Below are 144,179 nucleotides of genomic sequence, written 5' to 3'. Positions count from 1 at the left end.
AAAAAAAAAAAAAAAAAAAAAAAGCAGTGAAACTGATTTTGTAGCAGCAGTGAATATGCCATTTAAGGAGACATAACAGCTTTGTTTTTTGTCCTAACCCTCTGTTGCCACAATGTTATTTCAGCCCCTTACTAAGCAGCCACCTTTACATGTTGGGATTTCCGTCCATGGAATGATCTTAAGTGAATTTTGCAGTAATGTTAAATTATTGACCTTTATTTCTAATTTTAAAGGGTATAAATTCTATAAATTGTGTGCTTTAAATTTCCTTTTCCTCCCTTATTGTCAGGAGCATATTTAGTGGTCAAGCTTTTGTGGGCTTGTTCATGCCTGGTACCAAATTTATACATACGTATGATAGATTTCAAGACAGTGGAGCTGCAACAAGTTCTGGGCAGTACATCTCTGCTTTCTGAGGTCTTAACACTAGCAAACTATTGACCCAGCCTGGAAGATGATGTATATGTTTTCAAAGAGTTCAGTGGTTGCAGCATCCAATAAATCTTATGGACAATCACAGCATGCAGTGGCAAAGCTCACAATGACATGATGCATTTGGTGGTTAATGCATTTTCTGGCAGATAACAAGAGGCCAGTGGATCAGCAAGAATAGACTGCTACATAACATCTACCAAAATAATCTAGAACATTCATGACAGCTTGCCTAGATTGCTGTAAAGTGAAATTGACTTCTACCTGTGTTGTAGTACTAGTAGATATGTTCCTTTTCAAAATCTACTCTCTGACAAAATTTGCCCTTCACTGATTCCATTCTGTTTTCACCACTTATACACTTAGTCTAAGCAAACTTCAACGGTGCTGTTAGCAGTACTGATTTTCCAGCTGTTGTCATGTCTTCTCTGGTTAAACAGTCTCACCTGCCAGAGATTCTTGAGGGTGCATTCTTAAGAAAGGTCAAAGCATGCACAAGGGCTGAGTTTTAGTTGTGTTTGCCAATACTTTTGAAAGAATAACATCTGCAACAATGGCAATGTGTTTTATGTGATTACCAAGCACATTTATTAGACTTATGGTCTCAATGTTAGTTGAAAAATGCCTGGCGACCTTGGTGCTGAGTCACTGAACCAGACAAACGATGCTATTCACAGTGATCTGCATACAGTTGTGTAATAAAGACCTTGGACAACATAAACCCTCTGCTATGATGGCACTTTAGTTACAAATGCAGGAAGGAATCCTTACCCTTTTTTTGCCATGTTAAATGTAGTCATAATGAGTGAGAAGACCCATACAAAGCACCAAACACATGTAATTGTGATTATAATAGACCACATGGGAAGTCATCACTTTGTAGGGAATTAGGGGTAGATTTTCAGAGGCACAAAGGCCAATCTTTCTGAAATTCACTGAGAACAGAGCTCAAGCTGTACTTTGGTGATTCTCCTTACACTTCTTGACAAGCACTCCTGAGCAATCAAAGAGCAAGGAGCCACTGAGCCACCACGGTCAGTCTCCCAGGGGACTGATGTGATTCTGGGTAGAGACAGCTACAGCAATCAAACAGAAGATGCTGTCCCAATGTGTCTTGCAAAATAGGATCTCTGGCTAAAACACTTCTTTTGTTTCATTCCAATTTATTTAACCTTTAGCTTTGGATCTTGAGTACTTGCAGCTTGTCTTACTCAAGTACTCGCTGCCTTTTAGCTCTAATTATACTATATGAGCACTGACTGGGCTTGGGCTTTGTTTTTCAGTTTGTTAGGTTATTAGTTGCTCTCACTTCGGAGTCTTAGCCCCTTTCCTAACTATAACTGTTATCCAAAATTTCTCCTTGTTTCTGATTTTAGCTTTCCTGTTATCTGGTTCCAAATTTTTTTTTTATTTTTTTTTTTTTCAGATGTGATAATCTTAACCTTTCAAAAGTCTGCATCTTTGCTGTATTTCTTTGATGCTCTATTCTCCCTCTAAAAAATAAAGTGGGAAGAAAGAATGCCAGTGAGTAATGTGAAAATATTTCTGAAATAAAATCCCATCAGCTCTTGGCCATCATTGTTCCTTTTGGTCTACAGCTGACTGAAATCAACTGCAGTTAGAGAGTACGTCATCTCAACAATAATATTGAGAGAGAAGCTCCTAATATATTTTATGCATTATCTTCAATGTAATGCTTTCTTGGTACAATCTTGGTAGGAGTGATACAACTGCATATCTAGATGAAAAGGCTCCAGAAAAGAACATCCTAACATATAAGAGGCATAAAGCAATGCATTAGACTTTATCTCTCCATTGTAGAACAGTATGATAGTTGTGCATTACTGTTCAATTGCTCTTCTGAATTGCTAACTCACTGGAGGAAGTATATTGTTGATGCACTGCAGAATGTGAAATAGTTTAGGCAGTTATTCCTTGTGAAAAGTAGCAATGGCACTTGGCTCTTCAGAAGTAGGCATGATAATATGATCTACTCTAAAGTGCACTTGTGCATTTTGCTTGGTGAGTCAATTTGCTGGAGGAAGATGATACTAAATGACACTAATAACCACAGAAACGATGAGTGCAGCATAAATTTGCTTATATTTCAGACATTGTGCACATGGCGCATAGAGATCTGCAGTGTTGCAGAGTAGCAGCACTGCGATACATCTCACCTGCATAATGAGCTCTGCTGAATAACTGTTGGCACTGAGTAGGAAAGCCTTTGACTGAGATATGAGCATATCTAATGCTTCTGCCTTATAAAAAGGACCACTTCTCAAAACTGAAATTTGCCCTGGAGACGCATGAATTTCTGAGAGCAGACATCAAACTGATCTGTTTAACTGAGCCCCTTTCCTTCACCACCACCACTGCCTGTGTAGGTTACTGTCTCTTTCCAGCACACTGTTCTGGTTGTTGATCAGGTCATACTGCAGATGCGGAGGATCAAATTTGTTTCTGAGATCAGTTGCTGAGAATACCTCTTCACGCAATGATTCTCCTTCATGCAAACATCCACTGTAACCACAAGCTGGGTTTGGTGAATAATACTGAAGCATTTTTACTAAGACAGCACACCTGTGCTGCTGCTGTCTCATTCCCTGCTGTTCTTGGCCAGAAGAAATACATATATATACATAGACATATATATGTATATCTACAGCATTTCAGCTCTTGTGCTGTGTTTATGGCTTAACAAAGAGCCGGGTTCCTCATGTGAATGTTGTTTCTGCATCAAAACAAAATAAGAATTTTGTTAATTTCATGGCTTCTGTTACCATTTGGGTCCTTTATTAGAACTAACAGTTCTTTTCAGGGGGCCTTTCTACTTTATTGGGGTTCTCTGATAAGTTTTCATTGCTATTACCCTAGACAGATCTTCCCTAACAACACATACTCAGTATATAAGTAATATGGATATATATATATCCGTAGAGATTAGGTAGATAGAGTAAATTATAACCACAAAGACTGAAGCTCCTGTCCAGCCATCTGAAAGACTTCTGGGCCTTCAGTTAAAGGCAAGCTAGATGTAATAAATATCTTTAAAAACTACTAGCTTTTGGTGCTGGATAGACAGGACCTGAGTCATAGAAAATTAAAGGAGGAAAAGTTAAATAATCAAAAGCATACATATATAAGCTAATAACAAATTATGTATAGCCAGTATTGAAAATATATTCCATACACAATGCAAGAGTATCCTGCACAAATTAAAAGGACAATTCATTACATGCCTCAGGGAGTGCCTGAAGAAAGTATTGAGGAAGATCGGGTACCTACCCTTCGTACTCTTTGTTAAGAAGGTCTCTGAAGAAAATCACCATATCCATACGACAAGAAAAGCATTGAGACATCTTGGAAACAATAGGATAGCTACTGCTTGACACCAGAGAACACACCAGTTAACAAATGTAAACTTTGGTAAGACTGTGAACCTGGAGTACCCATCCAATGGGAAACAGGGCAGGGGGATGGGCAAAGAGGGAAACAAGATACAAAAAGCTGTCAGTTGTGTCCTTAGGAGCTCTCCCGCTTGCAGGACGCCCGCCATTGCAATCCTGAATAAAATCTGCTTTTATCAGAAGTACTGTCCTGACAGAAATTATTTGGATATTCCCAACACTCACATGACCATAACTATTTCAGTGTCTTTGTCTGAAATGTTACAATTGTATGATCAAGCAGAATGAAAAACGTTTTCCTATTTCACTAATTAAAATTGAACTTTCTGTTATAGCAGCTGAATAATTATATATTCATAAAAATTCAGCCTAGGAAAGAATACTTGGAGACCATTTAGTTTATCCTCTGTCTCGAAGAAAAAAATGACATCATTCCTGACACCAATAGAATATTGACTTTCCTTTGAAACTTTAATCTTTCTCTCAATAAATTTTTCAGATGACTGCTGAAGATGGACACCTTTCTTTTAAATAGTAGATGGACAATGAATGGCTTTATGTACAGGTATTAATGTACTGGCAGAAATGTAAAAGGTACTCTGACAACCTATTGGTTATCTGGTTTTCAGTGATGAAGTTACAACAGAGAAGATGATGTAAATCAAATTGCTAGGAGACACTTAGACAGTCTAGTTTTATATTTGGCATATATCCTGCTAATTGCTGGAAACTCAAAGTGGACAAGTCACTCTAGACATTCCCACTTTCTCACATTCTTTGCTAAAAAATATAGTGTTAGACATTGTAAAAAAAGGAAAACTGAGCTAGGTGGGGCTTTAGTCTGACCAGAGACCATCTTTCTTATGCTTATTATTCTCATCCTCATGGTTATTATATATTACCTAATGGCTAATTAATAATGATATCTAGGCAAGGTACAAGCAGAGAATAGTGTCTCTTTTCCAGAACAGCTTGTGCTAGTGAAATGTGACTGCTATAGCAGTACACAATTGATAGTAGCACTGCATTAAAACATGGCAAAGCTTTCCCTCCATATAGCCTGGCTGGTGCACCATAGAAAGCACTTTGCTCTGTAATCACTGCAGTGTGGTACTAATGAGCTAGTTAGGATTTGTGTGCTTTACTGCACAGTTTGCATACTTCGTGTACTTGGAATACTTCAATTTTTTCTAGCTATTTCACTGGTATTTACATTCTGACTGCTTAACAAAACAATGCTGCTCATTTAAGGGGTTGTAATGCAAATACAATGCATGGCAACAACAATTATGTACTGTGTCTACAAATCCCAATGCACATTATGGCATATATTCAGATGTGAATGAGCTGGACAGTGTGAAGCTATGGGCATCAGTTTGCACATGAATTCTTTGTACATAAATTCCATGTACACGTGCTTACCAAGATTTTTAAAATAGCACTGAGTTCAGGGAAGGTTTAGACTGTAAGAGAGCAGGGACTGTGGAGTGTACATAGGTTCAGCTCACACTGGATTTCCTCTGAGATAGTGGGCAGCGATTTGGGCTCTGAATCTTAAAGATCCTTACTGACGCATTCTGCTGATTTCTGTAAGAGAAAGGCATCTGTCAGTATCTAGTCTTCTGATTCCTCACAACACTTTCACATTTCACAAATATTCTGTGAAGAGAGATTAGCTCCCTAAGGATTACCAGGAATGCAAGTGATGGAGCCTAAAGTCAAGTCTCACAAAATAGTGACAAAGAGCCAGTTCCCAAACTAGCAAGTTGCTTTTTTATTGGGACACAAGCTCCTTGTGACAGATGGCTCCCATCTGTCCATCTGCTCCCATCTGGATCCACCACAGTGCTTGCTCCCTGTTAGGTAGAATGTTGTAAATGCTCAAGTGACTCCTACAAGATATTAGTTCTGTAGTTTTGAGCTAAGATGATGAAGGGCATGATTTCATAAATAGGCTTCACTGTTTTAAACAATTAAACATCTCTATCAGTCAGTTTGTTTCTTCAAGTTTCTCTCAGTTCAGTGAGTTCCAAAAATGTCTTTGCAGTTAAATCCACTAATACTATTATTATACAATTCAGTGTGACAAGATAATGCGCATGGTCAGCAATAATTCATTACTATAGTTAATCCACTATACGCTGCTGATACTCTTTTTATTGCTGGCTATTTAGAATATCTTCTTTGTCCTTGAGAGGGCATACTCTTTTTTAGTAAATTTATTTCATTTTTTGATAGATCTGGAAGGAAGGTTTTTATCTGAGGCCATTTTCCTGACAAGTCTGCCTATTTGTTCAAAACAGAGGTAAAAATCCCCAATTCGTCTGAGCAAACAGCCATACAACTGAGTTCTGGACATTTGAGGAGGAATTAGAATGTCAATAGTCATCAAAACTTTAGAAAAACTGGAAAATCTTTCCCTTTTTATTTTGGCGGAGTTGGATAGAGTGGAATAGAATAGTTCAGTTGGAAGGGAGCTACAAAGATCATCCAGTCCAACTGCCTGACCACTGCAGAGCTAACCACAAGTTAGAAGACATTACTGAGGGTCTTGTCCATGTGTTTCTTGAGCACTGATGAGAGCAGGGCACCAACCACCTCACTAAGAAGTCTGCTCCACTGTTTGACCATCTCCATCATAAATAGATGCTTTCTAATACCCAGTCTGACCCTCCACTGATACATCTTGGTGCTGTTCCCATCCCACCATTAGTTCTCAGAAGCAGAGCTCAGTACCTCCTCTGGGAGCTACAGGGAGCAGTACCTCCTCTGGGAGCTACAGGGAGCAGTGAAGTCACCTCTCAGCCTCCACTTCTGCAGATTGGGCAAGTTGAGTGTTCTCAGCCTCTCTTCACAGGACATGACTTCCAGCTCTACCAGCAGCTTCCTTGCCTTCCTCAGGACACATACTTTTGATATTGTGGAGTGCAGAACTGCACACATTTTCAGTGCTAAAACCAGCAGGAGAAACCTCTTTTAAACCCAACTGGCTATAGTATGTTTAATGCATCCTAAAATGCAGTTTGTCCCTTGACTGCCAGGGCAAACTGCTGACTCATGTTGAGCATGTGCGTAATTGGATCATGTTTACAACCCCTCCCCCGCCCCCCCCCCCCCCCCCCCAAAAAAAAAAAAAAAAAAAAAACCCACACCAAATTGACAAATATTACTTAGTGGGCAGCAAGGTTGGTGCAGGAGTAGGCACAAATAGGTAAGATGACCAGAAATCATGACATAACAAGGCTGATCCATTTTCAGTTTCAGGAATACAAAGCTTACTTTAGTTGCTAGGTCTCAGATTTCAGTTGACTTGGATCACTGAAAAAAACACTGCATAGCTCTGTATTACTTGGAAGCATGGAGAAGAGGAAATTGTGCTATACTATGTACTTTTGAATACAAATACAAGAATTCAATGCCTTCATCAAAGGAGTGTTTTTATTATTTTGCTAGTCTCTTTTTCTCATGCAGTAGCATTTTAAAAAGTTGCATTCCATTGTTAGGTAATTCAAACTGAAATCAGTTATCAAGGAAAACGAAAGATAAGATCTTCTATCAGTCCAAAGTATATCTTCCATACCAATTAATCTGATGCTAAACAAATATTTCTACAACATCAAAGCAATTAGACTGCATAGAGTATTTTCATTATTATTTTTTTTAATCTGTTGTTCTTTAGATCAGTTTCTGAAAAACAGCAAGCAGTGAAAATGATTTTCTACTTCATTTGGGTCCTGACCCATCACCCATCATTGTCACTGGAAATTCTTACACTAGATTCACTGGTGTTAGAGCTTTTATTGCCTGCTATGAAAACAAAGAATATACTAATTTTTTCTATTGATGTTGCATACCATTTGAATTTTTCACAAAACTGTATACCAAAACCAGTATAATAGACATCATTATGTATCCCAATATTATTAAAACTTCTGCAAAAAGAGCAAGCAAACTCTGGAAATCTGTATGAGGAGCAAAAGGGAATTTGTGTCTATTTGTTCCTTTTGCTAATCGGTCTGGTTGTTGGATAGATTGGGACCTCTCGGATTTTTATACAGGTGATGACTGGTAGTGTGACCCTGCTTTCTTCTGGTACCATTGTCCATGCACAAGGAGATGTTTTGGTCAGCAAATATCTGGTTTCAGTATACAAAGTGATTTTTTTTGTGTGTGTCTCATGGACATAAGATGGCTAGAGATTTTAGTGAGCTGCTACGCTATGCTTGCTCACCACACCAAGAAGAAACCTGCTGAATAAAGTCTTTGTCAGCCTCGGGGTGCTGTCCTTCATCTCCTTGTCTTTCTCTTTGGCATTTTATAACCCTTCTGCTTTTTCCTTTATGGATCTGCTACAGACTTCCTCAAAGGTCTCCCTCAAAATGCAGAATTTCATCAGCCACTAGAGCTGGATTTTGTAAATTAGCTAGTCAGCACTAAGCATCGGGCCATTCAGATGAAGTATTGGACAGGTGGTCCAGGTGGTACTACAGTAAAAATACAAGATGCTGCTGAACAAAGGAAATTTGATTATTTTTTACCATTCCTTCTTTTCTTCTGCAGTCCTTTATCTTCCCACTGTCAGTACACTGCCCTCATTTACTGTGCTTCCTGGGCCCCTTCTCTCTATACCACCTTCCCCTAGTAAAAAGTTCTTGGCAGAGTACTACAATGATGTGCCATGCCATCTACATCGTCTCTTACTGAATCACAGAATGACTGAGCTTGGAAGGCACCTCTAGTTCAGCCCTAACCACAGCAGGGACACCAGAGCAGGTGCCCAGGCACATGGCCAGGCAGCTTCTGAAGATCTCCAAGGAGGAGACCCCACAGCCTCTGGGCAGCACATGCCTAGAGTGCCCCATCACCTACACAGAACAGAAGTGATCCTGGTGTTCAGAGGAAACCTCCTATGTTCCATTTTATGCAAGTGCAACTCCGTCACTTCAGGTTGTCATTTTAGAGTAATAAAGACTGTTGATTCTGCAGGCTGATCTCCAGGCTAATGCTGAATATTTGAACCCATAAACAAGTTCCTGTGGTACATAAAAGAAGTCTAAGAACTAAATACAATTAATACAATTTCTAGTGCTCATAGTGGAAAACTATGCAAAGAAGAGAAGGTCATTAACATATATCATTGTACGAATCATAGGAATATCAAGACTGGAGTTGTCTGGTAAAATCCACTTACAAAGGCAATAGTGGGCTATTGGTTTAAGGACAGAAAAAAGAAGAGCTTTCAACTTTCTGTGGAGTATAAAATAGCTGTGACAGGCCTGAGAAAGAATAGTTTGTGTTAGCAAAATTGCTTTCACATTTTTAATGAAAAAATACTTGAAAGTAGATTTCTTCCGGCTCACACAAACATTAATCAGTGGGAGCAGGTACTTGTAAATAAATTAACTGGTGCAATAGCCTTCTCTAAACTTTTTTCTTTTCACAAGCTGAAAAAACACAATATACCTCAGGGAAAATGGTCTTATTTGGGGTTAGAATCTAAAAACGTCCTTGCAACAAAAATAAATGCGAAACAGAAGTAAAATAAAATGCTTGTCTATAAAGAGAAGAGGGAGGATGTTTGATTGGTTTGTGGTTCTCAGCATCCACAAAATTGAGGTCACTATTGTGAAGGGGATCAGCCAGTTTCTAATCTATTTCTTTAGTGAAGCACTACCTATTCATCAGAAATTTATAGGGAAAAGTTCAGCAGAATTCATTATTCAGAACCAAACTTTCCTTTTACAAGATGGATATTCAGTGCAGCAGCTGTATTTGTATCCACCAAAGAACCATATACCAAAAGCCTTTCCTAGATAACGCTCTGAAAGGTCTTTTGGAGATGTCTACTCTATAGCAAGTCTACACATATTCTTAAGGGAGTCATGAAGTATACCCTTATTTACTTTTAAAGCTGTTTTCGTAAATTATCAGTGCTAAGATTTACAAACAGAACAACTAAAGTCTGCCCACTGATCCCATAAATCATGCCTGTAAAATCAGTTCCCCAGCCACTTTTAATATACAAAGTGCATATATTCACTCCAAGGGAAAATAAAATATTATTTCACATTGTTATTTATACTGTCTTGGTGAATGCAAGCCTTGATGTGTTCCACTAAGTTTTATTTTTTTCTTTAAATGAAACTCAAAAGCTATGGACCATATGCTCACCTCCTTTGTGAAACATATAGGGCAGCAAACACACTCTTTCCCAGCAGCATGGGCTCAGAGAGTGCCCATTAGTGCTGAGCTACCCCTAGTTGGGAATCCTCAGCCTCTCTCTGTTGTTGCACTTCTTCTGTGAAAAAAAAAATAAATACAGTATTACTTGGCTGGAGTAAGTTGGTGTTAGAGAGTTGGGGAACTGACTCATTCTCTTTACAATATTCTGTCTATCTGCCCCAGTATTTTGTATCAGGTGTGAATGTAAACCAAAGGCCTTCGCTGAAAGTTTCTTTACTAACATCGCTTCTCTCCAGGCTTTAATAGAGAGTATAGAGATTCCTGTTTTAGTTAAAAAAGGAATTATGATCATTGGTTAATAAGTCACGTTCTAGAATAATGGGAGGGTAAGAGGCAAAAGAGGATTTTGAATGGAGAATAAACCATCCCTCATAGAAGTCTAAGACTTGGAGCTTCAGTCCATATTCTCTATACGACATAAGGCTCCATGTAGGTAACAAAGAGACTCTGCCTTTCCTTCATCACCATGTTTTTCATATGCAAATTGGAAGAAAGGATTGAAGTTTTGCTAGATACCTAGAATCCTTGTTGTTCTTCAACTTTGTGTTCTTCGTTGTTCAGTTCTGTTCAACTAACTAGCTGTGTTCATTTTTAAATTAAAAACAGCTTTCCACATATATTTTTACAGTGCTAAGAAGAAGGAATGACAGAAACTCACCACAGAGTCATAGATTTGCTGTTTGGAAGGAACATCAAAGAATCACTTTTCTAATGTCCCCTCTCCAAATATGACTGTCTCATCACCCAGCTATGTCAGCCATGGCTTTTCCCATCCAGGTCTTGAATACTTCTAAGCGTGTCTGTAATACTTGTGTACAATTTGTTCCAGTGCAACGCCATTCATCTGATGAAATTTCTCCCCATTTCTGAGTCTCTCAATCCATAATTCTTGGTTATTGCCTTTTGTTACACTACCTCCTATAGTTGAGGAGAGTTTGGCCTTCCACTTTGGTAACTTCAGAAAGTGGTAGGTTGCAATTAGATCGCTCCTTAAACTTCTCATTGCCCATCTAAACAGGCAATGCCACCTCAGACTCTCTTCATGGGGTATGTGCTCTGAGTACTTCTTCCATCTTCTAGCATCATGATAATTTTCAATATTTTTGTAGGAAACCTGCCAATAGCTTTAATAAAGTAAACATATGAAATGAGTCTTAACAGTTTATTGTAAGGGCCACTACAGTCTACTGAAATATCTAAAGCGATCTGATTTAATGAGTTTAACCTAGTCATATTTTACTGAAAATTTAAAATTAGAATGTCTGCTTTCCATATGGGAAGTGATTGTACAACACAAAAGAAAAAGCACTGAAAAACTGTAACATACACAGAAAATGTTCAGATCAACACAAAAAGCAAGCCACCATCCTGGGGCTTGTATGAGATGACTTCAGTTTTATCAGAATGTGGATGGAAACACGGAAGCCACTGGGAACACTGTAGAAATTCTACAACTGTTTAATTTAGCAGACAATAAATGAAGTGTTATTTTGTTCCCTTTACAAGTAGAAGGGGGAAAACTTACAATGAAGTTTGGTACAAAGTATGCTGCTTCTGTAATTTCACAGCAGAGCAACCACAGACTACTTAAAACCACACAGTTGTAGGAAAACTCAGCTCTTCTAAAGCACATATCACCCGCCTGGGCCTTATTATACTGAAGGCAACATAAAACTGTAAACAGCATATGCTGAGCTTCTGTACTGTAAAACAAAGGGCAAACATCCTCTGCTTCAGAAAATGGCTGTAGCATGTTCAGCTGTAATCAGCAAGGTATACAATTCCTGCAGATTCCAAAAAATGATTAACCTACACCAAAAGTTACCTGTATTCAGCACAATGCATGTGGGGTCTTTTATGTCAGAAATAGGATTTCAGAACATATAAAAAAACAGGCATATGCTTGCATTTTGCCACAATAGCTTGGACATTCAAAACTCCCATATTCTGAATTTCTCTATAACTCTGGGGAGGATATCCAAGCAATTCTAGGCATAAACATAAAGGTGCCTTGGATATGTAATGGTACTCAAGATATCAATTTTGTAGAAAGTAAGCTTTGACAACAGCATGCATCTTATGCCTGAGGGCAACTAAAATTCCCAGACCGGACATCTACTCTTTTCCTCACTGGAGGAGGCCAGCCTGCTACAGATGTTAGTATTTATCTCCTGCAGAAAGCCGAGAGGAAGAGCCTCCTAGGGCTAGGGTTTGAACACTCATTGAAAATAATAGATACAAAATTCCAGCATCATGCCTTAGCTTTCAAGTATGCATTTTTCTTAGGACAGATATTCCTGGCGTGCCAAGATTACATACCTTTTTTGCAATATTCTGTGTTCATTGGAGAGTAAGAAAAAAAATAAAAAGATATTTTACTGTAGCTTATTCTAAAAGGCTAGCAAACATAAATTCTGACCGAGCAAGCATGTAAGTATTCTATGCAAAATATATTGGAAGAGACAAAGAGCCTTTCACATGTTTTGAATTTTTATTATGCTGTAGGAGATGTGGGTCTAATTCAGGTGAGAAATAGAGCTGCACTTTTCCCATATAACCATTACAGGATTGAATAAAAATGTGGCGTACTACTTCCATGCAAATACTCTGAGCATGGTTAAGTGACAACTGATTTTCAGTAGCTAACAACCATATTGAATACTTAATTCAGTTTAGCTTAAGGGACTGTATGTTTTGCTGTATGAATGGTTTGTTAAGCTTGCTGGCCTTTGTGAGCCCATTTGTTGTATAGGGGAATTCAGATGCTTAGCTCTGAATATGGATTCTGCTGAAAGTTAAATGCCACAACTGTTAGGATTAATCCACCCCTACCAGGTTTTCTCTCATCAGCTTTAAGGGAAACAACTCATACACTCCCTAAGCACAGAAAAAAGTCAGATCAGAGTGATAAAGACTTTATTTTCCTTCTCCAAGTAGGATCAATAGAAGGCTACCCAATGGGTACCTAGTCAGTACAGCTAGTAAAATGGAACACTTCTGCTTGTATTCCTTTTTTTCATTCCCTTTTTTTTTCTTCCCAATTTCTTTTTCCTTTTTAATTTCTTATCTACATCCTCTCCTAGACATACAGTCTGTTTCTATTTATTCTTTCCTGTTGTTCCTAATTTTGATATTTCATGCCTCTTCAGTATTTGTGGTATACTTGCACTGGTAATTACCACTTTGATCAGCAATTACTTTAAATTAGTAACTTTTTTTTGTTATCAGTAATATTTCTCATTTCTCTACTTATGTTGCTACCTTGTTGGTATAGCCACAAGTCAGGATTAGATATCTGAACATACCTTATCCCTTTTTTGTTCTCTTCAGGAACTTACAATTTTTCATGTTATTCTGTAACTCTGTGCTGGGGCTGGCCATTTGCCCTATATCCTAACAAGTTTGTGTTGTGAATCTAATACCTTTTACATTAATTATTCACTGCAGTGGAAGATTGATTTAAAGTGCCCCTATTACAGGGGCACAGAGTAGTAGTACTCTGTTATCTTTCATTCTTGAGTGGCACAGGAGAAATGTTGCCTCCTCTGTACCTTCAGGCAGGAGATGTTTGTTCATGAACCTTCAGAAAGTTTCAGACAGGGACAGGAATGTTATACCATCCAAAGCTGCCATGATACAACTTAAAATTATTTTAAGCTAATTTTCCATATGGAGGAAGAGTAATAATTCATACAAATAAGACAATCATATTAAAAGGCCCAATTGTGTTTGCTTCTAAATGTCTTCCGGATATGCCCAGATTGACAAAAAAAAATTACTTAGGTTACTATTAGGGGAATTTAAAAACAAAAATAAATACAGAAAAAAAACCGAACACATCCTGGGACCTGGCTTCAGATATTCAGCTTTTTCTCTTCCCCTTCAACCCCCTCCCCCCCCCCGAAGGATAATAGAAAAAGATTACCAGCTGTTTCTGTCCTCATTGAGTTCTCTCTGCTTGGATGATTACTGTTTATATTGACTGCATGCTTTCATTTTTTTGAATTTGGGGCTCTTCTATCCTAAAACATTTTCCCTGAAAGAAAAGAATGCTCTTCAGTAGTCAATCTTTATGCCTAGCTCCTAATGCTCTGTGATAAGGACTCCACATAAATTACATGGATCACTACATATATACATATATTGTTCATATAACGTATACCAGTGTATATGTAGACTGTATTTACTGTGTGTGTGTGTATATATTATATATATATATATGTATATATATTTATTATTATTATTATTACTATTCTGTAGTGGATGACTAATGCAAATGACTTAAATTGCTCTATATCAGTTCTGCTACTTCAGCCCAGGTAGAGAATTCTTAAGAGTCTTCTCTCCAAGGACAGAGAGCATCTAAGCAGATTGTATATGACAATAGAAATCAATTCATGCTCAAAGAGTTTCTATTATTTGTCAAAAGAAATCATATCAAGTATGTCACATCAGCTCTTTGCTGCCCTGACACAGGTTGACTGAAAGCTCTATTAAGACACTGCAAGCAACCTCTACCAGTGGTGAAGCCCTCCTGGAGAGAATGTGTACTGTTTTGTGGTTTGAACTGTCTGTCTTCTCCTGTAGAAAAGTAGGAGATAATTAGAAAAATTATGTCTTTGAAATGTTTTCATAGAATATAATTCAAGTTTTTTAACATCCAAATGGTAGCGTGTTCAACTAGCTGAATACTTCAGGGAACAGTATTGTTATTTAATGTTCCATTATGTTGTATATTTTGTCATATGTAACACGTATGAGCTATGTAGTTATGATATTAGGACAATTTTTTTATAGTAACAACAAAAAAAATGCTTTCCATTCTTTGCCTCAGTTTCCCTATGTGTGTGTTGCAGCGTTATTCATAACACTCATTTGTGGGTAAGGCAGCAATGGGTTGATGGTTGGACTCTGTGATCTCAGAGGTCTTTTCCAACGTTAATGATTCTATAATTCTATGATTTGTACAGTATCTTGAATACACTAAGGTATGTGTTGCTGTTGTAAGTTACGTTGGATGGTGAATTTGCTGCAGGTATGTTATAAAATAACACTACTTATGTTTGCTCATGATTAAGCTTATGAGTTTGTTTTACCCTTGTATATATGTAACTTCAAAGAAGAAGCTCATCAACTTTATTGTACGTATTCTGAACTGCAGTTTTCTGTGACTACATTATACATGAGTGTAAAAATCATAAGATAGTGAATGAATAATTGAATGAACAAATGAATGAATTGCAGTGTCTCAATAATTAAAAATATGCAATTTTTCTCATTAAACCTAAAGCCCATTTCATGATCTTTCAAAGGACTATGGCTTTAGTTGGATAAAATATGAGCACAGTCTTAGTTAAAATAAACAAAACAATTGGGAAAAAAAACCCAAACCAACAACTATGATTTTTTAAAATTGTATTTGACTGGCTCCAAAGGAAAAATCAATTGATTTTTTTACAGATGACATAATCTTTTGACTGAAACAAATGCAACATGAACTTTCTTCTGAAGAGGAATGTATCGGCAAAGATCTTCAGCAGTGGAATGGGAAACTGAATGCTCAGATGAATGAAATCTGCAATTTTGTTATTTGTCTAGCACTCACATTTATATCTCAGAATCTCCATTGTAGTGAATAATCGGGGCCACTGAAATCAGCCAACTTGCCTGAGACCAGGTGAACAATCAACAAACCATATTAAAAAAAGAAATGCAAACAAAACTTTTAATCTTGAATTTTCAAGCTCTGCATTCCCAGTCAATCATTTAAAACAGCAACTCTCAAAATTTTCTATACAACTATGGTCATTAGCTGAACCTGTCTAGACATTACTTTAGTTGCTGTACTGTAAATGGGGAAGTGAATACAGGGAAAAGAGAAGGGAAAAGAATTCCACTGAGAAACTAGAGGGAGAATAGATGTAGCATATACTGTTCCAAAGTTCTGAAATAGTCATACATACTGTATTTGAACATTAATTAATTATATAAGCTCAGTAAACAGCATGCTCGTAAGTAGAGTATTATTGATTATAAGAATTAAAGTATCAGCATTTATAATCATTCCAATATTATATATTGCATCATTTCCAGTAAAAATGGAAAGAAACTAAGTTCTGTCACCTAACTCTGAGACATCAAACTACTTCAAATAAAAGTGAATAAAAGCGATGATGTGATTCCTTCAGACATTTACCCAAATGCTCCATCCAACTCTAGCACTACAACGTTGCTAAAACAAGGCACAAAGAGACACGCTCATCTGCAAACCCTTTTCTCCCATGCTGCTACTTCCTGCAGTGTTAGGGCATGGGACAATGTACCAGCTCCTCTCACACTGGTACTCTAAATATCAAATATGTTTCCATGGGATAGATGCCATTTTTCATCACCTTTTCTCAAGGGGCAAATACTTACAGCCTTTTTTGAAAGTTAAACCAACAAGAACTAGGCATTTGCTAGAAAAGAGAAGTTCAGAAATAAGAAGATGCAGATAGATATATCAGACTGTGGCTGCACTGTGGGATATGGGAACCCTGATGCCTGATCTTAACATCAGGTTCCTGCATGGCACATCAGGGTCTCAGGAATACAGTGCTTGCCCTGAAGGCTGAGCAGACTTTTTCCTCTCATTTACCTTCTCCCTTCCAAAAAGTATTTGAAGTAAACGAGAACATTCCACCCTATTTGTGAAAACATACAAGCAACAAATAGCTGCGTGTTGTTGAACTGATTTTCTGTACAAACCTCCTCCTCGTCCCTCTGTCATTTAAGACAAGCTGGTATTCCCGTAAAAGAAAGGAAGATATGGTCTCACACAGGAAAAGAATTGAGGAATATTATTTGATTCGTAGTGGTAACTTTATAACATGAATTTGATAGTTTTGATTATAAATTGTCAAACTAATTAATTAAGTACCTCAGATCTCTTCATTTTGAACATTTGAGGTAATTCTGCTTTTTTTTAGGTGGAAAATAGATTTTAAATAATCATTTGTTTCAGTACACACAACAAACAAACAAAAAGAAAAGAAAACACATACATGCTTCATTTGCGGGGAAGAGTTGAGAAAAAAATCAAACAATATTTCATAAAAACGTAATATTTAATAATATTATTTTCCTTTAGAGAAAAGGGAGACTAACAAAACCTCTGCAGCGATGTGATTGTGGGTGAGAAGATGAAGTTCTGTCTTTCTAAGGATATTTATAATAATATTTAAACATATCTCATTTCCTAAAAGTAAACACTGAGATCAATCATTAAAGCTTGGTGTCTCTCGCTAAAACTTGTGTCTAGAAAGGAATAATCTACTGCAGGATAATTATGCAGAGATGGTATATAATGTCAAGAATGTTATCCCTGTTAATATAGCTGTTTATATAAGTATTTTAAAGATAGATACTTCTGACAGAAGTTACTCTGTTCCCTTCTGCTACCAGGTAAAAAAGTCAGGTTCAGAAATATTAAAAAAAACAAGATATACAAATGCATATCTTAAACTAAAAGCTTCAGTAGAAGTGGTAAATAACAGCTAGTTTTCATCACTAGAAATTGATGAAAAGTGTATTTAATGTGGATAATTAGGTTGACTTGCCATTTTAAACATCGTGCCTGTTTGTTTTTTTTTAAATCTTTGCAGTAATTATATAAAATAATTGATGAGCTGATATTAAAAAAGGTGCTTAAGGCTGAATCAAATAAACAATTAAAAGCTAGATCAAAGAGAAAAAAAAATTGGAAGATTTTGTACTGAGTCTCACAATACATAACTGTTTCTATCACTCAGAATTATTTTTCTACCTATTCTTTTGGCCACTATAATCTGGGTATTGAATTCTTCTCTGCTTCTGCTGCTTTCACAATTGTTTTCTTAATGCAAAGGCTATGAAGACACACACTTATCCTGCAGGGGATTAACAAAAATATAACAAAAGGCAAAAAGCAGTAATTTGTGTAGTCATTTAATTTTCTTCAATAGAACAAAATGGACTTACTGAAAAATCCTATATCATTTGTAGCTTGTATCACAAGTCTGATGTGTGTCACCATAACTACATAATATTGAGGTATTGTGATGTTCAAACTGCCAGCTTTACATAAAACCTTTTTGTTCAGTATGTTGCTCCAAGTCATCAATTATGGGCGTCTTAAAAAAAAAAAAAAAAAAAAAAAAAAAGCTTATTTTTATATTGCAAAGGAGAACACATTTAATTTTTTGTTTTCTGCTACAGAGGAAATGGCATTGCAGGAACCAATCTAATACTTATGCAGAGCAGCATCTATTTTTAGTAAAGCAGTTTTCACTAGATATAATTTGGGCAATCTGAATGGAATATGTGAACCATTTCAAATTTAACTCCTCTGGGGTAGGAAGTAAAGTCAATGGTGTATGTGACTGAGGGGATTTTCTAACTTCAGAATATGATGGTTTTGATCTGTTATTGTAAATGTGCAAAATTATAAAAGGCTCCTACATTGGCAAATAAGCATGATATACATGTGTACTATCTATTACATCAAGAATATACATAGATAAATGGTAACTCAAATTCATGCACTTTCTAACTGTAATTTCTTTTCGTTAAGATATTGGTCCCAAATATCTGTGCATGGAAGACATAAACCAGCAAAGCGCATCTATTTTTATTTTTCATAGTGTAAGTATTCAACATATTCCACATGTATCTCCTCTATCACCAAATACATTTTAGAAGAAGCAATCTGTGTCAGTCCATTGTAGGTTCAGCCTATTAACTCTTATCTGTTTATTTGCCTGCATATGTAGATTTTCCACATGAAGCCAATGAAAGTAGTATCTAAGCAACAGCCTGAACATTTCAGCTTTGTCCTGAGGATTCCATTCAGAATTTCGACTGGAGCATAAATGCAGTAAGTTCTAACAGCTACTAGGATTTTTACCACTTTGCTTACCTTGGTTTGTTTGAAGCAGCTATAAGCAGTGTGACATAAATAGGTACTGTCTTCTACCTGAAACACCACTCTCACTGTTACCCATAATGGCACTACATCATCAGAGGCGCTAGCCCAGAGAACTGTTAGGAGAAAGGCAATACAAGAAGCAATATCAAAGAGGGAAAAATAATTAATGCTGTACTCTGTTGCAGCCTCTGCACCTGGTTGCAGGCATAGGTGGGATTTAGCAGGATTTACTTTTCAGATATTCAAAGCAGACTAATAAGTTATGTATGATGTTATTTGGATTTTATTTATATAAACATTGCAGGGGCCCGCCATATTTCTTCACCCATAGCACGTCTCTTGAAGGCTGCTTGAAGAACTCCTGTCGACTCATTCGCCTTCCCCACCAGTACCTGAGGCATTGTGGACCATCAGTGCTGTGGTAAATTTTTTTCTCTCAGATAGAAGAGCTATGTATGAAACAAGTTCTTTTGGCTGGCCCTTTACTGTGAGAAAGTTGTTTGGCAGACTCATTCTGAATTTTTACCAATTCATGATGATAAAACCTACAGGGAAAAGATTCCAAAAGATGGCATGAAAAGAGCTACTAAACCTGATGTGTGAGACTGAGTTTTCTGGTGGCTGACTCAGTTGCCACTGCTTTTGAAGACAATTGAAAACTATAGACTCAATCAGGCAAGCAGAAAAAAAGAAATCTCTATATGTAAATCTTGTCTGGAATAGAAAAATTGTACTGATTGCACTACAGCTTTGATTGTACTTCTGCAGATTTTGATGCAAAATCTGGGAACATCAGATGTGGAATGTTTTCAGTTAAAAGGACTGAATATCATAAAAAAGAATTGTACTTAAGCTAAAGCAAAGCTGAAACTTAACAGTGTTAAACATGAGGGCATGAACTTAGGGACTAAGAGTAAGAATTTCTTCAATGAGCAATAGAATATTCTGTTGGAAATGACAGAGAAGCAGAAATATTTGCTTTCATAAGTAACTCATTGCATGTCACAAGAAATAGGTAAGATGTCATACGATACTGTCAAGAAAGAGAAGGGAGAATGAGATTAATTCTGGTGGGAGGACTTAGTTTAATGTGTTTGTCTGTGACAATTTTCACCTAACAAATTCCCGGTCATTACCCACCTCTGGGACACTGATAATTCTTTGGATTCTTCCTTTTAGCTCTTATGATAAAAATTTGCAGTTTCCACATACATTGAGAAATATTTTGTATAGTTCTGTTGGGATATAGAGAAGTACAGATATACTTTGAACAGGACAAAAAAAATCACTTAAAGGAGAAGTGTTAAAACTGAATATAATACTGAATAGTAAAAGACTGTGGCTATTGGGTTAATGACTAAATCACTGCACTGGTACACAATAAAAGTTGATGCACCACAGCAAGAAAGCAGAAGTGAGGGCATGCTCCAATGGTCTAGTAAAATACCGTTTAAGCAACCTGACTAAAAGAGAAAAAAAGAATTAGTAAGGAAACAAAGTGTGGGGAAGAATTTAATTGGTACAAGGCAGAAAAATATTAAGGAGTGGGAAAATAATAAAAGAATGAGAAGCTTTCCTTATCTTGTCATTCTGACAATTGTGTGCCAACATATGACTATTTTAGGATTAAAAAAATCTTTTTTTTTTCACTAATAATATTTTAGATTTTCTTCTTTTAGATTTCTGCTATATCCCCTGATAATTTTGTTTGCCTCTTAACATCGTAATGTCTGTTCTGTAACTACACTACTTCATTAACTTGCTACTTCATTATTTCCTCCTTTGACTCTCCTCTGTCTCTTTCCCTTACTTCATTTTTTTTTTTTTTTCTTTTTTTTTTTTTTTTTCCTGGCTGGTCTCCATAGAAAATACTGCAGTATATATTTTTTTTCATACTATTCTTGCCAATAGAACAGTATCCTTGACAAAGAGAAAAAATAAGCTGCTGCTCTGGAGGTGGCTAGAAAACTGGCATAATACCAGTGAACGTAATCCAAGCCTGGCACAGGACAGACAAGGCAATCTAAAAACTTTTTCTTACATCTAACATCAAGCTTTTTGTAGAAGCAGTAAGGGAAAGAAAAAGATTATAAACCACTAAAATCTGTCATGACTTTTTAATTTATCTGTGGAGGGCTTAAAGGTCTCCAGAGGTTCTGTCCTTAAACAGTATTCCACTCTCAGAGTTAAATTGCATTTAATCTTTTTTAAAATTAAATAGCAATAAGATACCTGCTTTAACTACTTCAGTTCAACTTTTTGCTTCTTTTAAGCAAATGTGACAAAACTGTGACAAGAGCAGAGGCAGTGATTCTTAGGTAAATTTTCTGCTGGGAAAGAGTGGGGTAAGCCCTAGACCAGGACGAGAGTACGTTGGATATGGGTTCTGGCAACGCACAAAATGTGGAGGAGCGACAGAGTCAAAGATGAAGGCAGATTCCAGAGCAGCTCCTATCCTGGGGACTGTAGCATATCCATGTATCTCCTTTTCTCCTTTTATTGTCTGTTATCAAGCTCAACTACATGTACCAAGAACTACTTTAGAGACTGTACGTCTGTGTAGAGGGGTTTCCTCTTGCCTTTGTTTTGTACATAACCTTCAAGGAAAAGTACTACTGTATGTTTGATGCATACACTTAATAATTTCAGTCTTGTTCCCATTATTATTCACTTTGGAAAGACTGCAGAGACAAGACACATTCAATAGAAAGCAGAATACCCTCCCGCATCCAAGGCCATGCTGTGTCAATCCTTAGAGAGATGTTAAGCTCATTTATTAGCACAGAAGCCAGACAAATGCATGATAAAAGTCACACTGGCACAATAAATACTGTTGTGAATGTTCAACAGACCTTCTGACACAGTAATTTGACATTTTATTTTTCCTCCTTGGTCAGCTATGCATCTATATGCAATTGAAGTACAAAATAACCGTTTGATTAATAGCTCTTATTAACAGAAATTCAGGACTAGTAAATTTGCAAAAATAAAACTAGAATCATTTAAATATTTAAGGATTCATCCTAGATTTGGAGCTAGTTTGCATTACCACTTCTAACACATAGGACTGAGCCTTTTATTTTCAAATCTTGCTGTGAGCTTTTGCCAGCCTGCTTATATTCCCCAAACAGCTTCTGCTTCACTACATTTCCATCTGTACAGAAAGGGCATGGACATAAACACTGATAAACAGTGAATGAAATCTTTCCAACCTCCCAGCTGAAGGCAGGGTACTGGCAGGCCATATTTTTCTTTTCAGAAGGTATTATGTTAGGGATTGAGTCTTTATTGTGATTTAAGAGGGATTTTTACCAGGAAGCTAGCAATATCAAGCATTTTTGCTAGATGTTGCACTGCTCTATGATATATAGGTGTGTGTCTTTTGACTGCTGTAGCAATCTTTCTCAAACCTAACAAATAAAGTTCTATTAATTATATCTTCACCATTTAATTTTTTGTGGTAGATATTAGTCCTTCTTCTTGTCTGAGTTTCTTTGTGCTTATTAACAAGATTGAAGATTGTCATATAAGTCTGCATAGAAGAGGGAACATAAGAACTGTACTCCCCTCTGTGAACTCCTTGCTTCAGGAAATCATCTGGCCATTAGTGCAAAGCAGATTTCATGGGGATGTTTTCTCCTCTGTTAAATAAACAAGAAACACTTGGAAGTCTTTTTCTTGCCTGTTCCATTACCATAATGATAACTACTGGTAGAAAGTTATCTGAGCTGCTGAAAAATTAACACAGTTATTTTCATGTCTACAGTAGAAAAAATAGCCCAGAAATCATTAGAATTTTATGGTATCCCAGGTATCAGGTCTGGCTAGGGAATTACAACTCCAGATAGCAACAAGTTGATATAAAATTTTAAAAATCAATAGAAACAGATAAATCACTGGAAAACAAAACAAAACAAACGAAACAAAAAACAAAACAAACAAACAAAACCACGCCAAAACAAATCAACAACAATAAAACCCATACTAACTCAAAGAGTAAAACTGTGAGTTTTCAGTTCTGTTGCAGGACAGAACAGGAGGAAATCCTCAAGATGAGATTTTGAAGGTCAGCATGATATGGTTTGCTGCATATCAATCAAGCAATAGGTATGATAGGGATATAAGGGTAGTACATAGTATATATTGAAATAAATACTAAGTGTTAGTGCAAACCAAAGGCATATCTGTTGCTGAAAACACATTTCTATGTACTAGAAAATTACAGTTAGATTACTTAGTACAGAAAAATCTTTTTCTATAACTAGACTAATATCACCATAACTAAGCTCACATAATTCTCATTAATATAAAGTGGAATATGATGCCTAGAAAAAGTAGAATGATTATGCACCTAAGAGAAGCAAATTTGCAGCTGATTAATTAGTAAAAATGAGTAAACTTTTGTTAGCTTCGGATCCAACATGTGAAAATGCATTTACATGTTGTGCTCTGCATTCTTGTAAATCAGCATCTATGCCTGGGTCCTGAACTCTCTTGAAACATAGCATAATGGTATAAAACTAAGAAGTGTAAAAAATTTTCTTTTTCATTTAACTATTTTCCTTTTATTTCTAGGCTGTTTATCAGAGTTGCTCCAGTCTGCAGCTGCTCCCTCACACGTTTTTCACAACCATGTTCTGAACAGCTCTCAATGAGACCTCACAAGAAGCCACGGGGGCAGCTATGGGAATACACTCCAAAAGGTGCTGAGGGAACCTGCTAGAATTTGAAGATCAGACAGAAATGCAGTTAATACAATGTTTGAGAAAATTACTGCCTTAGTATCTATCATGAAGTAAAACCGGTGGGGAGAAGACTACAAGAAAGAATTGCATTCTTTAATTGTAGATGCATGGATTTGAAAAATATCTAGAATTCTACTCTGATTTTGAATGAAAATAGAATTATTAAGTGATTGAAGAGGACAAGAGTGATAGATATGGTGGAGGCTTTAAATTGTCAGTAAAGATAAATGCGTAAACTCTCACTGCTGTTTGACACGATGTTATGATGGTATATGAAGGAAAAGGCCATAAGCCCTTTAAACATATTCTCTCAGCACTCTCCATTTTTCAAAAACATAGCAATCATAAATTCTCGTACCAAAAATCAATGTGGATCAACCAATTCTTTGGATGTGATTTGTAGTTATCAAAAGTATCCAAATCTCATTTTAACATTGCTCGGGCATCACCCCATCTCCTTAGTTCATCTGAATATTATGTTCCTCCTGTAACTGTACAGAAGCGTAGTGAACAAAAAGCGCATTACAACAATGTGCAGTGGCTTGATGTGGAGGACTGCACTTCTTAAAGTTCTACAAGACTGTCAGACAGTGGAGAGTCTTCAAATTGTTGAAGCCAAAGAATTCAGGAATGATCAAAAAGTTCCAAAGGATAAAGAAAGTAGAAATTTGCTAGAGTTCCCCAGTATCCTACTTTGCATGCCTCAGTGTTAGGTGAAATTCCAGACAAGGTAACCTCAAAGTAAAATCATTAAAATATTTCTGATAATGTTTTCAGCTTCTCACACTTCCTGTGCATATATTCTGAAGTAGTAGTCTGTGCTAAGAAAAGAATTTCTCAATCTCTTCTGGAATAATTGTTTCTTCCTTCTTCATTCATCCTGCTATGCATCCCCTCCCTGCCCCCCCCCTTCCCTATACTCCCCACGAAAAAAAAAAAACAAAAAAAGAGGTGGGGAGACTGAAGAAGAGAAAAGATGATTTTCTCACAAAAATTTCCCCCACTGGCCACCTCCAGCTCTTCCAAGGACTGGGTGCACTCAGTCATGCAGCTCTTTTTTCAAACCACTCAGATAGACAGTTACTAGAAACTGATAGTCACACCATGAAGTAAAATTGTGAATCCAAAAAAACTATACACTGACTATACATACAAGGAAATCGTCCCCTTATATATTACATCATACATTGTCCAGTTTGTTGCTCTCTTCTGCCATTTGTCACTTGCTAACTGATTTTCTAGGTATGCACGCACCTTATTGAAGAAAACACATTAAATTTTTACTTTTTATTTATCTGTAAGTGACATGTTTGGACTTCTATTAGTTTGCTTATTCATTTCTGTACAGTACAACATGTGTACAATAATTGAATGTTCTATATTTAAGCCTTTGTGTCAAATCGTGTCCTACACTGTGAAAAAAGAAAAAAAAAGGAGAAAATGGACTGAAAGAGGAAAGATAAAACTGAGTGATTTAATCATCAAACCTTGAAAGCATATTCAGTCTACAATATAGATTTAATTGCCAGATAGAAAGCCATGTGTCAAAATTCTATGATAAAATATACCTTATTGATATAATATTCATGACTTTATGTGTAGGTAAAGGACTGACAGAGTAAGGCCAATTCTGGTTGATGAATAAAGAAATGTGGTTATTGATACACACTGAAAAGAGTAAACCAATTGCAAACTCCTAGAGTAGGGGTACTGTTGGAACTACTGATCCACGCTTGTCAGCATCTCATTAGTCACTAATTACATTCAGTGTTATTTTTTATAAAATCTTTTTCCTGTACTATCTTAAAACCTCCCAATATGCAGGAAATTGCACTGCAATTACAAGAGTATCTAAATATAGTGAAGACAGTTTTGCTTCCTGGTTTATCATAGCGTTTGTTCATATAACAAGAATAAGAAAGATGGACTTACATGTACTTCTCTATCTGATATTCTAGTTCTTCATTTAATGAGACCTGCTAAATAATTTGGACCAAAAAGGACTTTCTTTCTGTTTTAGTGTTAAACTTTCACTTATAAGAAGAGATTGTGGTTTCACTGAGTGTCCTTTTATATTTTTTTGTCCCATTTTCTGGTTATTTTCTTTTTCCAAATGGCTTTATAAAAGGAGATGAGGCAAACTAGATCAATTAGGATCTTGAAGTTAAATAGTCCTGGAAGCATATTACTTTAACTTCATATAATAGCTCTTTGGATTTATATTACAGTATAAAATATCTCCACTGCTTAGTGATACGGTACTGTTTCAGATACCTCATTTTGATAGCATTCTGGACCATTCCTAAGTTACTCCTGACCCTGCATTTGTAGCTTTTAGGTGGTTTTGTAATTAGACCCTCCCAGGTAGTAGGAAGCTAGAGCTTTGGCTCCCTAGTTAGCAGCTGTGCTCCCAGCTGGGTGTGTTTATTGTAAACGAAAAAGACTCCTCAAATTTCCATTCTCAGCATGACCATGCTTGGCTTCAGTCTCCATTTCTGGACGTCACTAAAGATAAACATTAAAGGCAGTCTGAATGCTGCCTCATAAAGATTTGCTTGACATAACGTACCATAATGATATATTTCTAATCAGGCTATTTAGTGCTATCAAAGGATCTTTTAAAGAATGAATCATGACTTGTCATTTGAATATAAATGTAACCTAACTCAGACAACTCTCTGTATAACAAGCCTAAGCAGTATAGCAATTGAATATGAAATGAAATATTTGCCTAAAGCGTGCAGGTGATAGCAAAACAATGGGACACTGTTGACCCATGGTGAGAACATTTCACTGCTCATTTGAAGAAAAAAATAAATTGCATTTCTATCTCATTATAAAAACTTGAAAATGTGCTCTCTGGCATTATTCACAATAGCATACAGTATTTTATTGCCTTGCTTACACACAATTTGGAAAGTTTAAGTGAGATTTAGGGCCACAGGCCCAGTACTAGCTCTTAACAGAGGAAGGTTTCATCATTAATAGCCATAAATCAGACATAAACTCCTATCCAAGAGGACACGGAAAAACAGAATTTAAAATTACTTTTCCCTAGAGTCTCTTGAGTACATTTTTGTAGAGCTGGAGGTTTTTGTTTCAGGTGATATTTTTATGTATTCAAAAAATTATTCCTTTCTACTCTCCCTACTATTTAATCCCCTAACAGGCAATCTCTCCCTCTGCACCTCCCAGCACTTTCTCTGCATTTTTGCATGATTCATTGAGCTTTTTGTCTCAGATATTTCATCCAAGTGTAACAAATCCCCTCAAGCCAGCATTGGTTGAAAAAAGGCTGAAGATAGGAAAGCGAGTATTTCATATCAGGGTTAAAGTCTTTAGATTACTGTTCTGTGTTTTAATAAGTATGAATTTGTCTACTTGGAATTTTTAAAATCAGAGTTCTGCTTGAGCTTAAAGATAAACTCCAGATTTCTTAGTCTAAATCCTGTCAAAGTAAATAAGAGTTTTGCAGGAGATTTCAGGAAGGCCAGGATTTCATTCAATTTCTTTACTTTCTAAGTCTCTAGGAGATAAATCTCTGTTCTGCCATCCTATTCTGCCCTATTCTCCTTTTCAGTCCCCATATGGTTATTCTTATAGATCAGTGAAACACCAAGGTGCCTTCTTCCAAGGTGACTTCCATGCTATGGAAAGCAATCATTTTCTTCCCTGGAAATATGCCTCCCCATGACCAGGTTGTCTTAATCAATTATTTAAGAAGTATTATTACTTATCAGTATGAAAATATATTTGACACACTGCTCTATTAGAAATGCAGTAAGATAACATAATTTATTACCTTTCTTCAACTGTAGGCTCCTGTGACCAGATCTCTTCTATGTTCTGAGCCATTATCATCACTGAATGAAGGTAACTCTAAACATAACCATGAGGTAACTAAACTAGGAAGCTTTCAGAAGGACCAGACAAAGTGTTCTGTCTCTACCTTTTTCCAAATAGGAGAATTTAAATGTATTGATCCTTTGAGCATGACAGCAAAAAAATGTAGTTATGTGTCCTAAGTCACTCTCAAACAGAGATATTCATGAATATGAAATTGAAACTAAACACTTGAGCACAGTAAGAATGTGTGGATGGCAGCCAGCCACTGTACTTCATCTGCAACCAGCCTCTGTGATTAACTACCTAGTAGAAATCTAATTATATGTTACAGTATCATATCTACAGGGTGAATAAACTGGTTGAGACTGTATTCTTCCACACACACAAACTCTGGCTACACTCATTCCTTATTTAACGTTACTGAAAAAATAGTGCTTTTTCTCCTGGAGATAAACATGATCCCATAGGCTGAGTTCTACTGATTTATATGCATTGCAGTCTCAATAGGTAAAATTATTAGAATTTAGCACATTGTGCTTCTGCACAATTATCTTCTTCTATCATGAATCTTAGAAAAATGATGTAGTTCAGTTTGGAAGAGTGAAGTTGCTTTTGGGCATGCCAATTAAATCTATCATCAGCTTGGCAGATAGGAATTAAGTTCAGAAAAAGAGTGTAAGTATTTGTGTAGGTCACATTCTGAAAAATTAATCCAACAGAATCACACAGAAGGGTTTTTTTTTTTTTTCTTTTTCCTGCTTTCTTCTCTAACTCACTCCAACTTACAAAAGGTTTTGGCAGTAATTTGTTGCACAGCAAAAAATACATGAGAACTAAAGATAGCTTTAGGTCAGCTTACATAATTGCATATATTGAAACAATCTCTGGTCCACTCTAAATGATGTGAGCCTTGAAGAACTGCACACTACATTCCTGCAAGAGTAGACAGGAGCAGCGAAGGTACATCCAGTAGATTTTTCTGTGTGGACTTACCATGATAACTTTTAATTTCTCAAGTGCTGCAAACATTTCACTGTAGAATCGAAGAAAATACTTGATAATTTTACATTATAAAAAGCTCTGAGATTATATTATGTAGGCCACTTGCACATCCTCTGAGGAGGACGTGATTTGTATTCAGTTAAGGTGATGTTTTCAACATTTTGTGATTAGCAATCCCTGCAAGGAGGTATAACCTACTGTGTAGTAAACTTCAACCTCACTGCATGAATTCTGCTTACCTTAGCTGCATTTTGGTGACCCTCCAAGAGCTGACAGAGCACAGGCTGACAACCACAGTTTAAGACAAGTGTGAAATTCACACAAAGAATAAATAAAGTCTACCTCCTAAAGTCAGGTGGATTTGAATGTTTTGTTGTTTGAAGAATATGATCTTTCAATTTCCAATTTCCAGCAGATAGAAAAACGAGCAACATTAATAATATTTCAAGAGTTAAAGTAACCTTCATAAAACTGCAATCAATGTTAATGTTAATTCAAGGCTTATTAGTCAAATCCATAATTATATGGCAACGTTCTTAATTCTATGTTAATAATTTACTTGTATTTTAAGTAGTAAAATTTTTATTATATTCATTCCTAACTTTAGAACCCACTACTTTTAGTATGTTCAATAATTGTATTTAATTATCTTCTGAGGTCCCTAGTACCTCAGCCCTTTCAATTCTTAGTTTCTCTATGTTTGATTTTTAATAGAACACATCTCTGTTTCACCTCTATCTTTAGTTTTAATTTCAGGTTTAAGCTTGATATCTTCCATACTTACTTCTCCCTCACATTTGTAGGTTTTGTGATTCTCAGCAGTATTTTTGTTCAAAGTATTTGAAAACATATTACGTAGAAAACTGTGTCTGTGTTTTACCTCACATATACACTACTAGCCTCATTTCTTCCACTTGATTCTCTCAAATCTATGACTAGGTTAAGAAAATCTTCCATTACTCCTACGGCTCTCTTGACCTTTCCATGTACCTTTTCATTTCCTCAGTCATTTCACACTCAAGTTGTTCTTTCTGAAAAGGCAGAATTTACAATATTCCTATAAATCGTTTATTCTCTGAGACTTATTCAAATTCAACCCCTAATGATATTGCAGCCTCAGGAATTGCCAGGGGCCCACTGTTCTTCACTTCAAGACCAAGAAAATCAATGTTGATATGATGATCTACCATGGAAAAGAAGAAAAAAAGAAACCCTTCTCTCCTGGCATGGCCATGCACATTGAATTCAATGGCTAGTTTAAGCTGATAGAAAAACAGTTCACACTCTTTTTCAGGTCATCTGCCCTGAAGTAAAAGGGTACCAAGTAGTTGCATTCCAAAAAGCAGTTACTTATAGGGAAGTTGCAGTTTTCCCATTTTGCAATCTTCCCATTTCACATTTTTGCTGGCTTCATCTAAAGTGTATTTTTCATTGTTAATAGCCCAGTTAATGTAATCTTCAAGCCATATTTAAGTTATGCCTGTACTATCCTACTTTTCCTCATATGACTAGCTCTCTCATTCTGCTACCCACATTCAAACATCTTTTCATTTTTATATTGGCATTTTAACAGCCTTTTAGTATTGAGCTTACATTACTGTAAATTAATGTCTATATGTTCCCCATTAATCTCTCATATATCACATTTCCACTACAAAAGCTCGTTTTTCTGTTAACATTTACTCTGTAGTTTTTGGGTTTTTTTTTTTTTGTTTTCACCATCCCTATGCACAAATTTGCTAGACAGGCCACATTCAACTGGGTTTTCTTAAATATATTCAGTTGACTGTAAGATACTACTTTATCAATCATAAGATACTCTTCTGACAGCACAATACAAATAAACTCTTGAGTACTGGCACACTCAGGTAATTTCCAGAAGTCCTTCCTCTCCCCACTAAATGTATTAAACCAGTCAAGGACAGGAGGAATCAATATACCTACAATTCCTTTATTTGATATAAAAAGCCTATAACAGTGAATTAGTTATTCACAAGTTCTGTGGGAGTTTGTGGGTATTCACAATAGCAGTTTACATAACATACTTTAATACAAAAAATGCACATATATATATGATCAATAAGAAGGCCTGTTCTTACAAAACAGAACAAGAATGTCAGTCATGACATGAAATAATCTAAAAAGATGACAGTAAGAAGAAAATGATGGTACAGTCTTTGAATTGAAATATGCCTTGCTTGGTGTTATTGCCCTCTTATACTTGTGTTTCTGTGTGTCTGTTTTTTTTCTATTTTCCAGTACACCTGTGAAAATCCTGACTTCATTTTTTTACTGTCTTCACAAAAGTGGGAGGCAAACATGTCTAAATCCTTTGGGGCAGACCAGCACTGGTGACAACAATTTTGTTGGGTGAAAAATCAAATGCACATTGCTATTCATAGCTAATACTTATTTTTGCATTCACATGTTAAATTTACTGTGCTATTCGTTGGAGCCTTGCCACTTTCATAATTTTTCTTTTACTTTAAACCTATCATTAATTTATCATTATAATCCATTCTGCAACTTTCTTTTCTGAATGCAGCTCCCTGCATGACAAAGAAATTCTATCTTTATATTCTGATTTTGTTCTTCAAAAGAACATTAGGAAGAAAGTATCAAGTACATAAAGAAGGAAGAAAAAATATATAGAAGTTATAAACAGAAATTCATATTCCACAGTGCTATTCTGTCTCTTCCAGAACAAAATGTGTAGACAGTAAGCTCTAAAGCATTATGAATTATTACTTTATTCACTATATATTGTTTCATGCTAATGAAATACCAGTGTAACTAAAACAGAAGACTTAGTATAATCTCCCAATACTGCAGAACAAGTGAATACTTTTGCATTGATCAGTACTCCCATCATGTACAATGGGGCTTTTTATAGATTGCAAAAGTTTTTATATGTGCAGACTCAAAATAGTACTGAAGCACTTACCTCCCGTTTAGACACTTTGCTCATATGAATTCCATTGAATCATGATAAGGTCTTGCATATCCTGTTATAGATCTGGCCTTAAGTGTTTTGCAGAATCAGCCATGCCCAGCAGTTCCTTTTTCACTCATCCAACAGAAAAGTTGATATACAATATGACAAATTGTGATATTACCAGAAACATTATGATTATTGGGTTTGTGTATGTAAAGACTCAAGTATGATTTTGAATTGTTCAAGTACTGCGTTTTATAATGTCTTTGATATTTTCTCCCTTAATGAAGAAGGAAAAGATCGTTATCATCATCCATTCCAATGTTAGATAACCTACAGCAAACAGAAAAAATCTATACCGAGCTTAGTGGAGCCATAATTTGTACCACTGTAGGGAGATCCTGAAATAAACACCACTGCATTAATTTCCACGTGCTAGACTGCAGATATATACCCACTCAGACATTAAGTGCCTACTTATATGAACTCCCAAGTACCACAGACACAAACTGAAGCCAAAGGGAGCTATGATTCCATAGAATCTATCAAAAACAGAAAAATCAAAATTTTTATTGACAAAACAGTTACAGTCAGGCTGTAGCTGTCCCAGCACAAGGGCATACCACCACATACACTTGCTATCTGGGTTTCTGGTGCTTCTCGGTTTGCTTCAACTTAGGTTCATAAAGAAGTAGCAGCTAGAGAGGTTCCTGGATAGCAAAAAGCATAGTTGCATCAAAACTCTTGCTATATTAAGCGACCATATTACTTGTTTAATATTCAGGACCCAGGTATTAGTGAAGTAATCTAACATCGCTCTAATGAAACACTGTGGTACCTATACAAGTATGTTCTGTCAGGCTCTTGATGTTAGCAGGCTCTGGGAAACTGCTGCTTGAGAATAAGAAAGAAATGAGAAGCTGAGTGGAATGTCAGGATGCAGGATTCTTATGAAAATCCCTTCGCACTGATCAACATTTTAAAGAGGGTTTTTTAAAAAGATATGTGAATGAAAATGGAAAAATAATAGTACATTCAAATGCTAAATATAGCCAACACTGAGAAAAGTGAGAAAAACATCACTGTTATACTCAGGTTACACTTGCATAACTGTTCAGGCTATTAAGCCTAATTAACGAGCTAACACATTCTTGCTAAAGGGTGTTTATATGCAGAATATGCTAAATGTAGAACTTGCTACAGTGAAGTCAGAATTTAGTTAGACTTCGGTTAGTTTAAATTCACAAAGAAGGTACATTTCTGTTCTGAGAAGGAACTAAATGCCTAAGTACTCTGGGAATGCTAATTCAGACTGCTATATTGCTTTAGCCTTAATGAAGGAAAATAAATAGTGAATTTTTCATGTAACAAATCCAGTAACACCATAAATTATTCTCATGTATATTTGGCTAAAAATAAGTGAAATATCATAAAGAACTTAGGCAGATTTATAATTCCTGAGCTTATCCTTTTTGTGTGTGTTCTTCTCTTTTGTACTGTGGCGTAGTATGGGAATAGTTTAAATGGATACAGTACAAAAGACCAAGCTTTTTCTAACTCCCACAAGTGACTCTGGATCCTAAGAGCTCATCAGGTGAAGCTTGTCCAGTTGATGCAGTGAATCATTCAAACAAATCACTTCAGCCACAGCACAGCGGAGCTCATTTAACACTGGTAACCTTTGTACGAATAAATACTTTCAGAAAACATTAGCTGTCAGTAAATGAAACTTCCAGTCCTTGAGAAGCAAAACTTGCTAAATTCTTCTTGATTAACGTGTCTGAAAAGGCTTCTCAGCAATTTTTTTTTCCCTGAGAATGCATAATCTTTGAAGCATTAATAACCACCAGCTACTTTTCAAAATCCAACTCACATTAGAACAATCAATTACTACAGACTGTAAAGAAGAAAGTTCTCAGAAACAAGCGTGCAGATTAGTTTTCCTTGATTTTAGTCCCAACAGTGCAAATAAATAATCTATAATACTAATTTAAATGTATGAAATGTTGTGTACACTTGCAATGTTGTTTAGGTCCTGAAGGTACAAATTCCCACAGTACTAAATTTATATGTGTACTTCCATTTAACTCTGAGAATTAATCACATAAATAAAATAATTTTTAAACTCTTGTAGGACAGAGTTCTAATCATTTTGGAAAATTGCAGTGTTACATAGAAGTACCTTTAAGGTTTAAAAAGATTAATTTGGGTCTAGAAAAAAAAATGAATTGAGAAAAGAAAAAGTCATTTGTTGGGAATGGTGCTTTGTTGCCAATAGGGAACAAGATCAAACAGAACAAGAATGATCTACAACTTCTTAATATGAAAATATTAAGAACTAAAAAACAATGACAAAAATGACAACAAGAAGAGGAGAGAACCATGCAAGTGGCCAAATTTTTCAGGATTTATTGAGCTGGAGTACAGTTCTGTTAGAAATATGATTCTGCTGGCAGTTTGTCACACTCTTGTCTACAATTTTAATGCCATTTTGGGGGGCTGATGACTTTTTGAAAGAAAACATAATCATCTTAAATGCTTATCAGATGATTTCTGTAATTATTACAGGCTTTTTCATTATAATCATCTGGATTTTTTTTTTAATTTTTTTTTCTGCATGAAAAACTACTCTTCCTGTCTGATTCTACAGTTCAGGACAGAGCAACAATTCCTTTTGACGGCACTGGAAGTCTGCCAGAAGACTCATCTTGCTAAAAAAATTGCTTAATTTATTCAGTTACTGGATTTACCGAGTTTTCATAATTCTCTCTCTAAGAACCTCCGATTAAGCATCTAATCTCATTGTTTATTCTTCTCCTAAATGTTATTTTCTACTTTGTTGTTCATTTTCACTAGGGGAATATGATGTATTTTGCAATTTAATTTCAAAAGAGTTTATGAATCTTTCATTTTTTATTATTCAACTATATAAGACTGCAACAGCAGGAATAACCTTGGATAGTAACAGGTTTTTATTTTTGTTTTAAAATAAGGTTGAAATGTATCTCTAAAATATTTGTTCCAATCTCAATTATTGCTTGGGGACAAGTCACTCATGAAGGAAGCTCTGGCCTTCACCTCACTTTCCCAGAAACTTTAAATGTTAACAGTTTATTACCAAATAGAATTTCACCGTAGAGATTAGAGAAACATTTTTAAAATGCAAGGTTACCTTTTCCGTGTGCATCAGTTCAACACCTGGCTGGGCTGCAAGCCAAGTAAATGGATTAACTCCTAATATCCTAATTTCCATTTCAGAACTGAGCAGCAGTAAACACATACCTGTATCTGTAAGAGTTTCTTACAAGGATAACCTAGTTGATTTGGACGATGTGGAGGAAGAAGGTAGCACCATGGACTGATTGATCCTGCCTTGAAGGAGGGATCCTAGGGAAGAGTGGTGAGGCAGAGGCACAGGCTGCCCAAAGAGGAGTGGAGTCACCATCCATAGAGGTGGTCAAGAAACATGAAGATGTGGCACTGAGGGACATGGTCAGTGGACATGATGGGACAGTTTGATGGTTGGACTAGCTAAGCTTAGAGGTCTTTTCCTCAATGATTCAGTGACAGATAGGGTGGAGTGCCATAGGGATATCTGTGCTAGCATATTAAAAGTCTGGACAAATAAGTTAGAGAACACAACCAAGATTCAGGTGATTGGTGAGGAAACTTCCTCATCTTCACCAGCACTTTCCAGTGAGGAGGTAACAGATGACAACGATCTACCTGAGAATTTAGGTCTTTAATGCCTGGGCCTGATGTGCAGTCATATTTAAATGATGAACAGGATGGGCTCCCACTTATATATGGTACAATTAATGCTTGAATCCTTAACTTTTAAGGAACCATAAACAACAAAATTGGAGGGCTGCCATACATAAACTATCCAGCCGAGTGGAATTGCACTTGGATCTGGCATTGGCACATCCCCTGTCAGTCTCAGGCCCCAACTCTTACTGGCAAGAGCAATCACATGTCTGCCTTCCAATACCCAGGCACTTTGGTGCATTCTATCAGCCCTATCTGAAAGCACACATGTCAGGAATCTGGAAGCAGGTGAGCTGTGGCTTCAGCTAGGAACAGATAAATAAAAATTATAAAAATCTACTGTTTAAACAGAGCAGAACACAGCCAACAATCAGGCAATTATGTGTTCCAAGTCAAAATCTGTGCTTGGCACCTGGATCGTAATGGCAGATGACTTTCTTTTCTGCTCTAAATCACCCCAATGCCATTGTCAAGCCAGAGAGCTCACTGAGCTCCTGCCACAGTGTGCTGAGAACAAAGCTCAGTGTGTGCTGTGCTCAGGGGAGCAGCAGGACAGCAAACACAGTGTTGCATCCCGGTGTGGTCTGTTAGACCTACACTTTGGCACAGCCCCTGTGATGCTCCCAGTTAAATTCTTCCCCTTTCCTCCCGGTAAAGGTGTGCTGACACACAGTGAAAAACGTTGCTACATGCACCCTTTGGGATGCTACTTCTGGATATATGTCCATCATTGCGGCGATAAAACTCCACAAGCACCGACCGGCGCAGCAGCATAAGGGAGGCAGAGGGGGGAGGCTGGGAGGAATTTAAGTGGGGAAAAATAAATAAATAAAAAACATCCAAAGCGAACCGAAAAAGCCACCAGCCGAGGCGAAGGGGAGGAGCCGGGATAGGGGCTTGGCTCTCTCCTGGGCAGCGCCCGGCAGCACGGCAGCGCTCTGCCGAGTGGCAGCCGACTCCGGCGGCCGCTCGGCGCTGAGCAGCGCGGTACTCCGCGGCTCCCGTTACCACCGGGCGGAGCGCAGCGCGGGGCAGGGCCCGTCCTGCCGCGGGGCAGTGAGGGGCTCCGCGGGTAGAAGAGAACAGGAGCCACGCACCCCGGAGCCGCGGTGCGGTGCCGGAGGGCGGCGGGAGCGGCAGCTCCGTCCGGGCGCTTCCGGGCGCGGCGGGAGGTGGGGGGAAGGAGGAGGAGGAGGAGGAGGAGGAAGAGGGGTGGGGTGGGTGAAGGGGAGGGAGGCCTCAGGCTGCCTTTTTTAGGAGGGAGACCCTCCTTCGCGGCCGCCCGCTCGCAGCCATGGCTTTGAAGGAGGCGGGCGGCAGCATCTTGCCCATCAGCGACATGGTGTCGGGGCCGTCGGGCTCGCCGTTCCCCGAGGTTGTAGAACTGAACGTGGGGGGCCAGGTGTACGTGACGAGGCACTCCACGCTGCTCAGCGTCCCGGACAGCATGCTGGCCACCATGTTCTCGCCGTGCCGGGGTGGCCCAGCAGCGGCCCGCCAGCTGCCCAGGGACAGCCGGGCGCGTTTCTTCATCGACCGCGACGGCTTCCTCTTCAGGTACGTGCTGGATTACCTGCGGGACAAGCAGCTGGCACTGCCCGAACACTTCCCCGAGAAGGAGCGGCTCCTGCGGGAGGCAGAATACTTCCAGCTGGGCGACCTGGTGAAGCTGCTCTCGCCCAAGGTCACCAAGCAGAGTTCGCTCAACGACGAGGGCTGCCAAAGCGACCTGGAGGACAGCACCTCACAGGGCAGCAGCGACCGGCTGCAGCGGGCCGGACTGGACAAGCGCTCGGGCTTCCTCACGGTGGGCTACCGCGGCTCCTACACCACGGTGCGGGACAACCAGGCGGACGCCAAGTTCCGCCGCGTCGCCCGCATCATGGTGTGCGGCAGGATCGCCCTGGCTAAGGAGGTCTTCGGCGAGACCCTAAACGAGAGCCGCGACCCCGATCGCCCCCCCGAGAAGTATACTTCCCGCTTCTACCTCAAGTTCACCTACCTAGAGCAAGCCTTCGATCGGCTCTCCGAGGCAGGCTTCCACATGGTAGCTTGCAACTCCACCGGCACTGCCGCCTTCATCAACCAGTACCGGGACGACAAGATCTGGAGCAGCTACACTGAGTACATCTTCTTCAGTAAGTGCTCCCTGGGACCTCCGGAGCCTTCCCCTCATGTACACGCGTGAATATCGGGGCTACCCTCTCCTCCCAGAGGTGTCCGTGCGGGGTAGAACGGCCTCCGCCCCGTGCCGGGGTCTCCCGGAGGTGTCGCGCTGGGTCCCGTCCCCGATCAGCGGAGCGAGGCCGGGGGGGAAGGAGAGGGGTGATGTTACTGCTGAGTCTCTCGTTAGCTGTGGGCTTAGTTGTGGACTGAGCAGGGTTCTGACAGCGGGTACGCTGCCGCTGGGTGATGAGGCAGGCAGCGAGGGCACAACCAGCTGTCCGGGGGGTGAGAAGCCTGCCTGAAAGGGGAGAAAAACTCATGGAAACTGCAGCGTGTTCCCAGCCCGTAGGTAACAACGGTGGTTAGCTCCGCGTAGCACCGGCGGTTGCGAGTCTCTCGTAGGTGAGAAGTCCCCTGGTGGGGTGGCGTTAGGTCAGTCTCTCAGGGCAGGATTCGGGCTGATGGAGCACAGCTGGGTGGAAAGCACCAGCCCCCAGCCGAGGTTCGCCTTTGAAAGGCAGAGGTCAGCCTGAAGCCTCGCGTGTGTTCGGAGAATTGAGTAATCCCTGCGAACAGAAAGCTGTTCTCCGGGTACACGAGCCTTCGTGTGGGCTCTACTGCCTGAGTGGTTGTTTCAGCATCACCTGTCCCTGTGGCAGTAGGGATGCGACCATCAGCCCCAGCAGCAGCGACCCACTTGCTCCTGGACCTAGTCACCGTGAATGTGAACGGTTTTCTATTCAGAGGAGAAACTCATTAAATACTTAATACTGCTGTGTTATGTGTGTTACATAGGTGGGGACTACCTTTTGCTGAACAAACTTGGGAACTTCAAATCAATCTTTAAAACAGTTTTTGGAGGTTCGTTATGTAACCTAGCAAGCTGGTCATATCTAATTAGGAAAGGTAAAAACTGAGTTGTTGGAGGAGCTTTGCATTCTTCTGAGTGGACTTAGTGGTGTAAAATATGTGATAATTAATTATCCATTCTGGAAAAAGAGGTACGTAATAATTCTTAAAAATAGAAGTTCCTTGCTGTTATTGTGAAAACTATGGGATGGCCTCCCTTGTTTGCTCAGACATAGGCTATTAGGTACATAATTATTTGTGGGCATTTGTGATGCTTAGAATGTTTTGTGTTATGATATATGTGCGTTATGAGGTGGCTGCTGTGTAGAGCAGTGCTCTAATTCAGATCAGTGTTCCAAATTAATCCCCAGTGTATTACCACTGATTTATGTGGAATAATGCCAGGGATGAATTGGATGTTGTACAACACTGTTTTGTTTTGATTTTTAGTCTTTCAGCTTACTGTGTTATAAAAAGTGAAGCAGGTAGCTAATTTTTGAATTTGATACTTAACAAAAAATTTTTGGTTTTGCCTAATATTAACTGTTTTTCCTACTTCTGGATACGAAAATTGGCTGATTTAATACAGGCTGAAAAGAAAGTGAACGTCATTTTGATTGCCTAGTTATGCATTTAGAAACCCTTTTAAGTAATTTTAACATGTTTTATTTTTTTCTATTTAAGTGCCCATTTGATGGGAACCCTCTGATAGAAATAATGCTTTATTATGAAATCCCTAGGTGTATCGAGTCTGTGTTGTAGCTTTGCCCAATTCAGAAGTCTGTCAAATGGGTAGAAAACCATGTGAGCCTGCTCCATGCTGGCATGAGAAGACTGGTCAGGGTTACTGGCTGTAGTCTTTCCAAGAGCATTTGTGAGGACTCTATTCCTGTACTTACTCACAAAACCAGAGCTTCATACACAGCATGAGCATCTGCAACCAGCAACTTTGTTAGTTGTTGGTCTGTGACTCTGTGACAGCCACTCAGTCCTCTTCCTCTTAGATCGTTTCTCCTGAGGAAATGTGGATGACTCTGAAGGTGTCTGGAAAAAATACATGAGGATATATGCATTCCACCCATTTCCTTGGATTGTGAATAGATTTTTGAGTGCTTCTAAGGAACATCTGAAGGCCAAAGATGGCCTTTCATCTCTGCTTCAGGAATAGATTTCAATTCTGTTTCTAGTATATCTCTAACTTCATTAGGTATTTTGAGTTGAAAAGGCTGTCTCACTTCTTTAAAAAATAGAAATTATTTTCCTAAATGTTGTGGCTGATTAAACTTATCTATACTATACATGTTTTACTTAAATTTGTAGATTGCTTAGTATCCATGAATGGATTAAGTTGTTGCAGCCTAATTCCAATTCAAGAACGGGGACTTGTTTGAGATAATGCTTCAGATTTTGGCAGTACGTCCTGACAAGTACAGAAACAGTCTTTCTCAGGCTACATAATTCATTTCAAAAAATAAAAATCGGAGCCTGATGGCTACCTATGTTCTCTAAGCTAAGGAAGCTCTAACCTTAGTGAACAGAAGAGTGATTTACTTCTGTTAATAAAACATGAAGTGTGTATGCAGTTTGGGAAAGGGGCCCAAGTTCTTTTGCTTCATTACAGGTTTGGGCTGCAGTACAGGACCACTGATTAATTAATTGCTACTTGGTGTGCAGTAGGTGATAGTCTTCACAGAAGTTCCACCTAGGTGGAAAAGGAGGCCAGAAGAGAGGGGACCTTGCCTCACATGGCTGCCGGCAGCTCAGCAGGCCTTCTGTTGGCAGGTCTTTTTGTGAGGAAAGACTAATTTGCATTTTTAAGCTTTTGTCTTTCTTTTGTGTTTCACTGTATCTCTTGATATGGTTGTATAGTGCAGCATTGTCTGTGCATGCTATTACTATGTAGTCTTTTTCTTCTGCAGAATCTAATTGGTCTTAATGGATTTTGCATTTAACATCTGCTATGCAATCTGACTTATGGGTGCTGAGAGCCTTGTGCTCAGCTGGAAGCTTCCTGTTCTGAATTGACATGCGTATTCTAAGAAGAATGCAGTAATGTTTCATGGAAAAAAACTTTGGCTTGTATTCTGTCTCAGTGTTCCTATTCTATATGTGATATTTCTGCTTCTTAGTCTCCTACTTTTGTTTGTGACAGGTGACATTTGCATGAACTTCTGGCACATATTTTTTTGCTTGGTCTTAGCACTCTGAGAATACATTGGCCCAAATTCAGTTACAACATCACACTGGGATAGCGTGGGGATGGTGGGTTGGCAGGTAAACCTGAGCTGTTCTGAGGGAATGTTGTCAGAGAACCATCCAGTGGGTGGTCTGTGGCAATACCAAGCCAAGCTGCTATCCATCCATCATTGCTGAACTGATGGTAGTTTTGCTGCAGGGAGGGTCCAAGATGTGACACTTTCCCTTTCCTCTTCCTTTTTTTTGCCTTTGTGTGTGTATAAAATGAAGTTACTTGGAACTAACGAGGCTTAGAAGAGAGAGGAGGCTAAGCCAGGAAGTAAAATACACAATACTGAATCTCTGTGGAGTGCTAGAGGGAAGTGTGATTCAATCCATCAAGTTTTCTTGCATCACAAGCACAATGTAGGGAAGCTTAAAAACATCGATCCTAGAAGGACTATTGCACAAAGACTTTTAAAATTTAAAGTGATTCTCCAGGTAGTCCTGTTACTTTGGAGGACTGATAAAAAAAACTTCAGGATATTCTGCTTTATGAGACCAGTTCAACTTTAATATTACTTATAATGAGTATATTATTATTTATTTCTATTACAATTCTTCCAAAATACATGCCCCAAACATAGAGGGATGAATCGAAGAGTACACTCAAATTAATATTATGAAAATATCTTATCTTGCCATTTGATGCAGTAAGATAATCTGAACTACTGAAATTGTAGTTGAAATTGCAGTCACAGTTTCAATCAAGCAATTCAGTTTGAGAGACTGATTTTTAAAATGTGAAATGAAAAAGAAATTAGAACAAATTCTGCTTTTCAATTTAAAACAAACAAACAAAACCCTGAATTCCTTTGTAGCTAGTTTGCAAAGACCCTGCTGCACAGAACAACTATAGGAGGAATCTATTGAATTTTATGATTGAAGTATGTAAAATTCAGTACAATGACTTGTGATTTCATTTTAATCATTATATTTGCAATCTGCTTTTATAAAAATTAAGTTCTATTGTTAATTAATGTTGAACTATGGCGATGCTTGGAGCTGAAGATTAGTACTGCTGCAAAGTATTTGAAAAGTAAACATGGTGGTTATCTGTTATGGCTATTTATACCAGGATCAATACTAGGTAACAGATGCCTTGATACAAGCAGCTTATGGTATTTGGAAATGGAAACACTGGTTTTGATAACTCTTCCAGGCTTGTACTTTTGTGCATTGCTTGGGAACAGAGTTCCAGTGTTAGAGAAGCTGACTTTGCTAGATCTGTGATATTTTCCAGGAAAACTGCTTATTGATGTCAGAACACTTCATGCATTTTCAAGGATTTATGGCAGTAGTTGCAGGGAAATGTTTGCCTTTCAATAGTGGGATGAGCAAGTCATATCCTATTTTTTCTTTACTGTCAACATGGACTTCTAGTTATCTACTGTTCAAGAACAGAATTTATATACAGAAGTTTTTCATAAAATATTGTTCCAGCCTCATGAATTAAAATTAAAACATTACTGCTTATCAAATATATTTTGCAATGTATTTGCTTTCACAGTGTGATATGAGGGTAATTTTGCTGCTGCTTTTTTTTCTTTCACAGTAAATACCAAATTCATTATACTGTGACGAGAATTAGTGCAGTGAACAAGAATTCACTGAGCACTGCACAGAGAAAGGGTTGAACAATACTCATGTTATCCTCTTCCTGCTACAGTTCTGCATTTAGACACAGATCTGCAGAAATGAAAAGCCAGTCAGATACCTCTCTAAGCTGTTAAAGATGAAAGGCTTAATGCATGAGGAAAGAAGTGGTAGAAAGAAAGAGACTATTCACAGGTGAACTTCAGCAGACCTAAACAATGTAACCAGAAATAAGCAATCACTTTTTGGTGGGCCGCTAGTATAATGGCAAATTAAGCCAAGCATCTAAATGCACGCAAGAGGAAAGTATGAGAGGTGATTTTTGCCTTACCTCTCCTCAGAACCACTGTGGTTCCTGCTCTAGCTCCCAACCAGCTTAGCACTGTATCAGCAGCTGGATGGATCCTGGATGCCACTACAGGGGAATTGAGTAACATGGCTGTGCTCCAGGCTACCCCCTCATTTTCTGTCTCCAGCTTTGGATTGCTCTATTGCTGGAGTCATGTAAGTCTGTTACAGGGATGAGTTGACCTTGGTCAATGGGATTTTTTCCACAACGCAGGGAGATTATTTGGTTGAGGGTTGTTAGGCTTGATATAACTGTTATGCTAATCTGGAGTCATTATACCAGATAACATCTGCTTACTAAGTTAGGATGTTTTTATTTTTGGATCTCAGGATGATTTTATTTTGTTTCTCATCACTAGATGTGGGTTACTTAAAGCAGCAGAAATACTAATGACATTTTTATGAACCAAGCCTCTGAAAGTGTAGTGGAAAATCCTTTTAAATAAATTACCTGGCAAATCTTGTTTTTCTTTACCAATTCAAATGCTTCAGGATGGATTTTAAAGGAAGGTGGTTCATGCTAAGCCAAATGGGCTTAGTTGTAAATAGCATGTGAAACTTGCAATCAGAACCCATTCACAGTTGCAATATGAACCTTCATGGAAACTGAAGCACCAAATAGTCTTTCACCAGTCTTTCACATGAAGTGGGATTCAAACTATGTGAGTAATTATGTGATGCCATGATTGTTTGTAGTATATGCTATCCTGGCAGGTGGTAAGCAGCAATGATTTATAGTTTTCATGGCACTTGTAGCTGTTAATGTCATTCAATTATGGTTGCATTTTATCAGAATGTGTTAAGAAAACATTTGTTACTTGTTGATTTAGTTTCAGAAGACAATTGAATAAAAGGGTGCATCTTGCTGCAAGGTGCCACCCCATTTATGTAATCGCTTCTCTAAATACTTACAGGATTTCACCACATTTGTAAATATCATAGTGGGCCAATGAGTGTTCCATTTTTGCTAGCAAGAAGATGAACACAGAACTCTAAAAATGTTTTTTTTTTTCTTTGTTATGGAATATTATCTTGCTACTGTCTTTGCTGGAGTTGCACAAAATAGCATTCAAAGGTTGGGGTCAGCATATTTATCAATTCTTTGCCCTCTGGGTAACTGCTAGGTCATAAGCTGTGTCAGGACCACTGTCAGTTATGGCTGTTACAGTTATTCTTTCAACATCTTTTTGCAACTGCTAGTAGTTGGATCAAAATTCAATTGTTCCCTTTCTGGTAGTTCCCCCATATGCGTGAATGCTATTGCAAGGTCTCTAAGCAAAAGAGGCACAGAGACAGCAACTGCCTCTGGGGGACTATCACCTCTGGGTGGTTGCCGTGCCTCTGGGCTGTGTGCTTGTTCTGTTTGTAGCACTTGAGTATGCTGTGCCTGACCTGTTTTATCATTTTAGTGATATGCACTTAGTTAGGAAAGCAAAGTGGATTATAGAATAAAAAAAAAAAAAAGCTTCCTTTTGGAATGGATTCTACAACACCTCTTAAACTATGAATCACTCAGTTCAGAGACAACTCTATCCAAAGTGTGAATGCACACTATAAGAATAACTAATGCATCCAATGCTGCACATTTCCTTTGGGGAAAAAGGAAAAGATTGAAAAACTAAAGAGTGAAATCAACACTGTCATTAATTCTTATTAACAGAATTAAATAGTCCAGATCTTTACTTATTATGTTTCAGTTACACAGTACATAATAAGTACAGATGTTCTTCTTGCAGTAGCACAAAGAAATATTCAGAAATGAAATCAGTATATTTTATCTATTATATCAGATGCTTTTTTCTTCTCTCCCTCATCCTTACTGGGATTTACACTTTGGCAATATTAACAAATATTCCCAGAGAGGCAGCAGAGTTGGTACTCGGGGATTCTTGTCATGTTTTGTTGCAAACAGACTTCTGCAACTTAGGTTAATAGTGAAATTGCTTTATTTTCTATTGAATTTGGATATTTGCTGGTTCTTTTGAGATTTATAACTATGCCAGTGAATTCCATAGAAATTATTGTGTACTATCATTCTAGCAGGTTTTTACCGGTAAATGTTTTATATACTTCAAGATAATAATGTCTAAACTCTACTGCAAGCATGTCCATATTCATTGATGGAAAGTAAGAGGACCAAAAAGAGCTGGTTAACTTTCAGGCAAAGATGGTGAAATATGAAAGAATTGAAGTGGTTTAGTGCAATGTTATTTGTCAATATGATTTTAAGTGTTCAAAGAGTTCTTAACCTTTCCCATGAAAATAAAACCACACATTTCCAGAATAAAAAAACTTATTAAGGTCACCCATATTTTTTCTATCTGTCTTTCCTTCACCAATGCTTTTTCCTTTGTTTTTCTGTTTACCTGATTGTGTCAGTTCTCCACTTCTCTACAGAACTGAGGATCTAGACTTTTCATGTGCTTTTCTCACTCTGCTCTAAGCAGGCTGGGTGCAAGCCTCATACAAGATAGAAGTTTGACAGGAGTATGCACTTATGCCTTATTGACAGGACAGGCACTTTTGGTTTTGTTTTCCAGATATATTTAATTTCAGAAAAGAGAATTTTTTTTCTCTTAATTTCATAAATTTAGCAAAAGATTTTGAAAAAAATCCAATTCATGATACATCTAATATCAAAAAGCCAGAGATAAATCTACTTATTCTTTCCTAACTGTGCTCCTTAATAAGTTACAGTGTGAACGAAACTTAGAGTTTCAAATATATAGGCTTGGTCTTCTACAAGTACGATAAGGAAGGGGTGGTACCCATATTTGTATAAAGGGAAATCTATTTTAGAGATGACTTGCCTTAAAGAGGTTCAGAATTGCATATATAGCCATCATAAATATGTGCAAAACTGTTCTTTTTCATCATGTGAAAAGCTTTACAGTTTATTTGAACTTAGGTGTCTTTGTTTTTGTTCTTCCTACTTGTTAATCAGTCCCAACTAAACCAACCATACATGAAGAACCACAGTAACAGTGATAAACATCCATTATGCTTAAGTAGAAGTGCTCTTTAATGCTTCTGGTCCTTAATCTAAGTTTCTTTCATTTTTCATTGAAACTTATGAATATGAAGAAACATGAAAATGAGCTACAAAAATTTTAGAAAGCAGGTAAAGTAAGTCTGTAAAATAGAGTGCCAATAACTTGATCAGTGTAATGTGGACAGAATACAGTAGAGAAAGGCAAAGCTAAACAACTTTTTTTCTGTTTTCTCTTAACAAATATATTTTCTTTTGCTAAGTTCTTAACAGAAACCCATTTATAGGCAGTTATTTGCAGACAGCTGCTACTATTTCTGTTGTTAATGTCTACTGTAGCTTTTCAACTGGTCTGAAACAAAGCTGAGGCATAGCTATTTTTGCCTTTTCATCTATACTTGTCTCTTCCCAGTGTTTAGGAATTTAAATATCGCTCACTCCATTTTAAGAATAGCAGTATACAACCTTATAAAAGCGTGATCAATATTATCAAAGCTACTTGGACTTGGGAAAAAAATAGAACAAAATGATTCAGCTATATATAATGCAAGGTAAAACAGGTTCAAGTAAGTTTGTACCTGCATTTTCCTTTTCTGAAATTTTGGCTTCATATCTTTTTGAGTGACATACATTCACAGTGCCAGTTCATAGAACTCTCTGTGTGTGTGTATTTGTGGAAGGGCTGCTCTGAAAGTAATGCCTCCTACAGTTATTATGTTGGCCCTTGACAGTCAGAGGCAGATGTTGCTAATACGGCAGTAGAGGTGTAACCTTCTCACCAGTATTCTACTACATTTTGTTACTGTGTGACAAATCTCAGCAGAGGGGCACAGTGAGGTGGTGGGTCATGCATTTCAACAGTGGTGACAGCATTGTGAAAGAAAAGCCATATTCTGGTCAGAAATGAAGATTTTTAAGAGCACAGCATGCAGGCTCTTGTTCACTGCTCTCAAAAATCCATTGCTAATGGTGATGACAGTGTTGAGGAAAAAAAAAAAAAGTGTTTTGTAGTTGAGAATTTGACCTATCAGAGAATGATATTGTGCTCTTTGTTTCTGTTGTAGTTTTCATGGAAACAATAGGAAGCACTGCTTTTTGGAGTAACCCATATATTAAGCTTCTCATATTAAAAACAGTAACTAAAGAAATGTAAGGAATGTAACTAAGACAAATGCAAAAATTGCAAGCAGAATTACAAATTACTTTCCTTGTATCCACAGAGTTTAATTTTCGATTTGCAGTTCATCATAAAGATGTGCCTATTAACCTGTTTCAGTGCTATTGTAACTCATGAACATCGATCTCTGACCATTTTCTTTTTTCCTGTTAATTTTCATCCTGCTGTCAGTTTGTCTCTGGGGTTGTTACAAGTGAATATACCATTTCTAAATGTTACAAAGACAGACAAAGTTCATCTCCTTAAGCTACCACTTCCTCCACCCTCTCCCCCTTACAAAGTAAGCAAACAAAATGTTTGGAATAACAAATAGCAGTATCCTTCAGCTTCAGAATAATTCTGGAATCGCATATGATAAAAGATACAAACTTTCAGAAATGTGTTGGTTTTCAGTACGTGGAATTCCTGAAGTTTTATCCCATTAGCTACCAAGTTTATAGATTCACATGAACTTAGTGTTCAACCCAGCCTCCAATCATAACAACATGCATGTTTTCGCTCACATCCTTTCATGTGCAGTGGTGTCTAAATTGGTGAAATTATTCCCCTAAATAACTGCATCTGTAATCATATTTAATTACAGGAAGAAGACATTCTCTGTTGGAGAGATTAGGGTAAATGTTGGCTGTCTAATGATATCCTTGATGGCTGAGCTCTGGAAGCACTTTCTTCGTAAATCCTTTTGCTATGAGGGTGCTGAGTAAAACCTGTGTTTTCTGCACAAGTACGTGTTTAGATTTATTCCAAATTTTTGCTATTTTTTGCCCGAGGGATAGGACACAACTGTAGGACTGGACTTGATGTTGATCACTGCTGCCAAAATTATGCACAGGGCTCTTTGCCTTTGGTGGGCCAGGCTATGGGGAATATGTTGAGCTTTTGGGGCAATTTCTATTTTGATTTTGTGGTTTTTTATTTGTGATGTATTTTAGTTGTGTTCCACTGGATCATAATTATTAACAGTCTTTTATCACAATGTCTGTTTCATCACCATGAAAAACTAACACAATGTGGAAAAAAGAAAAAAAATACATTAGAACCTTTTCCCTTTCCTTGCTGCTTGAAGACTTCATACCCACCATATTTTCCATTGTGGTGCATCTTCAATAAAATGGAAGGATGCTATCAAGGGTGTGCTGTCATGCCCAAGGAGGTTGTAGCTGCCCCATTCCTGTTATAGTGTAGATGTGTGTCTTATGGTGTTCTTAACTATCCCCATAATTCATGCAAAAGAAAAATGGTAATCTTGCGGTAATCTTGATTGCAGTCTCTGACAAAAGAATAAATTTTTTATGGGTTTCTACCACTGTTGTTTCATCTGTTGTATTATACATAAAAGAAATCGCTAGATATTCAAAGTCATGAACTCTGTCCTAGACGGATGGGACAGTCTTATGCATAGACCAGTTGTTCACATCAGTATAGCTGAGTAAATCCAGCTGAATGAATGTGTAACAGTATAGCAAGGTGGTTAATTATTAAAATATTTTAACAATTTATTTCCTTCAATTTTTTTTCCATCAAAATGGAATATTATATATATCTATAAATATTGAATATATTGAATAAATATCTATTTATTCAATAGAATTATGCAAAAAAGTGGTGGATGTTCCTCTTGCTTTTCCCACACTGCTGCAGAGTCTTTTTGTCTGTTAAAAAATCTCTGCCAGCAGATTAAAACAGAAGTATTGCTTGTGTTGACTGACATCTAATAGATAAATATACATATATAGTTTTGGAGAAGAAGTATAATAAAAATACCTTATGACAGGTCTTATAACGGTTGCAAGTTGTCAAAACAATTTTAATGTCAATGAAGTTGACAGTTATACCTGCTAAAATGTTTACTCATTGAAAGTTATTCTCTGGGGTAGTGCTTGTTTTGCTAACATGCTGTATTTTCCACCAGTATTCATGGTAATTGGGCAGATTAGTACTAATACCTTGTTATGAGTTCACCTACATCTACTTAGAGAAAGTTTGCCTGTCATAATGGTGTTAAATATACGTTCTCTTCTGTCTACATTAAAAATTATACAGAACTTATATGACACTGTGTTTAAAACTCTACAGCTTGGCTGTCCTTTTCTTCACAGAGACTTACATAGAAGGGTGAACCATGCCCTTCCTCAGGATCTCTCCTTAAGAGAGGAGAGGAAGGGATAGAATCATAAAATCCTTAGAGTTGGAAGGGAGCTCTGAAGGCCATCAAGTCCAACTTCTCTGCAATGAACAGGGACACCACAGCTAGATCAGGTTGCCCAGAGCCTTATCCAGCCTTGCCTTTAAAGTCTCCAGGGAAGGGGCATCAATCACAACACTAGGTAACCTGTTCCAGAGCCTCACCACCCTCACTATAAAAGATTTTCTTTTTCCCAGAGGAAGAACAGCCATGGTGTTTTAGCAGGTCCCTTTTGTCCCTACGTTGGTGTTATGTGGAGTTTAGCTTCTCAGCAGATCACATGGGGCAGCCTCTCAGGACTTCTTTCAGGTGTTTCTTCAGAATTTAGTTGCTCTAATAATTCTGTTTATGTCATCAGCTTCAAGCCCTTCTTCACAGACTTGAAGGCTGCGTAATTGCTTTATGTTATAAAATAAAATCGTTTTATGTGTTTGTGATCATGTGAATCAGAAGCCTAGTATCTATGTTTTTGGCACATTTCAGTTCCCCTTTCTACCTTTATTTGTAGACTACCAATGGAACTACAATAACAAATTAGCAACACAATAAATATTTTTTTTTCATTTAAGGTTATTTAAGGTTATGATTTGCCTTAGTTAGATGTATATATTTTATGGCATCAATAAATATTTTAGCATTAGCTAAACTATGATAACCTCACTCAGTATTCTGACTGAGTCATATTATGGTGGTTTGAGACAAGTATAAGTAAAGCACTTTATGAAAGATGCTTTCCTTTATAAAATTATTGACAAGCATTAAACACTTGGCAAGATACTACTTTTTAAAAATAACGTTTAAGAAATGGAAGGTTATACTAACATGATTCAGGATGCTATTGCCATATTATATATGGCCTTCATTATTTCATAAATTCTTAAGCAGATAAATATCTCAGTGATCCTATGTGCTTATTAGCATGGTTAGTGTTGAAGTAATTTTATTTACTGTATGATTTGTAACACAAAAGAATTCCTAGATTATTTTGCATAGCAAAGGGTTATCTGTTCAATCTTAGTTGAAAACATCTTGAAGTCTTTGCATTCAGTTCAAATATACACACGCAGGCTACATGCAGTTGTCAAAATACAAATGTTCAGTAGTCATTTTATGTAGTGCTAAATCCTCCATGCAATATATGTGTTGTATTATCAAGTAGAGTGAGTTATGCTAAAGTGATTCTACCTTTGTGTATTCTCCTTTCTGAGTTCTACCTTTTTTACAAGATTTTCCTTCTGCATGTTTTACTTTAAAAATTATAATGTTCCAATCCTGACTGGATAGAAAAATTGTCTCATTGCCACATTAGAGACAAAGGTAACAAGTATTTAATCAAGATACAGAATCTTGCTAGCGGACTTCCAGAGACATTGGTACAGCCTGGATTCAGAGCAGAGTTTTGTTGTGGTGCAGATGATATGGAATAATCAGATCAGCTCAACCATATTATCATGAAATATATTTTATATATAATTTTTTTTTCCAGGAAAAAAAGTAGATTAAAGTGTTACTTGAGTAATGAAACCCCTTGATTAGCACAGTTGTAATAGAGGTTACAGTACACTGTAGAAATAAGAAGGTATTTATGATCTTTATAGCTAATCTGTAACTTCTGTAAAATAATATGTTAATTCCATTGCCTTGATCATTTATGTGCAGCTCAAAATTTGTACAGGCAATACAGGTTTTATTTCTTTGTGTGTCTATTGAACAAGATTGCAGATAATTGCACAGGGACAAAACATGAGAAACTTAGGTCTACATGGAGAGTAATATTATTAAAAAATGAAAGAAGATCTTCAGGTAATGCAGATGGAGAGGCAAAACTCAGAGTTCCTGATATCTCATCCTGTAGTCCATATGATAATGTGCAATACTTTTAGTTAGAGAATGAAGCCTTGGCATAATAAATTTGATATCAAGTTTCAGCTAGTCAATAAGTTTTTCTTGTTTGTTTGTTTGTTTTTTACTACGAGATTCCTGCCACTAAATACTGTAGGATTTTGTTTCCAGTTTTACAAAGTTACTTCAAGTGAAGCTACATGGACTGTGGGCTCTGAGCTTTTCTGTCCTGTCACAGTACATTCTAATGGAAACCATTGCAATCTATCAAGTCAAGAAGTTTTCTATGAAAAGAAAAGCTTATTTGTATTGTCCTTCAGAAGAATGAATAATGTTATGATATGAATGATATGTGTGGTGTTTGAAATATTTCAAGAGAGACCAATACATTTCATCTGCCGTGTTTCAAAACCTTTTTTTCTTTTCCTGCATTTGTTATATTGATTTTCCACACTAGGTGGCAGTGCATTAGCATTAGCACACAAAACAGGGGAATTGATTTGATTTGTCCAAGGGGGAAGAAATCCTTCTGTTTCATATTTCTTTATGCATACATAGCTAAAAGAATTACAGACAGGAGACTGGATTATGATCAGCTACATATGGATATGCAAAGGAATATACAAATGATTTATCCTCTTCCTTTGTATAAAAGAAAATCCATTCAAGCCGATTGAACCAGGCTTACATTGGCTGTAGGTGAGATGAACCAGGTTTCTCTCTGTGCTCTCCCCAGAGAATTAAATCTATAAATTTAATGTGAAGCACTTTATTGAGGGTGCATCCAGACTTAGAGCAGATTGCTTCACAGTTTTGAGCCATATGTTGTCTACACTGTGAAGTGTAGTGAAAGGAAAACAGCTCCTTTCTCTTTCCAAGAAAACTGGGAGCTGGAGAGATGAGGGAGATGGAGAACAGGGGCAGATGGCAGGAGGCTCCTGCATACTGTGTTGGTGCCAATGGGCAGCCAAGATGTACTCACTCTTATGGGTGGGAATGCACACCTGGATTGTGTGTTAGGTGGAAGACTGTGGATTCACTAACTTGAAGCCTTTTGACTAATTGAAAGGTCTGCAAAACTATGATGACAAAAAATGTTCATGGTTAGAAACATTTGGGCCCTGAGAGCATAAATGTGGTAGACATGAAAGTTGAAAACGGGAAGTTTGAAGTTGAAATTTAACTTGAAATTAAGATACAGTGTATGAAATTTATGCATAAGGGAGTTAAATCGTGTTAAAATCCATATAACAAACAAAAAGACCCATAACCCTTTGTCATTCATTTTTTTAAAACTTCTGGTGTTCATATTTTCAATTCCATCTTCCACTGCTGTGCAAGAAAAACTCCAGCTAATCCTGTATAAGGTGGATGTAGAAACTTGAAAAGCAGCATATGTGAATGGCCTTTGCAGTTAAAAATCCACATGCATCATTTGGGGTGATTAAATAATAAATAAATAGACAAGCAGCAGCCAAACAAACACACACACAAAAAAATAGATCTAACACAGGAATAATTGATTGTATGAAAAAGGATGGAACAAAAGAAGATATAAAAGAGCTTGAAAAATGGTATCAGAAAGTCAATTGTTACCAAAGAACTAAATCTCCCTATGTAAATTTCTTTTCACAAAAGGGGTTTACTCAAAAATAAGGTAATTGTTTCAAGTTTCATTCAAATTTATACTTACAGGAGATAAATTTGCTGTAGTACCTTTATCTTGTTCACTGGAGGTAAGCATTTTAACGTTAGGAAAGCTTTGCCTGAGGCTGGGAAGAATACTGCCGAGAATATGTTTACTTCAAGAAAATTTGACTAAAATCATTATCTCCTGGGACCTCAATGCGTGTAGCTTCTACCTTATTTATTCAGCTTTATTTTATTATTATTATTATTTTTTTTTTGCTGCATCCATACTGAATGAGCTGAATAAAAGCAAATTGAAATGCAGGAAAACAGATTTTCTCACACTGATTTTTTACCAGGTCTGCCACAGTAGCTGAAAATTCATCAATGCTGCTGGAAGGAAAGGCAAAGGAATATTTACCTGTCTTCTACCATGATGTCCACAGAAAGTAAATCTTTTAGAAAAATAGGTTGCTGTAATTTGCTGTCATTTTTTTTGCATATCACAGGGAGTGATCATCCTGCCTGTAATTTATTTCATAATTCTGCCAGAGGTGAAGATGCAGCTGGCTAGCCATAAAAATGCAATGGAAATTTTATTTGAAAGTATTACTTAAGCAATTCCTTGTTAGTTAGGGGAAGCAACAAATGGTGCAAAGTTCTAATTTATCTGGAATGTTGTGCTAGACTCAGCCTAATGCTTGTGGCAATTATGTGGGAGGTAGAAATTGTCACCACTCAACACCTGGACTTAGAGCTGTTGATCACAACCCTCTGGCTGTGATCATCCAATCAATTCTTTATACTGAAAATAGTTATGCCCGTGAAATTGTACCTTTCCAATTTAGAGATAAGATTGTGATGTGTATCAAAGGCCTTGCACAAGTCCAGATTATATCAGTTGCTCCATCTTTGTCTACTGAAACTGTTGCTCCATGATAGAAGGCTGCCGAGCCGTAAGGCACAGTCTGCCCTTGGTGAAGCCATGCTGGTGGTCTCTGGTCACCACCTTGTCTTCTCTTAGCATCTCAACCAGAAGGATCTGTTCCATCATCTTCTTAGGAAGAAATGAGAGGCTCACTGGCTTGTAGTTTTGTGGGTCTTCCTTTCTCCCTTTCTTGAAAATAGAAGTGATGTTTTCTTTTTTTTTTTTTTTTTCCCAGTCACTGGGGACTTTGCCTGACAACCATTACTTTTCAGATATGACTGAGACTGGCTTGGCAACTGCATCAGCCAGCTACCTCAGTTCCCAGGAATGCGTGTCATCCAGCCCCATAGGCCTGTATACTTTTAGCCAAATGAAGCCATCTTAGACTTGTTCCTCTTGTACAGTGGAAGGCAGTTTATTCTCCTGACCCCTGCCTAGAGGTTAAAGGACAAAAGAGGTATGGGAAGCCTTATGGCTAGTGAAATCTGAGACAAAGCAGTTTTCCACTTAAGCTTCTTCACATCAAGAGCAGATATGGCACAGAGCACTTAGAAGAAAAAAGTCTGAGGTATCTCAAATAAATAAATAACTAAATAAATGTCTCTAAAATCAATATCTATAAAATCAGTATTTATTTATATGAACTGTGGTATGCAGTAGCTATAAAATCAGTGATTATAAAAACTATTATTTTTATATATGAGTATTATGCTGAAGTTTGAAAGTGAGGAGATTTGTGCTGGTTTTTGTTGTTATTGCTGTTTTTTATATTTTGTCTTAGTTTTGTTTTCTTTCCCAAACATCTTGTGGACAGGCAATGAATTGAGATTTGATATAAATCTTCGGGAATACAGAGAGTGAACTCTTTGCAGAGTTTCAGTCTTTCTTTTGTTTTCTGTTAGGAGCACACAGTTTCACTGACTGGATGATACACAGCATCTGGAGATGCAGGATCCCTCTGCAGCCCACACAGCTAGAATTTCTTTAATACTAACATAGTTGCATTTTCAGATACTCCACCAACCAACCCATGAAATCTGCAGATCAAAATCCAACTGAAAAGGAGAAAGATAAATTGTTAGCTTTTAAAGTAAGTAGGAAAAGAACATTACATCTGTATTTTAAAAATAATCTCATCTGATTATCTCATCAATAAATCTGCAGCCATTTTCTCTCTCTCTCTCTCTCTCTCTCTCTCTCTCTCTCTTTTTTTTAAACAGCTGTGTCCAATACATTGGAGAAACAGCAGAAACCTACTTTTTGTTCAGGCAAGCCACAAGCAATTTGCTCTAATAGCAGATTTTTATCTTGCTCGCATGGCAGTTCTGATTAGATCTGAAGAAAAAACGAATGACAGGATTCTTTAAACCACCCAGATAACTTGTCTTTATTCATATCCGTGATTTAACGTGGGTTTGCTTTCAAGAATCAGGCTTTGCAAGCATACGGATTATGCTTATTTGTTAGATTTTTCCTACTCATAGTCCTAGTTTTATTCCCTCAATAAGGCAAAGTACTCTTCCAGACTGTTTTCCTGGGTTTACTGTGGCTGTTTTTTTGTTAAACAAAACAAAATATTGAGCCTATACAGTTTTGATAATCTGGCATTCATGAAGAAAACATTCAAGGTATTTACGAGTTTTTACTACTGCTTTCCCTCAGTATTTTGCTTGCCTCCTCCAGGTTCTGAAATGTATGGAGTTACTGCTGTTCCTGAATTCACATCAACATTCCTTATTACAGCTTGTATGCTGTCCAATCACTTACCAGTCAAATTTTGCAGATTACACATGTGAATTATTCTAAACATTGCCTGGGATATATCCTTCTGACTCATTGGAATTGGGAAAAGCATCCTGCCGTAAATTTAGTTTTGTATGGCTTTTCTTGTCATAGGCACTCCCACAAAACTTTCATTACGCACTCCTGATGTCCTCCTGGTGTCTGCCTTTCTCCTTCTTACTTGAATCTATAAAACATTTTTCTGTTTGCCATTACCATCCTTTTAAGATGCTTATAAATAAGTATATTGTCCTTTTGACTGTGACATCATCTTTCTTATACCTTTCTCAGTTTCAATTTCTGCATGCATTTTTAATTTTTTTTTTCTGTTTTTCTATCTCTGTATTTTGTTCTTGCTCTTTTTGTTCTGTTTCTTTTGATACCTTTAAGGATTGTGTTTGTCTTTATTTGTATCTTTGCTTAATTTGAAAGTCTCTTTTAGGCTTCTTAATGGAAGGTGTTTTACCAGCAATTGAAGACTTCATACTCAAGGATTTTTAACAAACAGTCCAGTCTATCTTATTTAATGATTTATTAATTTCTAACAGTTAAAATCTTTAAAATACATTAGTCTTGGTTCTTTCTTAATTGTCTGTTTTCTCACCTCCATCCTGCTGGACACGTGGACACAGCTTCCAATCTTTAACTGTTACTTCCTGTGGTCACATTCTGTTCCACAGCAGTGTAAGTTTCTCGGGTGACATAGTGGAGATAAGAGGTTTGTATATTCTTTGTAAAATGTCATACTTCCTTATTTTTTTCTTTCCATCTCTATTTTAAAATATATAATCTTGCTGTTAAGTGTTTCCTCTCTCTACTTTTCTTTTCTGCTGTAGTTCTAGTCCTCAGTCCAGACGAAAAGCCAACCTGTGGATATCCTTATAGCATAAATATAACGTCTTGTGCATTTTAATTTCTTAATATAGACACGCACACACAAAAGCTGAAACTTTCTAAGACATTAGAGTCTATATTTTTCTTCATGTTTTTGTTTGTAATGGTTCTTAATTCTAAACCTCACTTCAGAGATTCTCCACAATTCATATAAAAGATTAGCAATAAAGTTAAGGAGGTAGATTTATGTCTTATTCAGTTAGAGACAATAACTTAGAAAGTTGAAATAAAATCATTAATGTGCTGATGTTACTATGTAATTATGTAATGAATTTTCTTCTTTGAAGATGTCCCTAAGAAAATAAACGGGAAATGGCTGATTTTATCCACTTGGAACATTATTTGAATAAGAAAACATAGAAAATGGCTGTCCTAAAAATTAATGTCCATTCTTTATTTTTATTCTCTGTATTCTGTGTACTTAATTTTCTAGCTTTAGGTGTGCAACTTTAGCATTGCCTTCCTGTCATTTTAACTTTGTGAAACTTAATGTTACCTGAGTGTTTATGGAAAACAATATTGCCCACCAAGATAGCAAGAGAATCACAAAGCATTAAAATTCAAGAGGAATTGCTTAAGGGGAAGGATCATACTCGATTGTGCCATGTCTTAAAAAGTCAGCCTCAAAAGACGTGGGATATTTATCTGGAATGATCACAGTGCTGTTTATGTATAGGAGACAAAACCAGAACTGGCATTTTAATTTAAATATCCAATTTGCTGGTCCCAAGGATCTTTGGTATCACTATTAAAATTACTCTTTCTCTTATTTCAGCATTGCAGTGCAAACAGCCATCAGCCTGGGATGCTGCCTTAGACTCACCAGGCTGATGGGGACACCCAGAATGGGCAGCCTGGGCCAGCATGGCTCATCCTTGGGAAAACCAAGGCGGTCACAGCAGGAAGGGAGATTGAGGTGCTTCTGTTCTGGAAGAGCAGGCACAGGAAACTGAGGACAAGGACAAATGCAGTTGAGAGGGTTTTTAGCGCTTTTCTAAGTGGCTAAATAGAGTTTAGTCAACCAGTAGTACAGAACTCAGAATGTCATGTGTTCATGCGAATATTTCTATTGGACTTTGTGGACATACCTCATATTTTGTCATTGTTGTTCTTAATGTACTCACTCCACTATTTGACACTTAATGTATCAATTGAATTAAATCTTCCAAAATAGAACATCTGTGCTGAAACCTGCAATCCATACCTTTTATTTAATCTACCAGAGAAACCAAATGAAAATAATTCATTTGCATTTTTGCTTGACGCAGTGAAGAAAAAATTATGATTTCCCTATGTTATTTCCAAGTTACAGCACTGTTTTCTATCAATTTGTAAATCATGTATCATATAGTGTTCCTCTTTTCTGTTTGCATTCCTTAATCATTGAGGAGTGGCAGGAGTGTTTATTTTTTACTGAAGTATTTAGAAGGATTTTGCTGAATTACTCCTTTTCCTGGCTGGAGGGTGGAATTTGTTTCTAATTATTGTTATTATTTTTGTCAAAGGAAATTAGAAATTTTACCTCACTCCTTCTTCCAGATTACAAGAGATTTTCAAGACCTATAAGAATTTGAAAAAAAGATTTTGTATCAACTGGAAATTGAACATCTGAAAAGAAAAAGGAAAAAAAAAAAAAGACCTGCTTATTTGTTTTTATATACTGAAAATTTGCAAAATTTGACTTGATTCTGTGGTTCTGTTGTATGGTCTGAACAGATCTGTTTGGATCTATGGGTCATGCTTTGCTTTTCTCTAGGTTCTGACTCAAACTGGCAGTGTAAGCAGCAGTCAGCCTGAAGTGTGTATGAAGGCAGAAGTGTTCAGTGCAAGCTGTGTAGAGATTTAGCTTCTAATTCTCATGAAATTTTTATTGATCTGCTATATTTATATGACAGTAGAGCTGAGGGAAAATAGCTCCAATACTTAGCTTTGTTTTGTTCCAGAACCTGTTTCTTTTCCTGAAGTATTGTGTCCCATGCTTTTGTGTTTCAAAATTACCAAAATGTCTTGCCTACTTTTCAACACGAGGACGTACTACATCAATATTTTGTTCTTTGAAAAGCAGTACCTCTGGTACAGATGTGGGCACAAAAATTACAAAATTGTCATACTTAAGCAATTCTGCTGTGGGGAGTATGAAGGATTGGATCCAACTAATGTTCAGTGGGAAAGTGGTTGCAGTCTGATGCATGTTTATGTAGCTTAAAACATATGTAAATTATAAGAGAGTGTAGTAATGATTTTATTTCTGTGAGATGAACTACAATTGATAACACTTGTTATGCCGTTGTCTGCTGAAATTAGAGATTCTAGTCTTTCTGATGTGTCTGTGTGGGAACTGAGTGATAGCACACGTATTTCCTCATCTCCCAGGATCAGCTTTTCTACTCACACATCTCAGAATTCACTCTGAGAAGTACATGTAAAGTTTTACATGTAATCCCACATGTCCTGTTGTAAGAAAGATGAAGTAACCCATATCTCATCACAGACCAAATGTAATTAGAGGTCATATATCACTAAAAATCAGGTGAGGTGAATTATCTGCTCTCTCAATGTTCATTTGGGAGTATGTTCTGTATTTTAAGGCGGAAGACAAAATAATAAATAATCTATTGAGACATCTGAAGCTTTGTTGCACTCTGTGCAAATTTCAGCTGCCCTGGTTTGTTTGTAGGAAAAGTGAACAGAAGCCTGAAAGTGACATGGTCCATCTTAGGTCCAGCTCTTTTCTTTAATCAACAGTGTAAGTGTAGTCCTGTTAACATTTCTATGTCAATTTGAAACTTACCACTTTGTCCATTGTCACTACTTTTGTGGTGTAGAAACCACCTTGAAATATCCAGCCTTAGCTCTAGCAAGAATCAATTTATTCTTTTTGTGATATGCGTTTGCTTTTGGCTTAAAAAGGTCTACTTGTTCCATTGTAAGGAACAACTGGATTTTTACTGTGTGTTGGTTTGTTAGCATGAATGATATGATTTTGTTGTGTATTGTTACTTGATACTGTCCCTCTTATCTTCCCAGTAGCTCTTTTTTCTGCATGTGATCCTCTTAACTGCAAATTTTCTGGAGTGAAAAAGAAAAAAAAGAGCAAAAAAAATTATTAGAATAGAGTACATCCAACTAGATTTTGTGATTACTGTGGCATTTACATATTTTAGAATAAGGTATATTTTTTCCCAAAGCTGTCATCAAACAGACATTAGTATATGAGACTAAGATAGTCATATATTTTTCTTCCTTTGTTTTCTCCAACTGAGAAAATTCAATGAGAAAATGTTAGTCTAGCAATTGGTGTTATGTTTCATCCTCTTGCAATTCCCCTGACATAAATTCTTCTTTTATGATACTCTGATTTTAGCTTATTGATTTGTCTGAAAACCATTTTCTGAAAGGATTAGCAAATATTTTTTTGTTTGTGTGACTGCTTAGTTGTTTTGTTTTGTTCTTTTTTGTTGTTGTTGTTTATAAGCTCTTGTGCCTTTTTGCAACTATGTTGCAGCTGTAGTGCAGATATCACAATGTAGACATTCAGAATAGCCTTTTTGTTGTCCTGGAAAGTTCTTCATATTGCTTTGGATCCAGTCTTGTTTGTTGTGCCCTACCAATGCTTCTACAGACAGTCATCATTGGCTTCTTGGCATTACTTTCATTTTAAAAAGCAGCAACAATGGAAAAGGGCATTTTTGAAATGTAGGGGATATAGCAATAACTTTTGGACAACTTTCATGTATAATATCTAATCTCAACAGTTGCTAAGATTTGAGCAACACAAAAACCCCTGACTGGGTGTTTTTTTTAATGCATTGGACTATGTAGGGTATAACTTCTGTGATGTGTTTGTACCATCAGCAGATACATGGACAGTCAGAACAGCTGGCATTCTGATTAATCTCACCTTATTTTATGTAGAATTAAGTGCAACTGTAGATAACAGCAACTATCTGAGATTTCTGAACTTTCTTTTTGGTTGTTTAGATGTGTGAATACAAGCTCATGAGCACGTTATAAAATCTCATTCTTTGGAAATTAGAAGCAATCTATAAAGTACTTTTTAAAACTCTGAATGCTATTTAAGAAGTCCCCACAACATGACCATCATATTGAAATGTTATGGGCTAAACGTCAGAGACAAAAATCAAGAGTTGGCAATTTTTTTCCTGCAAAGTTCATTTTTTTCCTTGGGAAACTTCTGGCTTTTCATGTTTTAGTTATCTAGTACACTAAATCCTGATCTTGATTATAGAAAGTAAAGATGGTGTTAATGGAAGGGGAAGAAAATCTGTGATAAATGCAAAAATGAAAAAACCTGGGCTTAGGATGAAAGAACAGCATAACACTTAGCAGCATTTGTCACAACTTGCTAATGGAAAATTGCTAGCTGTGAAAATCTTATATGCGTTCAGCTTAATGTTTTTCCAAGAGAATTGAGTTATGAAACTTAGAATAATCTGGAAGTTGAGAAGACCAGCGTGCTGCACTTCTGCATTGCATTTGATTTCAGTCTGTTGCAAAATGATATGCATTGCCATAGAGAAAACTACTGATCTTGTGGATCAAAACATATAGAAATGGACTGTTAGATTTGGTGATAATCGCAAGTGGAATAAATAGCCGTGTTTCACTTTTCACCCTTTCTGATTCAAAACAGCTTTGTTTCTTCTATTTTAAAAGTAAAGTGTGCTTGAGATTATGATTGAATTACTTTTCAAAATGATTTTAAGACAGTGTTGGTTATGTCATAATATATTGTGCTGTTTGACTTAGACTTTGAACGTAAACTGAACTCATATACAAATGTCTTCTCTAGTGTTTTTTCAACTTTTATATGCTTATTTGTTTATTTCTAAGAAGTGTATTGAAACTAAGAATTTTGCATCATGCCATCATATATGCCTTGAACAGTCTTTAACATTTATGCTTTTTATGATTTCATACTTGTTGCTCCATGGAGTGTTTTGTCCTCTAACTTAATACAACATTACTTTAATTATATCTTGAACTCTACTTGTTATCTTACATGAAGCTAAAGATGCCCATTAGAAAGAAATGCTATATTTCCAACAAAAATTGAACAACAAATTTGATCCCTGCTGTGAGTGCTCATAGAACTGCTCCCAGCTGTGATATTAATATTGCATTGTTTATCAGGAAGGTAACGTGCTGAGTTATTTCAAGTTAAAGGCCAGGGTTATCTCCCACTGAGATAACAGAAGCATATTTCTCTGTAGAAAAGTATTGGTCTAATTATGTTTTCCAGCTCTGCTACTGGACTGTGGTAGCCATACAGTTACATACATTAACGTCGAAATAACTTTACATTGTACACTCGGCACTAAATTATCCTGTCTTTAAAATATATCTTTAAATATTTAAACAGTAGGTGCTAACCAATGCATTCTTTTTTACTAAGCTTTTAACATAGAAATTCAAGAAAATTAGCTGCATAGAATTCTTAAACATTTGAATGTTTTAAAACTCTGTTTATATTAAAAGTGATACTAGTTAAATTATTTAAAAGATAGTTACAAATTTAGCATGTGTTAGTGAAAGGAACATGCCGGTAATCTCAACTTTCCACCTTTCATACAGGTAAATACAAAATAATATTAGCATGGTAGTCAGTCAGCTGGTTAGAAAGTTCAGCAGCAATCTTCATGCATGTGCATGGTGTGCTCTTGGATGCACGTTGGTGCTGCCTTGGTAGGGTTGGTGATTCACTCGTAACATATTTCCTGTGTTCTTAGGGTCTCATTTTACACATATCTTGTATTATATTTGGTTTTGGGTTACTTAGGTTATCCAGCCCCTTCAGAGTCAGAGAGCATATAATCTAGAGCTGATTGTTGCATGCTGTTTTCTCTTCACACAATGTACAAATTTGCTAGGAAGCTTTATTAAAGATAGGATTAAAATTAAAAATGCTAATGTTAAACTTATAACTTGTGTGTGACTTCAAAATGAGGCATACTGCTGTGTTTTAGTAATAGGATTCATTATCTCTTCTGGTGGCAAAAAAGCATTCTTACTACTAACTTAGACATTTGCTTGCTTTGGGCTTTTGGTGCAAACTGAAGTTAAACCATTCTTGCAATGTAATTATTCTGCAGAAAATTGATAAGACAGACCACTTCAGAATTTTGTGTGGAGTAGATGAACTTCAGAATAAAAAGGCAGAAGCATGAGATTAAAATTTCACACAGGTTTTTTTTTAAAATGCTTTTCACAACAAGTATTAATTAAGCCCTGCTTTACAATATTTTCACTTTTGCGTTCAGAATTTCAAAATTCTCATCGGTTGTTTTGAATGCTTTACCGCAATGTGTCATGAGTTTTAGATTGGCAATTGTACAAATGTATTCCTATATCATTTTGGACTGTGAAACGATATTTTATTTTAACGGAAGTCACCATTGGTGCTGTCATAGCCATTGATTCTCAACCACAAACTTCATCTGTACTTTCTGATTTGTTATTCATTTGTTTATGGACTATATTAGACAAGGTTATTTCAGAACAGTGGAATGGGAAGCCATTTAAAATACTCACATTGCTTTTAAATTAAATAAAATTGTAAATTTTAGTAGTAATGTGAACTTTTGGAACTTTTCTTTTTATATATATATGTAGAAGCACATTTTAAATACTTAGGATAGCCACGGAGTTATATTCTAAGATATAAGAGCTAATTAAACTTCTACTTTGAGTTCAAATCTTCTCACTTTTTGGTTACTTCCGTAATATATATTGTGTGTTATATCACTCCACTGTGCAGTCTTCCAGATTTTATCCCTAAGCTGCCTATAATTGAATTCTTGGTCAATCAGTGGCATTTCTTGTCTAATCATAAGACGCCATTTGTTTCATCAACATCATCAACTGTCTCACAGAGAAATGTGACAGTGTAATATTACAGTCAGTGAAATGTGAGCTAGATATCAGAAAGGCTAAAATCTACATTTTCGCATGTCTCTGTCAGAGACTATGTCTAAGTAAATGGAAAAAAGAAGAAGATGAGGGTTTTGAATAACAATCTTTTCCTCTGGCCTTTATTTCCACATAATGTGCTAAAATGGTAGTTGCTTTTAAAATAACAAGCAAATTTTTCTTTGAAAGATTTCCAACTTTCTCATCTATTATGTTGAATCAGGTTCCTGTTGAAATGGAAATAAGCTGGTATCAGTAATTTTGCCTATTAGTTCACCTGCATATGTCCCTCTGGACTTGGCTATAATATGTTTGCTGGGCTTTTTGTTACAAGGCCAGGGCATTTTCTTATTAATACAACTGTGCTTGCAATATATTCCCAGAGGTTTTGCAGAGCCTTTCTCTGTGTCTTTGAGCCAAATGGAAAATGTAAGACTTTCACAAAAATTTCAAAAGCTTTGATGTTGCTAGCAAGACCACAGGTAGCATTTGTTTTAGAAACATATGGCAATGAAGATAAGAGCGTGTTTCATATTTAAATCTTTAATTTTCAGGATTCCTTGTTACTAGCATATAACTGCCAATAAAATCAGTATAACTTCTGCTCTTAAAGTGAGCTATTTGTCTTCAATTTCCTAGACGCTTTCATCATAATCTTCAGCGAATGTTTATATATAAAAGAAGAATGGAGAAGAGAAGAATAATATATATATCCACCAATTTCTGTTAGGAAAGAACTTCACTGGTAACTCATATGCATGTATCAGCCCAGAGTTTTGACTTCTGACTGCCTCACAGCAGTCTGTGCTTTTCAAGTCTTTGCCATGATGTTGTATGGCTTTACTCTGCTGTTGCAATTGTAACTTATTTTCACACTTGTTTCAAGCAGCATTTGAACAATAAATAAAATGTATTCTGACAAGGATTGCTTCTTGTTGAATAGCTCTCAGTCATTTTCTTTCCCAGCTGAACCATCTTTCTTCCATTATGCCCATTTGTTTATTATCTTTTCTGTCCATACCTAGAGCATTTGTTTCTGCTCTTCAAGCCTTAGCCTTTCTGTTCACATGCACGGTCAATAAGAGTAATTGTTCTGTTACATTTTGCACATTTCTGTGACCACTGAGGTCAATTTACTATCATTGCTCCCAGTGGTAACCATACAGCATCTGATTTTGCAGCTTCATATTGAATCTGTGTTGCAAAACTCCCTCTACGCTGATTTTTAATAAGGTTCCAGTTAATTCACTCTGGTGGCATAGATACAGGAAATTTGGTGCCTAAGACACCTCATCAAAACTAAGTGCCTACTTGCGGTCATTATATCGCTGCTTCAGACCAGATGGTCTAATTTCATTGTACATAAGATGTACGTGAGGAACCTAGGCATCCATCTTGAGAAATACCTCTTCCTTTAAGCTCACTAAGAAATGTGAGTAGCTATAAGCCTGTGAAATGTGCACACAACAATCAGAAAGCAGAGAAGGAAGCTTTCCATTGCAGAAGCAAAAACTTCTGTCTTATGTTTTGAATCCTTTCTTACACTGCTTTGTGACACTTGCATCATCGCCTTGGTTGCAAATCCTTTTGCTATGTGGTTCTGTGAAGGTATCTTGATTTGCTGTTAAGAGTATTGGTTTTGTGTACTTATTCCTGCAGCGATCTTCTGTCTGCCAGCAGCTAGTAAGGAGGAATGCAATAAGCTTTACTCATCCCTTCTGGCTCTGAAACTATATGGGACTAAAAAGTGCATATCTCTCATCAGAGCACATTTTGGCAGAGTTTCCTAGCTGAAAGAACAAGTGGGTGGAAATTCAAATAGGTGGCATGCACTGCTCTGCCCTAAGTATTCCCATAAGCACAGAAGAATATAATTCCTCTGGATAGTCTTGGGTTGCTCTAAACCAGATTATGTGAAATAACCACAACTTTTCCATTTTCTTCTAAAATTTTTATCCTATGCTCCTGGATTCTTTGAAGCTAGGGGAAAGAAGATTCTTTGAAACATGGGGAAGAAACTTTCCCACAGTATTTTCTTCCCCATGTTTAGTCTTTCTTACCTTAGAAACTTGGCCACTGATGACGGAAGTTGGTACATCTTCAGGGCTGCTTTACCTGGGCAACTTGGTGATTAACCAATTTGTAGCAATGCTCTAACATCTACACCGGGAAATTCTGTGTATAGCCAGCACTACAGCTGCATGATTGCTCACATCATATGGAACTATAGCATATGTACATGTGCATTTATGAACAGATATGTGTGACTTCTTTTTCTGGCTTTGTCTGCCTGTTCAATCCAGGAGGTTACTGGAAAAATCTGTAAGTCTGGATAAAACTCTTCCAAATATATTTTTAACATCTACCTACCTGCTGTTGACTTTCATCCTATCCATCAGAACTGTACTATCACATATCCATAAACATACTCCCTGTATAAAATACTTATCCATACAACACAGACTTACAGAATGCAGTGACAGTATTTCTACTTCCCTCAGCTGGGCCATTTCTTAGGAGACTACCATTCCCATGTACCTTGAGCCCAACAGCAGTGTGTCTTTCTGAAGAGCAATGCCTGGGAGTAAGGAGTATGCATGTGTCAATTAAAATGTTGAAATAAAGTACCATACACTTAATAAAGACACTTGTAGAAGCTGTTGCAGTGCTGCTGAGATTTTCCTTGTCCGGTGGAAAGGACCTGATATGGAATGAGAATTTTACATACCTTGTCAGCAGGTCTCCCTCAGATCTTTGTGAGCTACTCTCACCTGTCTGCATCATTTATTCACCCTGATCATTTGATTGGAGATGATGATAGCTTAACTGAGCTAATCTCTTGTCTAAGTCCTCAAACACATGAGAAATGCAGGTGACAAGACCTGGTTACTCACTAGTCAAAAAGCAGAAACTACTTCAGTGGGGGTTAATGATCTTGACTAATTTATAGTTTGCCCATTTTTTGTTGTTGTTGTTTTTCTTCCAAAAATCTTGGAGGCCTCAACACAGACTGGCAACAACTTGGATGGCATCTGGCAAGTCATATAAAATAATCTGCCTAGTGATATACTCATTTATCACCTCCTTCTGGATATGCTTTCAAACACAGAATTTTTGGATACGCTGTAGTTTGGTTAAGATGGCTCAGTGGCATTAATAACAGAAATATGATTTTTCCTTTCTGAATCTTTATTTCAGATATTTTTCCTTTCAGTGTTCACAAAGAACATGCTCTGGTGGTGGAATGAGGGCAGCCATTTCTCTGACTTGGTTGTCCTGACAAGGAGGGCCAGAGATGCTGCAGGAATTGTAGGATTCAGGGACACGTCAAATGCAGAGATGCATCTCAGAGGTGACAATGAAGTAATATATGGATGAAAAACAGACTTGCAACAGAAAGCTGAAAGAATGACCAACACTGCAGTGTGCAGTAGAACTCATCAGCATCCTCATCAGTTTACCAAATTTGTGGAGCTGAAATCCCAAGTCAATGACAAATGATTTAGGCAGAAATATAACTGGCTATGATACCAATTCATGACTTTTTCTTCAGCCCAGAAGGCACAGTAAGTGACTGTAATGGCAAACGTGCAGTTGAAAGAACAGCATGTTTTTACTTGGGAGTAATCTCTTGTTTCAAAATTATTCTGTAATTCAGAGAGTTCTGAAACCAAATCCCAAGATGCAGATGCATTTACACTGTGTTCCTCAATGCATCCCAGCTGTGCTGATCTAATTTATAAGCACACACGTTATATCTTTACAGAGAGCTGCTCAGGCTCAGGACTGCTGCTTCCTTCCCTGTGGAGTAATGCCACAATCCTGTTGCTCATTTTCATTCCTCAGTGGGATTCCACCCTTCCTCTGACAGCCCTAGAGCAGCATTTGGGGCTCATATATGTGGCTGAAGATGCAAAAATCAAGAAAATGTGACTTTTTATAGTTACTAAAATGAACAAAACTACTTATGCTACATCTTTATAGGGAGGGACTGTATGTGATATTATTTCCTCTTAGGCAAGAAACAATGTTCTGCATATACAGCAGTGACAATTCATCCAAATATTTGTATATAGAATATTCTGTGTCCTTTTACACGCCTTCTGCCTCCTACTCTTATTTTCTTGTCTATGTAGGAGCCTGCTGCATTCTTCAGAGAGAAAATTTGCAAGACCTGTGCTGCCAGATGTTATTGCTATTGTTTCCTTCTTTGCATTTATCAGTACCAGGGTTTCTTTTCAACTTTGCTTCTTTTGTGTTAGCATCTCTTCAAGAACTTGTCAACAGCATGATATGGAAAACACTCATTATTGACTGTTAGAACGTTGTACTTTTTGTTGTTGACTTATCTGCTTGTGAGTTAGCAGCCTGTCTGCTTTTATCCATCCATATGTCATTTCTCGACTGGCACTGGAAATGCAAACTGTTGGCAATAAATATATTTGCTGCTTACTAACTGCCTGCAGTAATACTTTGAAACTTGATTTAATTTTTCTAAATTAATGGAAAAAATTGATAATAGTGCTGTTAATATTACTGCTTTTTAAAAAGTTGTTAAATTTTATGAAAAATATAACTACGCTAGTAGACTACAATGCCATAAATACTATTAGTGATAAAGTATGTAACTGTCAAGGCTTCCATGTAACTGTATGTAACTGTCAAGGTGTTCCTTCCATGAGTAAGGAACACCTTACTCCTAAATAACTGTTTTTGGTAGATTTTAGGTGTGCTTTGTTGAATTATTGCTATAGAAAGCTGGTTATTCCACCTGAATATTATGTAGTCATGGCTTTTTGGAAATGCTCTGAAACAAGCTCAGTAGCTTTTTCATCTTAGAAGACTATAAAATTTAATACATTTGAATGGTTTACTTGTTTATATAAAAAATGACAATCCTAACTTTGAATAGTCAATGTTTTTTTGTTTCCGAGACATCTATAATGAATAAAAGGAGAGGTTCTCATATGAGCTCTGAGATTCATGGGGAAATTTGTAGAACTGATATTTTAAATCAGTAATGATGTAGTAATGAAAGAGAACTAAATTGCACTCACATGGTTTACAAAACTCAGATTCCAAGGACATTTGGTTTAGTAGCTTTGAAGATGAGATGTAAGCTTTACTGATGACAGTATCACTACAGAGTAATTTACTAAATTGTTCCAACAACAGTTTGTTGCCTTTTTGAACTATATTTGTAGAGATTTTCTTTTCATTCTGCTTACTCCAGTAATGTATTATTTTTAGTGCTGTCTTTTTCACTTGTGACCTTTTTGCTATATCATTAAGTGTGTAAGTATGAACCACCGGAACAGGGAGGGAAATGCAAAGTACAAAGGAAATAAAAGTTCAAAGCTTCCACAGAATGCCTTTAGGTTCTTGAAATCTTTCAAGTAGAAAAATATGATGAAAATTAATTACTCGCTGGTGCTAAAACATAACTAAGAAATAATAATAATGGATAGTACAATATACAAAATTTAAAAAAAAGTTTTAATACTTTATTAATATCTAAAATATGTATCTAGAAGCAATTTTTAACCACATAATGGATTTTTTTTAAAAAGTACATGTGTATTATTTCAATAATCCGAAGTAAATTCTTTCTAGTAAGAACTGATGGATTTGGTGCTATGATACTGTTGCTTTTAGGTCCTTGTTCAAATAAAGCCTTCTTTACTAATAAGCTTAGTCCAAGGAAAGTTAGATATACAGCATAAAGGAGTATCAAAATGAAGAAAATCTGTGAGTAGAAAGTTTCATATAGCCAAATGAAATATAGTCTGTACATCTTGCCTTGAGTTTTATGGTTATTGTGGCTGTTCTGTGTAAAACCAAGTATCTGCATAGATAGTAGTGCCAGAGGACGTTCAAGTTTGATATTAGGAAAATATTCTCAGAAAGAGTGGTGAGGCATTGAAACAGGCTGCCCATGGAGGTGGCGGACCCACTGTCACCTGGAGGTATTTAAAAAATGTGCAGATGTGGCACTGAGGGGCATGGTTAGTGGGCACTGTGGGGATGGGTTGACAGCTGGGCTTTATGATCTTAGAGGTCTTTCACAACTTTAATGATTCTATAATTCTGCAATTCTGAGAATGGGGAGAGTATTTTGTTAGAAAGTCACGAAAAACAGGTGAGATAATGTGAAAAAATGCCTAGAAAAGTTTAGTAATACGTCGTGATCCAATGCTGATACTTCTTTTACTTATATATAAGGGTAGAAAAAATATTTTTCTGTTAGTATTTGAAACATAAATGCTAGCATACCAAAGCAGATAAATTTCTGGATACTCTTCTGAAATAATTTTGCAAATTAAGCAATTTTCTTGGAATTTAGTATATCTCACCCAAAAGAAAATGACCTAACAGTAAAAACAGAGATGATTATTTTGACAAATGCTAAACTACTTATTTTAAAGCCAACGGAACAATTTACCTACCTAAAATACTTCTAAGGCAACCTTCATTAACAGATCCTTTGTAATTTCTATATGACTTCTTCATTAAATCTTAAAATCGGATCAATTTTATATTTAATGTCAGAAAACTTTGAGGCACTGAAGCACATCATGTAGTTTCTTGAAAAGAACAGAGAAAATAATTCATAATTTAGTTGCTGATTCTTTTTCTCTCCTTCATGAATACTTCACATAGAACAGTTTCAAAGTAAAAAATACTTTAGGAACTGAGAACTGAGTTAGTTGTGAACTAAGTTCATAGCTCATAAGTCATAAGTTCATAAGTCAGTAGGTTTTTTTTTTTTTTTTGTCAGCTGTCATTGAATTCACGAACACTTGACATGTTTGGACTGATATGATATTTTTGTCTCTTAACAGTCACTCTATACATCATACTTGTAGTATAAATGAGAATAAATAATGATTTTCTTTAGACAGTTGTATCTTTAGACAGTTGTATCTCAAGCTTTAGCTGCCTTTGTGATCTCCTGTCTGGAGTTCTGAGGTCCATGTCCAAAGATACTGAAATTATTTCATTGGAGAATCATATCATTTAGAATCATAGAATGGCCTGCGTTCAAAAGGACCTCAAAGATCATCTAGTTTCAACACCCCTGTTATGTGCAGGGTCACCAACACTAGACCAGGCTGCCCAGAGCTACATCCAGCCCGGTCTTGAATGCCTCCAGGGATGGGGCATCCACAACCTCCTTGGGCAACCTGTTCCAGTGTGTCACTACTTTGTGTGTGAAAAACTTCCTCCTAATATCTAACCTAAATCTCCCCTGTCTTAGTTTAAAATATTCACCCTTGTCCTATCACTATCAACCCATGTAAACAGTTGCTTCCCCTCCTATTTATACGCACCCTTCAAATACTGGAAAGCTGCAGTGAGGTCTCCTTGGAGCCTTCTCTTCTCCAAGCTAAATAAGCCCAGTTCCCTCATCCTTTCCTCAGAGGAAAGGTGCTCCAGCCCTTTGATCATCGTAGTGGCTCTTCTCTGGACCCATTCCAAGAGATCTGCATCTTTCTTGTGGTGGGGGCTTCAGGCCCTGGATGCAGTACTCCAGATGGGGATGCTCATAAATACTCATGAAAAATAGAATATATTTTTTAAGTTTGTAATCTTAGTAGAAGATTGTTATAGGATAAATGACACATGAAATGTAAGAGAAGAGAAAAAAAATATAGACAAGCAATAGAAACTAGTAGCAGGGAACTATAAGCACTTTTGTAGAATTCATGTTCGAAAAGACTCGTGTTTTCTTCATAGCAATTCACAACCTGAGTTGTTTACTGTCACACAGAAGTTGCACTGATTAACGTCTAACTGGCTGTAGATAAACATCTGACCTTGAGAATGATAAACAGTCTGACTTCTAAATAATATTGCTATGTGCTTGAACATTTTAAATGGCAATAAGGTAGTGAAAGCTATTAACATAGTCTGCATAAAGAAAAAAACATCACATGAAAGGGTTCTGTATTTTATAGAAAAAATATTTGTAAGCTCTAGCCTCAGGTATTTATTATTTAAAATGCATAGATATGTTTTCAGACACATACTTTTACTTACAAAACTAAGCACAGAATGTTTGTTCCAGTGCAGTTTTTCTACTAGTATTCAGTATTTTTTTCTGAAATTGGATGCCAACCAGATTTATATCATTTATTTGCTTTGTTCCAAATGTTTGGAGATGAAGTGGGAACAATTACTTTTTGCTTTGTTTGTTGAAAGTTCTTTATTGTGAGAGTGGTGAGATGCTGGAAATCTTATCATGGTCATGCTTATAAGAGTGTGCTGTGGAAGGTATTGTTTTTGTCCCACCTAGCTGATACAGGCTAGTTCCTCTGGGTCCTTGCACTTCTATGATGCTAGCTCTGAGCTGGATCCTGTGCAAACATAGGAGTAGGGGCCTATAATTATCTAGAATTTTCTCTTCTGTTATTTTGTACTACAGACACTTAGTTTCACAGCTGATCTCAGTGAAGAAATAAATAAAAAAACATAGAATAAAATGTTTGGAGCTGTCTGAAAAGGTCTGCAACAGTGTATTTCTCAAACTTTTGCAGACATATGTTGGTCACTCCAGAAGTACTGCTTCCTATTTATTTCCATGGAAACTACAACAGATACAAAGAGCATAATAACACTGTTTGATAGAGAAAATTGTCAACTATTTTTCAACACAGTCACCCCCATTAGCTATCCATTTTTACTAGCAATGAAAGGAGCTTGCATCCCACACCCATAAAAATTTGCATGGCTGTACTGAACATGGCTTGTCTTTCAGGTCACTGTCAATACTTCTGAAATGCCTCACTGTGCTCTCATTCACTGTTTAATCACAATGTTAATCACTGCAATCTTTTTTTCACAAGGAGATATTGAATGACACACCTTCTCTGGCATCTGTCAGGTGCCATTTTGTCAGACTGCCCCTCTGCTACCGTCTGTCACACAGCAATAGAATGTAATGGAATATTGGTGGAAAGGTTTCATCTCTCCTGCAATAACACCACCATCCACCTCTGATACTGTAAATAAATATAATAAAGTAGGAGGCATTACTTTCAGAACAGCCCTCATATAGATACCTAACTATTGAAAACTTGGTGCCTCAGTATTTATTTCACAAGATCTTATACAAAAGCCCCTTGTGCGACTTGACTCCTGTTGTGATTTGCACCACTGCAACTTTACACTTTTAAATCTTTTTTATATGGGTTGCATTTTTATTGAAAGAACAGTGCATTTCTTTTTATGCAAACTTTGTCTTTAATGCAGCTGAATTTCTTCATTAAAGAAACATTCAAGATGAGGAGGAGCCCAGTGCTTTATCGAGATGCTTCTGTTTTCAGTTGCTTGTTTTTGTTCTGAATTTGTCTGCTGCCACTAAAAGCATGTTGTTGTCTGCAAAGTTCTTCTATAAGCCTCTTTCCTTTCTCAAATCAAAGCACATGAAAACTGTCCCTTTGCAGGTTTTCATGGTTTCTTTCCCCTAAAGCTGAATTCACCATTATCTATGAGCTAATCTGCCAACCTTTTGAGTTGTGAGTTTTCTGCAAGTCTTTTTATCTGGTCTGTGTCTCTTAGCATAATTGCTGTGAGTCAGCAGCAGGAAATTAGAAACTTACTCCATGAATGGAAGCTGCCTGTGAATATTTTCTTTCTAAAATATAGTTGAGCCTTGAAAAGTGTAAGCTGTTTTTTGTTTTTGTTTTTGTTTTTACTTTGTTTTTGGGGGCCAAGCTTCCATTCAAGCGTGTTTTCATTTTTTCTCTTTTGGAATTTACCTTATTGTCCTACATGACAGATCATAGGTAGGCCATAGCTGCAACCAGGAAATAATCAGCAAAATTATTTTATATTCCCAAATCACTGAGATTTGTAAACCTTCAGCTGTAATTCTGATGATTCTAAATATTCTTATGTTCAACTTTTTTTGTATTAAGTGTTCATGTCTGGAAATGCTTCCTCACCCATGTGAGCTTCCAAACAAAACAAAAAAATTATTCCGAAAACAATTAGACTGATACAATATGTTACACAGAGGCACATTATTTTATATCACAAGGATTAAATGGTTAACTTAAATATAATCACAAAGATTTATGCATATTATAAACTTCAAGCATTAAAGTTAAGCCTGAACATCGGTCTTTCCAGGATTGCATAATGACATTTTAATGCTGATTGTATTAAAAGTATTTGCAAGTATTTAAATTAAATACTGAAAAACTATTCTACTTGATAAACTCAGTTTAACGATACACCACCCCTTGTTTTTTCCCATTGCATACAGCAAAAACAAAGTAATGTTTCTGAGGAGATCTTGGTGTATCGCAATGCTGAACTACTAACAGCTGTGCTAGGCTGAGTCTTCCAATGATTTAACTTTTCACTGTGCCTTAGTGACAAGTAAATGATGAAACTAATCATTACATTGAAATCATCCTTCCTGCTTCCCTTTTCTTTTTGTACTTTGCCCTTACTTAATTCACTGGGGTGAAAGGCACAGAGTCAAAGCAATTAGGATTTTGGGAGTATATTTTTACTCTAATTTAAGTCCTGAAAACCTTCTGTAATTAGAAAGACATTCTGAACAGGTTTTTATATTTGGATTAGAACTGAAGCTTGCAGAAAATGGTTCTTATCAGGCAGTTTTACTATGCATTGAGACAAGATTTATAGAAAAATTTATGGGCAAATTGCACAATGCTGCACATAATAACAAGTTGGCTTTTATTTAAGTTGGTCAATTTATCATCTATGACTAAAATCCATAAGCACAGAGATGCCTATTTTAAGACAATATTAGCAAAGGAATACTTGTGTGGAATTTTTGAGATATAACTTTAATCTGAGAGGGTTCTGGATGCTCATTTTCTCAGGGTGTTCCAATCCTTTGAGCTTCAATTTTTCTACCTGTTGTAATGGTTTTGGTTACTTTCATGAAATGTTTTCTTATCTGCTTGTAAGACTATATCTTTAATATCCACTCAGAAATGTGCAACTAATTATTAAAAAAGAAATAGAAATAATGTAACATTTTGCCCAGCCCAGATTTTATGACAAGTCCTGTGATTTACCAAGAGCATCCTTCCACATTTCAGTCCTTATAGTGGAAGATGCTTGAAGCAGTGATTGAACACCTGGTTGGGAGGCAGTGCCAACTCAGCGGAGCTCAGGTGCATACAATGCACCTGAGTGACCAGAAGGTGTGGACTTAGAATCCACCCCTTCCCAGACTTAATTGAAAAGTTGACGGTAGAGACAAAAATAAGTAGAGACAAAAATAAATATCTTGCTAAAGATCCCTATGTACCTGTAGTCTTCTGAAAGTAAGCAGTTTCTTTCCTTTATTTCTGTCCTTATGGTTGTTGCGTTTGAACAACTCTAGAACTTTGGTAGTCTGCTGTCATTGCTACACTTTCCAGCCACATTACGGTCTTCTTTCTATGAAAATTGAAATCAAGCTGCTAGATTCATTTTGTTACTTAAAATTCAAGTGTTTTAATTATATTTTGAAACAAGTTCTGGATATTTCTGGATTACAAGGAAAAGCATGAAAGGTGTACCTTAGTAAGATGAAAGTAAAAGACAAATCTTATTTCCTTTTTTCTCTGAACATCTCAAAGCTGATGTTACGATGGTTATGCCTTTTGATTTCAGATGCTTAGAATTGATATTATTTATTTTAAAATATCGCAGAATCATTAAGGTTGGAGAAATCCAAATGTCCACCTACCCACCAGTATTGTCTACTAAAACATGTCCCTAAACATTATGTCTACTCTTTCCTTAAACAAGGGCAGTGACTCTACCTCTTCCAATGCATTACCAGCCTTTCTGAGGAGAGATTTTTTTTCCTGATATCCAAGCTGAATCTGCTTTGGTGTAACTTAAGGCCATTACATCTAGTCCTATTGCTAGTTATTCATGAAAAGAGTCCAACCCCCACCTCATCACAGCATCCTTTCACGCACTTATAGAGATCAATAAGGCCTTCTGTCACGGAGTTGATCAGATCAATCCACGTCCGTGACAGGGGCGGCAGGCCTCTGCCCTCCCCCCCCACCCCAATCCCACAAAAATGGGAAGGAAGGAAGGGAGGAAAAGAACAGCGGCAACAATCTATGGAGGAAAACTTATTTTACTATAGTATTGGAATACAAGATAACACAATATATATACAATTTAATTGAAATTGAGATTAATAAATCAGACAAGATGAGAGAGAGAGAGAGTTCCCGGGACCGATTCAAACCTGAAAAGCTTGGAACGGCTAGGAAAGCACCCTCCTACACCCACTGCCATGCAGCAAGAGAGCGTCCCCCCCCACCCGGAAGGGCCAGATCCCGTGACTGCTGTAATGTACAGGGATAGGTAGCTGGGATTGGGGCAGTGACACTTTAATGCCCTGTGCACTACATGATGTTTTGATGTGGAATACTGAAAACATAAAAAAAACAAAAACAAAAACAAAAACATAGAACCATGACATTCCACCCCTTATTCTACATCGTTACATCATGCTTAGAATATATATACATATATACAAACAAACAAAAAAATGATTAAAATGCACACATGACTATATACATATACATAGAATTAGTAACTGCGCTCCCCCGGCATCAAGTTTCCTTGTGGTACACATTGAACATCCCCATTCTTCTGCATTACCCACCAAGTGGATCCTGGTCCCTGGGCAAAAACTGTACCACGGAGAGGTTTGCCCTTTCCAGAAGCTGGAAGAACCCAAACTGCCTTTCCTAACATGTTCTTTACATGTACAACAGGGACTTTATCTCCCTCTACGGTATGTAGGGAACTGGATTGGTTAGGACCATCACGATTGATAGATCCTCTGGTATTGACCAACCAGGTGGCTTCTGCCAAATGCTTCTCCCAGTGCTTAAATGTTCCACCACCCAGTGCTTTTAGCATCGTTTTTAACAACCCATTGTATCGTTCAATTTTACCAGAGGCTGGTGCATGATAGGGAATATGGTAAATCCACTCGATACCATGATCTTTGGCCCAAGTATTTACAAGAGAATTTTTGAAATGAGTCCCATTATCTGACTCAATCCTTTCTGGGGTGCCATGTCGCCACAGGACTTGTTTCTCCAGACCCAGTATGGTGTTTCGGGCAGTAGCATGGGGTACTGCATATGTTTCAAGCCACCCAGTGGTTGCCTCCACCATAGTAAGCACATAATGCTTACCATTGCGAGATCGTGGCAAAGTGATATAATCAACCTGCCATGCCTCCCCATATTTGTACTTTTGCCATCGCCCTTCCTCCCACAGAGGTTTCATCCTCTTGGCTTGTTTGATGATGGCACATGTTTCACAGTTATGAATAACCTGTGCAATGGCATCCATAGTTAAGTCCACCCCTCGGTCTCTAGCCCATTTGTATGTTGCATCTCTCCCTTGATGACCTGAGGTCTCATGGGCCCACCGAGCCAGAAATAATTCACCCTTGTTCTGCCAGTCCAGGTCTATTTGAGCCACCTCAATTCTGGCAGCTCGGTCTACCTGATGGTTGTTTTGCTGTTCTTCAGTAGCCCGACTCTTGGGGACATGAGCATCTACATGGCGCACCTTTACAACTATAGTCTTTGTTCGGGCAGCAATGTCTTTCCACAGTTCAGCAGCCCAAATAGGTTTACCCCTTCTTTGCCAGTTATTTTGCTCCCACTGCTGTAACCACCCCCATAAGGCATTTGCCACCATCCATGAGTCAGTGTAGAGATAGAGCATTGGCCACCTCTCCCGTTCAGCAATATCTAAGGCCAGTTGGACAGCCTTTACCTCTGCAAATTGGCTTGATTCTCCTTTCCCTTCAGTGGCCTCTGCAACTTGTCGTGTGGGGCTCCACACAGCAGATTTCCATCTGCGATGCTTTCCCACAATACGACACGATCCATCTGTGAACAGGGCATATTTCTTTTCATTCTCTGGTAGTTCATTGTATGGTGGGGCTTCTTTAGCACGTGATACCTCTTCTCCTGGTGATGTTCCAAACTTTTTACCTTCAGGCCAGTCCATGATGACCTCTAGGATTCCTGGACGGCTGAGGTTCCCCATCCGTGCTCGTTGTGTAATCAGTGCAATCCACTTACTCCAAGTGGCATCAGTAGCATGATGGGTGGAGGGAACCTTTCCTTTAAACATCCAGTTCAGCACTGGCAGTCGAGGTGCCAGAAGAAGCTGTGTTTCAGTACCGACTACTTCGGAAGCAGCCCGAACCCCCTCATATGCAGCTAAGATCTCCTTCTCAGTTGGAGTGTAGCCCTCTTCCGACCCCCTGTACGCCCGACTCCAGAATCCCAAGGGTCGGCCTCGGGTCTCTCCTGAGGCTCTTTGCCACAAACTCCAAGTGGGACCGTTCTCTCCAGCAGCGGTATAGAGGATGTTCTTTATACCCTGTCCCGTCCGTACTGGCCCTAGGGCCACAGCACGGGCTATCTCCTGTTTAATCTGTTCAAACGCCTGCTGCTGCTCAGGGCCCCATGTAAACTCATTTCTCATTCGTGTCACATGATAAAGGGGGCTTACAATGAGGCTGTAGTTTGGAACGTGCATTCTCCAAAAGCCCACTGCACCCAGAAAAGATTGTGTCTCTCTTTTGCTAGTGGGTGGAGACATGGCAATGATTTTGTCGATCACATCTGTCGGGATGTGACGACGGCCATCTTGCCACTTTATACCTAGGAACTGAATCTCCTGGGCAGGTCCTTTCACTTTGCTTCGCTTAATAGCGAAACCAGCACTCAGAAGAATTTGGATCGTTCGCTCTCCTTTTGTAAAGACTTCTTCTGCTGTATCGCCCCACACAATGATGTCATCAATGTACTGCAGGTGCTCAGGAGCACTGCCCTGTTCCAATACAGTTTGGATCAGCCCATGGCAAATGGTCGGGCTGTGTTTCCACCCCTGGGGCAAACGGTTCCAGGTATACTGAATGCCTCTCCAGGTGAAAGCAAACTGTGGCTTACATTCTTTGGCCAAAGGAATGGAAAAGAAGGCATTAGCAATGTCAATGGTGGCATACCATTTGGCCGCTTTTGACTCCAGTTCATACTGGAGTTCTAACATGTCCGGCACAGCAGCACTCAGAGGGGGTGTGACTTCATTCAGGCCACGGTAGTCCACCGTCAGCCTCCATTCTCCACTGGCTTTACGCACAGGCCATATGGGGCTGTTAAAAGGCGAGTGAGTTTTGCTGATCACTCCCTGGCTCTCTAGTTGACGAATTAACTTATGAATGGGGAGCAAAGAATCCCTGTTGGTGCGGTACTGACGTCTGTGCACCGTTTTTGTAGCAATCGGTACATGTTGCTCTTTTACTCGCAGCAGCCCCACAACAGATGGATCTTCTGACAGGTCAGGCAAAACAGACAGCTGCTTAATGTTGTCTATATCCACAGCAGCTATTCCAAAGGCCCATCGATACCCCTTAGGGTCCTTGAAATGTCCCCTTCTGAGATAATCAATACCTAGTATACATGGAGCCCCTGGGCCCGTCACAATAGGATGTTTTTGCCAGTCCTTACCAGTGAGGCTTATCTCAGCCTCCAACACAGTCAATTCTTGAGAGCCCCCGGTCACTCCAGAAATATGGATTAATTCTGTCCCTTGGTGACTCGAGGGCATCAGAGTGCACTGTGCACCAGTGTCCACCAGTGCCTTATATTTCAGTGGTTCTGATGTGCCAGGCCATCGAATCCACACAGTCCAATATACTCTATTATCCCTTTCCCCCTCCTGACTGAGGGCAGGGCCCCCCTATTCATTACCTGTGGTAACTGGAGCAACTGCACTGGTGGTTGATCTGCTTTGTAATTCTTTCACCCGGGCTCGTAGTACAGGAGTAGGTTGACCGTGCCACTTCCCCATGTCTTCTCCATGGTCACGCAGGTAATACCATAAGGCAATTCGCGGTGTATTACCCCTTACTTGAGCCGGAGAGCGTTTGCTTCTAACAGCTGAGATCTTTGATGGTGCACGTGAGAAGGAAGGTTCTTTGTCTTTAGTTAGGTGGGCTTGCATACATTTCATCATCTCCTTCATCTCCTTCATATCCTTCGCTAGACTTGTTTGATTATCCTGATCTTCATCAAGCGTTTCTGATACTGCTACAGGTTTGTCGCGGTTAATCAGTTGAGACACTTGCTCCGTCATTCTTGATATAGCAGCAACGGCAGCATGAATTGGGGACAGTAATTGTTCGTAGTTTTGGAGCGTAACAATTAATTCATAAACTAAGGGCGTTCTCTGTTGTTCGTTGAATCTGTCACACGCTGACATCAGTGTAGAGGCATATTTGTCCGGCGCTGTTGTCACGATTTTCTGCCATATCTCAGGCGTTGTCCTCACTCTTTCAGGGTCGCGGTTTTGGTGTGGGTCGTTAGGAACAAAGTCAGGGTCATACAACATTTCCACCACGCCTATTTCCCTCAAATACTGGATACCCTTTTCAACTGTATCCCATTTTTTCATTGCAATCTTCAAGCCATTTTTGAAGGGATACTTTTCCTTCACGGCTGTTAACACTCGTTCCCAGAGGGAGGCAGCTTCATCCGAGCATCGACTAATTCCTCTATCAATAGCTGGATCTCTGGCAATGGCACCTAGTTGGCGAGCTTCATTACCATCCAGAGACAAGCTATGGGCCCCACTGTCCCAACAGCGAACCAACCAGGAAACAAGAGTTTCATTCGGGCGCCGGGTAAACTCCTTTCTTGAACCTTGGATTTCAGTCATCTTTAGAGGCCGGCGAGTAGTAATAGAGACTTCCTCTTCATCACTCTCTTCTGCACGTCTCTTAGTTTTCCCTTTTGCCTTTCGCGATGGTGGTGGTCCTGAGGAGGGCCCCTCGCCTGGATCTTCCTCCACCTCCTCCTCCTCTTCTTCTCTTTTTCGTTCAAGACGCGAAGACACTCGTTTCCATTTCTTGCCCTCCACAGGAGCAACCGGTATTGTTACTGGTGTCTCCTGTGATTGATTAGATTTGACTTGGGGATTTTCCCCTTTAGCTTGAACCTCAGCTCGGAAACTCTCTCTCTCCAGAATGGTATTATATAGGGCACGGTAAGCACACCTGTTCTTTCTCACCTCTAGACTGAAAAAGTTCCCTTGGCCTCCTTCTTGTAAGACGTACTCCAAATCCCTCACCAGATTTGTTGCCCTTTTGCCTCTTCAGTCTAGTAGACGTTTGTTCCTTGTACTCAGTCTCACAGAAAAGGCACAACCTAACAGTTCCCATAATTAAGTCTACCTTTTAAAGTATGCTAAAGTAAATCAACTGTATATGGGGATTGCATGGAGAACTTAAATATTCCATGATAATTTTATACTCCAAAATAGGAGTAAGTACGCTTTGAGAGAGAGAGATGTTTGCAGACTGTCAGAACTGATTATGTCCATATGTCTCTTTCTGCAGAATTACAGAGAATTAAACCTCTTAACTAACTTGTTTAAAAAATAATAATAATAATAATAATAATTCACTGTGAGTTCGTGTTCATCTGGAAGGCCAATAGCAGCTAAAACAAGCTGAAACAGTGAACTCTGCTGTGGGATTTTGCTGACTGAAACTTATTTGGTATTATTTGTATTCATGTGACTTCTTTGATGCTTGGGATTCAGAAAGACCTGTGTGCATGTGAAAACACATCTTGAGATTTGTACTGAGTGAAATTTTCTGTAAAAGTTTTTGAAATGAAATCTAAAACTTTAAAAAAAAAAAAAAGAAAAAAAGAAAAAAAGAAAAGGCAATCCCGAAAATCTACTAAAAATCAATCTATTAGACACAATCCTATGAAAATAACCAAAAATCATGAACTGGCACAATGCCAGTCATCACGTTCTTACATGAGTTAAGCCCTAACTCCTTTATTTGATTTGATTTGATTTTGTTTTTTTGGCAGCATTTTATTGCACGGTTCTGTAAAGTAAAACTGTAATGAGGCTTCATTATATGTGCCCTCTCACATGGCGTGGGGTTCAGATCAAAGCCTTTACTCTTTTTCAGTTCTTGCCTTTCTTGGAATGGATCTGGTCACCATAACTGTCTCTCTTGTACTTCAATTTCCCTGCAAAACCCACAAATATAAGATTTTAAGGTGAATGAAGTCTGAGGCATTAAAAAAAAAAACTGATTTCATTTGCTGGCAATTAAGATAAGGTTATTCATGCATTTAATAGATTGCTTTTTTTCTTTCTTCTAGCTAATTATCAAAGGTCAGTTTTAGCATCAAAGCCCTGAGTGTCTCCATCTTTACTGACTTACCACAAAGTCAAAAAAGTTCACATCCTCACAGGCAACATTCAGCAATGCTAGATGAATGCTCCCATGTCTTTTGTTGCACCTTACTGAGAAATAAATCTTTGAAAAGGGAAAGTGCATTCAGTTCCAATTCTATGTAGAAATATATTACTTCTGGAAGTTTTCCATCCACTAAAAAGAGTAAAAGCAGCCATGATTACGTATGGATGTATTCATCAACTCCATCTTCTGTCCACTTATAGCAAGACTTTGGAGATTTACTTTGGAATAAAATATTAGCATAATGGCAAAGAAAAAAAATGCAGGGCATTTATCTACTTTTGTGTATTATACAGCAGCATCTTTCATTTAAGGAAAAAATAAAGCAAAAGGAGTTAACAGGAAACAATGTTAATAATGATAGCAAATATAGCAAGATTACAAATTTCGTATCTCATTTATTTAATATGTAACTATGAACAAAATATTTGGCTTACATTGAGAAATTTTGTAGTTGGATTGCTGTTGCTGCGACATGTTTTGATATGCATCACTATCTGGTACTATTTCATTTTTTTCCATTTTCTTCTCCCAAAAAGTATGGGAAAGATAGGAGAAATCTTCAAATAAGCCAGGAAACAACAGATGACTGAGACACTGTTCAGTGAACAGAGCATATTGGGAACAGATAATTATCATAGTTTCTTAACAGTTTTGTGTTACAGTGTAAACTCTTTATAAATCTGCTGAACTGTGAGGTTCACAGCCATTGCTATTCATTAATGGGCTGGCTTATTATTGAATCAGTTGTAGTGGTCATACAGGCATCAGTTTCATAAACTGAAATTAGCTGGATCACAAGCAAACTCAACTTGCAAAGGTGCAGCATCCTGTTTGCTTATGTTTCTAAAGACTTCCTTAAAGTCAGAAAGATCTCTATACTTTTTTAACTGCTCTGTTGAATAAAAACTTCTCTAATAATAACTGACGAAAAGGGACTGCTTTATTATTTATATTCATTTATATTCAATTATTTATATTATTGAGTCAGTTGTAGTGGACATACAGGCATCAGTTGGGCTAGGTGAATTTTGAAGGTCCTTTCCAAGAGGTTCTCTTCTCTCCTCTGTCCCCTCTCTTCTATTCATCCTCCTCATTCAGAAGGTTTTCCTACACCTCATCTGCTGCAAATAGTTGCTGACAGTTATCGTAATTTAGAGAGATGAGACCAGATCTCACCAAAGTAAACACTGAAAGAATGCAAGGAAACCTTTACAGATGCTTTGTGAAAGTATAACAGTATTTAATGTATAGAGCGTGTTACAATTTTGTATTTAATATTGGTTTCATGTCTTCCAATTGTAATTATACAAATGGTCTTTTGTATCAAAACATTATTATTAAACTTTGAATCTACATAAGATCTTATTCAACAAAAACGGATCAAGATAGGATTACAAGATGTTTCATGAGTAAGGGAAAAAGGTGGTTATCTGGAGAGAATATCTGAAATTCTGTTTAGGCAGAGGAACTGCATTGTGCTCACTTAGATGAATAATTTTAAGGTCAGGCATATTTTGTACAGTGTTATCTGAGATGTGGAACAAGCTCATTAGAGGTTTTCTGATTATAACTTTGTGCTATGGCAGATGTGGGTGTATGGGAACTACTGAGTCACGGCCTGAACCTCTGATTGATCACCTGAGGAGAGCCATGAGTCAGCCAGAGGAGCACAGGTGAAGGCAATTCAGCTGTGCTGCTGGAAGGGGTGGAGCCAGGCTCCCCCCCCCCTCCTAGACCTATTTAAGAGCTGACTACCAGTGGGGAAGGATCTTGTCTGGAGATTCCTCCTTCTGGTGTTTTGTGGTGAGCCTAGCATAAGGGTAAGCCTTCCATTTATTCTCTCTTGTTATCATAGTCCACTTTGCTTAACTCTCTTGTTTATTTGTGATTGTAACATCTTGATACCTATTGATTATACAGTGGGTAAGCAGCATTTTGTAGTGAGTGATGTTGGTTTCTTGGATAAACACACAGGTAGTGTTTCTGGGTACAGAGTCTTCTGAGATACTATGGTAATACCTGCTGACTAGCTTTTGTGGTCTCAGGATGACTGAGAAGTTTATGATTATTACCTAAGGTGGAAAAGAAGGAATATATGAAGGAAATAATAAGAAATACAAGATGAGCAGATGCCTTTATATTTCCTTGTCTTCAATGTTTCAATCACAGCTCTTGGTAACCCAACTTATACCATTTTGTGGGAAAATATTTAGCTGATATAAGAATAGAGAAATATGCCATAGGATATATAAATACCTTGGCAGAGAGGGAAATATTCAGCTGGAAATTGTCTGCAATGATTGTTCTTAATTGGAATGTAAAACTAATATTTCTTTATTGTGGAATATAAAAAAAATTAACCTTGATTCTTGGAAAAATCTGTACAAAATATTTAATTTAAATGTCATTAGATAAAGCATAGTAGCTGAACTGCACATTAGTGTCACATCTATAATCTTTAGGCACAATTAAGGGAAATTCATAAGCTTAGCAAGTATCTGAGGCCAAGACAATAATAACAGCTTCAGTTCTAATAACTGATTTGATTCTGTTAGTGAATATTTTCCACATGTTTTGATCTCTGAAATATAATACTGTTAGAGTAGAAGGATGTTAGAGAAGTTAAAATAGAACTACTTTTCTTAATAGTTAAAAAGTAAAAGATGAGCCCTGAGGTTCCAGTTCACCACAGTTGCATGCAGATTTAGTTAGTATGCTGAAGTACAAATCTTACTGGTTATAGCAAGAACTACCTAACAGTTAGTAAAGAAGTTGTAAATCTTACTCCAACTCTTTTCTGAGAATACGTTGGAGCTTTCAATTTTCTTGTTGTCTTCAATCAACAATGGTGTTGTATATTTTTTTTTGTGGTATAGTGTCTACCTAACTGACAGTGGAAAATCTGCCCAGCACATTGCTAGAAAGGAATACATGTTAAAAAAAAAAAAAACATATATGGCTGGGGATCAGCTAAAGTAGATTGCTCTCTGGACAAATAAGTGCACTGAATATGAAAGGGCAGTGCTAACTCCCCCTATAAATCTTAAATGAAAAATGGCTAAATGTTGCTATGTAGGGATGCACACAACTCTGGGTGACATAGAGAGTAGTCATGGTTTGATACCTAGGTGTTTAATGAAGTATTTTAACTTGTTAAAGCTACACTGTTGTAATTTATATGAAAAAATGTTCTTTTTCTGAGTATATATAAACTTCTCATTTGTTCATGAAAATTTTTGTGGCATCAGTATTTTCTAAATTAGCTGATCAGAAACTTGTATCAAATTCAGATTACTTGTACCTGTTATTCACTATATGATGTTTGTATGAGGGGAAAATGGATGTCTTGCAACTTATACATAGGATTTGTTCAATTTTTTAAGTATGTCTTGAAAAAACCATTATATTGTCTCATTCTGTTTTCTGCTCCTTTTCATTCATTCTTCCTAAATATTATTTCACTGTAGTTGTCAGATGCTCTGTGACTGAGACAATACGAAAGTGATTTACTCTACCAGCGTTACATACAGTGATATATTTTTCTCATTTATCCTTAAATTCTTTTTCTTCCACGTAGAATTTCTCATCACAAAATTATTTTTGAGGTAAGGAAACTATATAGATAGAGTCCATTCAGGGGGGAAAAAAAGCACCCTGCTGCCAAATTCAGTAGACTTCAGATTAATCTTTTGTGTAGGCTGGCCTCTGTCCTGAAAATGACAACTCTGTATTTACTATATGCCATGGGAGGTTCTTATTGTTAATCTGAACAATCTCATTTGCCTTGAGGATAAAGATGATACTAATATTTGTCACTGACTTACAAGCGATGAGTGGGCCTTTATTTCACATTGATTATAATCAGGAAACTAAAAATTGTCCATTTCCTTGACCTCCAAATTTCCTTTCTCCTTTTTTAGAATATCTGGAGATTTACTTTTCTCCCAAGTTCATTTTCATGGGAATACCTGGAAGGGTCTGGTCTATTTACACTTGATTGACACATGAAACATTAGTTTAGCAATCCCAACCTGCCAGTGTACTTCCCTTCTCTTGAATCCTTCAGAAAAATCCTTATCCTTCACTGACCTCCCAAAGGTGCATTGTGCTTGGGTCATGTGCACCTCGAGCAACACCTATTAAAAGAGACCATAAAAGTCATTTCCATCTGGCTTTTCCAAGGATTGTCCAAACAGTCCAGAGACTTGTCTCAAGGCAAAAATGCAGAAAGCGCTGTTGTGTTATTAAGAATTGGAATTGTTGCTCTTCCTAAAGAAGGTAAGGAGGATTTATTCCTTTCTGCAGTTCTTTCTAGCTTCAGAGAAGCCAAGGACCATCTGACCTATAATTGCTCTTTGAAATATATATGTAATGTAAATTTTTAAGAAACTGCTGCATTTTTATTTGAAACATTCATGTGTGTCTCCTGAAGCATCCAAAAGCAATGGACAATCCAGGCCTGCATTAAAGAAAAAGCATTAAAACAGATTCATTATCAGTACATCTTTCCCTACAGATTTTCTGATTACCTGAAATAACTAGCAAGTCAATCAGGCTGCCCTGGGCTCAGACTGATCACAGCTCTTAAAAAAGGAGAAATCATTCTTAGCTATGAAATTATTCATGCCTTTAACAATTTCTTCATGAGACTTTTCAATTTAATCTCACTGTAGGCAATAGTTATTTTTTCTGGCTCAGTGGTAGAGAACATACCCTGAAACTGGTCAGAAAAAAAATTGGCTGGGATGAAAATTCAGAACACTTGAAGTAGATGTGTCTATAATTAATTAATTTTTAGTTATTTTTTATATTAGTATTATTAATGTGACAAAGCTGTTTCTTGATGTCAATGTAGTAGCATCATATAGATACAAATAATTTTATTCTCTCTTCATACTATCTTGGCATTTCATATGGCCTCAAACCTCTCCAAATATTTATTGGGTTATCCATACAAGAATGGGCAAACTTCTACTGTGTACCTTACAGCATTTCGGGGGAATGATAAAACAGAAATCCATAAAAATATAAAGGTTGCTCTGAGACAGCCTAAAAATGATCTGCTTTAGACATTTCTGACAAGTCTTGGCAGGGACAAAACTTGAATATGAGGAAATACATAATATATGGGTTCTCAAATGTTTGTGTGTGAAAAATTCAACAAAAAAAGGAAAGTCAAGGAGGGTGTATGTAACAGGTGTACTCCCTCTTAATGAGTAACACAGTCAAGCTGGTAATGAGACAAGGAGAAGGCTGAGGTACTTAACAACTTTTATACCTCATTCTTCTCTGATCATTGCTTATCACACAGCCCTCAAATGTTCAGCTTGGTAGGAAGAAACTGGGGAAGCAATGTCCCTCCCATTGTAAGTGAAGATCAGGTTTGTGACCATCTGAGGAACCTGAACATCAAGAAGTCTGTGGGTCCCAATGAGCTGTACCCCAGAGTCCCGAGGGCATTGGCTGATGTAGTTGCCAAGACACTGTCAACAATATTTGAGAAGTCATGGCAATCAGGTAGAGTCCTTGGTGATATGAAAAAAGGCAACAACACTCTCTTTTTTTAAGAAGGGTAAAAAGGATAACCCTGGGAGTTACCAACTTGTCACTCTCACCTCTTTGCCTGGAAAGATCGTGGAGCAGATTCTCCTGGAAGCTATGCTAAGGCACATGGTAGACAGAGAGGTGATAGGAGAACTGTTATGGCTTCACCAAGGGCAAATCCTATTTGACCAAACCCAGTGGCCTTTAATGGTGTTACTGTATCAAAGCACAAGGGAAGAGCTACTGCTATCACACATCTGGACTTCAGTAATACCTTGGACATGGTATCCTATAACATCCTTCTTTCCAAATTGAAGAGAGAAGGTTTTGATGGGTGGATGGATTGTTCAACAGACTAAGAACCAGCTCCTGGATTGAGTCCAGAGAGTGGTGGTCAATGACTCAATGTCTGGATGGAGATCAGTGTCAAATAGTGTCCCACAGGGGTCAGTGCTTGGGCCTATACTCTTCAGTATCTTCATCAGTGACACTGACAGAGGGGTTGAGTGCGCCCTCAGCAAGCTTGCTAATGATACAAAGCTGTGGGATGTGGTCAACACACCAGAAGGACCCGGTCATAGTGAGTTCAAAACAGAGTTCAAAGGTAAATTTTAATTAAAATATACATGGTCAAAAGGATTTAACTTAACTTTATAAGGATTTTCCTGCACTAGTTTCTAAAGATTGTTTTAATGAAAAACTCTGTAAATCTATACATCATGGTTTAAAATTTCCTATACTTGTCAAATAATATATTTTTGAGATGAAAGACTATTCTTTTAATTCTCAATTATGTTGCTAGAACTGTTGCTACAAATTTGGAAAGTAATATAGTTCAGGCATGACATTTTAATCATCTGATAGAACATAATATTTATTTTCCATTAAAGTGTTACTCATCAGCAAATTGACTCAATCCTTTGTTGACCTTTCTTTTTAATTTTTTTTCCTGAGATATTAGGAACTTTAAAGAGTTGCTGTTCCTTATCCTTATCTGTCAAGATCAGATTCACCTGACCTTTATAGTTAGCATTACTTAATACTTTGATTCAAAAAATCCTGTCATGAAATAGTATTTTAATATTTTCTTCTCCTGTCAGTTGTTGGTAATGTCTATGAACTGTAGTGATAAGAAAGCAGAGGTATTTTCTCTTAATGAAACAATTTGTGTTTATACTATTATTTTGTTAAGTATCTCCAGTGCATGGCTCTCTATTCTGCTTATGCAAACAGAAGTGGAGTTAAAATAGCTGAGTCCTTAAAAAAATAAAATTCAAAGTTTCAGTTGCTTGGCCTTGAATTACATTGATAAGACTGCCTGACATTAGACTGCTGTTGTTAATTTATCAAATGACCACCCACAGTTAAGTTCCTCAGCTGTTTCAGAGAGAGTAATGAGTTATATATTTTGGTGACTCTTTGGCTGAAAGCTGAAGCCTACTGACATTCCAGTGAAGTCCATTTGAAGTTGTGCTAGGGCCTTGATAGCTTTTACCATAAGCATCGAGTGAACTTAAATTTGAAATAAGTATTTGTTCTTTCACCTTCATGCATTATCAGTAAATACTAGATAATTATTGATTATGGAAGGATAAAGGGCTGTTTCCTTGCTGCATGTTGAGCCTGAAATCCAGTTAGTGAAGCCTTAGGGTCCTGAAGTCAAAGAATGTCAAATTCAAACTAAACAGACAGACTTAGATTGGATCATGTTTGTGTGTGGCAGAAGTAGTGGATTTCAAGTCAAAATAGTGCCTACTGAGAGTTTAGTAATCTTTAGTAATGAAAGAATTTTGGGAATGAAGCTTTGAATGCTACATCTGCTGAGGAGAATACACCCTTCCTAGTTTTCTCTTGCAGAAGTTTACTTTCTGTGTTAAATTAGTTCTCAATTAAGCCAGATGTGAGGTAGCCCAAATGAATCTGGTTATGTGCTGCCTTCTCCTGATTCCCTTACTATACTTATCAACTTCCAGGTAATGTTGATTATAGTATTTATTTAGCTTCACATAAAATTTAAATTAGAAAAGGATTAACTGTAGATGACAATTTCAGTTCACCTGCAACCTTAACTCCAGCAATTTTTTTTTTTTAAGTGTCATGCATATAGATGCAGTTTTAAAATTACTCAAGGGAAAACCTGGAAATTGTTTAAAAAACCAGCCACAACAACTCATCTGCTTTGTTTTAAGAGCAGAGTTGATGATATTTAAAATTCTTTTAAATTCAACCTGATGGCTCCCAGAATTATCCCAGAATTGCAAATGAATTCCACAATGGTTTAGTATCATCAGTGGGAAGAAAAGTGTGAAGCTGAGCAAATCTCCTGCCATCTGGAAAGCAGCCCTAGCACCCGATGGCTCCACTCTAAGTTCCTTCAGGAAGCTTAGAATTATATAAAATGTTTAATCAAAACTGTTATACCAAGTATAACTGCAAAACTAACAACATAGAAAAAAAGCAAGCTAAATGTCTCCACATGAGCTGCTCATATCACTAGGATTTTTAAAAGCTGAGGAGATTCCCAAATATACTTCCTCTATCTGAGAATTATTAAAATCAATCTTTTAGTAAATAGTCCTCCAGCTACTCAACATTGCTACTGTCACAAATGTTAATTCTATTATTAATGTCCATAGATGTATGATTCTTTTCCATGAAGTCCGAATGCTTATTTATTCGGTTGCTTATAAGTGTTCTATTTTCTCTTTTCTAACTTAATCATACAGATACAGATGTTGGAATTTTTGTCCACTTAGAATGAATTTGCATTTATAAAACTGTTGGAATATAGGCTTTTGGTTTCAGGGTAGTATTTTGTTTATGGCCAAGAAAGACATGCAAAAACAAGTGATATTTTGAATAGATTTAGTTGGGAATTTGCTTGCATAATCAATCTTGCTCTAAAAGTAAGTTTAGAATTTTTTTCCTGTAAAGATTTAACATCAAAATATTGTTAATCATCACATACTTAGTGAAATTCTACATATCCAAAGCAAAATACACGGTAGAGAATAAATGATCTTCTGACACATTGTTTGCTCTCTTTTTGAATTGAATCCTAGGGAACTTGTAACTTCGACGTATTAGACACATTGCAGGAAATTTAAATATTACAGCCACTTAACTGAAAATGCTTCAATTAATTTTTTTTATCTTTTAAGTATTTGCTATGGCATATATTATATGAAAATATTATATACATGTTCTGCATCTCCTGTGTTCATACATTTGTGATGTGTTCAACAAAATGTTGCAGTGCTAGAGGCTTAATTCTCCAGAGTAACAGAGACTGAAAATTTAGAAAATCATATATGTTCAACACATATAAATTCCAGCTAATTTGTTCAATTATATTGTGTATATATATAAAACCATATAAATCATTATGCAAATTTAATACAGTGTGAAGTTTTAAGTGTTCCATACATTGGGAGTGTTACAATATACAGCTGTGGGTTTGACTGCAGTGTTATGTATCTAGTGATTTATTTTTTTTTTTTAAATGCAAATACAAGAAATTCCAGTTCAGGAAGAAGTTAGTCCGTTGTCACCTACGTCACACTATGGCATTGGCAATGGTTTTAAAAACAGGAGAATTCAGATTTCATGTTCCCACACTCACTGATAGGTACCTTAAGGCTAAAGCTTTACTGATGACGTACTTGAAAAATCTCATTGGAAATGAATCTGTATTCCAGAGCACCCCAGGGTGAAGGCAATTCAAATGCTCCAAGCCATCTGACTTCCAATTCAAATACAGTTCCAATGGTTGACTTAAGGCATCCAACTCCAGCTATCTGAGTTCATAATGCTCATGAAATCTGAGAAATACGGGATGGAAATAACCTCATTTCTCTGTCTTCTGCCTGAAGCAGGATGTCACCAGCCTCATGAAGTCAGATGTGTCTTTGTCTAGTTAAGTCTTGAAAACTGTAAGAGAAAGGGTTTCAAGGCTTCTCTGAGCCACATATTCCAATGTTGCACTGCCTTCTTGAGTATAAATTCATAGAATTTTGACTTCATCATGAGACAACATAGTTGAGAGGAGAGGGAGCTTGGCTGGGTCAGAAAGTGTGGTGGATGGAGGTTACTATCTGTGCTTTTTTTGAACATAAGATTGAGTTGACATTTGCTAATTGCTTGTAGCTTCCCAGAATGTTACACTAGCATAATTAGAGCTGTACCAGAATTTCACCTACTACCATTTCTTTTTACTTGCCACCATTTCTTTTTAATAAGTGGACTTAAATTTTCATTAAGGTGGTGTAATGGGTTTATCCTGCTGTTTTAGGTATTGCTTGCATTTCAGTCACAGTGAATTCTGAAGATAAACAAACAACTTTCAGATCAGCTGGAGAAGGTGCCTTAGGTAAATACAAAAAGTGTGCTGCTTTACTGATCTTTCAATTAAACCTATATGTACTGACGGTATTTATGCTGCGCTTACCTGTCATAAAGCTATATTTGAGGGTTATATTTGAGCTATATTTTTGGGTTTAGACCATCGTGAGACAGGTTAGTTTTACCCTACTGATGATGTGTTGTTGCTTTAGATATCAATAGTAACTTCATATATTTCACCTTTTACCATGTTTCTTAGAGAAAACAGAGGAAGCTAGTTAGTTAAATTAAACAACATAGAACAAAACTCTCAGTAGTGGATGGGGAAGTTTGGCAACTACATTAAAACACCTCTAAGAACTTGAGTCATTCTTTCTGTTGTTTTTCTTTAAAATGTAAAGTACCTGATCACCATGCCAGTAAATACTCATTAAATGGTGCAGAAGGTAAATACTATCATTTCTCTTTCGTGTCTCCTTGCCCTTCCAGAAACTCTCCAAAGACTTGTGAAGTGGTCCATTCATCTTAATGAGATACTGCTGAGCAAATGAGGACATGTCAGGGATATGAGTACAGATGGAAGATATCCCTGGGATGTCTGCACTGCTTCATTCATTTAGGGGGCTCTTCTTTCCTTACTGTAATTTCATCTCTTGTGAGCTTGCTGGTAATTAGAGCATAAAATTTTATTTTTAGATAACTTTACACTATTCTGATATCTATAGTCCAACATTTTTTTAGGACTGCTATGTGCACGCACTGGAGAGAGAAAAAGGAACTTGGTTTATTTACCATAAACAAAATAAAATGCCTGAGTTACTGTTGCATGGCATTGCACTAAAAACTTGAATAAATGAATGCAAGTCATTCCATTTTTCACTTGAATAATGTCTTCATACAGCATCTCCTGGCTAACACCTATGCCAGGCCACTTGAGGTGTGTAAGACCCTGACATGTTTTCATCAGCATAACTTCAACCAGAGGGAGAACTTTTACCAATAAATAAGTCTTTGCTGTCTGCCTCATATTCTAAGTCTCTTCTTTGTTCTAGTTTCTGTCTTCCAATTTTTTTCTTTACTAAGATGTTAATTATTTTCTCCTAATTGGCAATTTTTTATTGTGTAGTACTAGAAGTGTGCTAGGCAATAGCAAACATTATTTTACATCTCCAACTATTTAAATTTCCAATACACTTTATTTTACTTAGCAATTTTAGACCTTTTCATTTAGCTTTACCAACTTCACACAACAATCCTTAAATTCTGTTCAATTTATTCCACAGCTTTGTTATATTCCTTGACATCCCTCTGTATAAAACATGCTGTCATTTAAATTATGGATGCTTCTGCTGCTTCTTTGTAGCACTTACTCTTTTAAGTTTTACAGCGTACACCTTCAGGTAAAATAAATTCAACTTTGCTTAGTGTGATCAAAGAGCAGGCAAGGCTTCAACTGGAGTGAAGATCAGCTTCGTATCTAAAGCTGTCAACACACAGGCTGTATTATCTGGATTGTTCCCTACAAAATAAGGTCAGAAAAATCAACTTCTCAGTCCAGTAATGAAATTTTCCATCTGCTAAGCAGTGGAGTAAGGGAATAGTTACAAATATAGATTAAAATAGATAAAATACAATAATACATATTAAAATATTAATTATATAAAATATAAATATTTTATTTAATATAATAATAATTATATATATATATAAATTGTATAAATATTAAAATAGATACCAATCTGGAAAAATTCCTCTATTTCATAAATATATGTTTAAGGAAATAGCTTCGTTAACAAATTACCCATCTTTACCAGACATTCATTTACACCCTAATTCTGTCTATCAGCATTGGTTGGATTTGATTCTATCTGTTCTAATCCTGCTAGATGTAGTCCTGCAAAGATGTGCAACTGAGCTCATAGAGTACCTAAAAATCTGAATTGAATGTAATTAGTAATTAGCACACCACTGTTGTTTTAAGAAATAATATGCACTTTATAAGGCATCCTGGCTGAGGAAGCAGTGAATTACTGTTTCTTTATTTGGCTTGCATAATGGTACTTGAAAATTGGAGTTTATTTGTGACAGATATGCTATCACTAACTTCAAACCCTGAGAAAATCTTGAATTCACCTAAAGCTTTCTTGAAAGCTCATAGAATAAGAGCCAAATGGTAGGGGCTGAAGAACTCAAAAGTCTTCAGGCCATGATTTTGGAGCTCATGTGGCTTTAAAAAAATAAAAATAAAAAATATATATATCATGATTTCGTTCTATGATACTAGAGATTAGTTACTCTTCTCAGACTTACAGCTGTGTTTCATAACTGCTGCTCTATTTTTTGCCTGTCAGCCACTGTGTAGATTTTCCAGTTTTTTATGAATACATCTGGACTTTCTGCTATATTCTATTTCAATATGACTTCAGCAAATAGAAGAGGTTGAGATCAAATAACATGGAAAATCTCACATAAAATAATGTACAATTGTAACAAAGCCTCTCTGAATTAGATTTTTAGTATTGTGAAATACTGCTAATCCTCATCCTTCAGAAATGTTAAATGCTAATGTTAAGTATTTTCTCAATTTAACAAAGATGTTCTAGAAAATACATTACAGCCTATGCTGGAGACTATAGAAAAAAAAAAAAAACTACGAGAAGCGATTATCACATTAAAAATATAAATTTTTGGCCAAATAGCTTTAGAAACTGGCTTTTTTTTTTTCTTCCATTTTAAGGATTAAGAGATTTTGCACTGCCTGAAAGAACTCTATTTCAGGCCATCTGCTCTTATTACTTTCCTGATTTTGATTGGGTGTCTTGATTTGTATCTCCTGCCCTGTAATTAGTATTCTAAAACTGATTCTGGTTCCCTTAGATAAAGACAGATTTTATCTAAAAATGATATTGTTTCTTCAAGGGTACTCCATAAATTTTATGAAATAAAACGAAACTACTGATGATCAGTCAGATTTTTCTTCATCCTTTATGAAGAAGATTAGAATTATTAGAATACTAATATGTATTTTGTTACTGAAAATTGCACAGGTAAAAATGCAGATTTTTGGAAGTCATTTATGAGAAAGTGGTGATGACTCTTGATGCTTTGTAATGAGCGCACATAGGAGCCCTTGTCTGCATATCTCTATTGCAGGTGTTCCCTGTTCCAGGATAACCTGCAAATGGAACGTGCCCATTTTCTGAGTTGCTCCTATCCAAATTCTGCACAGTAATTCTGCTTTGCAATGTAAGCTGAGGCTGGTTTGCCAGAAATTCATTCTATCTCACCAATGCTCACTGTCTTGGACATACTTTTCTCTAAGGCCACCTGGTTTTGTCACACTATATAGGTAACAAGTGTAGTGCAGTGGCTTTCTCTAGGCTTCCTATGAGAAAAACTGTCAAAGTTATGCAGCGCATTGAAAAGCAATGTCTAAGATTGCATTTCTAAATCTAGCAACTTATAGAGCTTTGACTTTGCTGGAGGACTACTTACTATACGTTGTTCAAGTTTAGCCAGCTCTTACATACTGGAATCCGATAGGTTTTTGCCTACTTTACAGGCAATAAACTCTAAAGAGGTTTCAGAATGATTTAAGAATTATGAATGTAATCCTATCCAAGCTCTACTCTAATGCCTGTTATTGGTTGTTTGTTTGGTTTATTTTTTTCAGTCTTTTTGCTCCCTCTCTCCAGCCAGTTCTACTTTTGTGAATATATATTGGTCATTTAATATGCTTTTGTACTTTGTCTTACAGCAGAGGATGTAGAATATGACTCATTCCACTTGTTCAGATTACTTTCAGACAGACTCCATAGACACATCATCTCCAACAAAAATCATAATCTTCTTCCTTACAAAGGAGCACCCAAAGAACTAATAAAATATTATTTGGTGACAGATTTAAAAGAGTTATTACAGTATTTGTTGCCATAATTCTTAAACTGTATAAATTAAATTTAAAGAAATAGTTCTCTGAATTTTGCAACTTAGCTTTGAATTTCATATTTTTTTATAGAAGCTGAATAATAATATATTACAATTATTGTTATGGTAAAATCACATACTTTCTCAGTTACATCAAGAGTAGTCTAGAATTCAGTAGATTGCATATACTTTTAATGTATTGACTTTTTTTTAAATGGAAAAGAAAACAGTAAAGTGACTTGTCGCTTAGAGGCTGTTCTGTGTTTGGGGATGAAACACAATGGGGAACAGGGAGAGGATGTTGAAAGAGAAATCCTGGAATTGCTGTTTCAGAGCTATCTACCAAGTACTTCATTTTGAGCTATAAGTTATACCTTGTAATTCCTTTGTTTAGCATACTATATGTGCATGTAAATCATTCTATTGTCTGTCTGTCCTTCAAGACCTGCCAGTCTGAAGTAAAATTAATCAAATATATTCTCCCATAAAATGGTTGATTATACTTCCTGAGCTGACAAGATGCTTCTTATAACTCAAATATTAAGAGCTAATTCCTGAAATCCTGGCCTGAAGCGGCCAAATAACTACTCTTCCCTAGTCTGTTCTCAAGAGAAGGACAGCCTGAAGCATGAATAAAGGTGAATTATTCCTCCTTGATTCTTATTTAGTGGAGATGATTTAAATTGTTCAATTAGTTTTCATAAAGTGTAAATCTGTTTTGAACTGCTGTGTTTTGATAAGAATATCAAACATTATATCATCCCAGCAAACATTTCTCTCAGTGAGTTAAATCTTTCTGGCAGCTATTTCTCTTCTCTGCTGCTTTTCTGAAAAAATAGTTGAAACTTATTTCTGAAGTTTCCATGTCACAGACTTCAACCAAACTATTAATTTGTTTACCAGCACTGTTAGATCGTAAGATGCCTGTAGTGCACAAGAGAGAAGAAGAGGAGGAGGGTATTCAGGGTGAATTCATATCTTTTTCCACCTCTCAATTTGAAGATGTTGGAATGATTCTCCAAGATGTGTAAGCTTCCTCATTGCTTTAACAAACTTAATGCCTTGAGTGCCTTCTTCCAGTTACAAGGAATAGGGTTATTTTCCTTTGCAGTCTTTGCTGTTCTTTGCCATGACTTCAAGGCAGCATTTCTAGCTGTGCATTGGCAGCGGGCTGGCAAGACATTACCCAAGCAACAGAAATTTGTCTGTGTGGAGCAGGGGCTGAGCTCTGAGCTAGTGTAATTAGATTTTTAATGGCTTTTCCATGCCCTTGCAAGATCTAGCATCAGCTCACATTGTACAGAGCTGCTTCAGCCATCCTCATATCTGAGTCACAGTCACATATTTTCTGTTAAATTACATTAATAGAATGTTTGTTTTTGCTTGATTTAATGGATGTATATTTAGTTAAGGAAATGTGTTTTTTCCTGTTATGGATATACTGGCTTTTCTAGCATTCACTTAACAAGGAATCTAGAGCTTGAAACTATGTGCAGAAAATTCAAACTACCTCAAGATCTGCTTTGCCATACGTATACTGTCTCCTTCAAAACCAGGTTTTATCTTTTTATCTCATGTGGTCCCTCTTGAGTATGAGATTCTATACTCAAATAACCAATTTCAGCTTATTTTTCTTCCACTTCTGTTGTTGTCTCTGGTCATTTTAGCATACCTTTCTGTAGGTGAGCAAATTGTGGTAACTGGTGGGTAGTGTGAAGTCGAGAGGTGTCTGGGAGGAAGAATTTTAGTATCTACAAAATGCTAAGATGATTGTGCTTCATGTATGTGCTGCTTCCTGCTGGTCAGGAAAATGACTGACTTTATGAAATGCCATCTGCATCTAAGCTGAAATGGAAAACGTTGGTTGCCACTGCACAAAACAGTGTTGTGCAGGCTGTGATGTCTACAGGTGAGATCACTTGAACGATCTCACTATGTTGCTCTTTTAGTATGCAATTAAAATAGTTATTTCTAGAACATGTCATGAGGATATGCTGGGAACTCTCAGACTGCAAAGTTCAGATGTTGTAGGAAGGGACTTATGTTTAAGTTTAATAATGCCATATTTTTTTTTTTTTTTTTTTGCTGCTTCATCCAGCATCCAAAATACAACTCTAGTCACTGTTAGATTTTTTTAGAATAATACTGAGTTACTACTATTAGATAACAGATTTGACAATAAGTACGCATTATAAAATGCAGTACTTCAGCTTTACAAGTCATCTTTCGGTGAGTTTCCATTATCAGACAGCTTATAGATTCCTTAGAGGAGATTTAGTCATCGACATTAAGTATTGTTTGAAATAAAAAACTAATTTTGACTTTTTTTGGTCTTCATCTCCACTGTGGGGACTGAGTTTTCTTATTTCTTCAGTTCTTGTAGCTTTTTAGGCAAGCACACAGCAGTAGATATCCAAGGACCTTCTGTACAGTACGACCCTGCCTATCTCAAAAGGGAACAGTGGAATCTGGCTCAATAAACAATAATTAATTTTCTGTGAATACATATATTCATTGTTTGTATATTATGTTTTCACTTTTCAGAAGTTAGGATGGTTAGGCAGAACAGCAAAGCATCCTGCTGTTGAACTTTGGATTGTTAAAAGATTTCATACACAGCTGAGAAATTCCAGCTCAGTGCCACTTTTCTACACAAATGTGTTAATAATGAGCTAGTCACCCTGTCTATGGATAACTAGAAAGGAGGAAATATCATTCAACCAGGAGAGTGCTCAATCTGGTGGTGTGTATTCTGCATTAGTTGTTGTGAACCTTTGGATTGGGGTCCTAAAACTCAAATTTTTGGTGCCCAATTCCCATGACTGCTTCAGTCTGTGGTCACCAGATGAAGTTCTGTACGTTTCTGTACTGAGACTTCTTTCTTCAAAAAAGTACTTTCTAAATATTTCTGAAATGGTTTTCTCATTAAGCTTTTTGCCCCTATTTCTGACTTTCTTTGTGGTTTATTAAACCTGGAAAAAACTACCTATTCCTATATATAAATGAGCGTGTGAGCTAGATTACATACCTTTTCATAGTGTTTTCTCATTTATTTAAAATACATGAGAAATCCAAGCTTTGAAAAATTGTATATTGAATGAACAGATCAAATAAACGTATCCCCAAACTGCAATGATTTATCATCAAAGGGTAAAACTATCAGCCTTTTTTAGTCATATATAGCTGTGATTCAAACTGTTTAAAAATTTGAAAATATATATAAAAAAAACCCTCAAAGATTTTAAAATGTTACTCTGTACCTTGTACAAATATCTTTGAAGTTATGGTTTGAAGCGTACTTCAGCCTAACCTAAAACCCCCTTTAGGCTTCCTGTACCCTGCATTTTTCTATTAAAAATCTCTTTCAGCTTTAAAACCTTCAGAACATTAGAAAGTCCTAACCTTCAGAGTTCTTCAGATTCATTTAGAAGGATGACTACTGGGAAATCGTTGCCTCATATTTAAAATAACCCACAACAGTATTCAGTCACAAATTACAAACCTTACACCATGAATAGATAATATCAATTTCTGATCGTGGAATTTAGCTGGATGCTGATACGGGTTAGGTAGAACTACTGAATATATATCCTGAAGGAAAAGCATTTTCCTTGTGAATATATATATTTTTTAGTTTATTAGAACATACTCATTCATATTATCTGTACAAACAGTCAATGAACAAAAGAAATGAACTGTCATATATGGCATTTAACATATTTCCAACAGACACTGATTTCAGAATCACTGATTTTCTGTTTTTTAAATAGAGGCTTATTGCCCATTTAAGTAAAACACTTTTCCATACAGTACAGTAGCGGTACTGTAAAAGCAGTGACACATAAGTATCATAAATAGGAAAAAAAGATACCTGAAACAGGGATACTGTTTCCTGAATCTCACATTTCTGGTGGATGCATGCAGGGTTGGAGACGGTTAATATTTTGAAAGAAATAATGCTATGCACATGCACTTCTACTTCTCATTTTTGTATTTTGCAGATATGACTATTAGAAATGGTGTAATATTTTGATAGTTTGATAAAAGTCTTCCATAATTACAACTATTTTTTTAAATATCAAAGCATTGTTGTTCTTTGTCTGAAAGGATTAAGGCAGCATAGGTGATGATGAGCACACTCATAGAAGAAAAGAAAACTTTGAAGCAAACACTAATTGTGATGATATGTTAAGCAGTTTCTTAAGTTATCAACCTATTAGGGCCATTCTTTATCTTCTTCCCTTTCCCACCTTCTGTATAGTAATGGAGACTAGAATAATTTGTTACTCCTTTGCTCTCCCCAGAGCTACCATACAAGGCTTGTAAATTTTGATAAGTTGCCAGCAGCCTCACAAATGCTAAGAAGTCACTGCTTCAGTATCTACCCTCTGTCAAATCTCCATGATAAAGTTTTCTCGAAGCACTGACTGGGTTTACACATTCCAGGTTATAGGTGAGTGGTTTCAGCCTCTTCTTTGAGTTTCTTCTGGATTTCCACATGAAATGAGGATCACATGCGAAACTCTAAATTCAGAAAATATAATTAAAATAAATTTTATCAATGTTGAGGAATATTTTTTGATGACTTCTGACTCGAGTAAGTGAAATAGTGCCCTTGGTGCTCTACAGGTTAGTTCAGATAATCTAAGAATTTCCTCCAATGTGATACAGAATTCTGAGAAAGTAAAAGTAGTACCATGCATTTTTTCAACTTTTTATTTTGTAATTAGTTAAGTGAAAATGAACTGCTTAAAACCAATGAGAGAGCAGGAATTAAAAGTAAAAGCTATTACTGATTTTCTTCACATGTCATTGTTAAACTTGGGTTTTAGTCTCCTCTCAACCACCTACAGTCACCTGTAAAATCAAGAGATTAAGGAACCACCCCAGGTAGCAAAATTCTTTCATGCTATCTGTGTAAACAACTATGATACATCCTGAACATGGCTCAGCTACTCAAAACAGTGAGGTGTGTCTGGAATTCTGTGTTCTGTGCTGGGGTCCCCAGCACAAAAAAGGCATGGATTTGTTGTGGAGCAGGTCGAGCCACAAAGATAATAAAAACTTACAGCATCCCTCATTTAGGAAGAGGTGGAAGGAGCTAGGAGGGTTTAACTCAGGAAGGAAGAGTCTCAGGGGGAATTTAATTGATATGCATAAATGCCTGGTGGGAGAGAGTAAAGAAAATTAAACAAGACCCCTCTCAGTTTTGCCCAGTGACAGGACAAGAGCAGTTAGTACAACTTGAAATAAAAGGAATTCCATTTAAGCATTAAAAAATGAACAAATCAAAAAACTACACCTTTCAGATTTGTTGGATGAATGCTGGCACTGGTTGCCCTGAGAGATTATGAAGTCTTCTTCTAGGACAGAGCCTTGGACAACTATGTTGACCTGCTTTGAGCAGGGGTTTGGAGTAGAAGATTCCTAGAGTCCCCTTCTCACCTCAGTGATTCTGTAAGTTTCATCTAGCCTTGCCAAATCTGTATTATGAAACTAGCCTGTAGGGCTTAGAGAAATAGCTCTGGATCATATAGACATACCTTACTTTCAATCCTCTATCTAGCTTTCACAGCTTAAATAGCTTTTCTTCCATTACCAGAAAATACTTCAGAGATACCTCTGCAGCTGATTTGGGCAGTATGTGGTGTTCATTGCTTGAGTACAGACTTAGTTTCAGAAAATACCAAATAGGTTTTCTACTGGGATAATTTTCAATAGTTATTAAAAGATAATATATGTATCAACAAAAACACGTGAGCAGTTTTCAATAAATACCACCAGTGTGCCTTCTCAGCTTGGTTACTCTGTCATGTATTGATCAGGTTTAATTATGATGTTTGTTTCTATTATTTTCATCAGTGTACATAAGTAGCTTGAAACAGGATTTAAATGACAAATTCTTCCTCAAATTTTCAACTCCCACAGGGTGAATAATTTGTAGCTATTAATTTATTTAACTATTTTTCAGGGTGGTTCACAAGCATCAGATCATACTTAATTCTGGGTGTGTAACTTCCTTGAAAAAAAAACAACAGTGCAGGATCACTGTGACAAAGGCTGATTTATGTAAGAGTTTAATGTTCTCTTGTCCCTCCAAAGTTATGAACCAAATTATTGTTTCACAAAATGGGACAGCATTAGTAAGATTTGATAGAACACAACACATCACTAAACCTAGGCTACTGTATATAGTTTTTAACTGAGCAAATATTAAGCACTCTATCACAGCAAAGTCAAGTCAGCAAATTATTCTTTACTGAACTTAAATTTAATAATCAAACCAATTAGAATTTCAAGCTAATACCAGAGATGGTCTATATTTATACATATTCTAAATGAGACTAAGGAAGCTGCAGCAGCCCTGGTGTACAAATCCTAACTGAAGGATTTTCTCAGGGTTGTTTTATTCAATAATTTGAATAGCTAAGTACTTTAATACTTTCAGAAGGCTGAGCTCTAGCATCTATGTGACATTCATGAATGTAATCATGAAAAAAATCCAACAAATAAACTTATTGAAAAAATAGAATTCTACGTATATCTTTATCCCCCAGGAAAACCGTAGACTTTAACAGGAAACTTAGTCAAAAAATGGACGTTTAACAATCCTTATTTATCAGAAAGAGGCAGATGACAAGATCCAGTCTTTCAGAAACCATGCAATACCTAATTATTATCTACTACCAAATAAGGCTTGTGAATGGCTTGAAGAACATGCCTTATGAGGAGCAACTGAAGAAACTGGAGCTGTTTAGTCTGGGGAAAAGGAGGCTGAGGCTCTCTTCCAGTATTTGAAAGGCAGCAAGAGTGGGTTTGGTCTCTTCTCATTGGTGACAGGATGAGGGAAAATGTCCTTAAATTGCACCAGGGTAAGTTTAGGTTTATATGGGAACTGCTGAATCACAGCCTGAATCTCTGATGGATCACCTGAGGTGAGCAATGAGTCAACGTGGAAGCACGGGTGAAGGTAATTCACCTGTGCTGCTGGAAAGGGTGGAGCCTGGCTGCACCTCTCCTAGAGCCATTTAAGAGCTGACTGCCAATGGGAAAGGATCTCTTCTGGGGATCCCTTCTCTGGAGTTTTGCAGTGAGCTCAGGACGTAGGTAAGCTTTCTATCCATTTGCTTTTTGTTATTATAGTCTGCTTTGCTGAACTCCCTTGTTTATTTCATAAATATAGCATCATTATGTTCATTGATTATACAAGGTTGGTTATCAGGAAAAATGTCTTTACTGAAAGGGTTGTTAAGTGCTGGAATAGGCTCCCCAGGGAGGTGGCTGAGTCACCATGCCTGGATGTGTTTAAAAAAAACCATTTGGATGGGGTGTTCAGGGATGTGGTTTAGTGAGGGATTGTTAGGGTTGTAAGGTTAAGTTGTGGTTAGACTCAATGATCTTTAAGATCTCTTCTAACTTGAGCAATTGTATGGTTTTCATTTAGTAAATTTTCCCATGTAGATTCATAGTTTACCAATGTAATAGTAACACCTAAAAAACATAATAACCATGTAGAAGTTGTATGGAGAGGCTTCAGTTTCTACAACTGGAAAATACAAAGAACATCTCCAAATCAATAATGAAGAACAAAATGAAGAAGAATGAGCTGCTTGAGATATACCAGTATTTGACTATCCTTTCCCTCCTATAGGGCATATATGCTCCCAAGTGGAGCGTATCTCCAAGCTACTGCTGATGAAGCTCATCTGATGCCAGAAATGATATACTTGATGCTTGTTAGTAGTACCCTGGTGATAAAATATAGTACTGAAAATATGCCATAGATATTTATTGCTGTAACATGTTATCTGCCTGTAACTTGTACTGGCCCAAGCTTAACTGAGCAAATGGTTATTATTAGAGTGAAAAGAACTTAATAAATCCATGCTCCTGACTGCAGCACATTATATTAAGCACTACTTTTATTCTCACAATATTGTTGTAGACTTAGTGAGCTATGTGTTATTGACACCTGGATTTGAATTAAGCCATTTGCTATGTCAAGAAATGAAGCACAACTGGAAAGTAGCCTCTGTAGGAGACTTTTCTTATAAGTAGACAGGGCAAAAATTTTGTGAACGTGGAGCCAAGATCTCTGTAAAATGGGATACTCAGAGCGTGCAGGATACCCAATCCAGATCTATACTGAACTCCCTAGGACTGCTTTTTCCAATCTGAATGTGGTTTCTTTTGAGAGGTCATATTTTACAGAGGAAATCACAGTGCTGTTTGACAGAGAGAGGTGTGGGGTACAGAAGAAGAGTAGGTAATTATTTTAAAAGCAGAATTATTTTAAAAGTACAGAATTTCTCTTCCTTAATCAATCTTATGCAGATGTCGAGCTCAACTATTGAAAAGGCCAATATTCAACTTATTTTTACTGTGCTGACAGATGGGTTATTAACTTTCAATTTTAAATATTTTTGATACTACATTAAGGCAATCTCCCACAGAGAGAGACAAATTGAGAGTTTACAGGATTACAAATTGAAAGCTTATTTTCTGCTGCTATTCTCCATTATTCACTGCAAATCGCTGTTCCAGTTAGCATTTTTACTGCTGAGATAATTTCATAGAATATTAATGTATAGTTAAAAGAAAGCAAGCTCAAAGTAATAATTATATGCAACAAACATTTGTCAGACTTTACTTCTAACTTCCTATCTCTTTCTTCCTCCCATAATTTCCCAGAGGGTAGATTAAGACCAGGAATTTAAAAGAATATAGAATTTTACCAGGATGCCCCCCCCAAAAAAAAAAACAACAAAAAAAAAAAACACACAAGCAAATCCAGAAAATTCTCCATCCTATTCATGCTGTGCAGCCTGAATACCTGTCTCAGTACTTAATGCAAACTGTCAGAGCATCACTTCTGAATAAATGAGAATTATTTACTGCGCTTTGCACATGACTAGAGCATGTCTAACTTGTGGGAAATTGAACTTTGTCAGTTCTATCCCATTTTCCCATTTTTATCAGATACATTTTAAATAAAGTAGAAGCTCAACTATTTAGATAAACTTGGGAAAAAATGTTTTAAGTTGTTTTTGCACTTGGTCTGAAAGTGTTTTCTTATATTCTCTTACTCCTGTCATGCTCTGGCTTCTACCAAATTTTAGCACGAAACCTCCACTTCTTTTTCTTGCTTATGTCCCCAATGAAAGCTTTTTAAAATGTCACATCTTTTTCAGACATCTTTTCATAAAGAGTCATGGAAACATAAAATCCCATCCTTGATCTCAATCTAAAAGTAATTTGAATTTAGACAGATGAATTATGTCCTATTGGATTTTCACTGTTTAGCAAAATCCAAGAAAGAGTGCTTTGATTATTTCATAGTTGCATATCCTCTGCTTTCTTGTTTTTTGTGTTCAATCAGTTCATGTTGCACTTCGCAATCTTCTGCCCTAATTCTGCAAATGAGGCCTCTGAGTCATTTGCATTTCATTTTCCTTTCATGCCCTGTGAACTGTAGGTTTTAATCTAATGTGTACAGAGGCAGGCGTATTGATCCCTTCTGAACACAGGATGAAGCTGCATCATCTTCTTACTGCACACTACTTATTAACAGTTTCTATAACCTGGCTGTGTGTAAGCAGCCTGGTTTTCCAGTCTAATGCTTCACTTCATTCAAATCTTTCCTAACTCTTATTTACAATATCAATAAATGAGATCATAATTAAAACCTGAGCAGATCAATGGTGCCTTTAGATCTTCATGTGTAATCTCTTAATCCTGTACTAATATTAGACATTGGTCTTTTTTTCAAATCCTCAGCTTAACATGTCTGTACTGGTCCTTAATTTGTCCAGAGATTAGTTTTGGTGAACCAGCCCATGAGTGTTTCACATCAGTTAGCTGATTTTGTTTCCAGTTTGTCTTTTGCTTGATTTATTGCTTGCTGAGGAAACCTAATTAAATCTAATGGACTGCTGGTATGTATCTATTGGAATATTGACATTTTATCACCAATTAGACTGTATTCCTTATCTCATTATACTTATAGCTGGCTTTTTATCACTTTACCTTATAGGATTAGGAAATGCTTCTTCCTTAGTTTTTCTACATACTTCTTTTCAATTAAGATGTTGAGGTTTTTGTTTGGGGGGATAAAAAAAAAAAAAAGCTTTACATATAGGAGGCATCCAGCACATTAAGACATACACTTATATACCTGGAAGGCATCTCATATACGCTTTTTTTTTTTATCCACTTATGTTCTCTTTTTCCAAAATAGTGCCTTTAAGTTGAGAAGCTAATCTTCAAAAGTAATGTCTTCTATTTTATTATGTTGGTCCGCAATGTCAGAGGCAGATGGTATGGTGCTGTGGAGGTAGGGGTGGAATCTTCCCACCAATATGCCATTACATTTTGTTGCTGTGTGACAGATGGCAGTGGAGGGGCACTCTGAAATAATTGCACTTAACATGGAAGAGTGAATGAAGCAAAGGTATGTCACTGATTTTTCTCCACAAGGAGAAAGTGGCACCCACTGACATTCACTGATGTTTGCTGAATATTTATGGATGCTAAACAGTGGAAGTGAGCACAGTGAGGTGCTGGATGGTACATTTCAGCAGTGGTGATGGAATAATGAAAGACAAGTCACATGCTGGACGGCCATGCAGATTTTTATGAGCACTGCATGCAGGTGCTTATTCATTGCCAGTGAAAATGCATAGCTAATGGGGGGTGACTACATTGAAAGATAGTGTTCTGCAGCTGAGAATTTGATCTATCATAGGGTCTTATTTTGTTCTTTGTATCAGCTGTAGTTTCCACAGAAATTAGAAGGTGGCATTACTTTCAGTGTAACCTTTTTTCAGGCTAGAATTAGTTTATTTATTGGAGTTTTGGGGATGACTGGGGTTAGGTTATTGGGCAGGGTTATTGCTTGGAAATATCTTGTTGGCATTTGGTATAATTGTCCAAAGAAAACTTCTTGCAATTATACATTCTGGACAATCTTTGGTCATTAGCTGAATTCTCCTATATTTAATAGTGTTTATCTGCAGGGCTTTCCTTTGCACAATTCAGACTTATGCTATGATCCAAGGACTGCAGTGTATTTCATTAATAAGGTCATGCTGTAAAATAAATAAATAAACACTTAAATGTCTGTTCAGAGTAGTTAAAGTCAGACTGGGCAACATACAGAACTGAAAAATAAATGTAAGTCCAGATAGATTCCTGTAACAAACAACCATAATAGCATTGGTGTCAAGAGCATATAGACTATTTTATATAGACACTATCTAATATTTAAATTCAAGGTGCTAGTCATAATAAATATTCTTTGCAATCTTATTCTTTCAATCTCTTTGTATAATATACAATATCTTGCATTCTTGTGGATGGTTTTTGCACACAATGTGATGCTAATTACTAAGGTGCTCTACCTGTCCATATTTTTCTTGACTTTCAGTAAGTGTTAATTGTGAAATTGCAGAATATATGAAGTCATCTGAAAATGTTCCATTATGAGTATGAAGTATTTGCTACATATCAGTTTGGGGATTTATTTACTACAGAATGTGGACTACAGAATAATTCAACAAAAGAGTGTAAAAATATGAAACAGAAGTTAGCAGGCTGTAACTATTGGTTACATTAAAAATGCATGGAATTTCAGCGATATAAGGAATGTATGATGATGGAACCAAGCAAGAAAGATTTTCATTAGTGTTTATTCCTTTAGAACAACACTTTATATATAATTTTTTTAATTAATAAATTTGTCTATTGGGCTGTAATCAATGTGCTTGCTCAGCTACCTTGATTTTTTTCCTATTGTTTCAGGGATCCATACCCTCTTCAGAGGTGCACAGAGAACAGATGATACTAACCTTAGTATCTTCTGTCCCTCTTTTGTAAGATTCACCAGAGTATGTCTGTCCTTGTTAATTTTATACTGCCCTTAAATTTTATCCCTGTTCATGACTGCTTGAGCTGATGCATGGTGGTATCTGCCCTATAAATATCCTAAGAAGAATAGATAAGTGTGTAAGTACACATACACAGTGATGCTGTGGCAACACTTCGTCTTCTAGAGGGACTGAAAAGTCTAAATTTCCCCCTTGGAATCATAGAATTGTTGGGTTTTCAGGATGAACATGGAAGAAACTTCCAAAATTTGTCTCCCATGAGCATATATTTAGTACCAGTCGGTAGTGAACGTTGTATCGTTGTATTACACTCAGTTGCTACTGAGATCTTCAAAGGATAGGTGTATGTTTCACTTTGCCTCAGGAAGAGGCATAGTTGACTGTTGTTTTCAGAGTAATTGGTATTTGCTACAGATGCACTGGGGAAATGTACAGGTTATTAACATAGCATCGGATTAGTTGCATTATTGAATTAGAACAAATATTTTCATACTTGTTTATGAACTTGTAGTATTAATGACCCAGGAATATGATTTTTACCAGACTTTTAACTGGTCTTATGCAGACTTTTGTGATGAAGTGAAGCTATTTTTATGTTAAAAACAGCATTTCTGCATAGCTTTTTATAATAAAGAAACCTGTGTCATAATGTATGTTATTCTCACAATGGCTTAACTACTTATCTCACGTTTCATTGGATGTGGAAGTTACAGCAGCAGAGATAGCAGCACAAGCATTGTGTTCCACTACGTGCCCTATGCTAAGGAAATTAAAGAGAATGTGGGAGAAGGAAACATAGTGCTGAGAGTGCTGAGACTGACAGCAACTGAGGTGATGAAATCTTAGGAAATCAACAGCATATATTGGTACATATTTAGCAATTATGGTAACGGTTTCACTGAGTAGTAGACCCACAATCATTACACTCAAATTGAGCTGATAAGACAGACATCTGTTATCAAATGATCAAGGGAGTCAAGTTTTGCTTTAAATAGATAAACAAAGTTGGTCAAATCCAGCAGCATTTCTAATGCAGTCTCATCTTCTATCTTGCATCAGTAGGAACTCTGAACTGTAATACATTTTTTTTTCTACTCTTCTGTTTTTCTTATTCTCCTCTTGCTTCAAAGTATTTTATAGCCTTCCTGGGGATGGCTAAAGGTCTCAGACCCAAAGATTGGCCAAAATTCCTGTGTTCTCAGTATCACACTGTAATATGTGAGTTACTGGGAACTACAAAGCAAAATCTCAGAAACTCTTATAAGGTGGTATGTTTTGTTTGCTTGCTTTTCTGATCAAGGTGCAGGAGTTATATAAAAATGTTGTGTATAGCTGGCTGGTTTCATTTTGGGCACGGAGTCATGACAGCAAGTGTTGAACTTGTTTTTCCTTAAGCTCGTATTCTGCAATCTTTTATACGGGCTAAGAAAAGGAAGGAAGGATTGCTTCCACCTGGTGCATTCACTGGGTCACTTGGAAGGGAAAAGGTCTGTAAAGTTGCAGAATGTACAATTCTCAGAAAAAAATCTGGCAGCTTATAACAAACAATTTAAGGAAACTAGTTCATTTTTTCTTTTTTTCATTTTTGTCATTTAATAAGAGCCTTTGAGAAGTATCAATAAGGAAAATCACTTAGCAAATTCACTCCAGAGCTGTAGCTCATCTGGATGGCTCATTGTAGATACGGCTGGAAAACAATTACCATTTTATTGGATTTGTTCCTGTGCTATCACAGGCATTAATACATAACCCTGATCATAAATGTATCAAACTTCAAAAAAAAACTTCTTGTTTTGCTTGTTTAAAAGCTACGGTATTCATAAATGATTAAAATCAACTTACTTTGTACCAACTCTGTCATTTCTGGAACAAAAAAATTAAAAAGAACAAAAACAAGAAAGAAAGGGAAAAAAGATGGTAGCTCTTCCTACAGTTCTTTTGGTTTGAAACTGTCTTTCATGAGTTTGGAAAGCTGTAATTAAATGCTAACTTCTGGGTCAGGACTTACCTTTTCCTCATAGAGCTGCTCAGTATTTTTTCTAGGAGTGCTTACTTGTCTTGCTGAGGAATTGCATACATCTCATTCTTTAAATATCTACATTACTTTGTTCAGAGGTACTGTGATCAATTATCATAACCAGTTATTCTCCTTTTTTTCCCAGCTTAGATGCTTAAGGAATAAATTAATAACATTCAGAATCTTGATCCTGATTTTATCATTTTGGCCTACAGCATCTCTTCACTTCTCCAGTATGTCCTGAACTTCCCTTTTAATGGCCACATCTTACAGCTTTGTGTCAACAACATATTTTAGCAGCATGCTATTGCACAGAGGTCATTACTACTAATATTAAATGAGACTTTCCTCTCAAGAATGATTCCTAGGGGAAACCACTTGTCACTTTTCTCTAGCTCGACAATTCAATTTGCAGTGCATCTTCACCTCCCATTTAGTCAAAGCTGTAGCCACTTTTGTGTTTGTGGATCAGTCTTCTTCTTGTCTGGCTTTTTGCACATCGTTGGTATAAAAGTTCCACAAAACTCTTCAAAAGGGTGAGAAGTTGTGCTGATGTCTTAAAATATTTATAGCTCAGAATTAAACTTTTAATGCAGCTGCAGATTCTATTCTTATTGAAGTATTTATTGTGCACCCACCGCCAAACCCATAGTGAACAGAAATACACTTATTACAAAAACACACAGACTGCTGAATTTGAACACTGAAAGGTTTTCCTTTGTGTTTATAATTTTGAAAGACTCTTCAGGATTTTTCATGCTTAAATGACCATGGAAAGATAGGCATTATGTATATCAATTATTGTGTAAAACAGTAAGAAAACTCAATGGAATACTGGAATATTTAGAGTAGCAATGCTTGTTTATACCACACCATGACAAAGTCATATCTATCTTATGATCAATTTTAAAAAGTTCATTCAAAGAACATTTTAATAATAAAACAAAGGGAAAATGGATTAAAATTTTTCTTTATACGTTTAAGCCGCATGACAAAATTAGTACCATTCTACATCCCAGAAAAAAACGCAGCCACTGTTTTCTGTGCAGACCCAGCTGAGAAGCAGCTTTTTCCCCCTTCACTTGGTGATGCTTTCTTTTTGGTTATTAAATATAAAAAAGGACAGCTGCATACTTAGATTTGCATTAACTTCATAAATTGTTAATCCTGAAAAGACATGCTGCTCACAGAGGGGGTTTAGTTTAATGCTGACAACTCCCATTCTGTGACTATCGCTATTTCTTATGTCTGAAATTGTCATATCAGGCAATATTTGCTTCTCTATAAATTGAGCCCATTCTCAGGGTGTTCCTTGATGCAAGCAAGAGCTTTATTTTCATTCTGAAAAAGAGGGCTCTCACCTGTGTCTACTTTGTAAAAACTCAGGCAAGGGTTAGGGATTCTGCTGGTGCGAAGCACCATATAGTACCTTATCAACCATGCACTATCATTTACCATTTCCAAGAGTCTTTCACTCGTTCATTTCACAGTCAAACATTTTTCTAAGTACTTTGGCTAAACTGAAACTCTAAATATACTTGAAGTCTTTATCAAAGAAATATGAGGGAGGAAAACATGACTGAATTGTCAATTGCTTACATGACAGTTTTCCATCAAACGATTATTTTTTAAATATCTCTAAGCTATGTTCCAGTTAGGGAAAAAGGGAAATTCATATTTAAAAACAAAAAAAAACCCAAACCATAAGGTTTAGGCATACATTCATAAATTCAGACAAGTTCAAAAACATCAACCCTAAAAACCTGACTCAGCTATTGCTTCGTTATTGGATGCACTTGTGATCTATAGCAGTTTTCCATTTTCCAGGCTTTTAGCTTCCCATGTCTGTGTGCCTGGACTGCCTGCTGAGATTGTTCCACAAGGCAGAAAATAATCATCAAAAAATGATGAATCCTTTCCTAGGAGCTATGCTTTAAAAATATATCAAAATAAGCAAACGATAAAAAATGAACTGCAGGAGCAATACATTGGTTTCAATCCTGGCAATGCTGTTTAATGATGACTGTGAAAGCATTTATGAGTTTTTGGAAACAGATGTTTCATAGGGTGCGATGTTCTTTCAGGTCCAACTATAACATTTATGAATACAGGACTGTGGATCTCCTGCATATATTCAGGTTGAGGCATGAGAATAAATCAGAACTGCTCACTGAACCTAATTCATATTCTGTTTAAAGCCTGACCTCAGCTCCTTCTTCAGCAGTTTTCAAGTAAAGCTGGATTCAGAGCAGTGCAACTTGAATCAGGATCTGATCCACACTGTCAGATTATGCATATGGATGTGCCAGAACTGAAATTAATATTACTGAGTGCAGCAATAGTGGTTAGAGGCAAAGAATATATGTAAAATAACTGTCTGCCTCCATTTTTTGAGAAAAAGTGCCATATTGTATATTATGTTATATAATGCCTTGCCATTAGTATCAATGCATTCATGCACCTGTATTTTAAGTTCCATGTCTTCATTATCTATGGAAAATACGGGAAGTATTATCTATGGATTCTGCATAATCCATAGATATTCTTTTTCTAATATATGTTAAAATTATCCATATTCTTTGTACTTCTTTTTAGTCTTTCATATAAAGACTTTAGATTGCTTAAGAAATATATTATAAGAGAATAATCTGTGGATCTAGCAATTTAATTATGTTACAGACATATGGAAATATAGAAAGTGGAGAATAGATTTGTGGTATTGCTGGTGCTCAGAAAAGTCTACTAAAATATTTTTTTCTATTAAAATTTAGAAGCTCAAACATTTGAAGCATGCAAATTTAACTAAATTTATTCTTATAAACAAATAAGCAAAAAGCAAACAAATAATTTCCAAAGATTTGGAATCTAATTTAATAAATTTATTTATTTTTAGTTTATATGGATTACTTTTTTCTTCTTTTACATTATATATACAAAAAAGGACAAGCATCCGCAAGCATCCTCCTTGCTAAAATGACAAAATTTATCATAAAATGAGAGAAAAAGTGAATAACACCTTGAGGAAAAGAAAACAGAAATCTACTCTTTTCCATCATACATAGACCACTCCAAAAGTAATGCCTCCTATTTATTTCTATTGAGACTACAGTAGCTACAAAGAGCTCAATAATACTACTGGATACAGAAAATTCTCAGCTACAAAACTGTTTTTTGATGTAGTCACCACCATTGGCTATGTATTATCACCAGTGAGCAACAAGAACCTGCGTACCACACTCATAAAAATCTGTACCAGGAAGGTGACCCACTGTCACTGTGTGCAGTTTTTTTCACATGAAGGAATTCATTGACACATCCTTGCTTCATCCACTCTTCCATGTCAGCTGCCATTTTGTCAGAGTGCCCCTCTGCTGCCATCTGTTACATGATAGATACTTTAAAAGAGTAAGTATTCCCCAGCTTTATGGTTATTAGAAGAAAGAAGTGTTTTCATATCTTATATTGGTCATATTAAGACAGAACAGTTAGTGATGGTCAGACTGAGGTTATAATTATCTGTGAAGTATTTTTACTATAAGGTAGATTTCACGTTAAAATGAAAACTGCTCCGATTTGTTTGGCAAATGAAATTTGATGTAAAAATTTTTCAGTAGTACTGTTCAGTCTCCCAAAATTACTTTTAATATATTTTTCCTTTCAAGCTCTTGTTCTTTTGGCTTCCTTGTGAAGCTAATAAGACCTCTGTGTTGTTAACTGTAGCACTCTTCAGATAATTTGCTGGAATGTGGGATTACTGTAAAATGTAGAAATGAATGTGTACTTTTCCTCTGAAATTCTCATGTTATTATTTCTTAAAGGTTTTTTTGTTTGTGTTGCCTCTATTAGGGCTAAATTATATATTGTCTAATAAAACTTATATTTCAGTACTGCTAAGACAAATTTTGTAAATCTCTCAAGATTTGGTATGCTACATAAAAACCCAAAATGTAACAATAATGTAAGAAGTGACAATCTTTTGGACTCATGTTATATTCAATTTGTGGGATAGAAGAAAATCAGTCCATGTTTTATTATTTAGCATTTTTATTTAAAATCTTTTCAAACCTAGTTAATATTTCAACAAAGAAAGAGTTTAAATAGACTCTTTTCATTCTGAGCTGGGCATAATTTATTCATTACAAAAGTGTGATTAAATATCTCAATTATGTATACTTATTGTGTTTCCTGATAAGGCATCTGAAACCTCGGAAGTAGGAGGTAGATTACTTCTTACTACTCTTCCTAATCTTAGCTTCCTTTGAGGTAGAAATCAGTGTCAGGACTGGAAATGTCACATGTAAATGCAATTATTGGACACTATTAAAAGCACCTTGCAGCATTTTTTTCTGATGAGAGAATTAATAAATAGATTTTGCAGGCAAAATCTCTCTGCTTATAAAGTATATGTTATATTGCATGCATAAGCTAGTAAGAATCAGAAAGCTATATAGTATCAGCAGGACAAACCTTACAAATCTGCCCAGAACAGCTCTGGTGTCATTCGTCCCTTGTTTGGGTGCTGCAATAAGATGGGAAGTGTTCATTACTAAGAGCTATAAAAGTCATAAGAAAGTATTATAGGGAGCATTGAAGAAAGGATAGAAAAGCTAACCAGGACCAGCCTGCCCCATAGGCATAAACCTATGCCCATAGGCATAGGTCAAGTTGCTTGACCAAGGACACACAGAAGTCTTCTGGTAACTAGTATTTTCAACAATGAATATATAACTTCTGGCAAATGGTATATCCAGATGACATTCAGATGCATTAAAAAAAGCAGATTCTTGTGCTAGAATGAAAACTGCTCAAGGGCAATTGTGTATATAACTGTGTATAATAATAACTATGTACATTAACAACAAAATGGATTTTTAGTCTTACATAGACTTTCTTAGAAATATTAATTAGTAAATCATATTTTTAAGAAAGGGTTTTTATTTTCCATTTTTTCTATCCAATCTTCAAATGCCTAACTGTGAAAAACAAAACTTATCTCCTTCCTGAGCATCTGCTTCATATTGTTAATAAAAATATCGTTTTTGTAGTTTCATTCTTTGAGCCTTGTTTCTCAGTTTCTGTCTCTCCATTTCATGCCAAATGCGGGCCACTTGTCCTCATGCAGGCCTTTGATTCACTATCCTCACCTCACCCCAAATATTATGTATTATTCTTAGCTCCAACCAGACATTGGTGACTTTATCTACTGCTCACGTTCATATTATCTCTGATTTTGCTTATCTGATGGAGAAGATACCACTTAAGTCTGAGCAGCTTTCTCGTTGTTCTCCTTCAAAACCCTCTTTAAAACTCTCTGCTTCTATGCTGCTCATGTAAGTCTTGACAAAAGATTAGACAGCTGGAGATCTGAGACAAGCAGGCCATCGTGCTGACCAATACTACATTTTTTGGTAGTTTCCCATCTGTCTGTATCTCCCCATCTGTTGTTTCTCCTCTTATTCTTAGATTTTTAACTGTTTGGTGGCAAAGGTCATCAATTAATTAATGCTGATGCAGTCCAATTACATCGTGTGCAATGTAGCACATTACTGGAATACATATTCTGCAAGGAGAAAAAAATATTAATAATCACAGCCACCTTTATTGTGGTAAATCCTTTCTGGGCCTTTGTTTCTATTACTTGTATAGGATTAGATGATAATATTTGTTTGTACATATATAATGTACTTTTATCTTCAAATATCATTCAAGAAGAAAGTTTTGTAATGTTTCAAATGTTGATGTTAGGGATATGTTTTGAATTTTTAAATACGATTGGTGTACTTCTGCTCCTTAAACGTTTTTGTATGTTGTTTCAAATGTAGTTTGCTCTTCCGCAAATACTCAAAATTTCTGCTAAGAATCTCACACTGTCTTTACTGCACTGCTCTTGTAATCTCTGAAGTTTCAGTGTTTCTTGGGGTTAATTAATTTAAGGAATTCAGCCTTCCTTCTTTGTTTGTATCTGTTTGTGGGTTTATATAGCATAGTCATAATATTTTAGTTGTAGAAGTATGGAATAGAATATTTTTAGATACAAATCATTTATGCTCTTTTGGTTTTTGAAGAGATATATGTGGGGTGAATTCGTTATTCAGTAACTTTTATTTTGCTTAAACATATAGTATATAAATTAGATTGGTTTTCACCATGTCTTCATATTTTCTGTAGTTATTACAGTGAATGCTATGAATGTTCCGTAAGGCTGATCTTAGAATTTAGATCTAAAGGTAATGTATTATTATGAGCATGTCTTTCACATAGTTTAGAATGCAACAACCCATTCATTTTGTAGTATTTTACTAAATTTTCCATATACCTGACCTCAATGATAAAATTTATGAATTATATTTCAAAGTTTGTACACAGAAGTGAAAAGGATCTTGTTTATGGCCATTAGGAAAAACTTTCAGCAAATATTTCTGGTTTTTTCTTAGAATTCTTGAAGACTGACACATTTTCATTATCCAGGAACCAGCAAGGAAAGACATAAAGCTATACAAATATAGTCTGTCTGTATTCTGAGTTGCTGCTCTCTTACTTCTTGAATTTTTAGGAAAAATTCACTAGGAACTCTTATTCTGTTTGTTAATCTGCTAATTGCCAATAATCAAAATTAAAATAGGGACTTAATTCAAGGGTTTATCTCTCATTGTTTCGTATTTGTGCATTGCCTAAAATGCTATAATTAGTATCATATTAGCCTGCCGAAATTTGTTGTGTCTAAAATAATTCCTTAAAAAGACACTTCTTCTGAAGCCAGCACATGGTATTTCAGCAACTTTCTGCTGACATGCTTTGGACGTATTCTGTAAATTCACATTAAAATTAATTTACTTTGTATGCCAGTAGGAAAGAAATCTGTAAAATTGAAAGAACTGGAAGGAAGAAGTGAAGATTACACATTTTATCTAAAGTAGCTGTTAAAGCAAAGAAATATTAGATGATACCAAACAAACTGGAATTAAAATTAAGGAGGAAAAAAATTGGTTTAGTATCTGAAATTGAATCAGGAAGTGAGCCAGAAAGGTGACAACTGAATGTCTCCTTTTTATTCTTTTTTTCTGTTGCTCACGATATTCTTCACAAAGAGAAGAGCGCTTAGCAGCATAAGAGTTGTGAATGAACTTACTAAAAGCAAATGTTATGACAAAGATTCTTGAGATAGTTGTCATAATCCCTCTCTTTCAGTTTTGAAATCATGTTTGAGCTTCTAAGGGAGGAGCAGTGACAGAATCCCTGAAATCTCATTGAAATGAGTTTGTCTTTGTAAATCTTATTTGGGATGGTATTTTTTTATGATATAAAATACTCATACTGCTGTTGAAAGTAATCTATATTTTGATGAGGACATGTCAGTATATTTGCTGTAGGTATGTGCCACAAAAAAAAAAAATAATAAAAAAAAAAATCAGCAAACGTTACAGATTCAAGTTTCCATAAGATGCTGCTGAAAAGTTCAATCTCTTGCCTTGTGTTTGTTCCTGTCCCTCTGATGTCTTTTGTTCTGGCACAAGCACTTGTGTGGCCATGTAAGGAGCCACACTGGACACCTGAGAGCTTAAATCTAATTTAGGAAGAAGAGTGTGGCTTAACTTAGTGGAAAGTGATTCACATATACGTTGACTAAAACCCTAATTAGGACTTTACCAAACACAGTCAGTGGCTAGAAGAATATTTCACAGCTGAGCGAATGTCCAAGTAATACAAATATTTACAAATCAGAAGGCAGCAGCTAATAATGCAGTAAATGACATACTGAAATTCCTGATCATCCATAAATAGGCTCTTAGAAGAAAGAGTGAGGAATGTCAGTGATGATACCTGACAACCTCAGAGATTCAAGGAAAGCAAAGGGATCTAAAAGTCACTGTCCTTCCCTAGCACCACAGCTGTTTTCTCTGAATACAGTCTGAGGATATAAAATAGGAAAGAGAATAATGAGTCACTAAACCCGTAGGTTGAGCAGTAATTTTTAGTATGTCCTGTGAATCCTCGGGGGCAGAAGAATATGAGGTTTGTTTCTGCCATGCAAAGATGCAGTGACTGTCTTTTCTTGTCACTTCTGCCTGCATAAAGACATTGTACTTTTTAGTAGTTTTATTTTTTTTCTTGTAATTCAGTGCTGTGGTAGAGATGATTTCAAGAAAATAGTTAAGACAGAACAACTTGAAGGCATCTGAATCTTTGAAATTGAGATTCTCTGGAAGTGACCACTATTTTGGTGTCGAAAGAATTGAGAAGGCACTTTTCCGTTTAGCTTTCAAGTGGGACCTGAAGTGTGGGGTCTGTGTCAAGGGTTACTGTCCAGTGATGGATATTTACAGCTTCCTCTCAGCACTAGATAGGGGAACTGTTCCTTCAAAAACTATTCTTTAAGGAGCTGTTTCTTTAAGGAAATTAATATCATTTCTTTAAATGATATTGCATCATTGTGAAAACAAATTAACATTTCTCATTGACAGAACTAAAGATTTTAGCTCTTAACTTTGCTAGCCACAGAAAAATAACCAGTCAAAAAGGGAGCAGACAATATTGGCACACGGAGCTGGGCACAAACTAACTTGACAGTTTGAAAATGAATAATAAGGATGTATACCAGAAGTTGCTGAGATATTACTGAAATGCAATCAGATTTTCCTGTTGCAGGAAGACACTTGATTTTTATGAAAGTATTTCTCATTTGTCACATATACCAATGCATTTCTTTTTTATTTTTTCTTGAAGTACCAAAATAATCTGAAAATGTATGCATTTCAGATATGGGTCTGTCAAAAGGCATTTCTCAGAACAACTTCACAGTTTTCAGATTAAGATACATAAAAACAAATTGGTGGTCTATTCATTGATTGTACTAGAATGCAACAAATTGTCAGAATATCACTGACTCCTTTATGGAAATACTGTTCTGCCTACAACAAAAACTACTCTGAAAACTAATAAATAGAAAGAGTATGGTTTTGCTGTCTGTGCAAAACAAGATTAGGGTGAATTATCTAATGAATTCAAGTTGGGCACAGGGGAGTTTGTTGCTTATCTTCAGTCATTCCAAATAACAAAAATAGTTTCCACTATGTAAGTTAATCTTTTTATACTGTGAATGATGTTGATATTTAAAATACAGCCTAACTGGAAGTAAACAAAACAAAAAAATCCTTCTTGATTTATTTTACTCATTTTACTGTACCTTTTCTAGAAGTTAGTTTATCATCAGATGGTAGTAAATGTGACTGAAAAAAAAAAAAAAAATTATGTTGTGTTCATTTTCTTCTTCTGAGACAACACTTATCACTTTCAGGCATGTGGTCCTAATTTGAAAGATGAATTGGTTCATTCCCTTCAAGTACCACATAACCATTCACACACCACCAAGCTTAACACTATTAAAGAGTAATTTCTCCTCTGGGAGCTATGCCCAGGACAGCTAGTTTCTACGCACCGCTTATTAAACTTCCCATGGCAGGTAAGGGTTTTTAAATAAAAGATTCATCAGATGTGCAATCACACTCATATTCTTGCTATTGAAGCATCCATGTATTCAAACATGTAAACAGTCCTAAAAATTTTAATGATTCTAGACATTAACAAGATTTCATGGATGGTTTCCACTTTGAAATTTTGTATTGAAATCGAACTATGTGAGATGACTCCTGAGCCTGGCAATAGAGAACAGGAAATATTATGGGAAAAACTGAATTTTGTAGCAAAATACTCATGGAATATATTTTGCCTTCATCAAATAGCCATGAAATCATTATTATTTTTTTTTATTTCTCCTAATTTCTTTGGTTTCCTGCAGAGACTCACCAAACACTCTATTTTATAGATTCTCCATTCTACCAAAGATGATGCTTCTATGTTGAGATTTTCTTTAGAGCATAATGTTTTCACGTGCTCCTGCACGAATATTTGGGACCTAAAAGACAGCATATTTTCATCCCTTGTACTTTCACCATTAAATTTCTTTCCTTCTAAGATCTTTGATTGATTTTCTGTGTTCACACTACAAAGAACACACTTTCTTTTGCAATCAATCATTTGTAGTTTAAGGTCGCAGATTATGTTGCCTCTGTCTTGAATGAGGTCAACATTTTAATCTAAAATTTTTTTTTTACTTAAATGGATGCACTTTTGGAACAAGATTCATGCTTGTTTATGAAGCCAAACCAATGCCCTGCAGATAGGAACTTGAAACTTTGCCAGGACATAGGTCATATTTACAAATCTGTTTCAATAAAATGTGAGTAACTCAAGTGCTACTTTCATGTTATGAATCCCTGCTGAGATTTGCAAGATTTTTCTGTGGCAGTTTCATCTGCTAGCTGACTTGACTGGATTTTTTAGGTCACATAAAGTTTAGATTCTGCTCTAAGGACTAAAGTTGGTCTGTCAACAGTGCTGGCCTTTAACACAAGAGTTCAGGACTTCAAGTATTAATAAATCAAAGCCTTACAGATACTAATTCTCTCTTGTGTTTGAAGGAAGTTAACTCACTTTTTCCAACTGAGGACATTACCCTGAAAGCTCTGGAGTAATTGCAGGTGAAGGAAACATTCTTTTCAGTTCATTGAAGCTCTTCTGCTTTGCATTGACTAAAGCCAAGTCTCAGCTAGATCAAAGTAAATAAAAGTATAAGCATTTGGCTACCATGGTAATTAGTCACTCATCTGAAAGGAGGATGAAAATAGGAAAATCTGAGTTTCAACCTTCCTTTTGAAGAATACTTCACTATTTTATACCAAGTATTTTTTTGGATCAGGCCTTTAACCAAAAAGTGGCTTACAACTTAGTTCCAGACAAAGACCAAACTGAAAACTGAATTTTTGTTTATTTATTTATTTGTTTACTGCCTTAAGTGATCTGAAGCTATACAGCCAAGCACGTATCTCCATAGACTCACAAAGTTTTGCTCCACTGAAATTTGGATACTGAAGTTTTTAGTCAAGAGTGTTATTTGTCAAGGGCATTTGGATATTTCTCACATTAAATGGTTATTTAGTAGTACTGTTTGCTTGGGATGGTAACAATAGATAAAATTAATTTGTAGGCAAGATGTGAGATAAGTACTGGATGGATGACAGAGTACTGGCAGTGGCTGCCCAGGGGCTGAGGTGTCTCCTCCTTGGAAATCTTCAGAAGCCACCTGGCATTAGGCCTGGGCACCTGCTCTGGTGTTCCTACAGGAGCTGGGCTGAGCCAGAGTGACCCAGAGGTCCCTGCTGGCTTCAGCTGTGCTGTGCTTCTGTGACTGAGTACCACTTTAACTGCTGTGTAGACCTGAACAGTAGTCTCACAACTGCAATTCAGTGGTGCTTGTATGTCTGCCTTTCTCCTCTTTCTACCAACAGGAGTAAATTAGGTATAAATTGCAGGACCTACAATAGCTACAGAATTTTTCTTGAGAAACTATATAGTTTCTCACCAACAAAAAACACAAAGTAAATTACTTATTTTTTTTCTGGCCAGCTTTATTTAATACATGGCTTTATTTTGCTGTGTACAAAGAGGACAGAGTGCAGCTGTCCTCTCGTAAGCTTATCTGTCATAAAGCTCATACAGAGATGATATAGCACAGAAGTTACAGTTCCTAATTTTAACTTACAGCTCTGGTGGTGAGAGGCTAGCTAAATCCTATGCTGGTCTCAAGGAATGACCTGGGTTTTGTGAACAGGATTTTATCCTAACAAGGGAAACATCATTAAGATGTCACAGAAAATGTTGGGTTTATAGAACTACCTTGTTATAACTCTAAAAAAAATCTTTTTTGAAAATAAAATCCAAGTGAAATTAGACATGAAACATAATTCCTTACTGTTTAAGTATGATGCTAAATACTCAACTGTCTGGTAATGAAAATGTTCCCATAGTAGACATAACCTCTCATTAGATTTCACAGGTGACTTCTCTGTAAGCTTTCAGTTTAGTCTAATATTCTGAATGCTGGTGGAAAGTAATTAAAAAAGCTTAATCTAGATGTGCAAGGTTAGTGAATCCATCACAATGTAAGATTTAATTAGTATTTTTTCTATGATAATTTATTAACTAATTTTACTTAGATTCATAAAATAAAGCATAAAACACAATGGAATGCATGTCATATTCACTCAATATAATGTAATAAGTAGAAGAAGAATTCAGTCCGGGGTATTTACAGGGTTATGTACAACACTGAATTCCACTATAGCCTTTCTGAATTTTGGTACTGGCCTTCAGATTATCCTTCTGGACAAATTATCCAACTGTGAGATAAACTGGTTCACAGTATGGTGGATAATGAAGTAGTTGAATGGCAGAGTTCAAAGTGTCTTAAAATCATAGAAACATAAAGTCATGGAGTCATAGGATTGTAGTGGCTACAACTGCTGGTGGCTGATCACTAGAAGTTTTTCCCCAGGCTCAGTTCTAGTGCCAGTCCTGTTCAACGTTTTTATCAATGATCTGAATACTGGAGGAGTATGATACCTAATTGGGAGATGCTGTTGACTCTCTGGAGGGATGAGAGATCTTTCAGATGGATTTAGGTAGATTGGAGCATTGTACAATAAGCAACAGAATGATGTTCAACAAAGGAAAATGCAGGGTACTGTACATGGGATGGAATAATGGCAGACACAGACAGAGGCCAGGAGACGAGTGGCAGCTCAGCACAAAGGGACCTGGGGATGATAGTGACAGCAGCTCAGTGTGAGTCAGGATTGTGCCCTGGCAACCAAGAGGGCAGACAAGCTGCATTTTGCGGTGCATCAAGCACAGTTTAGCTGGCTGGTCGGAGAGGTTATTCTCTTGCTATTATTTAGTTTTAGTGCAATCTCACTTCAATATTGTGTGCAGTTCTGGGCTCTACAATATAACAAGGATGTTAAGATCCATGAGAGCACAAAGCGGAGGGCACAAAAGCTGGTGACAAAGTCTCTCCTGTGAGGACAGGCTGAGGACACTTAGCCTGCCTAGTCTGGAGAAGATAAGGCTGAGTGGTGACTCCACTGCTCTCTGCAGCTCTCTGAGGAGGGAAAACAAAGGGAGGTACCAGGCTCAGGTCTTGGGAACCAACAATACAAAATGACAGAAAGTCGCAAAGCTGCGCTAGGGGAGGCTTGGATATTTCCTTACCACAGGGGTGATCAAATGCTGGAACAGGCTTCCTAGCTAAGTGGCTGATGCCTTGTGCCTGTCAGTGCTCAAGAGGCATTTGCATAATGCTATATCTTTCAGTTCTCTAAACTGGAGAACCAGCAGAAGTAAGAGATTCTAAAAAGGGCAGGAGAGGGAGAGGCAGGAAAGGGTGAAAGCTGGAAATCAGTACAAAGCTTTTTAGAGTTGCATGCATAGTGGAGTAAATATACTTTGAGTTTTTATACACTCCTGGAAAATAAGTAGGTTTAATTGGTCTTTTTGAACGTTTCTAATGATAAACTTGAAGGACGGGGGAGGTATGGTGGAGCCAGCATCCCACCATACTGTTCCAGCCACAAATGAGGACAATAAGTAGATGCTTTCTGAATTAGAGAGATATGGGAATTTGTCTGATGATCCCTAATTCTGAAAATAAAACACATGCCTTCTAAGGATCCTTTGTTGTGTATTTATAAATTCTTTTTGGTTTTCAGTAGGCGGAAAATATGAGAAAAAAAACTCTCCTCCAGCAGAACTGTCACCCCTTTAATAACACACTACTGAGAAAGAAGTACAGAAGCATACAAAGAATTCTTTCTGAGGGAGTAGTTGTTAATTTTTAAAAGGAAAGGTGTGAGAAAAACCTTTGCATGGATTAAATTCATTGTGAATTTAGGCAATTCAGTGAAGCATAGAGAGCTCAGTGCTGAAAGGCATTGAACCTTAGGGCTCTGATCAAAAAAAGCATTTAAATGCCTGCTAATGTCAAGGGCTTGAATTATCTTGTAGCAGGAAATGGAATTTTTCATATTCTTGAAGGTATGTATGTATATTTCAATGTCTTTCTGAGCTAGAACCTTACAACACTGCAGGCTTGAGTCCTGGAGAAGTAAGCAGGAACAATGAGGAAGTAATTATAAATACAGGAACTAGACATCAATCATGAAGTTACAAAAAAAAAAAAAGGGGGGGGGGAAAGGGGAGAGAGAGTTGGAGAGAATACAGAGTGTAGTTAGCAGTAAACTAATTTCTTAGTCATAGAGTATGTTGTTACATTTGAAGAAGCTCTGATTGTAAGCTAGACACTGGTGTTAATTACGTTATTGAAAATCAGAGTAACAATATTGAAATCATTGTGTGATTAATTGCTTGGTTTTGTAATCACATGCTGTACAGCCAGAGTAATTCCATAATGTCAGCTGACTCTAAGCCTTAGCGTATTCACGCAATAGTATTGAGGTATGAAATGAAATGCCAGATATAATAAAAGAAAGCAGGCATGTAAATCTATTTAAGAAGGGGAACGTATTTCTGGAAGGGAAGGAGGAGGGAAATTATGCAGCTATGCACTAAGTATTTGGAGCGAATACAAAGAAGTAGAAAATCACTTGTGATTTCCACTCAGAATAATGTAAGTCAAGCCCTGATGGATAATGTCTCTCATCTTTTGATCTTGATTATTCATGAGTTTCTCTAGGTGGACTACAGAAACGTGATATAGTATTGTGGGATGCTGTTCAAAACAAAAGAAAAGGGGATTGCTGAGTGCTGTAGTTGTTACATTATTTTTATCTGCTTTTGTGTTTTACTTTGTTTTGTTTTCTCCCGTGTCTCATATAAAATACTGCAGTCTTCTTTGAATCATAGACCTGCACCATCAAAAACACTAGAGTGTTCCTATTGCTCCTGCATTCTTTATAATTTAAATTGTCTTACTAGTTTGTAATTCTGAAAAACAATAGCAAGTGACTCTAAAATCTCCTTCAACTTTGTCCTAGGAGTGGATTGTCATACCTGTAGATTTGGTCCAGGCAAAGACAGTAACTGACACTGGTGATTCTTGGGTAAACTGTAAGGATGTCAACTGCAAGGTTGATAAGACATTTAGATACTTAAAACTGTTTGGACTCTTTCAGAAATCCTAGCAGACACACAACTGCCACTGAAATCCCACTCTTCATTTTCATTTTGATGTTTAAACAACTTGACAGTTTTCTCTTTCGTCTGATCCAAAGCGTGTTAAGCTCTGTAGATATTCCTGCGAGCTTTAGATATTGTCCTGAACTGAGATCACAACATTCATGTGATGTCAGCATAGCATCATTTCACAGCTGAATTTTTAAAATACGGTTTTGGAACTGCAAATGCTTGTAAAGATTTAGCGACAACCACCTAATTCTTCACTTTCATATTCTGTTTAGGACTTCAAAGCAAAAATAATATCTGGTGCTAATACAGCCTTGATCCCACTTTCAATTGCACAAAGCTCTGAGCGGTTCCTATTGATAGGCCACCAGATCGCTCTCTCTGCTGCTGCAGAGTGGTTCTTGCTGATAACTTCATAGCCTTCTTTTTCTTGCCAGCTTATGCAGTAAGAGATGTACTACTGAATCATGAACTTGCACTGAAGCAAGGCTAGGATAACAACTGACAGTAAGAAGTGCAGTGAAATCTCTAACTATACGATAAAAATTAAAAAAAAGAGAAGAAAAAGAACAAAAAAACACCTTAAAGACTGTCAGTAGAGAACAATCTCTGTTATTTCAGGATTAATACTCTTTTGCAGGCTGGGGCTTCTTAGAGTTGATATCTGCAGGCATGCTGTCAGTCAACTGTTGTGAGAATGTAAATTAGAGTTTCCAAAAAAATATTGATGCCTTTGGAATATTTTTATTTAAGAAAAAGAAAGTTGCAGTTTGTATGGCAGTATTTTCCTAATACTACAAAATCTGATTTCTCATAATAAGCTTGTTGGAGTGTAATGGCAAAATAGCTCATTTAAACTTGCCTGCAGGGATTTGTGGTGCAGATAATCTGTAAGGATTATGTACATTTCATTACCTGAATTCTTAATCAAGCAGTAAATTAATTCTTGCCTAAGACATTTTTAGGTGTGAGAACATTGTCAGCTGAACTTATGTGTAGGAGCAGACTTTCAAGATGTGCACCAATCTAGTATAGTTCTTTTTACTCAAGCAAAATGCCACCACCATTTTATCCCAGCCAAGACTCCATGTCATGTTTTTCTAAATGCTAACTAATCAGTTTTTCTGTGTGTAAACCAGTACTTGTTTAATACTCATTCTTTCCTGTTTTGCAATAGGGCCCCCACAGAGAACTGTTTCCCCCAAACAAGACCATGAGGAGAGGAAGCACGACAAAGTCTTGGACAAGGGAAGTGAAAGTGGGACTTCCTGTAACGAATTATCCACTTCGAGCTGCGACAGCCACTCAGATGCAAGCACTCCTCAAGAAAATGCCTCTGGCACTCAACAATCCACAGCCCACCAGCCAAACACTCTAACTTTGGATCGTCCATCTAAGAAGGCTCCTGTGCAGTGGATGCCACAACCAGACAAACGCAGGAACAGTGAACTATTTCAAACTCTCATTAGCAAGTCCAGAGAAACAAATCTTTCCAAAAAGAAGGTATGCGAGAAGCTGAGCGTTGAAGAAGAAATGAGAAAATGCATCCAAGATTTTAAAAAAATCCACATTCCAGATTACTTCCCAGAGCGCAAACGTCCTTGGCAGTCTGAACTCTTACAGAAATATGGGTTATAGTACTCAGCTCTTTCGTGACATATTTCTGGACATTTGTTGTTTATTAAGTTGCTACTAACTTACTTATGTCCTTCTTCCAGCCAGTGCTGCCACCAGAGCTATTCCTGCTGCTTATTTCTTTTTGTGAACAGTGGATGTTGGATAGTACATCGTTTCTTTAAAATATATATATAAAAAGATAGGAACTTAAAAATACAAGAAGTGTCTCATCTAAACCACCTCATGATAGCAAAGAAGAATGTGCATGGTGAAGAAAGATGGTTCTCAAACTGTAGTCATTTGAGCTTCATGATCATTTTGGAACTTATCAAATAAAAATCTCAATCATCAGTTAATGCCTCGTTTTATGTCACAAATATGAATGGCTCAGACTTGCTATGGATGAAGAGAAACAGGGTTGAAAATTTGATCGAACTGGTTTCAGAACTAAATCCCAATATTTTTTCAATGTCAACGCAATAAAGCAAATACCTATTTTGCATGAGCACAATGTTACAAATAAATCACACAAGAACAAGAGTTGTCTGTTGCTTGGAGAATTGTTTGACTCCAAGTCTATAAGCGTAAAATGTCTAAGGGATTAAATTTGCTTTGTTCTGGGTCTGTGATTTCTCTGTGTGTAAAATGTTCTGTACGTAAGGATGGTGTAAATATGCCTTATACTGTTTTATTATTGCACCAACAACATTCATCTATTAGTGCTTGTCAGGATTATTTCTGTGAAATTCAAACTTATGGCAGATTTTGAAAACTGGTTTGATGGTCTGAAAGTTTCTGTTATGTTAGTTGCTAAAACTGGAGAAAAATAAAAGAGACCTTGATGTATTTATTGAAAGAACCATCTAGTAGATTTTCTTGGCTGTTGGTATCTCCTATCTCTTGTCAATTGTTATTTTTTGTTAATGTTTTCATACCACTTTGCTGGAAAAAAAAAAACAACAAAGTGAACCAAAAAAGTATATTTTTCAGGAGTGAGTGAACAATGTTTAGTGTAGTGCTATTTAATTGCAATCACCATGCAGACTCTCCAGAAGGAAGAGTGATATGCTAGGAAGCAGAGAGGATATGACCTAAAAACTAAGCATTTTCACAAACACAACTAGTCTAGTCTAGTCTATTCTATTCTAATCAGTATCTGCAAAAAAAAAAAAAATTATTATTGCTCATGTTTACTCACTATAAAAATTAATTTAGGCCATGATGGATGTTATATTTGCCTATTTTTACATTATTATTGTCCTAACTGAACAGATGGGGAATAGTGGTACATGCAGTTGAGTTGGTACCTTTAAAATGTGTGAAAAAAAGGTGGGCTAATTAATTATGAATAATTATTTCTGAACTTTTCTTCTACCAATCTAAATTTACAAGAATTGGATTTGATTTTTCAGTTTATCTACTGAAATAAAAATCTATGAAAAATATCAGATGAGCAAAAGTGTTTTGACAGAAATCACTAGTGTTCATAATAGTATCACTAAGCATATGATTCGAAATTAATTTGAAGTGTACTTCAGAATTCAGTTTGATGTCATTTTGTGTCCACCTTTAAAAATTGTGCTTGTGCAAAATCATTTGACTTTCTAATGCTGTCTTTACGGTTCCAGTAAAGATATTCAAAATTACACTTCCTTCTGGAGGTGGAAGACTCAATTTAGTATACTTCGTAACAAGAGGGCAATGTTAGGTTCACTCTACAAGTGAACCAAGATGCTTGGGAGTGCTCAGAAATTCTCAAGAAGTCTTTAGCTTTTAGCAGGATGACACCACTGGTGTGGCTATAAAAATAGCATTCACACTTTACTTCAGCTCATATATTGCAGGCCATCAAATAGTTTTATTTTTTCCAGGCACTGTTACCTAGAAGTAATTTTCATCCCATTTCATATTTTTTTACTCTGCTTCTCTCTTTTCTCCATTGTTTTCCTATGGACTTTCTTACAATTACTTTTATTTAGGAAATTATGTATTCTTTACTTGAAGTCACATAACCAAATTTGAAAGGGACTACAGCAAATTTTGTATGAGAAAGTGGTGAGGGAAACTGAGCACACCAGGGAATGTTGCTGGTTTGAAGAACCTTAAGCATTGCTGGCATAACATTTCTCATTTCTAGTGGGGATGAGAAATCCCTCCTAGACTGCTAGTTTGACCTAGCACAAACTGGAAGGTTAAATGAGGGGCATCACTCTACATTTTTTTAGTGCTGTCTGATCATTAAATGAAGCAATAAAAAAATGCGTTATCCACACATAAGGAGTCCAATACTGTCAACATTCAGTTTACCATACATACATACATGCCTTGTGTTGGTACTGCAGCTGAGATAATCCAAGTTCATGTTGTACAAAGCAGATAAGAGCTACTACTCATGCAGTATGTCTCTTTGTGGAGGTACACCATCTACTGTAGGCTGTGGTGGGTATCTGCCTTCTCAGAGGCAAGCTCTTGATCATCTGAATTGGGACTGCTGGTTAATCCTGCGGGATCAGCACTATTTGCACTGAAGACAATTGTTCCATGGGACCATATCTTTGTGTGCAGCTCCAAAGCAGAAGATGGAGATCTCTGCTGCACTGGCACATTCATCCATCTTTGAAGCTGACCTCACAGTGATGCACTGTGGATGCTGAGAAAATAGAATGCAGATGGTGCCCAGAACAGAAATATAGCACTGACTGTGGTCCTATCTTTTTTGAGCCTGGCACCCTAGCATCCCTCAATTACATACACCATATTCTGTAAAATGGGGAAAAGAACAAATTGAGTACAGTGAGACTGTATATAATATACATATAATATATGTAAGAGAATAAGCGTTTGAAATTTTTCTCCTGATAAGTTCTCCAGTTTTTGCTGGGCCATTCTCTTTTCCTCAGATAGAAAAGAAAGGGAAAGAGAGTGAGAAGCAATAATAAACATGACAGAGGTAGAGGGAATATCTCAGTTTCTTGTTGTATTGCCTTTTAAAAATCATAGAATCATAAAATTGTTCAGGTTGGAAAAGAGCTTAAAGATCTTCAAGTCCAACTGCAATCTAGCCATACTACCCTAACAACCCTCTGCTAAATCACGTCCCTGAGCACCACATCCAAATTGTTTTTAAACACATCCAGGTGACTCAACCACCTCCCTGGGGAGCCTATTCCAGTGCTTAACAACCCTTTCAGTAAAGAAGTTTTCCCTGATATCCAACCTAAACATACTCTGGTGCTACTTAAGGCCATTTCCCCTTATCCTGTCACCAGTGAGAAGAGACCAACCGTGGTCTTGCTGTAAGCACCTTTCAGATATTGGAAGAGAGCAGTAAGGTTTTCCCTCAGCCTCCCCTTCCCCAGACTATACATCCCCAGTTCCTTCAGTTGCTCCTCTGTATATGTAGGACATATTCTCCAAGCCCTTCACAAGCCTTGCTGCCCTTCTTTGGACCTGCTCCCACACATCAGTGTTCGTTCTGTATTGAGGTTCCCAAAGAAAATCCCATGCTTATTTAAAATGTTGCTTTATCCTATTACAGATAGAAGGAGTGTAGTAATACTTAATGAGTTTGGTTTTGAGATACTAGACTGTGTAATCTTTCATACGTATATTGGATGAAGTTCTAATAATGAACGTAGTAAGCATTTTGATTTAAATACTTTGTAATTCTTAGCAAGAATTCACCCAATAATAAAGGACAGTAACAGGAAGAAAATTAAATTAACATAAAAATAAGGGAGGTCACAGTAGGTAATAAATAATCTTTCTAGATTCTGAAGCAACATTTAATTCTGAAATGCCATCACTTTATCTACTATCTGCTTATCATGCATGCAATTCATTAATTTAATATTGATCAATTCATAATGTGCCCAGCATCTCATGCTAAAATTCTGAGAGGCTGTTTACTTCATAAATGTATATTGAGAATAGTAAATGTAAATTTTGATGGCAGGCCACACCTATGGAATATTTCTCATCCCTACTAGATTGCTAGTTTGGCCTAGGATGAAGTGTAGGAACCATCAATCAGTGGCCAAAATGCTTTTTTTTTTTTCCTTCTGTTTTTGTTCCTATTTAGGTGAATTTTGAATTTCATTTGATGTTATTTATCTGTTGACTGTAGTATAAGATTCAATGCAGTACAGTACAGTCACTGGCACATTGGTCCTGAATTATTTTGATTTATACCTACCTTTGATTTAAATTACATTCGTAAGCTTCTGACAACAGCAACTGAGATGACTGCTGAGTGGTGAAAAAATTGCCATGCAGTCTGCCCTGGAGACCTTGCACAGGGAAATGGGTTTTTAAGAAGACAGTTTTAAAAATAATCCTGCATGCTGTTGTGGATGTGGAATGCAGCCTGTGATGCTTCTCTCTCCAGGCAGGGAGAGATGTGAAGCCTCTGGATTCCCTTCCCCAAGTAAAGCCTGGTTTCACCATTTCACGGAACTAAGCCTAGTCTTTGCAGAAGAAAATGTTGCTTTTTCACAGGTTTTATGATGCTGATCCAGAATGTCCTCCTGGTCCCTAAATAGAAAGAAATTTTGGCTCTTATTTTTATGACCAGTCACTAAATTATGCAAATAGTTGTCCAGAATTTCCCTGGCAAGTATCTCTGCTGACACTGGGATTTATTCCATCTCTTTAAACGTGTCTTCTTACTTTCATTGAACATTTTCCAATTGTTCAATACTCTTTTGGGAAATAAGTACCCACAGATGCACAAATTCTTGTTTTGATTAGTAATGGATGGGCAGAGGCAGAAAAAAAATATTTCATTCCTGCACCATAAAAGGTTGTTCACATTTATAAAATTCATTATTTTATGGTCACGTTTTTACTTTCTTTGTATTGCAGACTCATGTCTGGCCTGAAGTTTGGTTGGAATCACTTTCTTTCTCTCCTTTGTTTTTCTTTCCTTTGTTTTTCTCTCCTTTTTCTTTCTTTCTTTCTTTCTTTCTTTCTTTCTTTCTTTCTTTCTTTCTTTCTTTCTTTCTTTCTTTCTTTCTTTCTTTCTTCTTTCTTTCTTTCTTTCTCTCTTTCTTTCTTTCTTTCTCTTTCTTTCTTTCTTTCTTTCTTTCTTTCTTTCTTTCTTTCTTTCTTTCTTTCTTTCTTTCTTTCTTTCTTTCTCACTCTCTCTCTCTCTCTCTTTCTCTCTTTTTCTCTCTTTCTCTCTCTTTCTCTCTTTCTTTTTTTCTCTCTTTCTTTCTCTCTCTCTCTCTCTCTTTCTTTCTCTTTCTCTCTTGTTCTCTCCTTCAGTTGGTATTCCTGGTTACTTCAGCCCCCTGCAAATACACCAGTTTTCAATTGTTTCTGACCAGATCACTTTCTTCACAGTCAGATACATTTGATCTTTCTTTACGATTCTAATTATTCATGAGTATTCCTGTCTTCGTTACTTTTTAATTTTATGAACATCTCACTTACTTTATCTTAGATAATTAGAGAAGATGGCAAATAAAAATATAAGAGATTTTCAAAGTCACACTGGTGAGAAAGACCTGATTCTCCATGGCTTTACTGAGACTTGAGTACCTAACTTTCTTTCTACCTCTGAAAAACTCCTATCATCTATGCCTTTCCCCTCATCTCAGTAGGACTTGTCAATCATTTTTAACTACAGCTTTCCTCTTCCACTCCAAGGCAATTTAAATTTATCATACCAGCAAGGTTTCTTAACATTAAAATCAGACATGATTATATCCTTACATTCCCTTCATTCACTTACTCTACAGTGCTTACTAAAAGGAATAATGAAGTTTGTCTGACAAGAGCTATGTTTTAATACTCTTTGTGAGTCTGTCTCATTCTCACACTGCTGTAAACAGCAATTGCCTGAGCAGCCTGTAATAGGCATCTCAGCAGGAGGGAAGCCACCATCTTGCTCTCTGGAGTACAGAAATGAGAAGTCATACATACAAGCTACTTATACATTAGATGTATATCAGTGTTTCTGAAAACTTGCAGAAGCTTTTTGAAGGTTTCTGTCTCCCTTTCTAAGTCTACACACAGTGAAGATGATGTGGGGAGGGAAGAGTGGAAAAATAGAGCAAAAAACAAAAAGGACAAAAATGTTCTGCATGGCTTTGCTTTGAAAGTGAGACCTTTCTTTTGAGACCTTTCTTCCACTCTTAGTATCTGGGAAGCACAGAGATCTTTAGGTCTTTTGAATGTATTTCTGCATATGACTGGTTACCTTGATTATCCAGTGATGAACAACCTGTAAGCTGGAGCCTCGCTTATTGTTTCTTGTTCATAGTTGGTTCTTGGTTTATAGCTGGTACTCAGGAGATGAGATCCTGCCTGACTTCTAAATAGCCATCACGGACTTCATCTCCCTAAAACTTTCAATACACCACCATAGAAATCAGGGAGGTAAGTTCATAGATTGTACTTGTAATAATGGTAGGAAAGGCGTATACTACCCACAGGAATTATGTTCTTGGATGCACGCCACATCCCATCATAGTCTGAACTCAAATCTCAGCAAAACAGCAGGACTCATGTCCAGAATTGCTATATATTGTTCTTACTCTAGCTGTTAAGGGATTATTTTCAGCTGTTATGTGATCAGGGTTGGAAGCTGTATGCATGCTTGTGCAATTATCTGCTTGATGCTTCCTCCCACTTCTGAAAATATGTTATTTATTTTTCCCCTTCCCTGATGGCACCTCATTCACCAAAGGATATTCGGTAGAAATAATTATGGATGCAGTAGGTGTGTGCTGATTTACTTAATAACACAGAATGCCTATCATGATTCTTTCACTTTTTATTTATTTTGCATGAGATACATGGTTAGTGCTTTTCAGCTAAGGATACAAACTTGTCTCCTGTCTTAAAACAATTGAAAATGAAAAAACAGGAACTGGGACTGTTGAAATGAACATAACATAAATGCAATGAGATTGTTTATTTCCATGTCATTTCCATTAGTATTCCCTCGAATGGGTATTTTAACTTTATTACAGTGTGGAGTGCAATCACAATCCCTTCATAAATCTTTTGTTTTTAAGTCAATGAAAATCATTGTCAATTAGGCTGTTCCAACTGTGTGATCAGCTAACTTAGAAGTTACATCATATGAACGCAACATAGAGGAAAAAAGCTTCACATACAACCTATTCCAGCATCGAACATTCTGGTTGGAGTGTGATATCTGAGAAATTTTGTCTTGTGTCAACAGGTAAGCTTTAAGAAGGTTTCTAATAATAGCTGAAAGAGCATCAAGGTTTTTCAAAAGAAAAATAATAATAAAAAACAACAACAACAACAAAAAGTGAACATTTAGAAGTTCTATGAGTTCAACTGCCTGTAAAAACAGAGAGTCAGATCATTCCTGTGACTCTGGTTAGGATCTCTTGATCTGGATGCCACACAACAGAGTTCTTCAATTACTGGGGCATCTTTCTGCTCACTTTCATATAGGATACTCCACTTTCCTCAAAAATGCCTCTGAAAATAGAGTGCTTCAGCTCTGTGGAACACACTTGTCCAAAACAATTTTCTTGGTCCATCACTATTTTCAGCTGTTGCAATGCTTACATCTGCTTAAATTACCTAAGCACGATGCTGAATGGTAGAAAAGAGCTGTGTTTCCTCCTTGCAGAATATCCCTTTGTTTACCTTCTGACTGCTGTTTTATGTACAGTTCAGGAGGGAAAACAATCTGCTTTTTAAATATATATATATTTCAAGACAACAATTTATTTCTGGCAATGGTGGTATTTTATGACAGAAGCTCATTGTATTCTCTGCAAGTCATGGTCAGCAAATCCCCATTTTTTCTTTCTTCTTTCTTAGACTGTAATTCCTGGACAGCACAGAAAAGCCATGTAAGTAAAAGCACTGCTTCCCCTGGGATTCTCAACTTATTGATCAGAGGAAAAATGTGGCTACTGCTACTCTTTGCTTAGCTTAAGCCTTAACCTTCTTCTACATCTCCAGTATCTTACATGGCTGCATTGCCTGCAAATTCAGCATGGAATTTGGGTTATTTTGTTTATTGGTTTGTAATTCTTTTCCTTCTGTAAGCTCTCTTCTGGAGACACCAGCTGCAAATCTGGGCCTGAAGCCAACTTTGTCTCTCCTTGAATAAAAATAAGAGCAGAGAGGGCAGCGGAAGACTGCACAGCTTGCTTGTATCAACCAAGTGATGCTTGTGCAGGCTGTGGTGAGTTGATTTGGTGCTACCCACAGAAGGATCATTGAGTAAGTGCTACATGGAGAGTCAGCCACTTGCAGAAGGGAGGCTTCTGGCCAAGCAGAGCCCCAGGAAGTTATTCTGATGAACTGATCTCTGTTCTCCCCAGGCACACAGAGCTGAAGTGCTGTCGTGGCATCACCACTAAGTGGTCCTAGGGGGCCTGGAAGAGGCTGAAACAGGTGTGATGTGTTCAGCCAGTGTGGATTGTGTATGCTGAAGTGGAAATAGTGAATTTGCTGTGAGGAAGCCATCAGAAGCTCTGGGGAGTATGAGAAGTTGTGTGAAGGGCTGAGGCTAGAATAGGGGACATTATAAAATAAACAGTATCTGGTCAGATGGTGAGTGTGAAATGAGAAACAAAACACTATTCTTTCCTTATCCCTTGCAAGCCACAGAGAGTAAAAACATGCCCCCAGAGGTAAATTTAGTGCCCCCCTTAGCCATTTGCTGATGGGATATTCTTCCTCACATGCCTTCTGAAGGACTGCTTAGCAGAAGGGCTAACTGTGAGACATGGTTCTGTGATGGAGATTGACTACTCAGCTTCAGCTTGACTGCATGATGGGTCCCATCCTTTCCTCACCGTGAAGAAAACAGTCTTCCTGAGAAATCTGGAGCAGCAAGGGAATTCCAAGAGGCAGCAGATGTGACTGTCCAGGTGCTCATTTGCTGGATGAGCTGGGGACTGCTGCTGGGTACAGGCCTGGAGTGTGACCATTTGATGTGTGCTCAGGTTGCAGCCACGTTGGCATGTATGTGATGATGAAAAAGCAGATACCTGGAGGGTTAGGCTGAAGAATTATAGTTTAAACAATGTTTGGGATGCCCAGACTGCAAACAAAGCCGCCATTCTGCTTCTTAAGGGATTCTACTTGGGGTCTGACATCTGGCTTCTCCATTCCCAATCCCAGAGAAGGACCCCATACCTAGGACTGTGGCTGCTCCAGGCTGCCCTTTGCTTGCCTTGGTCCTAGGTGAGGAGTTGAGATGGCCTCAGTTTCCCCCTGCTTCAAGCTCCTGATCACATATATGTGTATAAGAGCTGTTTAACTAGGACTATTTTTAGGAACAAAAATTAGACTGGAACACTAAAATAGAACTGAAAAAAAAACAACCCATCAGCAATTCAGTAACAGCAATAACGCAAGGTCATAATGCAATTTTGGTTGCTTAAAAATAATCTCTTTCCTCCAATTTTATTATATTTTTCAGGTCAGAGAATAGAAGCTGTGCAAATACCTTCCTTGGACAGATTTGCTCCCTGTTCATCCCCTCTTCCTTGCATTCTAAACAACTCATAATTATTTTATTCAGGACAAAGAGGTTATGTGCTTATACTAATACAGGACAGGAATGAAGCTGTTACTTTCTGGATCAGAAGCAATCACACACAAAATATAGCTCTCCTTCCAGACCAGAGAAGACCTAGGGATGATAAACTGTCAGCATGTTTCTGCAAATAACCGTTTGTCAGAGAAACAAAAAAATAACCCCATTCTCTGCCCTCCCACTCCCACTCCAATCTCTTCGATTTATAAAACTGCTCAGGCTGGCTTTTAAAAACAATGAAGCTGGTAGAAGAAAACATATGAACCTTAAAAAGACTTGTCAACAGGGAGAGAGTTAGGCATGCCCCTGGGAATACTGAGAAAAGATCTCTTCCTATACCAGTATACAACATTATATCAAACAAAAGGGAGTGTACACATATATATAATATTTATATATATATACAGAAAAATGGGCTCTAAATCCTAGAACTAGCATATTTTATTTTTTGCCTCTTTGCCTCTGCACTCACAAAATCTTGGATCTTTCCTTATTTAGATACTATAAAAAACCTGTCCATTATATCAGTAGAGAATTATTTTTAAAACTAGAGACATTGCATCTTACATCCCTTATAAGGCCTCTTCTACTGTCATTTTTTGGAGTGCCTTGGTGAAAATAAGAATCTGGCAAATTCTTTTTCATAAACACTGCCATTTATTAACAGATTAAGATAGGAGCAGATTACTGCTTTTGATGCAAAGTGTAGAGGATAATTAATTAGAGCTGTAATTCAGCTGAAAAGTACTAAATTTAAACGTCAGAAGAATTATAAAACTTAATGAAATGACCTGAGATGTCCTGAAATTTCTAGCAGCTTACTTAATTGCCCTAAATTAAATGACCTAAAATCATGATTGGACAGTAAAAAGTTAAATTACTTGACCTAACCAGTGAGCAAGCAGTAAATAGCAGTGTGAGGTGGAAATAGTAATAATCTAAGGAGAAGAAAATGCACTAATTTATGAAAACACAAAACATTATATAATTTAATCCCTTGCCCATAAAGATTACCATTATAAACATGTTTCTATGCATTTCTAGGAACACCCACAGACTTCAGCACAGGGACTTCAAGTAATATTATGAATGAAGGAATTCCCAAAATGAGCATTTAAAGCTGGAATTGAGAACAGGAGAGCTGGCTTTCTGCTTCTGTTTTGCTGCCTTCCTAAACTCCTGATCCCCTTGTGCTACAAGTGCCCAGCAAGCTCTGGGCTTTCCAGATGTGTGAAGGCATAGATTGATGAAAATGGTCTATATACAGTATATGTAGTCTGCAGATGATAATGTGTTTGCAAGATATTTAGCAGAATTGCCCAACCCATACACCACGTCTATAAAATTAGTGAGAATAGTAGGAATGTTTAACTTAATGGACTATGAAGCTGGTGCAGCTGAACTCATGGGCAGAATTCTTACACGTCATTTGCAATAAATAAATAGATAAATAATTTAAAAGGATCAAATATTAAAGTAAAAATGAAGTTCTGCAGTCTGGCTTTTGAGGAGCTCAACCTCACTGCCACTTATACTGACTGAAGCTAGCGCACCGCATAGAAGGCTTTGGGCCAAGTGTAAGAACTATGGCAGATTTAATCATGCCATATATTTGTTTATTTTAGCAGTTCCCCCACCACGTATGACTAAGGCATGATATTCAGGCCATCCAGGAACTGAAGAAAGCAGCCACAGCATCATGCCAGCAGTTGCCATTTGCACTGGATCTGACAAAACCACTTGATTTAATCTTTTGGCCTGCTATGACCCATGCTGGGAAGCACCTGAAGCACTTGGATGTACACTTAGACTGTATTTACTGAAATAATTTTCAGCAGCTGTTTCCTCACACTTATCAAAATGAAGACAAGTGCACCCGAAATGCCAGCATTTTCCCTTTTCATTGCTTTTCATTCTGCTGGAATCATGCAATTTGTTCATTTGGCAGGTGATGCCAAATGGCATAAAATAATTTGCACTACAGGAATAAAGCTGTGTGCAAATCTGAGGGATTTGAGAGCTACTCGGAGACTCAGGTGGCTGTATTCAATCAAAGCTAAAGCAAACGGCCTCTAAAAAACTACTGGGCAGGTAACTTGTGTGATGTAAGGTAGAAAACTGCAAAAAATTTGAATCAGTACTGAAGTTCTGGGCAAGTGTCAGTATTTCTCAGAATCAGAAAGTCACTCACCTAATTAAGGATTGATTTTAAACTTATATTTCCCCTTCATTATTATGCACTGCCAGGGTGCACTACAAACATTAGTATCCCATTACTCCTTCATAATGTGGTGCTATTACTCTGTCCCTGCTCAAATTACCATTGTAATGGCTACTGGCTTCCCATCATCAATCCAATGTGAAATTTCACAAGGGAGACACAGTTTATTTGAGGCACCGCTATAAAAGTCTCATAATATGCATAAAAGTCTGAATTGTGCATAAAAGCTCAAATGTCTCCTAAATGCAAAGCCTCTGCATTCTCTGCAACAGATGTTTTCTTTCATTCTGCCCAGGAAGAATGTAACTTGGGAATTGTGTTAATACAAATATCTATCACTGACTCTATGAGCACTTGTTGGTGTCACTTGTGGTGTCTACTTCCCTTCTACACTCCTTTAAAAGTGCAAAAACCTGTGGGTGTCATCTATGGAGCTGCTCCCTGCTCTTCCGCCACGCTCTGCTCATCGGTGTGATTTCAGCTACCTGCAGCAGCACTGCAGTTTAACCTGTTTCCCTGATACCCCAAATTTCTCATCTATCTACCTTGCCACATTTTGGAGTTCCTTCCTATTCAGTACTCACATCAGTCCATATGACAGATGTGCTCTGCCAAATAAATACCACCTACAATCCCTTCCACTCTAACTCCTTCAAGATAATCATTATGCAGTTATTTCTATCTTTGGAGTTTTTTGGTTTTTTTTTTCCAAAAAGCTTCAATTAAAATTCTCTGTTCCTATTTTTTTCTGTATATGGTTGCCATCATATATTGCCTAAAGTTCTGTTGAAGAATCTTTGAAATATATCGTTAAGATAACGCCATATTTTAAAACTAAGGATAATATATCACTCTAACAGAGGTGTACAATTCAGACAACCTCTTCTTTATGTGTATGTAAAATGTGGGTAACTACACAATCTATCAGGGAAAATTCTCCATTTAGTTTTTCTTTCATCTCTCTCCCTCTGTGATCTGCAGCTCATACTCCATAATTCTTTTCCTCTCACATCATATACTCTGTCAGATTTATTTTCTATAACTGTAAATGAAAGGAGTAGCCTTTTAAAATAAAAAAAAATCCATGCACAATTTTTCATGTTTGTTGTTGCAAGAGCCTATGGCATTTTTAATTTTACTTTTTAGAACACTAGTTCTTTTAAATAATTAAAGTTCTTGTAAATAATTAAATTCCACTTCTTAGCCATCTATCATATTAGCAAAACTTACATACTTCACAGCATTAAATAATAGGTTTTCCTTTCACAGCAGTGACCTGCAGTAAGAAGTTCTCCTTTTTTTTTTTTTATTTTTTTGCTTATTCATGAAGGAAAGATTGAAAAGTATTATATTATAAGTCTGTAGTTGGGGGGACAATTGCAGCTAAATTTACTGACAGTAACAGACTATGGACAAACAAATTAAAAGTATAAACTATGAAATGTGCAAACCTGGAGCAAGTGCTCCACAGCAGCTGCCATAGATGAGGAGACTATGCAGGTATTAGTACAAATGTTGGATAATGAAGTTATTTGTCCCTTCCCAGAAGTGAACTGAACATTACTGAGAAGCAGAAGCCATATTATGTTCAATTGTTTTTGAAACTTAATACAGTCTTTGAAAGCCTGATGCAAATTGAGTTATCTGATTCTTAAAGATGGAGATTCAGTTGCATTTGAATCTATCTCAATGCACTGAAGATATCAAGTATTTTTGACAGAGTCCTCTTGAGTTTTCATTAACTTGGAGGCTCTGATTAGAAAACTATCTAAGATATTTCTTTGATTAGAAAATTATCTAAGATATTTGTGTTGAAGTTTTGGTTTTCCTCTTTTTTTACTATTAACATTTTAACTTAGCAGTGTTCTTACTTGAAAAATTTGCCATTATAAAAATTTAATGCCCCTCTGTTTTCGACAGATTTCTAATGATTTAGTATGACACTGCTCTGAAGTAAAAGTTTTACACTATCTCATTCAAGAAGCACTGGGGAAAGGAAGTTATGTATATCTAATTATATATGATTATATATATATAATTTAGATATGTATATATAATTAACAGGCATTAATCTTTTTGATGTATAGAGCAATTCTGATTGGAATAACAATTTCTGTTTCAGCGAATAATCACTTAATTTGCATCATATTAAAATCATAAGAATAGAAATTGAATACTAATACAGTGAAACACAAATCATTATCTTAGTAAAAATATCTTATTGTTTTACAAAAACTTTTATCTAGAATCATAGCATATTATATTAAAATTAAATTATATTTCTGGTGAAGTGGAGCATATTTATTTTAGAAATAATCTAACTTGCAAAAATCTGTAAAGGAATCTCTCTGGAAGAGAACAAAACAGTTGAGGGATATGTTTGTTTATTTGTAAATTGTAATTACCAGTCATTAATGACTAAGATTCAATCTGATTAATGGAGCTTTGCCTTTGCAAATTTGTTTTCTCTAGTGTAAGGAAGAACTGTAAGATTTTTAAGACAGCTCCAGCTGTCTTAATAATCTAAACAAACTTTCTATCAATTCTGATGGAACAAATTATAATGATCAGAACAAGGAAAATTACCAAGTCAATATACCAAAAGTAGACAGTAGACTACAGTTTCAAATTAAGATGTTTAAGAATTAAATTTAACCTCTAGCCATCATGCATCACCCAGAGATCCTGGAATCCCTCTCTTCCTAATCAGAGGTACATTTTTATTTATATTTCTTGCAGCCAGTTAAAATTAGCAAGGTCATTCACAGCAATGTTAATACGTTTTAGATAAGGTCTTTGTCTCCCAATGAGACTCAGCTGTTTAGTAACAGTTTTAAACTGGAAAGTCCCAGTTTCTACTTTAATAAGAATTTGCAACACAAAGCCAGTTGAATTTTCATCTTTATTAGTGTTCTTTATATTAAGGTGTGCAGAGTGAAACTGGTGTCCCAATTTAATATGACAGTACTTGAGATCATCCTTTCTCTATAAAATTTAAACCTATAAGTATATTCAGAAAACAAAATAATGGAATCATTATAACAGTGGATGTGCATTTGTACTACTGGCTTCAAGTAGCAAGTTAATTAGCTAGGTCTCTACAGCTACAGCTGCAACCAAGCATCTATCATTTGTACTGATTTCTATCTACTCACAACTTGAAAGATCAGTTTCTGGAAACGGGCATTCTCGAGAGCTGAGGCCTCTTTGATCATTTTAGCTTTTTGAAATTCTTCATCTTCTGTCTTTGTCTTCTCTTCACCTTCTTCCAAGTAGGAAAACAGTTCTAAGGAGAATATTTCATAAGGAGCAGTTGACTGTAATCGATTTTTTCTCAGAGATGAAGAAGAAAATACTTATCTCACCTAACCTGTCTTCACTAAGTACTATGAATATTATCAGTATTATCCAAAAATTTCTGTCTCACATGATGCAGAAAAGCCTTTGCGACTTAATGCACAAGATGAGTATATGCCACGTTGACAACTGTTCCTAATATTAAATAATTTTAAAAATTTAGATTTGAGAAATTGTTATTTTCTTAATCATAAATGCTTCCAAAAGTTGCAGAAAAGTTGTCTTCCCCACTCCCTCTGTCATTCAGCTGTACACTCAATTGCAGCAGAGGACTCTCTTTTTTGTGATTTTTGTTTTTCTTAAATTAACTTATTTCAAAGTACTTGAAAATACTATGTATAAATCTCTGAATGCTTTTCATCATCTCTTGAATTTATCCTGGAGTTTGTACTTTCATTTATTATTTTGAACATCATCCGAAAGAATAACACAGGCTCAGGTGCTTTCAGGAGCTCAAGTTCTCTGGTGTAGAACTTAATATACTGGTTAAAAAAAAAAAAAAAAAAAAGAAGAAAGGAAGAAAGCAAAGAAAGCAAATTGTTTTGACATCCATAACATTTATGGAAATGGATGTTAACCATTCTAGAATGAGTCTTAGGAAGAATATCATTTGCTGAACTTAGGACATGAAGAGATACTCTGAAGATAGGCTTTTCCAAGCCTAAAGGTATTCAGAGACCTGAAGGATTCAAATCACCCTGTGCTAACAGCTGAGAGTCTGGAGTAGTGATTGCTCTCAGTTCCCAGGACATGATTTTTCTCAGGGAGGTGCTACAGTAGCTGCTATGAAGGATCGTGCACCATTAATTGGCAGGTAGGTACCTGTTGGAGTGCAGCTCATTGCTTCTCTGATTGGAGTTGCTGGGCTGTTTGAATCAGATGTACTCCCATTAGATAAAAATGTTTTAGGTAGGGAATCCAGTGAACAATGGAATCACTGTAGGGATGTGAAATGTTCCTGGCAAAACATCCATTGACCTTAGTGCTCTGCCCAGGTGAGCAACACAGTGCAAACCTCACAGTTGTCTTGAAAGTGTCACACTGGAAAAAGGGATAAGAGGATGCATTCTTGCCTGTGGCAATTCCTGAATTCTCTCTAGATCTGATCTGAGAGAGAAAAATTTCTCATTATATTCATACAAGTTAACATGGAGAAATGATATACTGATTGTTATTCTTCTGCTCCTATCCTAATAACTGATGTAACTGTAAGGGATGCCAAAAGAGGGGCACAATGTGGAGGCTGAGAAAAATGCACAAGGGATAGCAAAGTATCAGCAGAGGAACGTCCTGTTGTAAAAATGATGGAGCATCCAGATTTCCAGACCAAATTCCCAGACAAACATGCAGCCATCCAGGCCACCAGATGTGGCACGCCAGAGCCTTTCACTCACTTTGTGTGGCAACCACATAAACAGCATCTCAGTATCTAAAGGAGGGCTATAAGAAAGAAGAGGACAAGATCTGTGGTAGGACAAGGGGAAATGGCTTCAAACGAAAAGATGGAGATTTAAACTGGATATAAGGAGAAAAAAAAATACATAAGTATAGTGAAGCAGTGGAACAGGCTGCTCAGAGATGCTGATGCAGGACAGTTTTGGGCTTTGGCTGATCAGCAGACTGACAGATTAACAGCAGACCTCCTTGAGATATTGTCTTGTAAATATGGGAGAACTTTGAACACACCCTGTGAAGAGAGTAATGCTACTCTTCTGGATTCTTTGTCAGTGAGGCTTGAAAATCCTGCTGTAGACCTAGTTCAAAGAAGATATGGAAGAATAAATTTGAATGAGATATAGATAAATCATATATTTTGCTGTACATTTTGTCAATCATACACCCCAATCATTCATACTGCTGCTTTTTGAAGTTATGATTTGCAAATTCTCTTTTTTTCATGTTGTTCCTCCTTCAGATGGCCTGTGTGTCTCCATTGACTTGGACCACTTCCTTCCCACACCTTCATCTTGCTGAAAAGGAAAAGGGAAAGATCTGTTCACGAACACAGATTTGGCAAAGTTAACACCAGCTGGAAAAGAGCCACTCTCAACAGGTTGTAAAAGCTTACTTAGTCATGTATAACTCTTCCTTGCACATGGATAAAGGGTTACTGTTGGTTATTCTGGTTTTTTGGTTGTTTCTGTTTTTGTTTTTGTTTTTGTTTCTGGGATGTGTGTCTGCTCTGCCAAAATAGATTTTGAAATCCTCTTAGAGAAAACTTTCTACTAAGTAGATTTGTGAAAAACAATGCATGTCATTTTTGTCAATCCATGAATTGTTTTCACTTTTATTTTACTAGCTTGAACAAATCTAACAGTTTGGAACTCAGGACGTGAACCATCCATCAGAAGAACACTTCCTGATAACTACTTCTACAACATATTTAAAAGCCGGTGGCCTAACATTTGCAAGCAATGAGATAGAAACACAGCTGCTGAGAATACCCCCATTTTTGGAAAGGCTCTGGCATTACAACAATGGTAATCAAATGTGAATTGAGGCTATTAAAATGTCAGGAAAGTAACTGTCTTTGGAGGGTTGTAAGGGTAGATTTACTCTATCAGTTTGCTGTACAAAGAATCAGAGAAAACAGTTCAAACATCCACTATCTTTAGGAGGGTTCATGGGACAAAAGTGGCTTAGCGTATTCACAGAATTCCTAATATTGTCAGTGTAACTTTTAAAGCTACTATTTAAAGAGTGTAGTTTTTTTCTACTGTTTCTACTTCTTGTCAGTATATCCTTAACATCAGCACTTTGTGTCTTAATATTTTACAGTTAAAATCAGCAGAAATCCACATGCATGTATGTATGTACATATAATTTTCAGTTGTTATTTACGATACTGCTAAGTTAAGATTTTTAATGCACAGTTCACTGGGACAAAAAGAACTACATTAAGGAAGAAACCTTATAATTAAGGAATCTTTAACCTTATACTGAAGGAACTTTGTTATCTGAAGAATTCATCATTATTAATTTTGCCTTTTGCTTGAGGATAATATTTCTGACAAAATTCAATCTCTCCAGTGCTGACAATTCTATTTTCAGATATCTATGACTCAATCTGAATTTATTCTGGCAACCTAAGTACCTTAAATCAAACTATATCTTAATCTAGATGTCTAAACATCTGTGTATGACTTGTATTGGAATACAATTTATAATAGGCATCTCTGGAAACAGCATGGACAGAGCCTCCTTATCTTCACACCCAATCCTACACCCAATCCTCCAGCAGCTGGAGGTTTCCTGACATAAAAAAAAGTCACCGTGTTTGATCGGTATCTATTGTAGAAAACTGTCTATGAACACATTTATACTTCTACAGAATCACAGAATCATTTGAGGTGGAAGGAATACTAAAAGGTCATCTAGTCCAATCCCTCTGCAATGAACAGGGACACCTACAGCTAAATCAGATTTTCCAGAGCACTGTCCAGCCTGCCCTTGAATGTCTCCAAGGATGGGGAAACACCTTTGACATAGTGGGCCAACATAACAG

At 36.8% G+C, this 144,179-nt stretch overlaps 1 protein-coding gene across 1 annotated transcript; it reads left to right on the top strand.

Moving 5' to 3' along the window:
* Positions 1-36,538: 36,538 nt before the first annotated feature.
* KCTD8 (potassium channel tetramerization domain containing 8) lies at positions 36,539-126,519 on the top strand. Its single transcript, XM_052682517.1, has 2 exons — positions 36,539-37,463; positions 125,116-126,519. Exons 1-2 carry the CDS (start codon positions 36,620-36,622, stop codon positions 125,574-125,576), a joined length of 1,305 nt encoding a protein of 434 aa, XP_052538477.1. The 5' UTR covers positions 36,539-36,619; the 3' UTR covers positions 125,577-126,519.
* The last annotated feature ends 17,660 nt before the right edge of the window (positions 126,520-144,179 follow it).

Source organism: Tympanuchus pallidicinctus, unplaced genomic scaffold (assembly GCF_026119805.1).
Source record: "Tympanuchus pallidicinctus isolate F22 unplaced genomic scaffold, pur_lepc_1.0 scaffold2, whole genome shotgun sequence".
Lineage (NCBI taxonomy): Eukaryota > Metazoa > Chordata > Aves > Galliformes > Phasianidae > Tympanuchus > Tympanuchus pallidicinctus.
The sequence above is the reverse complement of the archived record's forward strand: the minus strand, read 5'-3'. Positions and strand labels throughout refer to the sequence as shown.

Coding starts and splice junctions, on each gene's coding strand:
- KCTD8 (XM_052682517.1), top strand. CDS start 36,620: ATGGCTTTGAAGGAGGCGGGCGGCAGCATCTTGCCCATCAGCGACATG. Junction 37,464..125,115: donor CACTGAGTACATCTTCTTCA/GTAAGTGCTCCC, acceptor GTTTTGCAATAG/GGCCCCCACAGAGAACTGTT.